Source organism: Leptodactylus fuscus, chromosome 7 (assembly GCF_031893055.1).
Source record: "Leptodactylus fuscus isolate aLepFus1 chromosome 7, aLepFus1.hap2, whole genome shotgun sequence".
NCBI lineage: Eukaryota > Metazoa > Chordata > Amphibia > Anura > Leptodactylidae > Leptodactylus > Leptodactylus fuscus.
In genome coordinates, this window is record NC_134271.1 from 16,719,696 (window position 1) to 16,863,874 (window position 144,179).

The 144,179-nt window shown below is 42.9% G+C and overlaps 2 protein-coding genes across 2 annotated transcripts in view; both read right to left on the reverse strand.

The window, feature by feature from the left end:
• Positions 1 to 21,525: 21,525 nt before the first annotated feature.
• OSBPL5 (oxysterol binding protein like 5) lies at positions 21,526 to 83,533 on the reverse strand. Its single transcript, XM_075281191.1, has 22 exons — positions 83,188 to 83,533; positions 51,490 to 51,643; positions 51,139 to 51,212; positions 45,702 to 45,782; positions 44,249 to 44,350; positions 42,549 to 42,752; positions 41,749 to 41,833; positions 41,339 to 41,510; positions 40,330 to 40,516; positions 39,653 to 39,837; positions 35,176 to 35,257; positions 34,648 to 34,746; positions 32,571 to 32,667; positions 30,883 to 30,981; positions 29,381 to 29,478; positions 28,304 to 28,393; positions 27,656 to 27,792; positions 25,294 to 25,479; positions 24,679 to 24,796; positions 23,348 to 23,465; positions 22,862 to 22,964; positions 21,526 to 22,176 (listed from the first exon to the last, which is right to left on the reverse strand). Exons 2-22 carry the CDS (start codon positions 51,620 to 51,622, stop codon positions 22,038 to 22,040), a joined length of 2,589 nt encoding a protein of 862 aa, XP_075137292.1. The 5' UTR covers positions 51,623 to 51,643; positions 83,188 to 83,533; the 3' UTR covers positions 21,526 to 22,037.
• Positions 83,534 to 102,573: 19,040 nt separating this feature from the next.
• The window catches only part of LOC142214420 (uncharacterized), a 290,721-nt gene continuing 249,115 nt past the window's right edge, over positions 102,574 to 144,179 (reverse strand). The window contains exons 34-66 of the mRNA XM_075283365.1: positions 143,828 to 144,100; positions 142,383 to 142,670; positions 141,597 to 141,863; positions 140,638 to 140,913; positions 139,965 to 140,252; positions 139,186 to 139,452; positions 138,478 to 138,750; positions 137,384 to 137,671; positions 136,597 to 136,863; positions 135,750 to 136,022; positions 134,528 to 134,815; positions 133,749 to 134,015; positions 132,853 to 133,125; positions 132,320 to 132,568; positions 131,541 to 131,807; positions 130,645 to 130,917; positions 130,112 to 130,360; positions 129,538 to 129,804; positions 128,689 to 128,964; positions 127,304 to 127,588; positions 126,521 to 126,658; positions 124,905 to 125,118; positions 124,395 to 124,507; positions 123,613 to 123,700; positions 122,228 to 122,269; positions 121,962 to 122,052; positions 121,475 to 121,565; positions 119,996 to 120,072; positions 119,061 to 119,195; positions 114,960 to 115,083; positions 107,506 to 107,665; positions 105,588 to 105,723; positions 102,574 to 103,286 (exon numbers count right to left, since the gene is read on the reverse strand). Coding sequence (XP_075139466.1) covers positions 103,146 to 103,286; positions 105,588 to 105,723; positions 107,506 to 107,665; positions 114,960 to 115,083; positions 119,061 to 119,195; positions 119,996 to 120,072; positions 121,475 to 121,565; positions 121,962 to 122,052; positions 122,228 to 122,269; positions 123,613 to 123,700; positions 124,395 to 124,507; positions 124,905 to 125,118; positions 126,521 to 126,658; positions 127,304 to 127,588; positions 128,689 to 128,964; positions 129,538 to 129,804; positions 130,112 to 130,360; positions 130,645 to 130,917; positions 131,541 to 131,807; positions 132,320 to 132,568; positions 132,853 to 133,125; positions 133,749 to 134,015; positions 134,528 to 134,815; positions 135,750 to 136,022; positions 136,597 to 136,863; positions 137,384 to 137,671; positions 138,478 to 138,750; positions 139,186 to 139,452; positions 139,965 to 140,252; positions 140,638 to 140,913; positions 141,597 to 141,863; positions 142,383 to 142,670; positions 143,828 to 144,100 — 7,004 coding nt within the window. The 3' untranslated portion in view covers positions 102,574 to 103,145. The remainder of the gene's footprint in view (positions 103,287 to 105,587; positions 105,724 to 107,505; positions 107,666 to 114,959; positions 115,084 to 119,060; positions 119,196 to 119,995; positions 120,073 to 121,474; positions 121,566 to 121,961; positions 122,053 to 122,227; positions 122,270 to 123,612; positions 123,701 to 124,394; positions 124,508 to 124,904; positions 125,119 to 126,520; positions 126,659 to 127,303; positions 127,589 to 128,688; positions 128,965 to 129,537; positions 129,805 to 130,111; positions 130,361 to 130,644; positions 130,918 to 131,540; positions 131,808 to 132,319; positions 132,569 to 132,852; positions 133,126 to 133,748; positions 134,016 to 134,527; positions 134,816 to 135,749; positions 136,023 to 136,596; positions 136,864 to 137,383; positions 137,672 to 138,477; positions 138,751 to 139,185; positions 139,453 to 139,964; positions 140,253 to 140,637; positions 140,914 to 141,596; positions 141,864 to 142,382; positions 142,671 to 143,827; positions 144,101 to 144,179) is intronic.

Genomic DNA, 144,179 nt, shown 5'->3' on the forward strand with positions numbered 1-144,179 from the left:
ACTCGGCTGGTGTAATTTCTAGAAAAGTCTACAATTTTGTGCTATTTGTAGCTCTACCCTAATAACAAAAAGTTATATTTTAATATATGTGGTTTATTTATCAATAAAGCAAAAACAAGTCATTCTTTACCTTACCCCTTAGTGACTTTTTTTGTTGCTGAACTTCATTTGTTAAATCTTCAGTTGAAGGTTGGTAATGGCTGGGGTGTAAAGAGCACACAAGCCTAAGGCCCTGTTCCCACAGAGTAATGCCACGCTCACTCTGACACATAAACACGTGTCAGAGTGAGCGCTTCAAAACAGAATCACATTGACTTCAATGGGTTCCGTCCTACGCGCGTAACACATTGAAATCAATGGGTTAAAAAGCCTCCCATTGATTTCAATGTGTAGCACATGTAAGACGGAACCCATTGAAGTCAATGTGATTCTGTTTTGAAGCGCTCACTCTGACACGTGTTTATGTGTCCACAATGGAGCATAATACTGTGTGCAGGGGCCACTATAGGGCATAATACTATGTGCATGGGCCACTATGGGGCATAATACTGTGCGCAGGGGCCACTATGGGGCATAATACTGTGTGCAGGAGCCACTATGGGGCATAATACTGTGTGGAGGGGCCACTATAGGGCATGATACTGTGTGCATGGGCCACTATGGGGCATAATACTGTGTGCAGGGGCCACTATAGGGCATAATACTATGTGCATGGGCCACTATGGGGCATAATACTGTGTGCAGGGGCCACTATAGGGCATAATACTGTGTGTAGGGGCCACTATGGGGGCATAATACTGTGTGCAGGGGCCACTATGGGGGCATAATACTGTGTGCAGGGGCCACTATGGGGCATAATACTGTGTGGAGGGGCCACTATAGGGCATGATACTGTGTGGAGGGGCCACTATGGGGCATAATACTGTGTGCAGGGGTCACTATAGGACATGATACTGTGTGGAGGGGCTAATGCGGTGGGGGGTGGAATTGATAATCTCCCTCAATCATTGGCTCTGTAATATGTTTTATAATTTATTCCATTCCCTTCTTCCTCCCCCTATAAAAAATATAGTGAATAAAAAATATATATATCTAACGCAAAAAGGTAGTAACATACTGCAACTCATTGTGCAAAAAACAAGACTCCCTGAAGTCCCAAAATAGTCTAGATCTTAAAAGGGGTTTCTGGGAGTCAACTACTGATGACCTGTCATTAGACTAGGTCATCAAAAGGCGTATACCAAAGTGGGTACAGCGGTAGTAGTTGCCACTGGGCCCTAGACCCTGAATGGGCCCCAAAGGTCCATCTGACACATAAAATATATGCACTGGGGCCAAGGTGTTTCAAGTTACGTCTCTGTTCATCAATATTTGATCAGCTAAGGTCCCCATGGATGGGTAAGTGTTGAGGCTTTTTTACTGAATACCAAACGCAGTGCTGTACATTGTGTAGTGGCTGTGCGTGGTATTGCAGCTCAGCCCCATTCACTTGAATAGTACTGAGCTGCTGCTGCTGTACCATGTGACGCTGAACAAGACAATGAATGTGTTCGCTACGACCTCTTCAAAAGTTGCTCTGTTGGGGTCCTGGGTGTCAGACCACCGCTGACCACATACTGACCTATCCTAAGGATAGGCCATCTATATGGTCCCAGACAACACCTTTAATAAATTAAAGGGATTATATGTACACTTTCCATTACAGAGTGTTTTTATGCTCTTCTTCTATGTAGTAGATACAACTATGCAGCCAAACAAGAAGTTTTCCGCCATAGAATATATTATGATACGTGCAAACAATCTGACTGCACTTGTTCTACAAGTTGTCAGCTCGGCCCACTCAGCACAATGGACAATGAAATGGCAAAGTAATGTAATAAAGGAAAAAATAGCGCTACAGTATATTCATTAAAGGATTCCCTCATTATATAATGAGCCTTAAACTGCCATCACATAACGGCTATTAGGGCAGATTTATTAAAACAGATATCACTAACACCAGTCTTCAGAGCCCCTGGATGGTGGAGGGTTCTCTTCATGTATGACAAGGTGCGCGACTCCTCATACATAGGGGCACTTTCTGCCCGGTTTGCACTTGGAGGGAAATATACACCAGCTTTTACATTTTGGGCATACATGATGATAAATTTGACAGGGCTGATTTGGAGACCATTCTATTATATGGAGCATATAATACATATACCCGTATATATTCGAGTATAAGCCGAATTTTTCAGCCCAGTTTTTGTGCTGAAAAAGCCCCCCTCGACTTATACTCGAGTCAGCAAAAAAAAAAAAATATTTTTTTTTTTTTTTTTTTTTTAGGAGGGTGGGTCTATGACCAGCCACAATATTAATGTATATAATCTCCCATAAAATAGTGCAAAATAAATAAATAAATGTTCTAAATCCCTCCTTTCCCTAGAATACATAGAAAAGTAAAAAAATGACTGTGAAACACATACACATTAGGTATCCCTGTGTCTGAAAGTGCCCGGTCTACTGAATATAGGGGATCTGCAGTGCTCCTGTTCCATCAGGAAGGGGTTAATAGGAGCACTGCAGATACCCTATGTTCAGCCAGGCTGAATTCCAAGTGGGGGAAAAAAAGGAAGGGAAGGGACAAACACAACCAAAACACCCCCTCCCCTTCCCCAGCACCTACTGCACCCAAAAACTCTGGCCATTTTAATTTTTGAAATTTTCCAGTAGCTGCTGCATTTCCCCCCCTCGGCTTATACTCGAGTCAATAAGTTTTCCCAGTTTTTTGTGGTAAAATTAGTGGGGTCGGCTTATATTCGGGTCGGCTTATACTCGAGTATATACGGTATTATATGAGGGAACCCTTAGGGTCCATTCACACAGAGTTTTTTGGCGAGGATTTTGGCGCTGAAAATCCACATGGAAAAAAAGCCTCCCATTGACTTCAGTGGGTTAAAGGAACCCATTGAAGTCATTTGGAGGCTTTTTTTCTACGTGGATTTTCAGAGCCAAAATCCTCGCCAAAAAACTCAGAGTGAATGGACCCTTAAAGACACAGACTTCTTTTTTTTAACCATCTTACATCTGGCAGATTTCTTCCTTTATTAAATCCATAGGGAAAGAAGCGAGATGCTCATTCTTCAGGCCGTCACTCACTGAAGTCACTCCCTCATTCATTGGGCCTAATCCGGAGTGGAGTGCGCGGCTGGATGCCGGTGCAGTGCACTGGCTTTCAGTCGCGGGTACCCGGTTTTTGGACCGGAACAAAAATCTCCAAGTGAATTTATAGGGAAATGCAAGTATGGCCACAGTTAAAATTTTCAAAAATGCATCTTTTCTGCAGCGTTTTTTTCCTTATCCACATAAGTAGGTTATGGCACGTAGAGGCATCTGGATCAGACGATCAGCGCAGGGCTTGGGTGTCAGATGTGCTAAAGTGCAGGAAATTGGTCAAGTACCGTCAGGCTAAAATTTTACAGCCCAATTTCAGTTGCACTGAGAAATAACTGTATGGTCATAAGAGCTGCAAAAAGGTTACAAAAACCAAGTTACGACACTTGTGGCCTTATAAACATGTGCGGAAGCCACAGAATCACTGTGAGAGTCTTGTGACTTTCTAATAGATACATCCTTTGTGAAAGTAAAAGTACAGTGGATGGTACGTCATTGTGTGACAGCAGCAGCAGCAGCTCCCTCCCATCCCCTCTCCTCCCCCCACTTGGGTATGTAACCTTTGTTTCGTACAAGAAACACCTTAGCTTCATAGATAGATGCTTTACAACCCGTGAAACTACAACTCTCAGCATGTATGGACAGCCTAAGTTTTGTGCGCCAGTCTTAATAAAGTCCTGGACTAGCACAAGGTGTGTTCCAGCATGGTACCTGGACTGAACTTGACCATATGCATAGAAGTCACTGATCATAGTCAGTCATCAAGCAGTGACCCAAAAGATCCGGTCACTACAGTAATGAAGTGACATAACAGGCTGTTCGGGAGCTGACTACCTATGATAAGTGACTGAGGACTACGACAAGGACCGCTTTCCAGAGACACGACTTGTATGCGATTACTTAAAATAAAAAAAATAAATGAATAAAAATATAAAAAGAGATAAGAAACAGCAGAGATTTATATATTTTATTGAGCAGAAATCTGACCCTCTGGTGATGTCACAGCCAAGGGCACTTCATTGTAGAGGTTTACACTGCGGTCATGTGTACAACACGTCTCAGGTGTCAATGAGACTACATGACAAACATGACACGGGTCAGGCCTCATTCTATGTACACAGGAGGATACGGCCTGCTCGGGGGACTGTGCACATACATGACCTTATACAGTCCTATGAAAAAGTTTGGGCACCCCTATTAATCTTAATCATTTTTTGTTCTAAATATTTTGGTGTTTGCAACAGCCATTTCAGTTTGATATATCTAATAACTGATGGACACAGTAATATTTCAGGATTGAAATGAGGTTTATTGTACTAACAGAAAATGTGCAATATGCATTAAACCAAAATTTGACCGGTGCAAAAGTATGGGCACCCTTATCATTTTATTGATTTGAATACTCCTAACTACTTTTTACTGACTTACTGAAGCACAAAATTGGTTTTGTAACCTCAGTGAGCTTTGAACTTCATAGCCAGATGTATCCAATCATGAGAAAAGGTATTTAAGGTGGCCAATTGCAAGTTGCTCTACTATTTGAATCTCCTCTGAAGAGTGGCATCATGGGCTACTCAAAACAACTCTCAAATGATCTGAAAACAAAGATTGTTCAACATAGTTGTTCAGCGGAAGGATACAAAAAGCTATCTCAGAGATTTAACCTGTCAGTTTCCACTGTGAGGAACATAGTAAGGAAATGGAAGACCACAGGGACAGTTCTTGTTAAGCCCAGAAGTGGCAGGCCAAGAAAAATATCAGAAAGGCAGAGAAGAAGAATGGTGAGAACAGTCAAGGACAATCCACAGACCACCTCCAAAGAGCTGCAGCATCATCTTGCTGCAGATGGTGTCACTGTGCATCGGTCAACTATACAGCGCACTTTGCACAAATAGAAGCTGTATGGGAGAGTGATGAGAAAGAAGCCGTTTCTGCACGTACGCCACAAATAGAGTTGCCTGAGGTATGAAAAAGCACATTTGGACAAGGCAGCTTCATTTTGGAAACAAAAATTGAGTTGTTTGGTTATAAAAAAAGGCGTTATGCATGGCGTCCAAAAAGAAACAGCATTCCAAGAAAAACACATGCTACCCACTGTAAAATTTGGTGGAGGTTCCATCATGCTTTGGGGCTGTGTGGCCAATGCCGGCATCGGGAATCTTGTTAAAGTTGAGGGTCGCATGGATTCCACTCAGTATCAGCAGATTCTTGAGAATAATGTTCAAGAATCAGTGACGAAGTTGAAGTTACGCCGGGGATGGATATTTCAGCAAGACAATGATCCAAAACACCGCTCCAAATCCTCAGGCATTCATGCAGAGGAACAATTACAATGTTCTGGAATGGCCATCCCAGTCCCCAGACCTGAATATCATTGAACATCTGTGGGATGATTTGAAGCGGGCTGTCCATGCTCGGCGACCATCTAACTTAACTGAACTTGAATTGTTTGTCCAAAATACCTTTATCCAGGATCCAGGAACTGATTAAAAGCTACAGGAAGCGACTAGAGGCTGTTATCTTTGCAAAAGGAGGATGTACTAAATATTAATGTCACTTTTCTGTTGAGGTGCCCATACTTTTGCACCAGTCAAATTTTGGTTTAATGCATATTGCGCATTTTCTGTTAGTACAATAAACCTCATTTCAATCCTGAAATATTACTGTGTCCATCAGTTATTAGATATATCAAACTGAAATGGCTGTTGCAAATACCAAAATATTTAGAACGAAAAATGATTAAGATTAATAGGGGTGCCCAAACTTTTTCATAGGACTGTATTACATGGTAAATACAAGAATGATGGGAGACTTGTATGATAAGAGTGGTAACGAAGAGACCAACATAAGAGGGGAGGGACAATTAAAGGGGGTTTCAGGCCAAATAATTGATAACCTATCCTATAGATCATCTCAGCCGATCAGGTGTTTGAAGAGGTGGCAGGATTTGGGTGAGCGCTGCGGCCTCCTCACTAGTTACCAAGCACAGTGCCGTACATTGTATAGTGACCATACTTGGTATCACAGTATGGTCCATTCACTTGAATGGGACTGAGCTCTGAACAGGTCTTGTGACTGATGAATATGACAGAGGAAACCTCTGTGGACCTTCTGTGAAACGCGCTGCAGGAAAATCTGTGAAGTATCGCCGCCACTTTTATTGTCGAGGCCACAGCCATTTTTTTTTCATATCACTAGTCCAGAACCTATAGGGCTCTGTTCACACTATCACTGCAGCTTTCATACACAGATGAAGACCCAACACGACTGGATCCGCCATATAATAGATACCGAGTGTCTCTTATGGATTCCATTGACATCAGACAGCCGGGGCAGGTGAGTGTGTTTTCATTTATGGGGAAGGGGGGGGGGGTTTCCACCCCCCTTCCTAATTTAAAAAAAAAAATATATCATGGAAATCTCTTAAAGGGGAGGAGCCAAGTAATGGCCGAATCTATGTGGAGGAAAAGGGAGGCGCCAAAAACTGACTGAAAGGGGAGGAGCCTGAACCTAGGGGGAGGGAAGGAGGGAAAACCTGACTGAAATGACTCAGCCTGTATAGAGGGAACATGAGGAGCCAAATACTGACTGAACCTGTATGGAGGGAACATGAGGAGCCAAATACTGACTGAACCTGTATGGAGGGAACGTGAGGAGCCAAATACTGACTGAACCTGTATGGAGGGAACGTGAGGAGCCAAATACTGACTGAACCTGTATGGAGGGAACATGAGGAGCCAAATACTGACTGGGAACCTGTATGGAGGGAACGTGAGGAGCCAAATACTGACTGAACCTGTATGGAGGGAACGTGAGGAGCCAAATACTGACTGAACCTGTATGGAGGGAACGTGAGGAGCCAAATACTGACTGAACCTGTATGGAGGGAACATGAGGAGCCAAATACTGACTGGGAACCTGTATGGAGGGAACATGAGGAGCCAAATACTGACTGAACCTGTAAGGAGGGAACATGAGGAGCCAAATACTGACTGAACCTGTATGGAGGGAACGTGAGGAGCCAAATACTGACTGAACCTGTATGGAGGGAACATGAGGAGCCAAATACTGACTGGGAACCTGTATGGAGGGAACATGAGGAGCCAAATACTGACTGAACCTGTATGGAGGGAACATGAGGAGCCAAATACTGACTGAACCTGTAAGGAGGGAACATGAGGAGCTGAATACTGACTGAACCTGTAAGGAGAGAACATGAGGCGCCAAATACTGACTGAACCTGTAAGGAGAGAACATGAGGAGCCAAATACTGACTGAACCTGTATGGAGGGAACATGAACTGCCAAATACTGACTGAACCTGTAAGGAGGGAACGTGAGGAGCCAAATACTGACTGAACCTGTAAGGAGGGAACATGAGGAGCCAAATACTGACTGAACCTGTATGGAGGGAACATGAGGAGCCAAATACTGACTGAACCTGTAAGGAGGGAACATGAGGAGCCAAATACTGACTGAACCTGTATGGAGGGAACATGAGGAGCCAAATACTGACTGAACCTGTATGGAGGGAACATGAGGAGCCAAATACTGACTGGGAACCTGTATGGAGGGAACGTGAGGAGCCAAATACTGACTGAACCTGTAAGGAGGGAACATGAGGAGCCAAATACTGACTGAACCTGTATGGAGGGAACGTGAGGAGCCAAATACTGACTGAACCTGTATGGAGGGAACGTGAGGAGCCAAATACTGACTGAACCTGTATGGAGGGAACATGAGGAGCCAAATACTGACTGGGAACCTGTATGGAGGGAACATGAGGAGCCAAATACTGACTGAACCTGTAAGGAGGGAACATGAGGAGCCAAATACTGACTGAACCTGTATGGAGGGAACGTGAGGAGCCAAATACTGACTGAACCTGTATGGAGGGAACATGAGGAGCCAAATACTGACTGGGAACCTGTATGGAGGGAACATGAGGAGCCAAATACTGACTGAACCTGTATGGAGGGAACATGAGGAGCCAAATACTGACTGAACCTGTAAGGAGGGAACATGAGGAGCTGAATACTGACTGAACCTGTAAGGAGAGAACATGAGGAGCCAAATACTGACTGAACCTGTAAGGAGAGAACATGAGGAGCCAAATACTGACTGAACCTGTATGGAGGGAACATGAACTGCCAAATACTGACTGAACCTGTAAGGAGGGAACGTGAGGAGCCAAATACTGACTGAACCTGTATGGAGGGAACGTGAGGAGCCAAATACTGACTGAACCTGTATGGAGAGAACATGAGGAGCCAAATACTGACTGAACCTGTATGGAGGGAACATGAACTGCCAAATACTGACTGAACCTGTAAGGAGGGAACGTGAGGAGCCAAATACTGACTGAACCTGTAAGGAGGGAACATGAGGAGCCAAATACTGACTGAACCTGTATGGAAAGAACATGAGGAGCCAAATACTGACTGAACCTGTATGGAGGGAACGTAAGGAGCCAAATACTGACTGAACCTGTATGGAGAGAACATGAGGAGCCAAATACTGACTGAACCTGTATGGAGGGAACATGAGGAGCCAAATACTGACTGAACCTGTATGGAAAGAACATGAGGAGCCAAATACTGACTGAACCTGTATGGAGGGAACATGAGGAGCCAAATACTGACTGAACCTGTATGGGGGGAACATGAGGAGCCAAATACTGACTGAACCTGTATGGAGGGAACATGAACTGCCAAATACTGACTGAACCTGTATGGAGGGAACATGAGGAGCCAAATACTGACTGAACCTGTATGGAGGGAACATGAACTGCCAAATACTGACTGAACCTGTATGGAGGGAACGTGAGGAGCCAAATACTGACTGAACCTGTATGGAGGGAACATGAGGAGCCAAATACTGAGGAAACATGAGGAGCCAAATACTGACTGAACCTGTATGGAGGGAATGTGAGGAGCCAAATACTGACTGAACCTGTATGGAGGGAACATGAGGAGCCAAATACTGACTGAACCTGCTCTTCTAACAGTGAGTAAAATGGATTACTATATATTACAGAGAAGGAATAATCTTATGTTATAGAGCGGACACTGAGGTGAGAGCAGAGATGTGTATTCATAGTCAATGGTGTATTAGAGGTAACCATGTCTGATGTGTCTGATATAAGATGGAGGCCCCCTGGTGTCACTGGTATAATATGGAGGCCTCCCAATGTCACTGGTATACGATGGAGACCTCCCAATGTCACTGGTATAAGATGGAGGCCTCCTGGTGTTACTGGTATAAGATGGAGGCCTCCTGGTGTTACTGGTATAAGATGGAGATCTCCCATTGTCACTGATATAAGATGGAGGTCTCCCGCTGTCACTGGTATAAGATGGACGCCTCCTGGTGTCACTGGTATAAGATGGACGCCTCCTGGTGTCACTGGTATAAGATGGAGGCCTCCCAATGTCACTGGTATAAGATGGAGGCCTCCTGGTGTTACTGGTATAAGATGGAGGCCTCCCAATGTTACTGGTATAAGATGGAGGCCTCCCAATGTCACTGGTTTAAGATGGAGGCCTCCCAATGTCACTGGTATAAGATGGAGGCCTCCCGCTGTCACTGGTATAAGATGGAGGCCTCCTGGTGTCACTGGTATAAGATGGAGGCCTCCTGGTGTTACTGGTATAAGATGGAGGCCTCCTGGTGTCACTGGTATAAGATGGAGGCCTCCTGGTGTCACTGGTATAAGATGGAGGCCTCCTGGTGTCACTGGTATAAGATGGAGGCCTCCTGGTGTTACTGGTATAAGATGGAGGCCTCCTGGTGTCACTGGTATAAGATGGAGGCCTCCCAATGTCACTGGTATAAGATGGAGGCCTCCCGCTGTCACTGGTATAAGATGGAGGCCTCCTGGTGTCACTGGTATAAGATGGAGGCCTCCTGGTGTTACTGGTATAAGATGGAGGCCTCCTGGTGTCACTGGTATAAGATGGAGGCCTCCCGCTGTCACTGGTATAAGATGGAGGCCTCCTGGTGTCACTGGTATAAGATGGAGGCCTCCTGGTGTCACTGGTATAAGATGGAGGCCTCCCGCTGTCACTGGTATAAGATGGAGGCCTCCTGGTGTCACTGGTATAAGATGGAGGCCTCCCGCTGTCACTGGTATAAGATGGAGGCCTCCTGGTGTTACTGGTATAAGATGGAGGCCTCCTGGTGTCACTGGTATAAGATGGAGGCCTCCTGGTGTCACTGGTATAAGATGGAGGCCTCCTGGTGTCACTGGTATAAGATGGAGGCCTCCTGGTGTCACTGGTATAAGATGGAGGCCTCCTGGTGTCACTGGTATAAGATGGAGGCCTCCTGGTGTTACTGGTATAAGATGGCTGCCTCTAAAGGAGTTTATTCACAGAGCCCCACATTTATCTATTGGTATTGTTAGAGTATATTTACATGGTGCAGATTTGTTTATATCAGTAAGTGTGTATGTCAGAGTATATTTCGGTCAGAGGTGCCCTAAGCTGTTTGTCTACAGCCAGGGGGGCAGATGTTACCTATCTGCAGCACTTCTGGTATATTTTACTATTGAGGACTATTATTTTCTGGCTAGGGACGGTATAACATGGATTTCTCCTCTAATGTGTCAGTAAATCCTCATTTAATAAGTTAGTGCGCCTCTTGCAGTGTCAGTAAGTGTAAGGACCCTTGAAGTCTGCAGAGCTCAATGGAGAGCAAAAAACAGGCAGAGATCTATGTACCCGCCACTGGAGTAACTGTGAACTGACACTGCCCCCTGCTGGTGTCTCTGTATATGTGTGCTACGTGTGCTGCAGCCTCATTGGTACTGACCAGAAAGATGGCCGTGGTCTGTGAACACTGACAGTAATAGAGTCTACAGGACGATCAATGGGCCAGTCCGGGCCTGGCTGACTGGTGACTCCAATATAAGATGGTGGTGACATTATATGACAACTCTTGGGAACTGTTCCTGATTTTGGCGCAGTTGGATTTTTTTCTCTAGCCCCCACTGTTCCTGAGCAGTCAGTGCTGATGGTTTTGTTGTCTGATTTGCTATTTAGTGTCAGTATGTCAGGCAGGGGGTGAGAATCTGAGACTGACACCGGCACCAAATCTAAGTGTTTCTTGGGAACAGCGAGGGCTACAGAATGAAAATTGTCTATTAACAGATACTAAGGACATGATTTGGTGAAGGTGAAAGGTCCCCTTTAGGCGGCACACAAGGGTATTATTCATTTCCAGGGGATTTTTATACCATATATTTTGTAACTGGGGGTATCAGCAGGTGAGGTCAATGTGGGTCAAATGCCTGGAAACTGAGGAGCCAAAGATGTCAGTGTCACAGACCTTACAGTGACAAGTCATGACTGTAAGCAGTGGTCATGGTGGCCGAGCCCAGATGGAAGAGACAAGAAATAATTACACCCCGACATGTCCCCTGGAAGTCACTACATTCACTGAAATGGCCTGCAGAGCCCTGTGTACAGGCGGTATCACTACATGGTCACTGTATGACGGTAATATTGATATACCTGATTTGAATGCCCACCCGGATGTGTTTGCCCTCCCCGTGCTGAACCCCTAGTTACACCTCTGCCCAGCTTCCATTCCTACCCACAGAAGTGAAAGCCTTATCAGGTTTACAACCAGGAATGGAATTTCCTTCAGTTCTGCTCCATTGCCTTCTAGTGGTCAGTAGGTGACATTACATTTCTTAATTCCTACACTTCTTTCAGGATCTTCGCACACAGTGTTTTTTTTTTTCATGGTGATTCTGACAGGGAGAAAAGTTTCCATCAGTATGGTAAAACTCCCCATAAATGCTTCCCATTGATTTTAAAGGGAGTCAGAGACAGATGCTTATTTTTCGGCGTGTTATAAAAAGAAGTGTCCTGCTTTATCTTGCCATAGTTTCAGCAGCAGAAACAGAACTGTAAGAGCGGCGGGTGGGGCTGACCGATAGCAATAACTTTGGCAGTCTCCACAGCAAAAATACATTGACTCTCTGGGGTGGGGTCATCTCGGCGGTCTGTCGTCACTTCTGTGGGGTGACATCAAGCAAAAAGAAGGGAGTGGTAGGGACTCAATCACCATTGGAACAAGAGCATTAGGGGATCAATAAGTTGAATATTGTTTTATTTAACCCATTATGAGATTATTTAAACATGTATCCAATGAACGTGATATCATATGGCCTGTGAACAGCTGGACTGTGGGGGTCCTGGGTGTCAGACCTCACTAATATGATATTGATAACCTACCCAAGGGATAGGTCATCAATGTGTAAGTCCCAGAGTTCAGTGTTACAGCTGGCACCAATCTGCGGCCCCCACCTCTCAGTCATACAGATAATAGGATGATTATTCCTGCCTTAGGCCGGGGCTCCACTGGGTGTAAACGCCGCAATTTGCCCGCAGCGGAAACGCTGCGGGAAAAATCGCAGCGTTTTACAGTGCAAGCAAAGGGGATGGGATTCATACGAATTCCAAGCCCATTTAGCGGAAAAAAACGCAGTGGGACATGCTGCGATTTGCAAAGCTGTTGCAGATTTGTAAATTGCAGCATGTCAATTATATCTACGGAAACGCCAGCGGCTTTCCCGTAGATATAGTGTTAAGAGAAAGTCTGCAGAGGAAAACTCTGAACTTTCTCTTAAAAGCGCTGCGGAAAGAACCGCAATGCGTTCATGCAGCGGCTCTTTCCGCAGTGCTTTAGCGTTGCGTTTACGCCCAGTGGGGCCTCAGCCTTAATTGAATAAGGCTTCAGAACTGCGACAGTGTCCGTCTGACGCAGAGTCCATTAGAAATCCCAGACAAAAAAAAGTCCTGCAAGTCCAAAGTTTTCGTCCACCAGTGTTAGTCATCCATCATTAGACAGACTGGTCTTCTGTTCTTCTTGTACTGCAATGTACCGGACAAATGGACAGCAAGACGCAGATGTGAACACGTCCTAAGTGTACCTAGTATTTCATTATTGTTTGAAAAGTATTTTATTTTTGTGTAAAACTAATGAACGAAAAGTGTAACAATCATCAAAGAAAATTAAAAAAAATGTGGAGGGGGAACAACAAAACTACAGCTTGTGCGGAGGAAAAACCGTCAATTTATAATCCACCATCTTACTGGGTCTAATGTGAAAGTTAGGGGGCGCTCACACTACCGTTGGATTCCGTCAGCAGTGTCTGTGGCTGTTGTCCGTACAAGATTTTGTAGGGCAGCTTATATATGGAGCAGCTATCTGTAGAAGAATGTGTTCTGTGAACTTACCGCTGAGCGTGGAGATCGTGGAAAGCAGGAGGATCGCGGAAAAAGCAAGCCAGTTAAGGTAAATTCGAGGGTCGGGGATGACTGTGGAATGGCGGCGTGCGGCCCAGGCTGTGTGTGCGCTGTAGTGACGTGTACGCAGGAGGTGTGTGTACGGCCTCCTCAGTGCAGTGTAGTTTGTCTCACTGCCCAAGCAGTGTCGCGCTGATGTTCAGCAAACATGGCGGTCCCGGAGTGTCGGCTTTGGTAGGCTGCTGAGGTATATTACTGTAACGTGACTGTGTAAGGTCAGCAAATACATGTAAATGTCATTGAGTGGGGTTAGGGCTACCCTTGAGGCGACAATAAGGAGTGTGCAGGTAGTTTGTGGCTGGAAATGTGAGGAAGTTTGTGTGATTCTACAGCTGGGGTTGGTAGTCCTGCTTTTGTGACTCTCCTGGCAAGAAGCCATGTTGTTTAGCGGCACCAAAAGTAGCCTATGTTTCAATCCCAAGTGAAAACTATGTTTGTGGAAAATTTCACGCAGATCCGTCCAGGCGTTTTAGCGTGATTGAGGAACAAACATCCAAACATCTAAACATCCAAACACACAAACTTTATATTAGTAGGATAAAAGATAGGAGTCTGAAGGTAAGGTGGAGGAAAGCAGTCTGAGAACTGAAGAAGGAAGCATTTTTCTCTTATAAGCAATATTACTGAATGCTTTTATAGTCACTTGTGCTATTCATTTAGGAAAAGTTGCTATATAATTGGAGGTACACTTTACACCTTCGAGTGACAAACTTATTTTCTTACATAGCTGAATTATTGGCTGAAATATTATTAAAGGGGTTATCCGCTAATGTTTATGGTCCTTCCTAAGGCCCTCAATGAGAGCCCCGCAGATAAGCTGATCAGGGATGGCTCCTGATACTGTTTACATTCCAGGAGCCATGGTGCTCACTCACTGTACCAATGTGTAATGTGAGCTTGAGGTACTGCTGAACTGATATTGGCTATATGGGCCGGAAACACCGTGATTTGGCCACAGCGAAAACACCGCTGAAAACTTGCGGCGTTGTACAGTAACCGCAAAGTGGATGGGATTCATGTGAATGCCATGCCCACCTTGAGTTTCAAACCGCAGCAGGAACACACTGCGATTTCCAAAAACAGCATGATTTTGGAAATCGCAGAATGTCAATTATATCTACGGAAACGCTGGTAACTTCCACATAGATATAATTGTAACAGAGAGTCCACGGAGGAAAACTTTCGGTTCACGAACTTTCTGTACAAAGCGCTGCGGGAAGAACTGTGATGTGTTCCTGCCGCAGTTTTTCTCTTAGATTGTCCCATGGGGCCTTAGCCTTAAAGAGTTAAGTCATTAGAAACTTTAGCTACTTCTCCTTATCTGTCGGCTCTATGTGTATGGACTGCTGAGGTACAGATTTTAGGACTGCTTTTATGTTTAAACTGTTTTTGTTGAAAATTTTGTATACAGGGAATGGAAAACAAGGAATCAAAGCGCATAAAGGTGTGCAAACCTCAGAAACATGAACAAGGAACTGACTGAACCTATTAGGAGGGATGGAGATAAAACCTGCGACATGTAAGACAGACCATCACAGCTAGTCTTAAAGTTATTGTCGTTTCATTGTTGTGTCCTGTTTCTAACATTTTGTTATTTAATAAAAGGTATATATATTTTTTTTTTATCCAGCCAGACCTATCAAATAATCCCTTTTTGTTTGTAAGATATATGATAGTGCTTAGTGTGGGGAAGGTAGCTCAGTAACATCAGTGGTGTGGACCCAACCAGTTAAAGACAGAGACACAAATCTTGCAGCAAACAGGTTTATTTAGAAAAAAATAAACAGGAAAATAAATAAACCTTCACTTCAGGCACAAAAAATGAGCAAAATAAAATACAGCCTTAACTTCGGCAACAGAAAGAAACAAAATCCTGCTCGTCCTGAACTGCTAACTAAACAGTAATAAACTAACTATACATGTGACTTACTAACAGCCACACAAACAGATAAGCACAGTCTCACCGGACTCAGAGTGTGAGGACAGATCCAGACGCCTCTTCTCACTCCCTGGATCTGCCCTGATTTGCAGGCTCTTCAGCCGTTTATGGGCCAGTAATAAGCCTATGACCCACACCTGGCTGAACCATACTCCAGACCTGCCCTGGACCACACATAGGGCAGAAACCTGGGGTCATCACTTTGCCTGTCACCTTCTCACACTACTTAGAGAGTCTCTTTTGCTCATTTGTATCTTAAAGGGGTTGTTGGGGATAACCTAAAATCCTTACATTAATCTAAACACCTACCCCCTCCTACTTTCTAATTAACATTGATCATCAAAAATATATAGTTACCCATATCCCTGGGGAAGTCATGTCAATGGCCCAGGGACATATTCTGATTATCCTTGACGATCCATTTCCCCATTTCCAGAAACAGATCGTCACTACTACTTCCCCTTCCCCATTCACTCCACTCATACTTGGCCATCCATGGCTTCTTCCGGCGAGACGTCTCCTCCTCCTGCTGTTTGTGTGGTGCACGCTCTTCTTCACTGTGCACGCCACCACTGCCACCAGTAATTCCCCTCTATGCGCTTCCACACATGTGCAGTAGAGGTGTCTCACCTTGTCGCCGCTGAGGAGGACTACGGGAGCATTACAGGAGGAGGAGGGGCTGTCTTACCGGAAGCATGGAGGGATAAGTATATACTTTGGATTGGGGGTTGGGCTGAGTAGGTAGAAAAGGGTGGGATAGTTAGATGGGGAGGGGAGTGAGGAAGGGGGGGGGGAGGTGAGAGGACTAGTGAGGAAGTTAGAGAGCAGGAAGCCGCAGCTTGTAAACAAAAACAGAGATACCAGCAGCCCCCAGAGACACCCAGAAATCACCCAAAACACTGATATAGGTATATTGGTGCATTTATTAACCTATTAGTAGCACTAACAGGCATTTTTATAAGAAAATGGGTTTTTGCCCAGAAAACCCCTTTAAGTACACACAATCTATTATGGAATGCGTTAGCATTGTAATGCATTGTATTAGTGTTGAAGACCCCCTAAGTTCAGCTAATAAATACAATATATAAAAAATGGAAAATAAAAATATAAAAAAATAAAAAGAATTAAAAATTTGAATCACCCTCATTTCTCTAGAACACATATAAGAGTAAAAAAAATACAGTGAAACAAATACACACTAGGTATCCCTGTATCCAACAAGGCCCTGTCTACAAACTTTTATAAAAATATTCCCCCCCCCCCAAACATCCACAATGGCACCTGGCAAGGTTGCCCCCTTTTCAATTGTTTTTACCCTAGTCATGGAGCATATCCCCGTTGCCATCCATTGTAACCCAGTCGTACAGGGACTGCGCTCTGGTAATGTAGATTTGTAAATTTCATCATTTGCAGATAATCTGCTTTTCATCACCCATCCACCGAATACGCTTCCCTCCTTTCTCTGCAAAATTGCCCTTACAGCTTCTTCAGCAACTGTAAAATTAACTTCACCAAAAGCACTGCGCTCAATGTTTCCCTGCCCGACTCGGTGGTTTATTTGCTCCTCTGCTTTCCCTTTCACCTGGTCATCCCAGGCCATCAGTTACCTAGGGGTGCATCTCCCCAAATCCCTTGCTGACTCATGCACCTTGAAGGTTTTTTCCAGGCTAAAAAATCTTTTCTAAAAAAAAAAAAAAGTATGTTAGTGCTATTAATGGGTTAATAAGTGCACCCAAATATATTTAGCAGTGTTTTGAGTGATTTCTACGAGCTCCTGATATCTTTTACATTTGTTTACTTGGTGTAGCTTCCTGCTGTCTTAGCTAATATTATATTGTTCTGTTGAACAATTCACAAGCAATGTCTGATTTTCATTAGTTGATTTTCCTATACCACTGTTGAGCATATTATACTGTGTGGGGCCACTGTGGAGCATATTATACTGTGTGGGGGCCGCTTTGGAGCAATTATACTGTGTGGGGGCCGCCGTGGAGCATATTATTCTGTGTGGGGCCACTGTGGAGCATATTATACTGTGTGGGGGCCACTGTGGAACATATTATACTGTGTGGGGGTCACTGTGGAGCATATTATACTGTGTGGGGCCACTGTGGAGCATATTATACTGTGGGGGGGCCACTTTGGAGCAATTATACTGTGTGTGGGCTGCTGTGGAGCATATTATACTGTGTGGGGGCCACTTTGAAGCAATTATACTATCTGTGGGCCGCCGTGGAGCATATTATACTGTGTGGGGCCACTGTGGAGCATATTATACTGTGTGTGGGCCACTGTGGAGCATACTATACAGTGTGGGATCCAATAAGGAGCAGATTATACTGTGGAGGGCAATGTGAACCATTATATACCATATAGGGCATTATACTGTGGGGTGAGGGGTCTCAAAATTCCTGCTGGTAGCCCTGTGTGCTATGTCTGTATCACAGCTTCCTCACTATAATCTTGCACATATGTGTAGTACTCCATGGCCGTGTCATTTCCCCATAAAGTACTGTGCATGAACTGGATATGGAGTTATTGGGGCCTGCATAGTACTATAGGGGATGATTATACTGGTGTAGTCAGCACATACACACGTGAACAAAATTGTTGGTACCCCTCGTTTAATGAAACAAAAACCCACAATGGTCACAGAAATAATTTGAATCTGACAAAAGTAATTAGCCAAACTACATGTTGACAAGCCACAAAGCTTCTGGGAGAATGTCCTATGAACAGATGACAAAAATCAAAATTTTTGGCAAGGCACATCAGCTCTATGTTCACAGACGGAAAAATGAAGCCTATATTGAAAAGAACACTGTCCCTACTGTGACACATGGAGGAGGCTCTGTTATGTTCTGGGGCTGCTTTGCTGCATCTGGCACAGGGTGTCTTGAATCTGTGCAGGGTACAATGAAATTTCAAGACTATCAAGGAATTCTAGAGAAAAATGTGCTGCCCAGTGTCAGAAAGCTTGGTCTCAGTCACAGGTCTTGCAACAGGATAATGAACCAAAACACACAGCTAAAAACACCCAAGAATGGCTAAGAGGAGACCATTGGAGTATTCTGAAGTGGCTTCTATGAGCCCGCACCTAAATCCTATTGAGTATCTTTGGAAGGAGCTGAAACTGCCTGTCTGGAAAACGTGTGTATATAAAATGTCAGTAAGGAAGCCATGGTGTAGGCTATTAGCAGGAAGCTGTTGGGTGACCCCAGAACAAAATTCTTTGGTGGGCCCTTCAATCCAACACTGTATACATATACAGTATATATATGAAATAGAGAGACAAGGCATTCATAGGCTGTCCCTGAAACAAGGTCTAAGGCTGGGCCCAGGTCACTGTTGCAGGTATCTTCTGGATCTGTCAAGTCTTCTAGATCCGTAATACAAGTCCTTCAACACCTTCAGTATATTCTGAATTTTATTTATTTTTGTATCTTCTCTCTGATATCCGTAAAGTACAAAACCACAATGCGATATTCAAAGTAATTTAATATATATATATATATAATTATCTTTATTTTGTACATTTTTTTTGTGTGTGATGTATAAAGAGACAAGACAAAAAATCTCAAAATAAATGTATTTGAATATTTATGACTACACAAAATACATGAAATATGTCTTGTCACATAAATATACATTATGCTTTATTCCCCTTACTGTAAAATATATGATCACGTTTTACATATAGAAGTAATATGCAAAAGAGTTGTCACTGTGTACATACATTACATTACTTATCCTGTACTGATCCTGAGTTACATCCTGTATTATACTCCAGAGCTGCACTCACTATTCTGCTGGTACAGTCACTGTGTACATACATTACATTACTTATCCTGTACTGATCCTGAGTTACATCCTGTATTATACTCCAGAGCTGCACTCACTATTCTGCTGGTACAGTCACTGTGTACATACATTACATTACTTATCCTGTACTGATCCTGAGTTACATCCTGTATTATACTCCAGAGCTGCGCTCACTATTCTGCTGGCGCAGTCACTGTGTACATACATTACATTACTTATCCTGTACTGATCCTGAGTTACATCCTGTATTATACTCCAGAGCTGTGCTCACTATTCTGCTGGCGCAGTCGCTGTGTACATACATTACATTACTTATCCTGTACTGATCCTGAGTTACATCCTGTATTATACTCCAGAGCTGCACTCACTATTCTGCTGGTACAATCACTATTTACATACATCACTTTATTTACCTTCTACTAATACTGATCCCTATATTATACTTCAGAGCTGCATTCATACTTCTCCAGGCTTTGAAGCAGAAATGTAACAACATTTCCTGCATTTTCAGAGCTCATAAAAAACTTGCGTTGTTGATTTCCATTCTATATAGTGGGAAATACTAAGTGTCCTTTCCACAATGGGGGCTCACATAGCTGTCTATGTATGATAGGTCTATTCACCAGCTTGCTGATTATATTCAGCAGCAGAATTGTGAATGCAGCTCTGGAGAGTAATACACAATAGGATAAGCATAAGAAAACTAATATAACGTATTCACAAAGTGACAGAACTTATTGTAGATTATTTCAGTATATTTCATGGTGTCCAGAGGTGACGTATTAGCTTTACTACCATATGCAGTGATGGTAACTAATATTGTAGCACATGGGTGATAAGACATAGTGGCTAAAAACATAAGTCTGGGATAAAATAGTTTTTCTTTATTTCTAGATGCAGAATAAAGTGCTAGGCATGCTCTAGAACCGGAGACTGGTGGGCAGGCTATGGAGGGGGGAGGTGGCGTGCCGGTACGCAGTACAGTCTCCTTTTATAGACACCAAAGGCTCCATAGAAAATAGACATCAAAAATACAAAAGGACGATACATCGCTGAGATCTCAGAACAATGAGAGAGGTGATGGAGCTTGTGCCTCATTAAACCTGTAGACTTTTGTGCTATTTCCTTAGCAGAACTCTCAAGATGTGTAAAACAGGGTCTGCGTCCGATGGAAGGTGTTTAGAAGAATTTCCACCTTGAAGAAGCCTTAGGCTTAGACAAAAAGTTGCCCCAATAGCAGCAATTGAGATGAGGTGCAACTTTCTATAACCCGGTACCTTGTTCTGATTTTGCCTCCTTCCCGCCTGATAATGGGGGTTATGGTGCAGTGAGGGGCATCGGTGGAGGTGTAAGAGCGTCTTATTCTATTACAGACATGTATGCACATAGGGAAGCACTTTCTGAATAAGACATTCGGGACAAACTCTCCACCGGACACCACCCATTACCCACTAGGAGGTAAAATCAGAAGGGGGTACAAGTTACCTAAGCTGCACTCATTGGTCATCCTCCGCTGCCAAGTTGTAAAAGCTGATTCCGGGAAGTTGACCTTGCTTCATTATGAATTGACTAAAGATGGGCGAACTTCATGAGATTTGGTTTCTGAATATTTGCAAGGTTCTTCTTCCTGTTTTGTTTCTGGTCCAAAACAGAAGTTCTATTGTAGTGTTGTAGAGTATAATCACTGGAGGGTGCGGAAACATATTAATCACCAATACTCATCTCTCCTGGGCTCCCTCACTGTATCTGACACTCCTTCGTGGTCTACTTTGATCATTTTCTGGGTGACATAATGGGCCTCCTGAGGCATATGGTTGGGTCTTGGCTGTCACATGTGGAGCGGCCTTATTCAAAGTACTTTAAGGCATGATGTTAGCACCACCCATGTGACTACTGAGGCCATTGGAGGGTAGAAGAAGTAGGAGGACAACCAAAAAGTATTGCAAGGGAACCCAAGAGAGGTGAGTGGACGTGAATATCAGTGTTCATTATGTTTCTGCATCTCGCCATCAACTTACCATACTCTGGGGTCTGAAGAGGCTCTAGACCAGGGGGCAGCAACCTCCGGCTCTCCAGCTGCTGTGAAACTACAACTCCCAGCATGCTCCATTCACTTCCATGGGAGTTCCAAGAAGCAGAGCAAGTGTGCATGCTGGGAGTTGTAGTTTGACAGCAGCTGGAGTGCTGAAGATTGCCTACCTCTGCCCTAGAATATAATAGTGATTCATGTGTGATGAACCCCAAAATGTTCAGAAAATCCATAGCGAATCTGGCTCGATACGAATCGGTTTGCCCATTTCTAGTATTGATATAGAACATACAATGTACCCTTAACAAAAATCACCATTCTGGAGTCAGGAAAAGCTGGGTAGCATCTGCTGTGGGACCTGTAATAGCTCCCATTACATCTGTTGAATAGAGTTTTCATCAACTTGACAGAAAAAGACGACGCAAGGGTTTATATTTTTGTGGGGTATTTTTGATTTAAGGTGGAAATGCCCTTTCTCATAAATGATCTATAGCCAGGCAAGGACTCAGCACCACATACAGAACAGCGGACAAAACACTGTATGAAATCTGCATAATTCTACCTCCTCCTGTGTAATATCACCGCGCCCAATCTGTAGATCATGCTTGCTTGTTGACCCTGTGTTTAACCTTTTGCTCACCAGGAAGCTGGTAAGGTCACCCATCTAAATAATAACCAATGACAGTAACCGATTCCAGGCTCCACCCCCTAATGTCCAGCCAATGAGAGTTGTCGTTGGAGGTGCGATAAGTTGTGTCTGTGCTGTCCACGACTAGATTTTATTTTAAAAAAAAGTTGATGAAGACCTGACAGGCGAGGAAAAGGCAAAGAAGGAGCCAATGGCGGGAATTCAGCAGCGAGGCCCTGGACGGCGAGCATGCAGAGAAGGAGCGGTGACTGCTCAGAGAGCTGAGGTTTCTGTAAGGAGAGAGACGCAAATATTATTACAGTGCTACAGTAACAAAAAAAGTGAGAAGTATCAATAATGAATGTATCGTAGATTTCATAATAGGGGGGGTATAAGAAGCTGGCGGCTGAGAGATCGAATGAAACGTTCCAGATAAATGGTCTGAACCAAAAATCAGCTCAGTGCACTTGTTTCTTTCCTTCCGCCAGGGGCTGAGTTACCTCCATAGGGGCCTTGATGGGGCCCGCGGATTACTCCAGCAGGTTTAATTTACCTGTCCCCACTTCTGTCTACAGCCACCTCTGTTTAGGCTTCCAGGGGGCGCCGCACATTATGTCCTGATACTGTTCAGCATCGGGATGGAGGTGTAAGTGAAGACACCATAGACAGGATCAGGGGTGGGTATGAATCTGGGGGCAGAGATGAGGGACATGAAACTGGGGGCAGAGATGGAGGGGGGACATATAATTTACGGACTGTAGGAGGATTATACTGTGGGCGGGCACATGAAAAATTAATGAGAACGGGCGGAGTCAACACAAAAGTGGGCGGGGCTAAATTTGCCACGGCGCGCTACACACCCCGCACATTTTGTCCCTCTTTCGGTTCTTCAAAAGTTGGGAGGTATGGCCATGCCATAAAATTACTCAACAGGAAGCAATATCGAGCGCAGGAATTTGGTTCATTAGAAATTACCTATTTATGTCCTGCTGTGTTTTTTGCAGAGATAAAACTGCGGCCTGGATTTCTTTAAGTTCATGTTTTTCTTTTCCACACTGTGAACACGGGCCATGAAAACCTATTAAATAGAATAACATAGAGATCAGTCTTGGTTCTCTATCGCCACCTCCTGGTATTTGTTGAAATGACAACTGTTAAACTTAGGGTGCATTCACACGGAGTAAAATGGAGTGTAATTTGGAGCGTTTACGGAGCGTTTATGTAAACGCTCCGTAAACGCTCCGTATACGCTCCAAATTACACTCCATTTTACTCCGTGTGAATGCACCCTTATAGTAAAACTAAAATCTGTGATAATCAATAAATGTAATAAAACAGAGTTACAAAATAATGTAGATAAGTTTATAACATATCATTCCATATAGAATACCCTGTATATAATAATATGGTAATAGAGTACACATAGACATGACCATTATATATAGGAGTGTTATATCGAACCGTCATCATCAGAAGATTCATGTCTAGGCTCCGGCGTGGAACAGCTGCTCTCCGTGGTCTGGCTGCTAATGGACGGCTGCTCGCTGGCTTTCCGATGTCGCCCTTCTTGGGTTCCTCTCTAAGTGAAGTAAATAAGGAATCAGTCTTCAGCAGAGGTTCCCTAACTGTTTTTTCTCATAGACCACTTTCAAACTTTTACCAGTTTTGGTGCTGCTACATTTCTACCAGATTCCCAAAACTCGTCAAAAAATGTGAAGATTAGATCTAACGTAGACCCCCGTCGAGTCTCCCATGGACCCCTGGGGTCCACATGGACTACTTTGGGAATCACTGTTCTTGAGTCTCATGTTTTGGCAGATTCACTGTACATCATTCCTCTGCATTTCTATGACTTTTGGATCAAGTCTTAAAACATCCACCCCATCACAAAATTAACACATAGGGTCTTAAGGCCCCTTCACACAGCACAACTTTCAGTTCTGTCCATTTTATACAGAGGGGAGATAAGCGTCAAAAATATCAGGACTTTTCTGGGCTTCCTGTCATTTTACCAAACAAGGAACACACATTGAGCCTCTCCCCACCTGGATATGGTCGGAAACTAAGGCCTAGTTCACATCTGGACCCCCCAAAAGGACTACTGAACGCATTTGCAAGTGGTGTGCAGTGAAAGCACACGGACCCCATAGACTATAATGGGTCCATGTGCTTTCTGCACAGTCTCGGCATGGAACATGTGGACAAGAAAGTATATCGTGATGCGGACTCCCCAAACGGATTACCAAACGCAGATGTGAACCAGGCATAAAAGAACAACAGCCCGGTCAGCCAATTTAGATAATGGACAGGCATAAGGGTTTTTGTATTTCCTGCACATTATGGTGGCGGCCATCTTTCCTGAGCTTCTCCTCTCCTCTGTTAACAGCATTTAGTGATTTGCTTTACAGCAGGATCATGGCCATAGCCAGCAATAGTCTGGAGTTGACTCATTGATGTCTATGGGAGAGTTTTCTAGACATGCTCTCAGAAGGGAAGGAGATAAGTTGTGACATCAGTAGTTAGGTTGGCTGTGTGGTGTTATCTATAGAGGTGTTATCTTCTATTGTAATCCTGTTTGTGATTTACTATTGCAAAGAAAAACCCCTGGAGACTTGTGAAGTGTTAGTCTATTATTAGAATTGGTACCCGGAGTGAACATTGCAGAATTTAACTTTTGTAACACATAGTCAGCGACATGGAAAATTAAAAAGAAATTCAGCGAAAATTCTTCAACATGTTTATATAAAAACTTGTATTAAAAATAGGCCAATTTGTAACGTAGATGTTTGTACCTTGTGCTGGGGGTCAGCCCGCGGGGCCAGCATACTGGTCAGGTTCCTCTTCACGGTTTGCAGAACTCCGTCCTTCTCGTATTGTGCAATGTCAGTCAGAGGATGCCAGGGGCGAGTGCTGCAGAATCCATGACATTTCATGCATTAGTCAGATGCTGCACAAATCTCCCCGCAGGGGGTGGAGCAGCAGAGATAATAGATGCCAATTTATTCCTAATTATGATAATGAAATTATTTATGTTCTTCTATTGTCTGACAAGGACTTTTTAGCTTAACTCTCAATTTTTGTGGTGATTTGGCAAAAGATGCCGCAAGACTCCTGACTTTCCCATGGAGCCCTTCTGTAGGAACGTAAGAGACGTTTCCAAAGTTCTAAGTCAAAGTCATTTTAGGCCAATTGCACAGTCGGGATATGAATTCATTTCAGCAGCCACAACATCTGGACTTCCTTTAGTTATATTTTACAAATCGGATAATATTTGGCAATACAATGTGACAAAGAATTATCATATCAAACAATAGGAGTAATAACCCTGCTCGTGCGAGCTTACAATAAATATGTACTCCCAGGGCACAGACGGAATTGGTGGATTTCTCCTGTAAGCGGTTACTCACTCTTCATACTTATAGCGCCATTCTGCCAGGATCTCGTCATAAACAAAGAGCTGTGGACTCCAATCTTCATTTTTTTCCTTCCTCTCCTTTGCCTCCTTTCTTTGAGCGTCCTCGATGATGTACTTTTCATCAGTGGCCTGCCGTTGGTTTCCATCATTGATGGCGCTGGTCACGTGTTGCCAGAGTCTGCGACAGAGACGACTTTTACATTGTATCGACAAACACATGAATTATCCCTCCAAAACCGCTTTTAATTATAACTGCTTTCTGTCCTTCGGTCGCCACGGTAACGTGATATTTGCGCGTATGATATGTTTAATTTCAGTTACTAAATATAGAAGATAGATATAGAAGAGGCCGTGACTGCCGGAGTGAGTAATACAACAATCACTTCCACCACCAGTCATCAAACGCGTGGGACCGTGATCAGTTACTAGTTATAAAAGAAGAATATATGACGCCATAGGGAATATGTGGCCAATTAGGTCAAAGATATCAGAATTATGTTGTATAATATACCAAGAGTTACTCACAATAGAGTATGTCACCTCATGCCTGTTCTATATACAGTACATTATATGCCACAATGCAGGGGTGAACCTGGGCCTTCTGCCGCCTGAAGCGGACGTCAGAAAGCCGCCTCCCCCCCCTGAGGAGGGGGCGGAGCTTAGGGGGTTCGCAAGAAAGGGGTGGAGCTGAGCAGAAGGGGGCAGGGCCGAGCGGAAAGGGGGCGGAGCGAGCGGCGTTCACAGGCAGAGAGCAGACAGGGAGAGGACCTGCTCTCTGCCTGAGTGTGAGGGGTGGCCGCTGGAGCAGCGCTACGTCCAGCAGGGCCGCCCCAATACACCGCTCACTTCCCGTGTCGGGCTGCAGACACGGTGACTCTAAGCTTGTCCTGGACTGGCTTAGGTCAGCAAAAATGCCGCCCTCCCGAGGCCCTGGCATAGCGCCGCCTGAAGCGGTTGCTTCAGGTCGCCTCATGGGAGGTGCGGCGCTGCCACAATGGCACAAGCATCCTGAGCTGTTAGCTACGATCCTCGGATGCATGCTTTTTCAATGCTGTCATAAAACAAGATTAAAATTAGATTGTGTCTGTCTTTTACATGTATCAGTCATAATACTTTGACAGCTGGACAGCTCTGAGGAGCGTCCTGGAGCAGCTAGGAGGTAGAAGCAGAAAGCCTGCTACAGAGAAGAGATTGGGGAGACTGCTGGGAAGATGTCAGGTCCAACAGATGAGGAGAACAATCTTTGGAGAGCGACACACCATGGGTGCAATGTGTCAGAGACATCTGACAGCAGAGATGATACATGGGAGGAAAGGGAGTCTCCCTGCCTGCAAGCTAGCCGCCAAAGAGGTTGGTGCAGCTGTGACAGCTTGTGTGTGTAAGCAATAAGATGCGTGAGAGGAGAAGGAGCCTCCCTACCTGCATACTCAAGATGAGATTACAAACCAGGCCACAAAAAATACAGAGCAGACTATCTGCAGTGGAGTGGAGAGCCAGACCTGAGGACTACGCCGGAAACCAAGGTCCAACAACAGGTTCCAACTAAGCTGCAAACCTAAGCCCAACAACAGTCCATGTCCAATCCACAGGCGAAGACCAAGTCAAAGGCAGAGACAAATATATAGAGACTATATATACTGTTTATGCCCCTTCCTGGCTTTATCGATGTCATCCCTAACCTGTATTATCTTATACACAATAAGGCTATACTTAAAGGGACAATTTATTAAGGGCAGTCTATTCTTCTGAGGTTCGTTCCTTGACATTAAGCTTAGCACATGCTTTCCTGCTTAAAAGACAGCAAGCTATCAACTGTATTCTGTGTCAGAATCTGGTAACAAGTGTATAATATCCCTGCTACGCCACCGCAGGGGGAAAGTGAAACATTGCACAGGACTCTTTGTAATCAAGGCTAATAGATGAGGTTACTGGGACCCCTGAGGATCCTGGGACCCCTCTCTATTCATTCAGAACTCCATATCGAAACTGCAGGGCAGGTATGAGGTCGCATAAAGTAATTGAATTGTCTCATTGATTTATTTCTGTAATTGTTCAGCCATCTTGAGGTTATGCTCCCACATAGCAGCAGCATTCCCGATGAAAACCTCGCCAATATGCGGCCGGCTTGCTTTTCAACTTGATTGCTAAAAAGGATTTCCCATAAACAGTAGAGGAAAGGGATCGGTATCTGATGACTGGGGGATTGGACCAGGTCTCACTAGAACAGTCCTCTGAGTGACTGGAGCTGTGGTGTGTATGATCGGTGTCCCAGTCACTGACAAAACCCTATATTGTAGCTGATCTAGAACCCAAAACTACAATATCCAGCATGTCCTAACCACCACAGGCTTTACCTCTCTGATTCCATTTCCGTCTGCTCTTCGAACAGCACAATGTGACGTTTCAGCCTTTGTCTTCGGATGTCGGCGGTCGGATTCCAGAATATATCCCGGCTATCAGTGTGAAGATCATTCAGATAAACCTCTCGGTCCTGTAACGGGAGCACAGATATATTGTCTTCTTCTTCGCCTCTCTGTGCTTTATGTCAGTCCTCAGTTACCTATAGCTGAGGTGTCATGATCCTTGTCATCTATCCTTGGCTATCACTTAACATAAGATAGAGAGTCCCTCCTATCCCCATTATGAGAGGATGGCCCGATCTTCTGCTTGGCATCAGATCCCTAATTTAATAAGATTACTTTGCTATATAGAATCAAAGGCCTGCACAAGTTACCACCACCTAAATTGTAAGGACATGAAGCTTTTGCAACCAGTCTAACGCTCCGTAACACTAGGTCTGAAGCGCCACTTTGTGGAAACGCAGCGTTTTTTGTTGCAGATTTTTTTTTTTAGTTAAAGAAAAAAGTGGCTTGAAAAAAAATGAGAAATATTGTATTTGTATTTTTCGCTTCTATTAAATCCATTAAATGCACCAAAATCTGCAACACGAAACCAGCTTTTCTGCCCGTAGAAATGTGTCGTACTGTACATAAGAGTCTCACCCAGTGTCCGTCTAGGTTTGCCAGAACTTCACTGCCAGTCTTTATCTTCCCACATATCTGGTTTAATGTATCGCTGCCCCCAAAGAACGGCTGAAAGATAAAGAGAAATTAGGGTATAAGGAGTCAGAGTGTTATTGGATATAGATATAGGGTAAACTGGGGCCGACCATATTTGTGAGGAACCTGCACCACTTTGTCGGACTAATACAGAAAAAGGGGACACGTGCGACTCAAATATGAAATATTCCACCATTATTTTTAACTTATACCAGATTCAATATCCAGATACCAATGCACCACTTGCAGAATGTTCCAGTATTAATACATGTTCTGCATTTCTGTTGCAATGTTCCTATAAATATATATAGAAAACAATAGAACCGCACACTACAAAACTAGGAGGTATGGGTGCTAGCAGACAAAGAGTCCTACGACTCACGTCCAGTATAGATAAATGCTGCTGCACACCGTATGAAGGTGAAAAAGTGAAAAATTTTTATTGGTACATATACGCCATGAATTGGTTTGAAAAGCACTAGATCGCTGTAGTCAACATAACGTTTCGGTCACATTCGACCTTCCTCAGATAAGATCTAGCAACATGCAGAGTGCGCAGAGGGATCATGGCACAATGTTCCTATAAGGCGGTACAGTGCGGGGTGGCAGGTTACTGCTTTGAGACAATTTCCTTCCCAGACTAATATATTCCTAGATACACGGCCACTGAATACGAAGCCATGCCGCTGCTCACCAGTCACACCAGTTCTCTTTACACCTGACAAAGCACTGACAGCTCAGCCATGACCTGATATATCTCCTGCTGTAAATGCAAATTATTTCTGCAGGATTCCCAGGCCGGGACTAGTCAATGCTACCGATCACGTGCAACTTTTTTGGCTAGTCACAGGCTGTATAGGCAACTACTCCTGCACTCCATCTGCTATAAAATGGTGTAACCCCCAGCAATGTCTAGAGGAGACGTATATCACCCAGTCTATATTAATTTATTATTATAAATATAAATAATATTTATTTATTATATAAAATAGATTTGTCCTTTTAAAATATTTTCATTACCTTTAGTTTAAACTCCAGCTCTGTTATGTATCTGGTCTTCTCACATTCAATTGTAACTTTTCCCCCGAGCTCCATTGTCATAGTGCCATAGAGAAGTCCTGGGAAGAAATGTGAATTTGAAGGATTTTTATTAAAATACAGATGTCAGCCACTCCTACCCCAAATAGTTTCCCTGATGGATAAACTGCATTATACTCCAGAGCTGCATCCACAATTCTGCTGACTGCTGTCTAAAACAGTTATCAAGCTTGTTGTCAGACATAACCCCAAAACCCGGGATAAGCACATCCTAAAATGCAAATCAAGAAAACAAGCTTTGTGCAGACTATGAGCCAAGTGCTATGGAGCCTGCAGAATAGTGAGCGCAGCTCTGGAGTATAATACAGGATAAGTAATGTAATGTATGTACACAGTGACTGCACTAGCAGAATAGTGAGCGCAGCTCTGGAGTATAATACAGGATGTAACTCAGGATCAGTACAGGATAAGTAATGTAATGTATGTACACAGTGACTGTACCAGCAGAATAGTGAGCGCAGCTCTGGAGTATAATACAGGATAAGTAATGTAATGTATGTACACAGTGACTGTACCAGCAGAATAGTGAGCGCAGCTCTGGAGTATAATACAGGATAAGTAATGTATGTACACACTGACTGTACCAGCAGAATAGTGAGCGCAGCTCTGGAGTATAATACAGATGTGTATCAGGATCAGTACAGGATAAGTAATGTCATGTATGTACACAGTGACTGTACCAGCAGAATAGTGAGCGCAGCTCTGGAGTATAATACAGGATGTAACTCAGGATCAGTACAGGATAAGTAATGTAATGTATGTACACAGTGACTGCACTAGCAGAATAGTGAGTGCAGCTCTGGAGTATAATACAGGATGTAACTCAGGATCAGTACAGGATAAGTAATGTAATGTATGTACACAGTGACTGTACCAGCAGAATAGTGAGCGCAGCTCTGGAGTATAATACAGGATAAGTAATGTATGTACACACTGACTGTACCAGCAGAATAGTGAGCGCAGCTCTGGAGTATAATACAGATGTGTATCAGGATCAGTACAGGATAAGTAATGTCATGTATGTACACAGTGACTGTACCAGCAGAATAGTGAGCGCAGCTCTGGAGTATAATACAGGATAAGTAATGTAATGTATGTACACACTGACTGTACCAGCAGAATAGTGAGCGCAGCTCTGGAGTATAATACAGATGTGTATCAGGATCAGTACAGGATAAGTAATGTCATGTATGTACACAGTGACTGTACCAGCAGAATAGTGAGCGCAGCTCTGGAGTATAATACAGGATGTAACTCAGGATCAGTACAGGATAAGTAATGTAATGTATGTACACAGTGACTGCACCAGCAGAATAGTGAGCGCAGCTCTGGAGTATCATACAGGATGTAACTCAGGATCAGTACAGGATAAGTAATGTAATGTATGTACACAGTGTCTGCACCAGCAGATTATGTTCTGATACCTTTACAGTGTGCGTACGGCATGGTTATGATGTAATCTTCATCCCGGGTCATGAACGTTAGCCTTGCTTTTCCATCTAGTATTGCTGATAGTGAGTTTCCTATAAAACAACACAGGTCTGTGTAAGTAACCAGGGAATGTGTGAGGGTGCTGTGAAATCATTCCTAAAATACAACGCTATAAAACACAGTACAACCTTCTGAGCCTTGGGCATCACCCTGTATACATATGGATCAGTGAGCTCCCCCTAGTGGGGGCTGCAGAAATCTACTATGAGAATATGACACTAAGCTGCTCAGTGCTGGGTGCTTGAAAATGCATAGATAAAATCTGACAGTTCTGTACAGATAAGGAATAACCCTTTAATAACTCTCTAATTGATCTTTTTGGTATTTTCCAAAATCTAAATTTCAGTGTCTTAAAAAAAGTAAATAAATCCTTTCTCTGAATTCAGACTTTCTTGCTCAGTTGTCCAGGGATATTATATCGAGGCTCGTGGGAAGAATCTTGTCAGGGAAAGTTTCTGCAAAGAGAATATCTTGCCATTTTGACTTCTTTGACATTTTGGCTTGTTTTCTATCTTTGCCATCCTCCTGGTATTGTCAGACGACACATGACAGGGGCTGTCACCCCGCTTATGGACACTTACATGGAGTGACAGAGCCCCTTGGGTCGGCTGATACTGGCGGAGGACAGATCCTGGAAGTCAGAGAGAATACAGTATCTGGTTCTTGGAGCAGCGCACATTATGCAAAGCTTTGTACGCTGCTACTGACCTTTAGTTTAATGCTGTGTGTACCCTAAGGAGATATATAAGGCAGATGTATGCTGATATATGGCACATAGATCTGCAGATATCCAGCTGGCCAGACATGTCACATGCAACCCTATTTGTGAGCGTAGGGGTCAGTGCATAATACTAACGCTTATAGGAGGTGTCCACGTAGCGCCACCTACTGGATCTATTCCAGGCCAGGCACAATCTATTCTTATCCACCCCGATTCTATCATCTGTCATTTATTTACACAGCACAGAGTAAAATGAGCTACAGAATTAGTGAGATGTAAGCGCAGGTAGTGAAGATGAATGGCGCGCTTTTACATTTGCCTAATGGCTGGTTTCTGCGCCGTATAATTACATATCTGTAACAATAAATCAGGCAAAGTATAATGTACAACTAGCTGTTCTCTCCATGTGACAGTCCCCAGGGCCCGGTAATATTGCTGACAAGATAATCCCAAATCTTACAAGACTCCGTGTTGTTTTCTGTATGATCATCAGATGTGATACAGCCATTAATACACATAATTATCTACTACATCAATGTAGCGTGCAGAGGGCAGGGGCCCATTGTAGTTGCTGTGCAGAGGTGGATATAAATAGAGGGCTACAGCACCAGATTGGGAAACCCTTATCCTCGAAAGAGCACCTTACATGGCCCATTACATGTCTCTGAGTGCCCATGTGAATACAGTGATAGTGACTGCAACGTTCAATTCTAGAAGACTTTGGGAATGGCGACCTCCGTCAGCACAATAGGAGGAGATGGACTGAGCATGTGCACTACTGCTCTATTCACATGGGCCACTTGGGAACCCTGTTCTTATAACTGCAATGGTCAGACCTCAAGGATCAGACACTTATCCCCTATCTGGTAAATAGAGAAGGAAATCTGATGTTCTCATTACCATAAAATTTGGATCTGGCCAAAATGCTCCCTGTGATGCAAAATCCATCCTTCCTGTTACTGACATGAAAGGCCGACACTGGCGGGTGGTGACTAACCTGCAAGAAATATGATCGGTCAATAATGTCATCTAAGCAGAGAGACTATCTATCTATCTATCTATCTATCTATCTATCTATCTATCTATCTATCTATCTATCTCCTATCTATCTATCTATCTATCTATCTATCTATCTCCTATCTATCTATCTCCTATCTATCTATCTATCTATCTATCTATCTATCTATCTGTCTATCTATCTATCTGTCTATCTATCTATCTCCTATCTATCTATCTATCTATCTATCTATCTATCTATCTATCTATCTCCTATCTATCTATCTATCTCCTATCTATCTATCTATCTATCTATCTATCTCCTATCTATCTATCTATCTATCTATCTATCTATCTATCTATCTATCTATCTCCTATCTATCTATCTATCTATCTATCTATCTATCTATCTCCTATCTATCTATCTCCTATCTATCTATCTATCTATCTATCTATCTATCTATCTCCTATCTATCTATCTCCTATCTATCTATCTATCTATTTATCTATCTATCTATCTCCTATCTATCTATCTATCTATCTATCTATCTATCTCCTATCTATCTATCTCCTATCTATCTATCTATCTATCTATCTATCTCCTATCTATCTATCTATCTATCTATCTATCTATCTATCTCCTATCTATCTATCTATCTATCTATCTATCTATCTATCTATCTATCTCCTATCTATCTATCTCCTATCTATCTATCTATCTATCTATCTATCTCCTATCTATCTATCTATCTATCTCCTATCTATCTATCTCCTATCTATCTATCTATCTATCTATCTATCTATCTATCTATCTCCTATCTATCTATCTATCTATCTATCTATCTATCTCCTATCTATCTATCTATCTATCTATCTATCTATCTATCTCCTATCTATCTATCTATCTATCTATCTATCTATCTCCTATCTATCTATCTCCTATCTATCTATCTATCTATCTATCTATCTATCTCCTATCTATCTATCTATCTATCTATCTATCTATCTATCTATCTATCTATCTCCTATCTATCTATCTATCTATCTATCTCCTATCTATCTATCTATCTATCTATCTATCTATCTCTCTCCTATCTATCTATCTATCTATCTATCTATCTATCTCCTATCTATCTATCTATCTCCTATCTATCTATCTATCTATCTATCTCCTATCTATCTATCTATCTATCTATCTATCTATCTATCTATCTCATATTTATCTATCTATCATATACTGTCTGCCAATGACAAAGACCAAGGAGAAATAAGTCAGACTTCCTTGAAGAAGACGGTTTATTGTTCTCTTTATAGCCTAGTTTTGTTACTTCAGCTCCTATGCAGATCTATGTGTCTCCATGGTGACAGACAACACATTCTTTGTAGTCTGATCTCTTAATCATTCTCCCTTCCATTTGCTTGTCCTTCAGTAACTGGAAATTGCTAAAAAGTACAGAATATGTTTAACATACAGTATATCTGCAGGATCAGACTACACAGGAGTTGTTTATTGTCTGTAACCATAGGGATACATAGGTCTGCATAGGAGCTGCATACACAAAAGGATCATTTTAACCAGGATAATGTTGCTTTATTATTATAGATTCACTGATGGTATACAGTTAGATGGTATACAGTCAGATGGTATACAGGTAGATGGTATACAGTTATAGTTATATAGTATACCATTGCTGGCAAGCTCTGGTTATAAGCAGCATAATCTGAGAACAGAAAATAGCAATAATTCTGATTTACTGAAGCTTCCTCCCCGCTGGCATTTACATTTGTTGGCGTGACACATACAGTATATAAATAATACAAGGTAAAGATGAGGGCAGCAAAAAATATTGGTGCTGTATAGCAGCGCTCTGCACCCTGCGACTGTCTAACACCTGCAGGTTGTAATCTTGTCTCTGGGTCCCTCTCACCTCTATACAGACCCCCAATCATCGCCTATTAATAATACCCCCAAACCCATTACCTGCTCTGCTATGTAGAACGTGTGACTGTTTGTCTGAGGGTGAAACCAGCAGCAGCGGAATTTCTCTCCCAGGATGGAGTTATACGGCTTCTTTATTCCCTATCAAAATAATGGAAAGAATCAGCAAAAATCTTGGTCTGTGATTGTCTATTGAAGGCTGGTTCACATAGGAGCAGAACAATGTAAGCCACCGATCATTAAAATCATGGGTGTCAATGGGGTATAAAAGATGCCATTGTCTAAAGTGGGCAAGGGCGTCACGTGGGGGTAAGGTGTCTCTTCCCAATATGACGAGGCCAGTAATATAAATGATACATTATAGTTGGAGGAGCTTCATGTTACACCTCTGATACTGGGGGTCCGATAGGATTCTGTTCAGACATCCATCATTTTGCATGCAGGATTATTTAGTCTGTAATATTTAGCACATTCTGCGACAGAACCCCCTTATGGATCTCCGACACAGTCATGACATTGCCTGTACTTCTTAGGCCCTAATGATAAAACTAGATGACTTATAATTATTACCTTTGGCTTCTTATAAAATCCTGACAAGTACCACTTTAGAACCTGCTTCATCCGACAGTAAGGATCGTCTTCCACCGCTGCCCTGAAATCAATATTACATTACTTGTAAGATCAGAGAACGAAGCTGCGGCGTCTCTATTAATTATTATTATACTTATACATGGTATGTGTCTTCCTGTATATACAATTCATACATAATATCAGTACGTTCTGTACTATATATAGAGGAATTCGGGGGGGGGGGGGCAACGATTTTGTCTTCCTACCATGAAACTGGTCTATAGCTGGCAGGTCTATGGATGAAGCTGGTCTATAGCTGGCAAGTCTATGGATGACACTGGTCTATAGCTAGAGGGTCTACGGATGACACTGGTCTATAGCTAGAGGGTCTATGGATGAGACTGGTCTATAGCTGGCAAGTCTACGGAATGATTCTGTGTATAGCTAGCATGGCTTTGAATGACGCTGGTCTCTAGCTGACAGGTCTATGGATAACGCTGTCTATAGCTGTCAGGTCTACGAATGACACTGTCTATAGCTGACAGGTCTATGGATAACGCTGTCTATAGCTGTCAGGTCCACGAATGACACTGTCTATAGCTGACAGGTCTATGGATAACACTTTCTATAGCTGGCAGGTCTATGGATAACACTGTCTATAGCTGACAGGTGTATGGAAAACACTGTCTATAGCTGGCACGTCTACGAATGACACTGTCTATAGCTGACAGGTCTATGGATAATGTCTATAGCTGGTAGGTCTATGGATGACGCTGGTTTACAGCTGACAAGTCTATGGATGATGCAGCTTCCTCTGACTTTAGGTAAGCCGCATTGTTCTTATATTCACCAGGTATAGCCTGTGCAGTAATCCTGCTTTCTATAGGTGAAGAAGCCCTGTAAATACTATAAGTGCACTTATATCTAGTGATATATTTTCCAACCCATGGAATAAACCATTGTACATTGCTGTGGTGTATGTCTGCACAACATAAGCACTACAAACATCTTCATCTCTATGGCCACCTTTGGACTAGTCAATGGACTATTGGCGTATTTTATTGACACCTTGTGAGTCGTTTTTCGGCACTCCTTTCCACCATTTTCTGATGACTCACTATTAAAGAGCGATATTCCATTTCATTTACATTTTTACGACATGAAGTAAATGATAATGAAACCGAGAGCGATCCCAATAAAGAAGTTATATAACCTTAAGTACATTCATTTTACCAGGCAAGCATAAAAACTGCAAGACTCATCCTTTTCCTGCCAGGAGCGCAGAGTCTATTCAGAAAAGACCTAATTCTCGAGTAATTGTTGGAATATTATTGTGCAACTCTTTTATGTACCGTACAATAAAATATCTTGTATATAGAAGTGCGGACACATCCCCCGAGGATGCAAGGTCTCCAGCAATTCTCTAAGAAAAGTCAATCAGACCTGTTTTCTGCCTGACTGTCCTGTCACAAAGCATCTGCTTGATGGACTGTCATTAGGTGAATATATATAGACAATACACACATAGATATATATATATATATATATATATATATATATATATATATTAGCTTTTACCCGCGACTTCGTCCGCGGAACCCCGACCCCCTGCAGGACCCACCTGGAGTGGTGCGCAGGCTTGTTCCTTTGCCTTGTGTCCGCAGCGGGCCCTTCCTACACCTGTGGGTCCATGGACTCTTGGGGCCCACCCTGCGCCCGCTGGAACTGTTTACCTCCTCTCCCTCCTGGCGCCCGCCACCCCCCTTTCTCCCTACCGACTTCCCCATGTGGTCACTCCTTTCTCCTACCCCATGCCCCTTTGCCCCCCAGGAACGTGCCCCCTTCCCCCCCTAACCCCATGTCCCCTTCTCCTGTGTTACCTACTCCGTGCCCCCTTTTTCCCCCTACCCCATTCCCCCGTCTTACCTACCCCGTGCCCCCTCACCCTGCGGCCCGCTGGAACTCTTTACCTGGTCTCCCTCCTGGCGCCCATCACCCCCCTTTGTCCCTACCCGCTTCCCCATGTGGTCACTCCTTCCTCCTACCCCATGCCCCCTTCCCCCATCTTACCTACCCCGTGCCCCCTTTTCCCCCCACCAGACCATGCCGACTGTGTGTCCCCTTTCCCCCTACCAACCTGTGGCCCCGTCCTCACCACACCCTGGGCTTCCCGTGCACCGATGTTCCGACTTGTAGTGTCCAGAGACGGCAGACGCTGCGGGACAGATGGCCGAACCGGCGTTCCAGAGCATGGCGTAGGTGACCCCCTGTCCGGCCGCGGCAGAGTACTGCGGTCCCGGGGTGAGGCCACACAGGTGGGACGGCGTATGGACTTGTCGCTGCCCCAGAGTAGAGGCCCTTGTGCAGGACGCTCCGGACCTCTCAGAGACGCCATGTTGGTGTGGATGGCAGCCGGACAATAACTCCGCCCACATAGAGAAGCGGCACCCAATCAGGTGAGCTGCTGAAAGGGCTGGGATGACGTCATCCCAGGTCCTACAACGTGCCAGGTCCTGCAGCGAATTGAACCGTGAGAAGCACTGGCCACGGGAGTGAATTGCGGTGGTGTACGGGAATTCCATGTAGCCTATCGTTCAATCCGGGACCCAAGGTATGTATGTGCGCATTTTCAGACAAATCCGTTCGCCCGTGTAGGTGTGATTGAGGAACAAACATCCAAACACACATACTTTCAACTTTATAATATTAGTAGGTTATAGAGAGAGAGAATACATATACATGGAGAATACCAGCATATGTATTCTCAATACCTGTACATGGAGATTGGCCTGTATGGGGTGGTATTATTGCATTTGGGGAAAAGAACATATCCATGATGGCCTATAGTCTATGTAAAGATAGGGAAGGGATATTTCCACACCACTCATGTCAGATTACTTAAGTAGGCGCTAGAGACCAGTGTACTGTCTACATCCAAGTACATTGTTCGCTACACCCCGCTGCGCTAAATCCTCCCATTGTACTCTTATTGCAGGGTGACAATTTTGGTACATTAAAGTTCCATTTGTGGAGAAATAGAAGCCACTTATCATGGAGCTGCTGAGCCTCGAGTCCTGTCTGACGTAAGTACGGTTGTTTTTGATCAGGGTGATGGGCCTATAATTGAATGACTCTTCTCAGGATAATCAAATAGACCTAAGACAATGCAGTAAGACATCTGCTATTCATCATCCAGCTTTTAATGCACTGCTAGAATGTAATCCAGACAAGCCTTTGAGAGATGACCTTCCATCTTTATAAGGTCAAGAAATAATGAGCAAACCCGGCTCTTCTTAATGGATGGCTGGAGGAGCGTAAAGCAGACCCTTCTAACGGCAAATATACAGAACCAAGAGACAAATGAAAGCAGACAAATCTAGAAATTGTGTCCTGCAGATAACCTTGAGTTATTCTCCTCCACCAACACCAGTGCCCTTGGCTCTAAAAGTGATCAGGCCCAGCTGTCATGGCTCCCTTGTAAATGGAGGATATAATAATAGGGTAAGTTCACCTGGGGTTTTTTTGGTCTGGAACCTGAGATGGAGGCCGCTTCAAATACGGGAAGCTGCGCCTGGATGGGCCTAGTCTGGAGGAGGGAGTGTCTTGAGCATCTTGCTTCTTTTTTTCCAGGAGCCGGAACAAACTGCTCCTGGAAAAAAGAACTGTCTGGCTCCCATTGATTTCAATGGGACTCTTCTTTTTGGTGAGGATTTTGAGGTGAATAAGGCCTCAAAATCCTGACCAAAAAACCCTGTGTGGACTTACCCTTATGTGGTGAAAAGCAGATCAACCACAAACATGACACCAGCCACAAATGGGCAGGGTTGGGGGTAATCCGTGACTAGCACAGACCTCACACATCCATGGATGTGGACGTGTGGATGAAGTCTTAGGGTAAGTTCACACAGAGTTTTTTGGTCAGGCTTTTGAGGCCGTATTCGCCTCAAAATCCTGACCAAAAAGACAAATATCCTGATCAAAACTCCGCTCAGGAGTTTTCTCCAGGAGCTGGCCTGTTCCGGCTCTCGGAAAAAGAAGTGAGGTGCTCATTCTTCAGGCCGTTTCGCCCTGAAGACACTCCCTCCTCCGGACTAGGCCCATTCATTGGGCATAATCCAAAGCGGAGTGCGCGGCAGGATGCCGGTGCAGTGCATCAGCTTTCAGTCGTGGCTATCCGGTTCCGGTCCAAAAAAACCCCGTCTGAACTTACCCTCAGCCAGATTTTGCTGCTTTTTTTTTTTTCTGACTCATAGCCAAAAGCAATGGGAAATTTAAAATAAAATCTAAAATAATATAAAATAAGTGCGTATACTTCTGCTTTCTGCTAAATTAGTTCCTGGTTTCGTCTCCAAATACTGCAACGAAATCTACAACTTAAATTACAGCTTTTCCGCAATGTTGGGCCTCCGCCCAAACCTATCTCATAAGGATACGGTCACATCCGAGTAATGCTATGGTAATAGCGCTGTGTACTCACTGTGAGAGTATGTCGGCGTGATAGTAATAATCCGACAACTTGTTCAGGAAAGATCGAGGCTCCAGGATAAACGTTGGCAGCACGACCCTGGACAGGTCCATGCCGGGCCGCATTTGTTTTAGCAATGTCCACATCAAGCTTTTATTTTCATCAGAGACAGTCTCCATCTGTGACGCTTCTCCAATCTAAGAGCACAAAAGAAAGATCAATCTACGTAAGAGAGGCAGCAGAAGCTCATGGGTCCCGATGTAAATCTATCACAGTGTCCCCCAGACCATTGCAATGTATTGCTTGATAAAGGACTAAATCTGTCCATAAATGGCTTCCTAATACACCCACAGTCATGACATTACGTTCATATGGAAGTCATCTTATATGGTGGCGGCCATGATCATGTTACATGGACAACATATCATTATGCTCCATTTGTTTCACTACATTTAGGGGTTCAATCCACTGCCATAGAACATGGCCTGATAACCCCACTAAGATATAGCACCCCATATTTACCGACTGAGTACAGCAGGCTTCAGAGCATGCAGATCTTTAGAGATATCCATCAGTTTATGTGTTTGAACGTACAAGGCTCACATATATGTAAGATAAGGATGAACGCAGCACAGAAGAACCATCCATAAGTGCCGAATATATTTAGGGTTTTGAGTATCCCGTTGTACCTCTCCAAATTCCTCATACAGTTCCTCCATGTACGTGGTCCCCTCTCTATCTAGCGAGATCTCTCCGTGTAATTCGGATTGGTCGCTTTCACTCGTTTTCCGACTCTGCTCAGTCTCAGACTCTTCTATATTGTCTTTTTCTGACTTGTCAGACAGGGCGTCATTTTCTGGAACGGATTCGTGAAGCCTAAAAAAAATTACACCAAATCTAATGACACTGATTTCAAGAGATTATTCCAGTCGTGAATGCCATGACATTGTGTCTGGAGCTCAGTAATATTTTCCAATGGAAGTCTCAATTTACATAGAAGTGGAGAACATAGGTGTGACTGGGCTTAAAGGGTTTTTCCCAATTTAAATATTTTATATCATATTCATAGGAAAGGTCCAGCGATCATAAAACGGGTGAATGGCGCACTGGTGTGTAAGCTTGGCCTGTTCTCCATTGACCATTGGTAGCGCGATCTCTGACAGTCCCATAGAAGTGAATGGATCTGCGGTTGATAGAATTCTGTGCCGTACGTTGTATTTCCGGCTAAGGTTTACTTGCGCTTTACTTTCATTGCAGTAGGCTTTTTCTTGCTGCTCTTTGTATCACTGCTATTCACATGCCCTGAATGTAAACAAACTACATTTCCCATGATTCCTCATCCTGATCACACTCTGTGTTTGCTGCTCACGGGGGAAGAGTGGGGATGTGAGCTTGCACAGCACAGCATCATGTGACCTCAGATGTTGGAATGATTTATTACCTGTCATTTCATTGCACAGGAGAGTGGACAAGGGAGGAGTACACAAAAGGTGAGCGCAAGGAGATGCATCATGGGAAATGTAGTTTGTTCACACATTCAGTGATACACGGAGGAGCAAGTAATATTGGGCCAAGAAAATGGTGCACAAGGGAACAGTGAGTATTTAGCACTGCTGTGGATGTATTTGCAGATCATTTTTTGAAGCTGGATAACTCCCTTTAAGCTTGGCATTTTATGTACAGGCCTGAGGGTCTTACAGGAAGAGTTCGTGCTCGGAGATGGTAGAGGCCTGCAGTAATGTGTACAGCCCATTGTGGGGAACGTCAGGCGGGGTGATGACATCTCCTTCCTTTCCTTGCTTGGGCAAATTAATCTTAAAGAGACTGGAGCACCGAAGAGCCAATTCTAGAGCGTCCATCCAACACCGTCCTAAAACACAAGGAGCACAAACATGGACGTTTCAGAGGGTATAACTAGGGTTAGGGTCAGTACCACGCCTTGCCTCAAAAAAGCCGCAATCTCACCATGCCAGCCAGATTAGGGCAATTTTGGTTGGATCTTTGCAAACCCCACTATCCACGATGGTCCTTAGATATTAGCTTGCTGGCAAATTCCACCAACTCTCTTTATGTCTAAGCAATTGTTGCCTCATAAAGTAGGATCTTACCGTCAGATTCAGAAGTTGCCCTGAATATTAAGTAGCTGCTAGGAAGAGGTAGAGTAATGGATCCAACATTTTCACCTTTAGGACCCTACGAGTCAAGAATCATACAGTTAGTATTCAGTAATACCTATCCTTCCTACAAACACTGCATTAAATAGTACTGTGTGTGCATGAGGGGTAACACTCTTTCTAGCCATCATATGACGTATTCTGCATTATTTAACAGTTTTCCCCTCTGCAGGCTGAATCTGTAGTTTGCAGTTCTCTCTGAACTGGTGGGAGACTAGCTGCCATACACTGCACACAGTAAGTAGAAAAGAATCTGTTCTATAACTAACTCTCTCTTAGTCAATAACACCCCCAGGACCATGCAGGACATATATAGAGAAGTATTAACGTGTACTGAGGTGAATAAAATACTTTGGTTTTGATAGAAAGTTGCTATTTAGCTTAAACACCAGATTAAACCTGTGTTTCTGCTGCTATCTCTCAACCTCCTTTCTCCATAGACCCCTATAGACGTGCATGTGACCTGAAGTCTATCTCAAGACAGCAGATTTTTCAGAGTGAAAGTCAGTTTAGCATAGAGAGGGGAGCAGAGAAACAACCTGAAAAGAGCAGAAAGAAGCATTCTTCTCTGATAAAATATATTACAAAGTTTCTTATAATTCCTTAAACTATTGCCTAAAGTTTCCCCATGCCAATACCAAGACTTCCCTGACAAAGATATTCTGCTGATATTATTGCTGCTGTCTTATAAAGAAAATGCATTTGGGTGAATTATTAAAATAAAAAAAATCTACCTTAACAGCCCAAATGGACTGATCCAGCGGATGATAAAGTTTAAAACAAAAGCCGTCTTTCTTAGTAGGTCTTTCAATCAGCTCGCAGGAATGGAGCATTAATGTTCCCACCCACTGCCCAATCTTTGGTGTTTTGTATATCAGTAGCAGTCCTGGCTTCAGAACACACCACAGCTTAGTCCAGCTCTTCAATGTGCCGCGAATCTGAAACAACCAATAATGACTCAACAAAAAGAATACTGTAACCCTAAAAAGAAGAATGTAACCACTATAATACTACCCCCATGGAAAAATATAAACACTAAAGATGAGCAAGTATACTCCATCGAATATCTCCGCCGCATAGCTCCCTGCGCCAGGGAAGGTGGGAGGGGCAGTAAAAATTTGATGCCCCGGAAGTGTTTTTGCACCGGGACCTATGTGGCAGAGGTATTTGATTGAGTATACTCGCTTATCTCTAATAACCACTATCATACTACCTTCTGTGTCCCGTACAAGAATATAACTACTATAATACTGCCCCTATGTACAAGAATATAACTATTATAATACTGCCCCCTATGTACAAGAATATAACTACTATAATAGTACCTCCTATGTACAAGAATATAACTACTATAATACTGCTCCTATGTACAAGAATATAACTACTATAATACTACTCCTATATACAAGAATATAACTACTATAATACTGCTCCTATGTACAAGAATATAACTACTATAATACTACTCCTATGTACAAGAATATAACTACTATAATACTACTCCTATGTACAAGAATATAACTACTATAATACTACTCCTATGTACAAGAATATAACTACTATAATACTGCTCCTATATACAAGAATATAACTACTATAATACTACTATGTACAAGAATATAACTACTATAATACTACTATGTACAAGAATATAACTACTATAATACTGCTCCTATGTACAAGAATATAACTACTATAATACTGCTCCTATGTACAAGAATATAACTACTATAATATTACCTCCTATGTACAAGAATATAACTACTATAATACTGCTCCTATGTACAAGAATATAACTACTATAATACTGCCCCTATGTACAAGAATATAACTACTATAATACTGCTCCTATGTACAAGAATATAACTACTATAATACTGCTCCTATGTACAAGAATATAACTACTATAATACTGCTCCTATGTACAAGAATATAACTACTATAATACTGCCCCTATGTACAAGAATATAACTACTATAATACTGCTCCTATGTACAAGAATATAACTACTATAATACTGCTCCTATGTACAAGAATATAACTACTATAATACTGCTCCTATGTACAAGAATATAACTACTATAATACTACCTCCTATGTACAAGAATATAACTACTATAATACTGCTCCTATGTACAAGAATATAACTACTATAATACTACCTCCTATGTACAAGAATATAACTACTATAATACTGTGCTATGATTATGAGGTTATTGTTGTTATATTTATAATACCTGACTGTAATATACGGTATATGCTTTACCAGACTTATAGTGATGACTTCCCTCTCTCTTTTGTGAATCTGTATGTGTAATTCTAGTTACAGGCCAGAACAGAACTAACACTCTGCTTGTTTATAGTAATGGGCCACTATATACGGCTGACTTTGTAGCATCATTATAGGATTTATGGACATGTTCCTATGAATTACCTTCAGCCAGTCCGCCACAATGACCACGCTGGGGTCTTTCAGGGCACTGAAGAGCTGTTTAGTGGCTCTCTTCTTCTCCTGCCTATAATTCTTTTTCTGCACCTGTGCGGCAGTAGGAAAAACACCATTAATCATCTAATAGCAGACACTTTGCTGTGAGTTCGGTGTCAGGGGTCTGATCTCAGAGGGGTCTATATTAAAAATAGATCCGGCAGTGATGCTTTACTGCCTTCCTCCTGCCTTTTGTACGGTCTGTATGTTAGGCACTGAGATTGGAGCAACACAAGACTACAGTCAGACTACACTCGGCTTATTTGTAGTCTGTAACCATGGAGACACATGGGTAGGCATAGGAGTTGAGGACACAAATAATTGTTGTTTCATTTATATGTTAATACTGCAAAATGTTATCACCAGCAAGTGCTATACAGAGTCCTTTCATTCTGGAGATCATAATTTATCTTATTTGTTTCTGTGATATCATTCTGAGTAGATTTACCCCCTAAAGTGGGTGAAGGGAAGCTGAGAAAAGCACTTGGCATTTTTCGGGAGTCTCATAGAGATGAATAGAGCAGTAGTGTGCATGCTTGACCACTACTCCTTTCATATGGGTAGACAGAGGACCCCTGTTCTCCCGATTAGTAGGGGTCCCACTTCTATCCCCACAATCTTACCCTTATCATCTGGCCCAGGGGTAGGCAACTTTCAGCTCTCCAGCTGTTGTCAAACTACAACTCCCAGCATGCATACTGGCTCTGCTGTTCTTGTAACTCCCATGGAAGTGAATGGAGCATGCTGGGAGTTGTAGTTTCAAAGCAGCTGGAGAGCCGAAGGTTGCTGACCCCTGATCTAGCCTGTGGATAGGTGAAAGTCTAAATCTTGCAACAACCTTTTACTTGGATAAAATTCTGGTACCTGCAGTCACCACTAGGGGGACCTCAAAGGCTTACTGAATACTGATTTATTATTGAGTTCACTGTAAAACTTATATGTAATAAGCTCCCCCTAGTGGTGGCTGCAGTATGAAAGAATATTATTACTTCTGTACCTACATATCAGTGCAGGGGATTTGAAGCTTTGTATCAGGAAAACTAAGCTCCGTCTATTCTAAATCTATATTGTGGAGTTTATCGGCACAGAATTATGGCTTTATGTGGAATAAATAGGGTGAACATTCACTTTGGGCAGATTGCTGACAATGTATGAATGGTAAAGTATTATGTAATCCTGAGGACAATGCTGTAATACCGCCCAGCGGCTGCTCTGTCACTGTCCTGATGTAAGACGTCTGATCAGCCTCAGCCTTTACTTCTCACTATCAGGTAGGTGGCCAGAAAATCTATTAGCTCTTACCAGCATGAAGCCCTATATCCTGCGCTCCCCCATAATAGGCAGGGATTACAGGACACTTAGCGTCCTTTATAGTGGATCATGGCGGCAGGGCGCCTCTTACCTTGAGGGTGTCCATCTTGGCAGACTTAGATGTGGGCGATAAGCATTCCTTGTCTGTCCCATTGCAGAGTTTATTATCAGTCTAGAAGACACGTATAGAACATTAGGGATCAATATTACACTGAATTATTACAATATTATTTCAGAAGAATCTTATCCATTGCTATTGACTCCTTCATCACATCTTCCTTCTTCATACATGTTGGTATGTCTCTGTAAATGAAGGGGGTGTTTAGAATTAGAATGACGTGTCTGCGCTTCATCAAGCAGCACCACTCCTGTCCACAGGTTGTGGGTGGTATTGCAGCTCAACTGAGATGAGCGGAGCTGAGTTGCAATACCAAACACTGCCTGTAAACAAATGTGGTGCTGTTCTTAAAATAGAGCAGCCATGTTTAAGTGATGCAAAATACATAAAAGTTCCACCACTACTGTATGTATTATTCTTTGGGTTGACTTTCTTACATTGTAAGATTTCTGCTTGCTGTCAGTGAAAAGGAACAGGTCGAGGATGGAGCTTTTCTAGCAAAGACTCCACAAAGATCAGAATATAGCAGAGAATAATCTCTTCATCTTCTACAACCAGGAGACAATGGAAGTGCATGTGTCCCCAGTGTAGGATACCAGAAGGGGCACCCACAAGTCCCTCTGGGGTATACAGCTACAGATATAGATTGCTGGAATAATATACAATATCTTGTATTCCCCCCTGATAACTAGAAATGTAGAAGATCTGAATTCTCTTTGCGTAGATTCATTCATGTGAAATAATTGTACAAATTGCTGAAACGTCTTCAAAGAATTTCCAAGACATCAACAGGACACATCTAGAAATAATACGCACAAATAAACCCAGTTCTGCCAGGATTTATTGCAGTGTTGATATATACATGTTAGTAGTTAGAGGGAAATCTGGGGTGCACAGCGCCCACACTCGCTTGTTACCCCTTATATACAGCAAAGCCGCGGCATCTTAGATGAACTTTATACGTAATTGCAATTTGACATCTCACTCCTTGTATTGTGGTGTTTGTATGAAGCGTGACAGTGCATACAGTGTATTACTGATGGTCCCAAAGTTTGGCTAATGCATCTACTGTCTACATTTAGCCTTAGACTTGGAAGACTCTCTAAATAACCCCATTATCTACAATGTATACATCACCACTATATAATGCTACGATTATACCGCCATATAATACCCAAGTAACATTACACAGCCAAAATAGCAGAGCCGTACAGTGCTCATATAAAGATACAGACAGAGCTCAAGAAACCTCCTATACACGGCTGGAAATCCAGCCATACATACTACTGCCAAACATTATAGCCGTATAGTGCTGATATAATACCACAATGCGATGACAAAACAATACAGCTATATAGTGCTCCATTACTACTGCCAAACACTATAGCCATATAGTGCTGATATAATACCACAATGCGATGACAAAACAATACAGCTATATAGTGCTCCATTACTACTGCCAAACACTATAGCCATATAGTGCTGATATAATACCGCCATGCGATGACAGAACAATACAGCCATACAGTGTTCCATTACTACTGCCAAACACTATAGCCATATAGTGCTGATATAATACCGCAATGCGATGACAGAACAATACAGTCATACAGTGCTCTATTACTACTGCCAAGCATTATAGCCAAATACTGCTGATATAATACTGCAATGCGATGATAGAACAATACAGCCATACAGTGTTCCATTACTACTGCCAAACATTATAACCATATAGTGCTGATATAATACCGCAATGCCATGACAGAACAATACAGCTATATAGTGCTTAAATACAGAGCACAAATAATACAGCCATGCAGTGCCCAAACAACACAGTCATACACTGTCCAACCAATACTGCCAAACTGAGCACACATATAATACAAGACTTAAATAATACTTTAATAGTGCTATAGCCTGTCCAAGCAATATAGCAATAGAGTACTTAAAAGGAATATATCGTCAATATATCTGTGTTTTTTTTTTCTGATTGTACATTTTTTATATTCACAATACTTTGCCAAAATAATGCCGCCACATACAAAGTCTTCAGTACATCAATGTATGGAAACGAACATTACCAGGTAATTGCTGCACACAGACAAGGGAACCCCTATAGATGGGGGATCTGAAGAATAAGGTATAAAACCTCGGCACTGACATCATAGACCTGACCTTCTATTCCTGAGCAGTAGGGGGCACTAGCGTTATGACCTAGAAAAACAGAGCCAAAGATTTTATTCCAGCATTAGTTGTCTATGCCAAGAAGGGGTAACAGGTATGTGGGGACAGGGAGTGAATTAGTGATGGGTGAGTATTGTGACTCCCGGCTCCTTTGTACGGTAGAGCGGCCTCCTCCTGATTCAGCTGCTCACAAGATTCTGCTGTTCTCAACAGGACTAAAGAAATTAAGTGCGACACGTCCCTGCTGGTTAAATGTCACCGGGGAATTTTATACAAACGTTCCTGCTTCGCTCAGCAAAAAAACTCCACGTTGCAGCTCCTTCCCAGAGCAATCCATAAAAGATGCTACAATACCACAATGTATCTGCTGTATGAGGTCACATCGCACCCCCGTCATACACCGCCTATAGTCAGGGACACTGGATACATAAGATACAGCGAAACGTTAACCCATGTAGTTACATTATATTATCCTGTATACTCTAATCACAACCAAAGCTTCAAACACAATGAGCTTTCAGGCTGCATGACCTGACATCTCTGAGTACCCCATTGTTGGGAGATATGGGAGAGAGTTTATATATATTATGTATATATATATATATATATATATATATATATATATATATATATATATATATTTATATACATCAGATTTCTCCAGTTTATGACAATAATTGATAATGCCATAATTGTTGCGTTTTTGTTTTGCACCTCCCTCTCTTCATGAAAGAAAAGTTTTGTTGGAGTTGCGCTATAGTTAATATCATCTAAGTTTATATGCCCATATGATAAAATATAGAATATTTCATACTACCCAGAAAGGTACAGAGCTTATTCCCAATGTCTGACCTACACCGGCTGTCTCTTTAGACCGCTCAGCTGCTTCTCTTTTCCTTCCCCATGCTTTACCCTGCAGCACTGCTTGTCACATTATCTTCCACAACCTCAGTAAGAACTTAATAAAGGAAGAGCTGATATTTAATATAGCAAGGACAAAAGGATTATTAACTGTATAACTCATGAATAAAGCAAATGCATCTCACGTATATAATGAGAGAAATGTAATTTTCAGAAATTTTAATATTGATGACCTTTCCTTAGTCATCAGTATTAGATCGCCGGGGGTCCAACACCTAAGCTGATTAAAGCGGTAGCGGTATGTTCATCACTTGGCCTGTGTACAATTCAGTCTCATTTAAGAGAATGAAACTAAGTTGCAATACCAAGCACAGCCACTATACAATGTACGGCGCTGTGTCTATGAGGCCGAAGTGGTTATCTGATTGCTGTGGGTTATTCAAGCAGTTGATCGGTGGGGGTTCTTTGTGTCGGAAACCCATCAATCTGCCCTAAGGATAGTTCATCAATATCCTAATCTGGGTATACCCCTACAAAGAGGCGGACAATCTCATAATAAATCTGTCCTAGCAATTAACAGATCTATATCCTAATCAATCAGTGACTTTGACCAAGAAAATCTACTCGCAGCTGCTCAGTTTCCCTGCAGTGGCCTCTGCAGGTGAGATGAAGTATTACATTATGCCTATTCACTTAAGTAGGGGTTGCTTTAATATGTGGAGGAGCCAATGTCTCTAAAGCTGACTAGTAGGGGGCGTACACAGGAGCGTGTTACCTCTACGGTATGCTTGCTATATACCCTAATAGGCCCCTGTTCATCTGTATGATATAGTCATCACTAACACAATATACTACATATGGGCCATAAGAGATATATTAGAAAATCCTTTCAGCCACAACACATGAATCACATTCCGCTTTCCAACCGCGATCTAAACAATATTAAAGCCAAAGCAAAGAATAGGAATCTGCATTTGTAATGGGAAGACACGGGGAGGTGTCCCTGGAATAAGAGGATTGTGTCAGCTTTACCACACATATCAATATTTTATCCTTATGAGTAAAGCGTAATAATAATACTATGTAGCGTTTATTGACAATCTGGATAATTAGCATATTTCCCAGGTTGGAGGTTGTCGCTATGAATAATGCATGGGCACGGCGCTGGGTTATGTACAGTATGTTTACTGCAGAGCGGCGGGTATGAATTATTTACACTCAGTGCTAGAGCAGATTCTGCTGCAGTCTCCGGTCTGGGGGATGAGGCCGGTCCCTGACTTCACTGCTAAACCATTACAATAACATCTTATTGTATAGCCTAAGATTTGGGAGAATATTTCATGTATTCCACCTGCCAGGACATGAAGGAGATATTCTGGGCTGGAATAATATCCATGGTAAGGCTCCATGCACACAACCGTATGCTTGGTCAATATGCTAGCGATAGATAGATAGATAGATAGATAGATAGATAGATAGATAGATACATTGGAGATAGATAGATAGATAGGAGATAGATAGATAGATAGATAGATAGATAGATAGGAGATAGATAGATAGATAGATAGATAGATAGATAGATAGGAGATAGATAGATAGATAGATAGATAGATAGATAGATAGATAGATAGGAGATAGATAGATAGATAGATAGATAGATAGATGATAGATAGATAGATAGATAGATAGATAGATACATTGGAGATAGATAGATAGGAGATAGATAGATAGATAGATAGATAGATAGATAGATAGGAGATAGATAGGAGATAGATGATAGATAGATAGATAGATAGATAGATAGATAGATAGATGATAGATAGATAGATAGATAGATAGATAGATAGATAGATAGGAGATAGATGATAGATAGATAGATAGAAAGATAGATAGATAGATAGGAGATAGATGATAGATAGATAGATAGATAGATAGATAGATAGATAGATAGATAGATGATAGATAGATAGATAGATAGATAGATAGATAGATAGATAGATAGATAGGAGATAGATGATAGATAGATAGATAGATAGATAGATAGATAGATAGATAGATAGATAGATAGGAGATAGATAGATAATGGACAGCACTCCAATATAGTAGAAAAAGTGATAGATACTTTATTCCATGAATATCTACATTTCAGTGTGCACCTTTCTCATATCTATCTGTTCCTCCATCACTTTTTCTATACATTGGAGCGCGGCCTCTTTTGTATCTGTATTGCTGGAGGATTGATGGCCAAGTCATCTGTCAGAAATGAGATTCTGAGATATGAGGTACAAGGTTCCTTAGGTAAACCTGCCCATCTCAGAATGTCTTGTGTGTATAGATGGATAGAAGGTAATCACAGATCCGGTACCTTACAAGCGGCGTTTGGAGTCAGCGGAGCCTCATCCTTTACAATGGGCAGGTTGTTCTGTTCTGTATCTTTTCCTGCAGAAGAGCAATAAGAGAATATGAAGGCCAAGCAATCCATTGTTAGGTCCTTGTACATTACACTATGATCCTGTGTTATCGGGTCTATCAACTGCAACATCCATAATTAGCACAACAATAAAACTATGATAGGATCAGTCAACAGCAGTCAGCTTGCTTGTTACAGATTTGCAGATAGGAAAACATTTGTTTTCTAGATTGCATTTGGAAAGACTAGTGAATCCATGTATCTGGAGGCGACATGTCATTGCCCCAGTAACAGGACAATACTCACCTGTATTAAGGGCATTCATATCATGGTCTCCAAACGACAGATTCCGCGCCAGCTTGGTATTGTCGTTCTTCTGAGGAGTAATGGCGGTTGGACACAAGGAAAATCTGCGCCGGAGGAAGTTCTCCTCCTTCATATTGTGCGCCGGGGAGGTTTTCTGGAAATATAAAGTGCAAATGAGGCAACACTGAGAAAACAAATGCGGGATTTATAGTAATATTTACTTTATTAGCCGCTATAGTCACTTCATAGGAAACCTTCTTTTTTGTTTCTATTTTAATTTTCCATTTCATTTATCTATAGTTATAACGAATTTTGAAAAATCCTAAAATTCAGCAGTTTTCATCCTGACCACTAAGCCTAATAACATGGTGACACTTACTCTTCTCTATACTGTATACTATTTAGGTCACTTTTCTGTAGTTATCTTATCACACATCACTATTATGGGATCCACCATACATAATAGGCGATGGTTACCGCTCACCTCCTCCCCCTCCCTGCCCAATAACCTCTGCACAGGTCACAGAGCATGCCCACAACATTCTCCCATACAAGTCAATGAGTTACCAATATTTAAGTGCCAGGAAACCTCATGTAATGGGGTAATCAGTTTTGCTCTGGAAAAAGGATAGTTTTATAGCAACATCCTTATATATAGCTCTCTCTACTCCACCAACATTGGCCTCGGCCTTCAGACTCAGGCTTTAGATCCATTAATTGTGGCAGTCACCACTTAATCTATGGTTATATTGTTCTGCAGAATGTTTGCCATTTGCAGCTTAGAACATTTAGACCCGGCCGCTGAATATAGTAACAATCCACATTTCTCCTATGACTAATATAAATGTCTGCGCGGCTCCGCTGGCACCAGATTATTGCTTATAAAATATCTCTAAATTTAGACCCCGAGCAGCAGCCGATTATTTACTAAGAAGTTTGGTTTGTAACGAAAGCTAAAAAATTCAGTCAGTGCCCATGCAGTGCCAAGTAGTCAGAGGTTGTCAGCGCAATGTCAGGAGGCGCTGTGAGGAGATGACAGACATTGATCTCTCACTGACCCACGGGAATGTGTGGGCGGCAGGTGAGAAACACAGACGTCATCGGACGCTGTCATACAAGCCAGTGGTAGAGGAGGTGCATTATGGGTAAAAGTTTCTGGCTGAGAAAAATGAATGATGAATTAAAATTATTTTTTTAAAGTCAAGGTTTTCAATTTAATTGGTAAAAATTATTTCATAGAGAAAATGTCTAAACAGCGAGACAAAATCTACATAAATATTCACTTTATTAACACATTATATATTCTGTATGGAATACAATACATCCTGTATTATACTCCAGAGCTGCACTCACTATTCTGCTGGTACAGTCACTGTGTACATACATTACATTACTTATCCTGTATTATACTCCAGAGCTGCGCTCACTATTCTGCAGGTACAGTCACTGTGTACATACATTACATTACTTATCCTGTACTGATCCTGAGTTACATCCTGTATTATACTCCAGAGCTGCGCTCACTATTCTGCTGGTGCAGTCACTGTGTACATACATTACATTATTTATCCTGTATTATACTCCAGAGCTGCACTCACTATTCTGCAGGTACAGTCACTGTGTACATACATTACATTACTTATCCTGTACTGATCCTGAGTTACATCCTGTATTATACTCCAGAGCTGCACTCACTATTCTGCAGGTACAGTCACTGTGTACATACATTACATTACTTATCCTGTACTGATCCTGAGTTATATCCTGTATTATACTCCAGAGCTGCACTCACTATTCTGCTGGTGTAGTCACTATATACATACATTACATTACTTATCCTGTACTGATCCTGAGTTACATCCTGTATTATACTCCAGAGCTGCGCTCACTATTCTGCTGGTACAGTCACTGTGTACATACATTACATTACTTATCCTGTACTGATCCTGAGTTACATCCTGTATTATACTCCAGAGCTGCACTCACTATTCTGCTGGTGCAGTCACTGTGTACATACATTACATTACTTATCCTGTATTATACTCCAGAGCTGCGCTCACTATTCTGCTGGTACAGTCACTGTGTACATATATTACATTACTTATCCTGTATTATACTCCAGAGCTGCGCTCACTATTCTGCTGGTACAGTCACTGTGTACATACATTACATTACTTATCCTGTACTGATCCTGAGTTACATCCTGTATTATACTCCAGAGCTGCGCTCTCTATTCTGCTGGTGCAGTCACTGTGTACATACATTACATTACTTATCCTGTATTATACTCCAGAGCTGCGCTCACTATTCTGCTGGTGCAGTCACTGTGTACATACATTACATTACTTATCCTGTATTATACTCCAGAGCTGCGCTCACTATTCTGCTGGTACAGTCACTGTGTACATACATTACATTACTTATTGCAGTGAGGTGTTACTCCTGGCTCCCTGACGTGTCTTGTTGTCTTTGGCAGTACAGTAACATGTTGTATATTCTGATATCACGGCTGTTTGCTGCTGAAGTAAATATGACATGTGGATGTATCTCAGCAGCGAATTTAATCATTTTTATCTTTTCTTAGCAACATTTGTGGTACATGGGACATTAGTGCTAATGGTCAGAAAACCTCCTATAATTCTCTGGATCTGCTATTACAATACAATGAGCACAGTATTGTTGTCACCGCAGAAACAGAGCCAGTAACAACAGTAAACCTGGGCAATACTAGGGCCCACCAGGGATAGGGGGGCCAATGGCAATCTCAGTAATCCTGAAGGTGGGATGGACAGGACATGTGAACTCCTCTGAGTTGGCCTGTTGGGCCTGCAATGATGGAAGGCTCTCTATATATAAGTATAAGGCTTCATAAAAGATTTTGTCTCATCTTTTCTGCCTCCTCCTGTAATGCGCAGTAGACGGTGTCGGCAGCAATCCTATAAATGTTTTATTCTAATCGGCTGATCTTCTTCTTGTCATATAAATTACTAAATAATAGAACTAGATAGATGTGGATCTCCATATGGACCCAGATCCCAGCCAGGCCGTCTCATGAAGGTAGAACATATGGTCGTGTACAGATATTTTTTGCTGCATCCAGTAAGAATTTCAACATTAGGAGCTGTGGTGGACGGAACGTCTCAGATATGTGACCAATACATAGGCAGATAGACAGATATGAGATATAGATAGTTATATAAGATAGATCTATCTCATATCTATCTATCTATCTCTCTATCATCTATCTATCTATCTCCTATCTATCTATCTATCTATCTATCTCCTATCTATCTATCTATCTATCTATCTCATATCTATCTATCTCTCTATCATCTATCTATCTCTCCATCTATCTCTCCATCTATCTCTCCATCTATCTATCTATCTATCTATCTATCTATCTCCTATCTATCTATCTCCTATCTATCTATCTCCTATCTATCTATCTATCTATCATCTATCTATCATCTATCTATCTAGATACTGCAGATGATAGATCATAGATGGATAGCTAGAATTTAGACACATAGGGTTAATTCATGGTGTTTTTTTGATCCAAATAAAGATCTTCCCTCTGCTTTCAAGATGCTGATAGATAGATTAGATAGATAGATAGATAGATAGATAGAGATAGGAGATAGATAGATAGAGATAGATAGATAGATAGATAGATAGATAGATAGATAGATAGGAGATAGATAGATAGATAGATAGATAGATAGATAGATAGATAGATGATGTGAGATTAGCTATACAGACAGATACATATTAACAATAGACACTGCTGCAGAACTTCTTTATTAATGTCACATCAATCATCCAGGGGTCTAATGTTCCCTCCCAGTGACATCACACGGTGTTATCTATGGCTTTGCTTAGGACTGCAGATACTACACTTGCTTATTGTAGTCATAATATTTCTAGTGACTGATTTTCACATAACATTCAATTTCCTTTTTTTTTTTGTAGGAAAACTATATAAGTGACCTGTCCATAGCAAAGCCATGGCTGCCACCGCCGCCGCTCATGGTGCTACCCGTCAGGAGGTGATTATATAACACTGCACATTAAGCAGCCTTTTATGTCAATCTGTTCCAGACAGGTTCTGTTACATAGAAACATGTAACCTACATAGTCAGTGAGGTGAAATAATGGCGGCTGTGTGCACTGGCCCAGCAAATGGCTGCAGGGAGGTGTCAGACACAGAACAGGGGAGCAGCCTGGTGTATAGACCTGGACACACTCATACATTCATCATCCGTAGGAGTCACTAGATACTGGGGGACTTATCAATAATAGTTCTGCAAAGACGTCATTACATATCTGAGACATAGGGAGTGCAATGTTCATGCTAATCATGTATATTCACACGTGTCTGATTTGTTCCAGAAGTATTGGTGACTGTCCCATTTATCTGAATAAATCTTGCAAAAATGCATGTGCTTACCGCCAATAATTTCTGCAGCAAATCTGCAGACCAGGGCTGAATAGACTGGTGCAAAGGCATCCATCACTACCATGGACTCTAGTGTGAAGGGGCCCAACTGCTACTTTACAATATAAGAAGACACCAATATTATAGATAGCACCTGGTAAGTGGGGGGCCCAAATGCAAAATCTGAAATGGGGTTCCCATTTACAGGAGTTTCAAGTTACACCTCTATTGTGGGGTGTGAATATAACCTTACATAGACATAATGATCACATGTATGACCTATAACCTAGGCAGATGGACAGGTCGACCATAGAGAGAGTCTTGGCTCTAGCTAAGGACAGTTGCAGACGGCCCCCCGTGACTTAAAAGCACAGGTGTCACACAAGTAGGAGTCACTAAAGCACAGGCCGCAAAATAGATAAGGAATAGGACCTGTACTTTATTTTGCGGCCCAGACTGTCGGCCGCACATGGGACCATGCAGTCCATGGTCGTGCGTACGGGCCCATAGACAAGAATGGGTCAGTGCTCTCCGGCCATGGTCGTCTGCAAGGGGCCTAATAGTAGGAGACCTGTATAGCCCTAATGCCTTTGACGAGACAGGCCGAGAGGCCCAATTTTTAACTTCGTGACCCCACTGGATATATAGAATCCCCCTACTATTGACATGACCTCACCCCACAATGAAGACCCAGCCTGTGGACAAGTCTGGCCCTGTCTCTGAAAAAAATATCATCTCTGACAACGCCTTTCTTTAAGAAGAATACATTCACATAAACCAATCTTTATTTGTTATGGACATAAGAGCATTGTTCAGGGTCTTGGGCGCTCAGGGTTCCCAATAATCTCCAGTGCATCGATTTATTTGCTTGTTCCCGTGGAGCTGGTTATATTGAAGCGCTATAGAATAAATAATACAATTATATATCCTGGAATACCGAGAAGTGTAACAAGTAATTGCACCATTGGGAGACGGATCCCTGTACGAGCAAGCCTGAAATCTTCAGAGACTGCGAAAGCAACAATTAGCACATCAACAACTTAACAAGAGAGTAAACAGCCAGAAATGTCTCATCTGAAGAAGTCTTACAGATGCCTGCGCCGCAAATGATGCAAAGCAGCAGCAGAACCAATACAGAACCCTTACCGAACCCTTACAGATCCCATATAGAACCCATACCTTACCCTCACAGAACCCATGCAACCTACAGAATAGATTGTACCAAGTAAAGATACAATATAATAAGAAGTATGTGCCCACCAGAGGATCCTCCAGGGGACTTCCAATCTAACACAACAATGGTCCAGTAGAAGACACCCAAATTTGAAGGCTACTATGGTCTATTTACTAGAGGCTTTTGGAAGGTGGGTTGGGGGTATGTGCACCCCCTGCAAAAATACCTCTTCCATATGTGTATGACCCTGTTTTACACCTGATTCCAAACCCTTGTACATGATGGACTCATTCAGAACATAACTGTATCATACAGCTACGAATCCTGGCCCGACCACAGGTCTCATGACCAAAACTTGCATCATATACCCTTTTGAACCTGCTAAATCGGAACATTAAACTCACGCTCAGGATTTGTGTCCATAACGTGGACTCTAGTATGTGACTGCATTACAGTTATCTGAATTCGGCTTAAAGGGTTTTTCCATAACTTAAATATTGATGGCTTATTCTAAGGATAGGTAATAAATATCAGATCATTGGGGGTTTAGCGCCCAGGACCTGTGCCGATCAGCTTTTTTAAATGACCCTTTAATATGCAGTCATCCCTTTTGCCGATTCTTCAGGTAGCTGCTCGGATTCATGTCCTTTCAGAGGAACGTCACTGAAGTTGGGCCCTGATATTGGGTAACAAGGTCCTTAGATTTTATGCTTGGGAACATTGTGGCAGTCGTAGTCAGAAGATGAGATGGAAGTAAATATATTGGCCATTTTGTTGAACTGGCTCCAAGTCATCATGAAACAAACAAAAACCTTCTCAAACGTGTTGGTAGAATGTAACATTTTCTAGAATACCAATTAATGGTGGAGCCCAAGCATGGAAAACGAGCGCAGAACATTACCTGTCCTGCACCAAACTGTACTATTGACCTCACACATTCAGTCAGGATGAATTCTCCAGGCTTTACCCAAACTTTGACTCCAAGATGGTGAGAATATTTCTACTTCTTCGTTATCGTATTGGCCTGTTCTTTGCTTGTGTGGTCTCCTGCTTCACGGCTCGGCTCTTGTGGCTCCGGGATATTTACAAGTGACCGCACATATCTGATGAAATGACTAGAGAGGTGACATGTTATGACCTCAGTGCCATGGTGAAAGTCATATATTCATCCACCCTGACCGTCCCTTAGAAGTGTCCATCAGTCTGGTCTTCATAATTTGTGAAATTTTTTGCCAGAGATCTAGGATCTAGAGAAGGTGGATTCCTCAATGTCTTTAGGAGAACAGAGCGATGGTGAACTACTTGGAGATGTTTGGGAATGTCTGTGATTCCAATTGGACCAGATATTTTCTCCCTCTTTTTCTTACCTTTTCTTTTTGGGTTTTCCTTCTTTCTACTTCTTCCAATCAGTTGTCATGTATATTCTGACATCAGCCCTCCTTACTCTTCCAGTTGCTACCATTCCACCACCACTTGGCCAGTGTTACATACATGCCCAGGTTCCAGTGCAGTCTTGTTCTCCATTTTTTCTGCTACAACAGTGCAGTGGATTATTCTTCCTTGTCCTACGCGCTGCTGCTGATCAGCTCTTCTGGATTAGCTAGTCTACTCAGTCAGCTCTGTCAGGTGATAGGTATCTCCTTGCATATCTTACTACCCAATTCCTTGTATGATTCAGATCCAGTTCCTGACCTCAGCTTGTCTTTGACTCTCCATTTCTTCTCTGCCCTCTGGTTACATTCAGTGACGTGCAGCACTGACTGGTTGACTAGTAGCGCCTCTCTACAGCATAGTGCAGTACTACATGTTCTGTATACGTTACCTGTGTCAGTACGAGCTACTTCTTTGGAGTTTTTATTATGTCTATATTAAATACCTGACAAGTTTTCTATAGCGCTATGGCCTCGGGTTACAATGGTTTCAACTTACAATGGTTGTCGCTGAACCAATTAATACTAAAACTTGAGCGATCCCCGGTCTGTGACCTCGGCATTGTTCCTGACTCTGACCTCTCTACGTCCAGCATTACCTTGCAGACTAATGTTAATGATTCCTGGCTAGTCCCGATCATGATGCTCTAGCATTGCCAATCCAAGACTACTCTGAGGACCATGACATGGCGATTCCATGCACCAAAGTCCAGGTACCTGTATAGAGGTTAAAGGATGGACCAGGGAATACCGAAGACAGAATGCAACTTAGAGGGTCCACTTATGACCTTACCATAACAATGGCCCCCTGTTAGTACATTGGACTCTAATAGTTATCTACAGTCCACTCTAGTGCACGCACGACTTAAGATGAGGTGGTGATGTCATAAGATGACTTCTAGGTGAGGTGGTGATGCCTTGATGAGTTTCTCCTATTTTACCTACTGAAACTTTGTTGCACTAGAAGCAAAAAAGAAACTTTTATAGTGACTACATGGTTTAGAGACGCCATAAGAAAAGGCAAATCATTTCCGTACATGTGATCCATAGGATTGTGTCTATGGATTGCACGATTCCTCCAGGTGAGCAGATCCATTACTATACTATCTACACTTTTTTATGGTTTTACACTTGCTGTGCTTTGCACTTTTTATCTCATAGAAATCGAGACGACGACAGGACAATCCATTACATACTGGTTGGCGCGTCTCCTATAGGAAATGTATGAATCTGGAAATTGGATGGCGCCCCCTCTGACAGCCTCGTGGGACTTGTAACCTGTTAATTAAAAACCCCATCTATTTGCTTTTAAGCTGAAGATCCAGGAAAAGCGGTCAGGGAGCAGAATCCATACAGATTTATGGACTGTGACGTACATTATCCCTGGGCCTGGACTTGGCAGAGGGGTTACATTATTTCAGCTGGTGGATGTAATTTGTCAAGTTAATGAAGCGGAGCCGGAGACATTGATGTGGGCACTCGCTCTCTTTTTTCCTCTTTAAATCCCACTTCCAATTATTATGACATCGGCGCAGGAATCTCAGCCTGCTAAGTCTCACTGCACCAAGTCTCTATGTAGACGGTGGAGCAAAGATTAAACACTAATCCTGCAAGCAGCGACAGAGGCCGAATATGATCTAGAAAGGCATTTATTATTGTTGTTTATAGATGGAATGTGAAGCTTTATCCCTCCGCATCTCATCTTCAGTAGAGGAATTATAGAGAATACAGAAAGATAGACCGGGATTAATATATGCAAAGAGTAAAAGGAGGGGTCAACAATATATGTGAATAATAGACATGAGATAAACAGATAGAGAAATGCAGAACCAGACAGATAGGTGGGAAGGTAGATATGAGATAGATAGATAGATAGATAGATAGATAGATAGATAGATAGATAGATAGATAGATAGATAGATAGAACTGGAGATAAATAAATAGATAGATAGGAGATAGATAGATAGATAGATATGTACAGTGGATAGAAGGATGGTTAGATAGATATGTCCTCTATATCAGTAAATGGATGGATAGATAGAAAGATATATTTTTCTTTACTCTTGTCCAGTCTGTAGCATGTATTACCAATGTGTAGCTTCTTCTCATTGTTTTGTCCAGGCCTAGACTATTTTCATTTACTTCTAACCTAGAGGACATGTCTTGGGCACAGCATGAACATTAGTTCAAGTTCTCATATTTTGCAACAGTCACACATTTCTGGCACACGTCCTCCAGTTGTGACGTAGCGGCTTCATCTCCATCTTGCCCTTCGCCACCATGTTTCCTGCGTTACCATGTTTAAAACAAAAAATAACAATGTGTCTGCCAGGCCGTGGATCATTGGGAGAAGCTCCTCATCTTGCTTTTGGCTGTGTCTACTGAGACATTATCTTCTGTGATTTTGGCAAACCCAATTTGCATCCACAATGTGGTAGGAATATGCGAGCGCAGCCTGAAGCCATACCGGGAGACTTAGCTCCTGATCCATGGCTTAGCAGTACGAGTAAACTCGCAGTTGTGAGGGTGAGGTTCGGCCATGGACAGTAAAATAAAAAAACAGATTCCAGATACATTACACATACGGTGCAAAAATAAGCCATAAAAACTCGACCGCTTCCATGTACAGTATACCGCTCCATCACTCATCCTATAGGAAATCCTATAATGTAAAACCACACAGACGAAAAGTGTTTTATTCAGTTGTTAAACCGTACGGCTGAAAATCCTTTAATCTTTTCATATACGGTAAAAAGTGGACGATTCCTTCCTGATGTTATAATCCCACAGCCACGTCTCGAGGATGAAAATCCCTTAATCTTTTGATATAGTATAAAGGGGATAGATCGACTTTCACAATATAGAGAAATCCTCGGCTTCTCTGTCAACAAGTGCCGGGGTGTAGCCATAGACGGTGTAATGATAGAAGTCGCTACTCGGTTCTGGACCGTGAGGGACCAAAGGTCCCTCTGCCTCATAATATATACCACTATTCCAGATTATATGCCGAATAACCAGGCAGTAAGTGTTCAGGTCCCCTACAGGGACAGTAAAGATGAACACAGTGCTCAAGAAATCAGTGGATCGTCCACTTAATGGAGAAATAATAAGGGTCCTCCAGAGAACACACGGCCACTCAGCGAGCCTTTAGTGGGTGCCAGTCATTGCATGGTCAATGTTCTAGTGCTTGCTGGAAGCTGTAGTGTGCAGTGTGGGGTTGAGCCGATCTTGAGATTTCAGGATCGATTTTAAAAAAACGATTTCCAATGATCTTCCAGCCAATCCCAATCGTGAAATTTGCTAGATCGCCGATTGGAATCCGATCTTTTCCGATCCCGATCGCTCAACCCTAGTCAATGCTTCTCTATGGGAAAAGTCACTTTTAGGGTTGAGATTTCAAAATGTAATTTTTGATCATTTTCCAGCCGATCGCGAAATTTGCTCCATCGCCAATCGGGATCTGATCTTTTCCAATCCCGATTGCTCAACCCTAGTGCAGTCACTTTTGTGTCTACATTGGAGAATTTGTCTGTGTGACTCAGGTTACCCTGGGCAGGAATGGCCTCTATTTAAAGGCCCACTGCCATACTTTCGGGAAGTGGGATGGCTTGGAGGAGAGCTTGAATGGGAAACATCTTAACAGGTCAGGTGGAGAGACAGCTGGGAAGGCGCCAACTGATTGAATGAACAGGCATACCGCTAATGTATACTTGGTGGACAGTTGCCCAGGTTCTACAGTGGTGGGCGATGTTGGTCACCATGGCCTGCAGACCTGAATGACAACTTTACATCTCCCCTGTATGTGTTCTGCAGTAATGAAGACATCACAGTGAGAAGCCGGGTGTTATGTGTGTCCTTCCTCTATACACCCTGCAGGGGGCGGTGTCTGGGTCACTACCCAAGAGGAGACAGGCCGGACACAGAGGTACATTGGCTAGAGAAGAGTCCGTTGAGCTGCCATGTTGCTCCCATCCTGCTGATGTCCTACAATCTGATGAAATAATAACCCAATAGCCATAGGGAAGGGGGAGGCTTCAGGTAAGCTGCTCCTTCTGCCCCAGTCCTGTCTGAGACCTGTCTCGTAACCAATGACAGTTGACTCTATATACTACATTCTCTAAACATGGATCTTCCTCCGCTCTCCATACCCAAAGGATTTCACTCTGAGCCGCTGAGAAGATGCTATTAATATCCCGCTTCGTCCTACCTGGTAACACTTCAGCTCCCAAATTAAGCAGAGCTAATTCTGGAGAGGGGCAATGTATGTAGAAGATAACCTAGAAAGTAAAATGAAAACCTTTGTCCGGAATTGTTTAATCTTATTACAATTCCACCAAGAATGGAGGAAATCTACCAAATGTTTCTACCATTAAAACCATTCAACAAAACATCCCCATTGTCTTGGGGCAGTCATGCCAACACATGGGGTTAATACAACATATACCCTACCAAGGTCCTTCTCCTACCTCTCGGGTTTGGACCTGACCCTTTTATTTCTTATATCCTTAATGTTAATAAATAACAACTAAACCCCTTTTTAAGAGAACCTGACTTGTCATGGGACACAAAACCACCTAGGGGTCCTTATGGATCAGAGTGTCCCATATAGACCTTTAGCGAAGTCAACTCTGACCCCATAAAAACCCCCCCAGAAACCTTTATACTTACCCAGAGATGAGTCCGATGAGTCCCATCAGTCTCATCCCTGGCAGCTTTCTCAGTCCCTGAATGGAATCGATTGTTTCCATTGAGTAGAGAACTTGGTAACAGTTTATCAGGGACACGCTTGTGCTTTTTTGGGGCGTGTTACCTGCCTGTCCCCGAGTCCTCCATATCTGATCGGCCTGCCATTACTCTACACTTGTTAGGGATTGAACAGCTCAATAACAAGACAGCTAAGAGTCGGGGAGGGGGAGGGGGACAAGCCTCGGCTCTGACACCTCGAGATTCATCTCATTAGTGTTCTGCAACCTCCTATCTATTTGTAGCCGAGAACTTCCCGTGTCTTTGGTCGGGTCTGCACCAATTTATAATGAATCTCCTGACAGCCTGCGACAGTCTCGCCACAGCAAAGTACATTTCTCTTTATGGAGAATTTGCTGTCAAGAGGAAGAGGTCTGGCAGATATTTACAGAGGGAATTCAGATAAGGACACTTCACGGATTACAGAACCGCACAGAGAATAGGAAATGTCAGCGGTTACTATAGACGGCTTGTCGCTGATTAAAACTATAGGACAGGTTCATATAGGAAATATCTACACAGAAAACAAGACATCAGTCACCGGCTCACAATGGCGCGGATACAGCAAGCGGTATACGATGTATCTGTTGCATCATTTATACATTTGGAGCACCATAGGATTAGATAGTAAAGTGTCACAATCTACTCAATAATATACCAGTTCCCCTTTTGACTAGTAGTCCCTGTAGGAAACAGTTTTCAGGGAACACACCATTAATTTAAAGGGTTTGTCCAGGACCTGAAGGTACTTGATACGGAGGACATATCTACAGTCATTAGCATCAGATCTATGATAGTACAGCACCTGGACCCCATCCTGATCAGGTTTTTCTACTGGGTATACAGCTGGAAGCAGCTCTGATCCTATTAAATGAGAGCAGGGCTGCAATTCCAGGCACAGCCAAATGCTGTATACAGTGTATGGAGCGCCATATACTATAGCGTTGGTGCCTGGAACTGCAGCCTTCCTCCCATTCACTTAAATAGGTGCAGAGCTGCTTCCAAATGCATACCTCCCAACCGTCCCAATTTCTGCGGGACATTCACGATTTCGGTGTCCTGTCCTGCAGTCCTGGTCGGCAGGAGGTATGTCCCGGTTTCAACTCAAATCTGCGTCTGGAGGACACAGATCTGAGTTGAATACATACGCGATTAAAGCAAGGAGCTGTAGGCAGAGATGGGGGGACATGACACTGGGGGCAGAGATGCGGGGACATGAATCTGGGGGCAGAGATGGGGGGGACATGAATCTGGGGGCAGAGATGGTGGACATGAAACTGGGGGGGAGATGAAGGGGGGACATAATTTATGGGTGACTGTAGGAGGATTTTACTGTGTGGGGGCACATGAAAAATGAATGAGAATGGGCAGAGTCAGCATAAAAGTGGGTGGAGCTAAATTTGCCGCGGCAAGCTACACGTGCCGCACATTTTGTCCCTCTTTCAGTTCTTCTAAAGTTGGGAGGTATGCAATTGTATACATAGTATATGGCAGTGATAGCAAACCTTTTAGAGACCGAGTGCCCAAACTGCAACCCAAAACCCACTAATTTATCACAAAGTGCCAACACGGCAATGTAACCTTAATAATGTGCGGATCCACAATTGCACCCAATGACAGACCTGCAAAATATGGTCATACGAATGAGGCTTTATAGAGCTTTCTGCTCCACTGTGGCCCCCACACAGTCCAATCTGCTTCACAGTGGCCCCCACACAGTATAATCTGCCCCACTGTGATCCCCACACAGTACAATCTGCTGCACAGTGGCCCCCACACAGTATAATCTGCTTCACAGTGCCCCCCACACAGTATAATCTGCAGCACACTGACCCCCACACAGTATAATCTGCTGCACAGTGGTCCCCACACAGTATAATCTGCTTCACAGTGGTCCCCACACAGTACAATCTGCTGCATAGTGACCCCACACAGTATAATCTGCTTCACAGTGACCCCACACAGTATAATCTGCCGCACAGTGATCCCCACACAGTATAATCTTCTGCACAGTGATCCCCACACAGTATAATCTTCTGCACAGTGGTCCCCACACAGTATAATCTGCTTCACAGTGGTCCCCACACAGTATAATCTGCTTCACAGTGGTCCCCACACAGTACAATCTGTTTCACAGTGGCCCCCACACAGTATATTTTGCTCCACGGTGGCCCCTACACAGTATAATCTGCTTCACAGTGGTCTCCACACAGTATAATTTGCTCCATGGTGGCCCCCACACAGTATAATCTGCTGCACAGTGGCCCCCACACAGTACAATTTGCTCCACGGTTGCCCCCACACAGTATAATCCGCTGCACTGTGACCCTCACACAGTACAATTTGCTCCACAGTGGCCCCCACACAGTATAATCTGTTCCATGGATGGGTGCCCAAAGAGAGGGCTCTGAGTGCCACCTCTGACACCCATGCCATAGGTTCGCCATCACGGGTATATAGCTTCCAGAAGCTGAAACAGCTGGTTGGCACAGGGTCCGGGTGTCAGACCCTAACCTATGTGAAACTGATGACCTATGATACACCCATATTCACTAAACAACTGAGCAGGTTTCGGGAGCACCAGAGACTCATCTCTAGGTAAGTATATAGGTAATCTTTTAATGCAGTCACAGATGGTGTTGTTATAGGACTATTTGCGACACTAAACACTCGGTCCATAAGAACCTGCGTGCGGTTTAATAGCTCAAATCGACTTGATAGGTTCCTTTTGAAGGAGTTCTCTGGGTAATATCACATGAACATGCCCACAAGACACATATACACTTTATCCATGGGAATAATGCACGCACATTAATCTTTAGATAAGACGTATAATGTTATAGGCCACAAACATGAAGGATAGGTAAGGAGCGCAGGACTATGACAAACTGTCTTTAAGGCTCCCTCTAGTGGTGGTTGAAGACAGCTAGAATTTTATCATTGAGTTTTATCATGATCACTCTGTAGCAAAAAAACAGAAGGTCTGACCACAAAAAAGATTAACTCAGATTATTAGACATATTTAACTGAAGACAAAAGATTGGACATTCCCTTTAAGATAAAGAACGTCTGGGAAGTCTCTGCTCATAGATCTTTGCACCGGTGACATTATTCTACCTGCAGAGAATGTGAACTGAAGGTTCCTCTGCAGATTTCTAATATTAGACTAGGAAATCTGGCCGAGTAAGATAAAATAAGACAGTTTTATACAATGGAGGTGAATGGATGGGATGGGTCATGAATATAATGACTCTGAAATGACTATACGGATAGCTAATAGTCTGTGGAAGTCTATAAAACCTAGCGGTACAAGATACAGAGATGTCACTGCATTCACTAACCTAAAGGACAAGGGCCCGGACAAGTGAAGACTCACCCGGTAGATGCTAATCTTACTTGTCTTCATCCGCGTCTTCTTTCCTACAAGCTCTTCTATGGACTCTCTGGGTAAAATGACAGAACCTTCAAAGGTGTCAACAACCACAGATGTCAGCCATGTCGGCTCCCCATGGGCTAGTACTGAAATAATCATAGGCCTCCCGCCTACTGGATCTCACATGCAGAGATGGCATCCAATACTCAAGAAAGTCACGAGATCTCCTGCCCTGCCTAAGAAGTTGTCCATGCACCTTCAATAGATGCGCCGACAACTATTCCACCTGACTCCTCCATACAAACGTTTGGCCAAACTTGCACGGGCTTTGGATAGGGACAAGGAACAATTTGTTGGAGAAGAGTCGGGGCACCCCCCATACACATCAAATAGTCAACCTGCCCCATCACAACTGGCAGATACATGGGCATCTTAAAGAAAGTTTACCGCCAACTTCTTTGTGTCCATGTGCAGTTTTGCTGCCGAAAAAATCAGCTTTTAATCCAGATGAGAATGATGTTTGCTGCTCCTTCCAATATGAGGAGACTTGTACTAAATACGTTATAGTTGGGTGTCCCGATACAAATTTTGCACTGGGGCCCAGTATTTCTATATTATGCCACAGCCTGCTACATCTGCAATACATCCTTATGATCAGATACACCTCATAGGGGATTCCTAGGGCGGCGGCGTACTCCTGTAGGCTGCTGTTAAGTCTCCTTTTATTGTGTGACATTGAAGAGATAAAATCAAGGCTCGCAGCTCTGGGTAGGACATGAACTCGCTACAAGTGCCGGCGCTCTCTGGGTCCGGGGAATGTATTGATCAGTGTCCTATACCGGGAGATAAAGGCAATATTCAGAAAGGTCACTTCATCCCCGAGGCTTCAGTACTGAACGTCTGCTCTGAAGCAAACATCCAGATCTTGTGTTTTCATTGATCTTTGCACCGACTCAATCATCTGTAAACACAGAGGATGCATCACACTGCCCGCTCCATTAGGAGCCTTCATACGTGCCCTGTAGATATATCTGTGTATATATATATGTATATATATGTATCATACTAGGTTGCAAGTCACACACAGGCTGACATGGAGCGTGAGGGCGATACTAAAGAAGAGATTCTAATGTCTACAGCCTGTGTGCTAGAAAATAACAATTATATATACGTCTATAGGTTCATGCACTGCAGCGGCATACAGTCCCGCACTCCGCTCCGGATTAGGCCTAGTCAGGAGGGAGTGTCTTCAGGCGGATGTCACAAGGCGAATCCAGCTGAAAGAATGAGCAGGTCGCTTCTTTTTCCGGAACAAACGGCTCCTGGAAAAATGAACTGACCGGCTCCCATTCATTTCAATGGGAGACGTCTTTTTGGTCAGGATTTTGAGGCAGATACGGCCTTAAAATCCTGACCAAAAAAAACGCATGTGAACTTACCCAATGAGTATATTCATACACGGCAGGCTTATTGTACTGGAAATCAGTTCCATGTATCTAGACAGCATTATTCTGGTGCCAAACACAAAGATTTCTGCAGGTCCTATTGAAATGAATGGGATAGACACAGAAATGTCTGCAACAAATCTGCCTCATGTGACCATGGCCAAAGACTAAGCCTCAGTGACGAATAATCTTTGTATGAACACAGCCGTAATATCACAACTATAAGTATTCGGGCTCTCTTAGTTCTCATTCTGGTGGGGGGTTTTGGTTAAAAAAATTACAAATCCATTAAAAATTCCTGCCTTCACTTACCCTAGGAAACTGGCACACATGAAGATGAATCTATGGCAATGGCCTTGTACTTTGAGGAAGTGTAGGGGGGGCTGGACATGAAATTTAAAACTTCAATTTTTTTGCAAAAATCTGACTTTAGTGTAAATAGATGAAGAGTCCAATTGAATATAAGATGCTTTGTAATATAATTTATTAAAGTAAAATGCTTCTTTCTCCACTTATAAGGCTGAGTTACTTCTAACATAGATGTCTATGTAGAAGGGAGGGGAAGGCTGATGGAAAAGACACAAAAGCTGCTAAACTCTGCTACCCTTAGTAACTAACTAATGCTACTTTCACACTAGCGTTCGGCTTTCCATCCTTTGGGGACCCGAAAAACGGAAACCCTATCTGCTTACAAAGCAGTTATATATGGAAACCCAGTGGACGCCATAGACTTTAATGGGGTTTGCCAGGTTTCTGCCGAAAACATCGAAAAGAAAAGTCCTGCTTTGAGAACCGGGAGACGGAACCTCGTACTGAGGCCAGTGCAAACTTTGTGTAACTCTTATGACTCTCCTCTACCTAGTAGTATAATGTTCTGCTACACTACAGAATGAGGCCATAAATTACCTATAATCCGACTGCAGCCTCCTGATCCTCCCTACAGTTTCCATAAGGCTGGATACAGATAAGGGAAGGGCGAAGGAAAGTAGCCTGATAAGTGGAGAAGAAAGCATTTTTCTTCAATAAGTTACATTACAAAGTTCTTTACATTCACTTGTACTATTCATTTATTGCACAATTGCTACACTTTCAGTAAAAGTTTCTTGGGTTTTTGGAAGTAAAGCTTAGTCGTCATACAATGAAAAACATATACCGTATATACTCGAGTATAAGCTGAATTTTTACGCACAGTTTTTGTGCCGAAAAAGCCCCCTCTCGGCTTATACTCGAGTCGGCTTATACTCGGCTTATACTCGGGGGTCTATGACCAGCCACAATAGTAATGTATAAAATCTCCCATAAAATAGTGAAAAAAAAAAGCTTTCAAAAATATAATAAAAAAATAAAGTAAATAAAAGTTGTAAATCCCTCCTTTCCCTAGAATACATATAAAAGTAGAAAATGACTGTGACACACATACACATTAGGTATCCCTGTGTCTGACAGTGCCCGGTCTACTGAATATAGGGTCTGCAGTGCTCCTGTTCCGTCAGGAAGGGGTTAATAGTAGAACTGCAGATCCCTTATATACAGCCAGGCTGAATTCTAAGTGGGGGGAAAAACCCAGTCCTTAATCTCAGGGAAGGGGCAGACAGACAACCAAAACACCCCCTCCCCTTCCCCAGCAACTACTGCACCCAAAAAACATTTTAATCTTAGAAATTTTCCAGTAGCTGCTGCATTCCCCCCCCCCCCCCCCCCCCGGCTTATACTCGAGTCAATAAGTTTTCCCAGTTTTTTTATGGTAAAATTAGGGGGTCGGCTTATACTTGGGTCGGCTTATACTTGGGTCGGCCTATACTCGAGTATATACGGTAAGTTATGCCTAAATTTTTCACAGTTCTCAAGATCTCCGCTTGCCGTCAGTGAAGAAGAACATTCTAGAAGCTAAGACTTTGTCCAGACCTGATACTTATCACAAATAAGTGTTAGTTCAGGGGCGGTGCAGAGGTTCGGTCACATCAGGGTCTTAGGGGTCCCATAAGTACTGGCATTATGTAAACGGATATATGTGACATGTCCCCTTTAACGCTCTTCTCTTTGTGTGGGCCCCGAGCACAGAAGCCAATGGTGACTGTGGTGCTCACTGAGCCGTTATGTCTCCTCTCTAATGAGCAGCAGATAGCGGTGTGACCAGCCAAATAAACAGATTTTCTTGGCTTCCCAATGGAATTTAACAGCGTGAGAATGAAAGGAACAGTTATTCACAAATCCTCTTTACAAGTGTTTATCAAAGCAGTCAGATCTGGCGGCAAACACTTCCAGAATGTGCCGTGTGGATGTGTGGGAGAAGCTTCCCGCTCCCGGCACATACACCAGCACTTGTCACTGGCAGGGGCTTCCCCTCGGGTCACATTGTGCTCAGGACTCATCCAGGGGGATAAAAGGTACAGGCCGAAAAACTGCAAAAATCGTTAGTAAACTGCAAGAGAAACCAGAAGTCTGGTCATCATATATCAATTATTTACAAAGATATTGACACTTTTTGTATTTGATATGAGCGGCCATATTGGAAAAGTGACATATTAGTTGTCGACATTGAATTACTAATATATATATATATATATATATATATATATATATATATATATATATATATATATATATATATATATAGACCAAACTTTGGCTTCTACATCAGTGTCTGGTTTACTAATATATGGCCAATTTTACATTTTGGGTGGAGAGCCCCTTTCAAATCCACTTCCTGATACTATATGGATACACTATGGATACAAAGTGACCCCCTTATTGTATACCTAGACATGACGGGAACAGGAGGGGAAATCTTGGAGATCCTTTAAGAGTGTCTTACTGTAAACCCCCTCCAATAGTGTCCTCACCCTCTGCCGGGTAAGAAGCACATGGAGAGTACAAGACTAATAGCCCCTGGCTTTATGCAGTTCATTCCCATCACTCTATAGCGCCCCCATGTGGAATACACAAGGCATACATTAGCTCCATCACACTGAGCGTTCAGCTCCTTCCTTGGCACTTATGAAGATTTCCTATTGAGCTAATGATAGAATTTATTCAACGTCTTTCTAAGGAACGAACAAAAAGCCGGAGATACTAAAGAGACATCACAAGGTAATGAGAGCCATTAGGTAAGAGCAGGAGAAATAATCAAGACAATTCATTAACACTACAAGAAGTATCAGAGGAGCAGCAAGACTGAAAGACTCCGCACTAATAGATAACTAATAGTACACGCATCAGCTGCTGCAGAACCTCTTTACGGACACAATGATAAAGATGAATGTTTTCTCTTTTAGATCAATATAAGATACACAGATAGATATATCAATAATAGATAGAAAGATAGGAGATAGATGATAAATAGATAGATAGATAGATAGATAGATAGATAGATAGATAGATAGATAGTAATATATACACTGCTACACCGCTGTGGTGAAATGAATGGTGATTTTCTGTATTACAGGCCACATCTAATAACTTTTGGCCCCCTCATAGCTGACAGTCAGATTGTAGAAGGGGGGTGCAGAGGATCTTCTCTCCATGTATTCGTGATGACATTTGTAAATGTCAGTTTCCAGGAATATATTGGCAAATATGACATTTCTAAATGTTATAACACATGAAAGAATTAAAGTGATGCGGCTGACAGATTATTGTTCCTATTCTGCGGTCATCCATAAGCACAGAGCGGCTGAACTGCAGAGGAAACCTCAGTGGAAAAGTCTGTAGATCTGTCCTGTCTGTTCTGCTCCTATAATAGGAGTCCCATTATGTATCTATGTATCTGAGGCAGTGGCGTAACTAGGAATGGCTGGGCCCCCATATTCACCACTGCACACAGTATTATGTCCCATCGTGGCCCCTGCACACAGTATTATCCCCCATAGTGGAATCTGCACACAGTATTATGCCCCATAGTGGCCCCTGCACACAGTATTATCCCCCATAGTGGAATCTGCACACAGTATTATGCCCCATAGTGGCCACCGCACACAGTATTATGTCCCATAGTGGACCCTGCACACAGTATTATCCACCATAGTGGCCCCTGTACACAGTATTATGCCCCATAGTGGTCCCTGCACACAGTATTATGCCCCATAGTGGCCACCGCACACAGTATTATGTCCCATAGTGGACCCTGCACACAGTATTATCCACCATAGTGGCCCCTGTACACAGTATTATGCCCCATAGTGGTCCCTGCACACAGTATTATGTCCCATAGTGGACCCTGCACACAGTATTATCCACCATAGTGGCCCCTGTACACAGTATTATGCCCCATAGTGGTCCCTGCACACAGTATTATGCCCCATAGTGGTCCCTGCACACAGTATTATGCCCCATAGTGGCCCCTGCACACAGTATAATGTCCCATAGTGGCCCCTGCACACAGTATAATGTCCCATAGTGGCCCCTGCACACAGTATAATGTCCCATAGTGGCCCCTGCACACAGTATAATGTCCCATAGTGGCCCCTGCACACAGTATAATGTCCCATAGTGGCCCCTGCACACAGTATAATGTCCCATAGTGGCCCCTGCACACAGTATTATGCCACATAGTGGCCCCTGCACACAGTATTATGCCACATAGTGGCCCCTGCACGCAGTATTATGCCACATAGTGGCCCCTGCACACAGTATTATGCCACATAGTGGCCCCTGCACGCAGTATTATGCACCATAGTGGTCCCTACACACAGTATTATACCCCATAGCAGCCCCTGCACACAGTATTATCTCCCATAGTGGCCGCTGTACACAGTATTATGTCCCATTTTGGACCAGCCATGAACAATTATTTTTAGACCCCAGAGTATAATAATCAAAGACCCAGGGGCTGGATACAAACATAAAAAAAACACAGTTACTTGCTTCTCCTGGGCTCCGGCTCATCTGTGGATAACCAGATGTAACCCCTGTATTCTAGCAATACTTTACAGTAACATGGGTATTGCAGTACTAAGAGCAAACACTAGATGGCACCAAATGTAACATACTGAGATGCACCGATTTAGAGGCAAGAGACACCGATACTTCAAGGGGGTTATCTAGTTTTGAGATGCCCTAAAGACATGCTTATAGATAGAATCATCCTAAAAATCATTATAGGATTGTAGTCAGCTAGTGATGCGATCACTGAAATCAATGGACCATCTGCATAATACACCAATGAGATGATTCCCCTGGAGGAAAAGCTTCTCCACTCTGGCTAAGCCTGCTGGGTGAAGCTATACATACATATAAGTCTATCCCATCATGAATTGACATGCTTTACATAACTGCATTTACAAGTTCAAAGCTTCAGAGCTGAACTCTCCAGCGCAAAGTTCTTTCAATGGCTGCAAAGAAAATCTTTTATTGAACATCTGGAAAATGTTGTCTTTACACTAAAATACAACAGTCAGGAGAGTGTCCCTACAATAGAGTATTGATTTTCTTCCAATAGGAACCAGCAGAATAGTGAGTGCAGCTCTGGAGTATAATACAGGATAAGTAATGTAATATACAGCATGTACACAGTGACTGTACCAGCAGAATAGTGAGCGCAGCTCTGGAGTATAATACAGGATGTAACTCGGGATCAGTACAGGATAAGTAATGTAATGTATGTACACAGTGACTGCACCAGCAGAATAGTGAGCACAGCTCTGGAGTATAATACAGGATGTAACTCAGGATCAGTACAGGATAAGTAATGTAATGTATGTACACAGTGACTGTACCAGCAGAATAGTGAGCGCAGCTCTGGAGTATAATACAGGATAAGTAATGTAATGTATTTACACAGTGACTGTACCAGCAGAATAGTGAGCGCAGCTCTGGAGTATAATACAGGATAAGTAATGTAATGTATGTACACAGTGACTGCACCAGCAGAATAGTGAGCGCAGCTCTGGAGTATAATACAGGATAAGTAATGTAATGTATGTACACAGTGACTGCACCAGCAGAATAGTGAGCACAGCTCTGGAGTATAATACAGGATAAGTAATGTAATGTATGTACACAGTGACTGCACCAGCAGAATAGAGAGCGCAGCCCTGGAGTATAATACAGGATGTAACTCAGAATCAGTACAGGATAAGTAATGTAATGTAAGTACACAGTGACTGCACCAGCAGAATAGTGAGCGCAGCTCTGGAGTATAATACAGGATAAGTAATGTAATGTATGTACACAGTGACTGTACCAGCAGAATAGTGAGCACAGCTCTGGAGTATAATACAGGATGTAACTCAGGATCAGTACAGGATAAGTAATGTAATGTATGTACACAGTGACTGCACCAGCAGAATAGTGAGCGCAGCTCCGGAGTATAATACAGGATGTAACTCAGGATCAGTATAGGATAAGTAATGTAATGTATGTACACAGTGACTGTACCAGCAGAATAGTGAGCACAGCTCTGGAGTATAATACAGGATAAGTAATGTAATGTATGTACACAGTGACTGTACCAGCAGAATAGTGAGCACAGCTCTGGAGTATAATACAAGATGTAACTCAGGATCAGTACAGGATAAGTAATGTATGTACACAGTGACTGTACCAGCAGAATAGTGAGCACAGCTCCGGAGTATAATACAGGATGTAACTCAGGATCAGTACAGGATAAGTAATGTATGTACAAAGTGACTGTACCAGCAGAATAGTGAGCGCAGCTCTGGAGTATAATACAGGATAAGTAATGTAATGTATGTACACAGTGACTGCACCAGCAGAATAGTGAGCGCAGCTCTGGAGTATAATGCAGGATGTAACTCAGGATCAGTACAGGATAAGTAATGTAATGTATGTACACAGTGACTGTACCAGCAGAATAGTGAGTGCAGCTCTGGAGTATAATGCAGGGTAAGTACAGGATACATGATATAAGTACAATAAGCACATAGTGATAAAACGTCTTATTCAGATTACTTCTCTATACACTATAATCTGTATAATACTCTGGGCCTTGTCTCACCCCCTTTAGTGGGGTCAGTGCCCCCAATTATCTCGGCTCTGTAGGAATGTTATAGTCAGATCCTCTTATAAGTTACTATTAATGTAAGTCAATGATTCTCTTTCCCTCCTCATTACTGTGTCGGGTTCGCTGTGACACCGGCCGACCTTCAGTCACCATTATTTTTCATCTTGTTGTCACTAGTAGGTAGATGGAGCTGCTTCCTTATTATGTGGCGAATGTCTCAATGTCACGGTGTCCATGAGGTTGTCACCCGGCAAACATCAGGCCATAATGGAAGTTGCGGAATCTCTTATCATTTATTAGGTGTCAGCCTGGATCCAGCACAGCGGACACCGGAGCTCAGTAACATCTGTGTCATCTGCAAACACGATAAACCCGACTAGGAAGCCCCAGCTGGTGTGACTGTATCCGTCTCCGAACAGCAAACTATACTGGGACTTGTAGTCCTACAGCTGCAGATAAATTATATGGTCTAGCTCTATGTGACGTCAAATACTTTTGTGCAAAAAAAAAAAATCCTATACTTCTCGAAATAATAGAAACACATGGATAATAGAACATTGGATATGACATTACATTATATGTCCATACATATGAGCCACATCTGCGTCACCTTCTTATGCCAGAACCTAATAATTGTAGAGATCAGCGGCGCTGCATAGACGCTGCTCATCTGAGACGCCATCAGGTCACCGTTATACTAGGTTTCCTCACCTGAGTCGATCACTGGTTGACTGACCAGTAATGCTAGCTCTTTCTTTAAAAATGAGGTTTTTCAGCAGCTGCAGCAGGATATATTATACAGTTCTGTGTCCACGCTGCAGAAGATGATAATACTGACTGGAGCTGCTGCAGAACATCCTATTGCAAACACATCTGCTGCAAAAGATCACAATACACATATCAGCTGCCATGGTACCTCATAATACAGATTTCAGGTCGCTGAAGAAAACTATAAAACACACTTCAGATGTAGCACAACATCCTTGACAGCTGCAGAATGTCATAATAACGCACACCTCAGCTGCTGCAGAACATCATATTGTACTCAGCTGCTGCAAAACATCATAATATACATCTGAGATGCTGCAGATCATCATAATACATACTTGATACTGCTGCACAACATCATCATGTATACTTTATCTGCTGCGGAACATTGTTATACATATCCCAGCTGCTGCAGAACATCATAACACACCTCAGCTGCTGCAGAACATCATAATACACACCTCAGCTGCTGCAGAACCTCATAATACACACCTCAGCTGCTGCAGAACATCATAATACACACCTCAGCTGCTGCAGAACATCATAATACACACCTCAGCTGCTGCAGAACATCATAATACACATCTCAGCTGCTGCAGAACATCATAATACACATCTCAGCTGCTGCAGAACATCATAATACACACCTCAGCTGCTGCAGAACATCATAATACACACCTCAGCTGCTGCAGAACATCATAATACACACCTCAGCTGCTGCAGAACATCATAATACACACCTCAGCTGCTGCAGAACATCATAATACACACCTCAGCTGCTGCAGAACATCATAATACACACCTCAGCTGCTGCAGAACATCATAATACACACCTCAGCTGCTGCAGAACATCATAATACACACCTCAGCTGCTGCAGAACATCATAATACACACCTCAGCTGCTGCAGAACATCATAATACACACCTCAGCTGCTGCAGAACATCATAATACACACCTCAGCTGCTGCAGAACATCATAATACACACCTCAGCTGCTGCAGAACATCATAATACACACCTCAGCTGCTGCAGAACATCATAATACACACCTCAGCTGCTGCAGAACATCATAATACACACCTCAGCTGCTGCAGAACATCATAATACACACCTCAGCTGCTGCAGAACATCATAATACACACCTCAGCTGCTGCAGAACATCATAATACACACCTCAGCTGCTGCAGAACATCATAATACACACCTCAGCTGCTGCAGAACATCATAATACACACCTCAGCTGCTGCAGAACATCATAATACACACCTCAGCTGCTGCAGAACATCATAATACACACCTCAGCTGCTGCAGAACATCATAATACACACCTCAGCTGCTGCAGAACATCATAATACACACCTCAGCTGCTGCAGAACATCATAATACACACCTCAGCTGCTGCAGAACATCATAATACACATCTCAGCTGCTGCAGAACATCATAATACACATCTCAGCTGCTGCAGAACATCGTAATACACATCTCAGCTGCTGCAGAACATCGTAATACACATCTCAGCTGCTGCAGAACATCGTAATACACACCTCAGCTGCTGCAGAACATCGTAATACACACCTCAGCTGCTGCAGAACATCGTAATACACACCTCAGCTGCTGCAGAACATCGTAATACACACCTCAGCTGCTGCAGAACATCGTAATACACACCTCAGCTGCTGCAGAACATCATAATACACACCTCAGCTGCTGCAGAACATCATAATACACACCTCAGCTGCTGCAGAACCTCATAATACACATCTCAGCTGCTGCAGAACCTCATAATACACACCTCAGCTGCTGCAGAACATCATAATACACACCTCAGCTGCTGTAGAACATCATAATACACACCTCAGCTGCTGCAGAACATCATAATACACATCTCAGCTGCTGCAGAACATCATAATACACATCTCAGCTGCTGTAGAACATCATAATACACATCTCAGCTGCGGCAGAACATCATAATACACATCTCAGCTTCTACAGAACATTATAATACACGCCTCAGCTGCTGCAGAACCTCATAATACACATCTCAGCTTCTACAAACATTATAATACACACCCGAGCTGCTGCAGAACATCGTAAAACAAACCTAAGATGTTGCAGAACATCATAATACACACTTCAGTTCCTGCAGAACATCGTTATACACATCTCAGATTCTGCAGATCATCATAACACACATCTCAGCTGCTGTACAACATTAAAACACATCTCTCGGCTGCTGCAGAACTTCATTACACAGTTACAATGATGTGACATCATTTCAATGAATCAATGGAGTAGAGGAATTTCCCTCTTTCTCTTCAATAGGAAGTTCTGCAGCAGCTGAGGTATAATAAGACGTTATTGACTCCACTAATATATAAAATGAATGGATGTCACTTTGGCCTTTCCATGCAGGTTTAATCTGATGATATTACACGGCATTACATGATATTATGTTACGTCACACAACACATTATAAATACTATAGTGAATAGACTACTGACCCCTATCAGCCCTGTAATGTATATGAAGCATCGCCTTGTGTTTGTTTATAGTGGACTGTTCCTTTAAGTACAGAACACTCCGGATACTTTGGAGATTTCACTTTGCTACATTAACTTTCTATCAAGTGGTGTATAAGGGACCCGGAGACGGCCGGTGACTATGTGACAGCTGAAATCACTTCCCTGAGTCATTCCGCCTCCGACTAATGAGCAGACAGATAGCGCTGTCACCAGCCAAACAACACAGCTTTCCCCACTTCCCGCTGGAGATTTCAGCAGTGTTTTCATGAGAGGGAAAGGCAGAATTATTCGCAAATCCTCTTCATCTAAACAGTCAGGTCTGCCCGCACCCATGGCCCGAGACAAACCCTGCGGACTCCCTGTATGGACAGATGGAAAGGAGATCGAACTGGACGCCAAGTGCTGGCAGCTGGAGAGGGGAACTACAAGTCCCAGCAACTAGAAGCAATGGACGCCATTGACTACAGCATTATTCATGAGGTCAGACGCAGATGTGAACATAGCCCAACCATTACAAAAGATGAGATTATCTAGAACAATTTTCAACAAACATAATAACTAATTGGTCATCACTACAACCCCCAGCAAATCCTATAGCCAAATATACAACCCCCAATATAGACCACAGCCATCCATACAGTGGTCATTATATTTCACAGTCAATTGCTAAACCCTCTACTATAGCTCATGGCCATTCATATATACCACACTATAACCCAGTCCATTCATATATACCCCACTATAACCCTGTCCATTCATATATACCCCACTAGAACCCTGTCCATTCATATATACCCCACTAGAACCCTGTCCATTCATATATACCCCACTATAACCCTGTCCATTCATATATACCCCACTATAACCCTGTCCATTCAGATATACCCCACTATAACCCTGTCCATTCATATATACCCCTCTATAACCCTGTCCATTCAGATATACCCCACTATAACCCTGTCCATTCATATATACCCCACTATAACCCTGTCCATTCATATATACCCCACTAGAACCCTGTCCATTCATATATACCCCACTATAACCCTGTCCATTCATATATACCCCACTAGAACCCTGTCCATTCAGATATACCCCACTATAACCCTGTCCATTCAGATATACCCCACTAGAACCCTGTCCATTCAGATATACCCCACTAGAACCCTGTCCATTCAGATATACCCCACTAGAACCCTGTCCATTCAGATATACCCCACTATAACCCTGTCCATTCAGATATACCCCACTAGAACCCTGTCCATTTGTGTGACCCACATTTTATGGGACAGTCCGTTGCTCAGCCCACACTTTGGTCATTCACACGTTCCCTACAATATCCAGCACTCCCCAGCTGAGATGCAATGGGGTCCCGTTCCCCCAAACTGTTGTCATGGGAGGCTACAGCTTGGAGAAGGGTTCCCACTTCAACTCATGGATAGTGCACCCTTGACTATACCCTAAGGTCCACTGTACAACTGGCTTTACTGTATACGCAATGGTCATTTGTATCCCCACCACCACGTTCTCTTATCATTACTCATACAACACCCATCATACTGCAAATTCAACTGAGGAAATCTCAATTGTGCACCTGCCCCCCCATTCCCACCAATCCAACTGGTTATTCAGTCAACGCCGGTCTTTAGTTGGTTGAACAACGGCTCACTATAACGTTGTATGGCCATTTGTAGAGCCGCTTATATTCTGTGGTCTTTGTATGCTCCTGTTATCTCTCTGTGGTCTGCATACAACCCATCCCAAACCTCCACAACAATTCATGGTCATTTGTACAGTTCCATTATATCTTATTGTCTCCTTACATCCCTATTATATCCTATGGTCTTCATACATCCACATTATACCCTGAGCTCTTCATACATCCCCATTATACCCTATGGTCTTCATACATCCACATTATACCCTGAGCTCTTCATACATCCCCATTATACCCTATGGTCTTCCTACATCCACATTATACCCTGAGCTCTTCATACATCCCCATTATACCCTATGGTCTTCATACATCCACATTATACCCTGAGCTCTTCATACATCCCCATTATACCCTATGGTCTTCATACATCCACATTATACCCTGAGCTCTTCATACATCCCCATTATACCCTATGGTCTTCCTACATCCCCATTATACCCTATGGTCTTCATACATCTCCATTATACCCTAGGGTCCTCATACATCTCCATTATCCCCCTATGGTCTTCATACATCCACATTATACCCTGAGCTATGCATACATCCCCATTATACCCTATGGTCTTCATACATCCACATTATACCCTGAGCTATGCATACATCCCCATTATACCCTATGGTCTTCATACATCCACATTATACCCTGAGCTCTTCATACATCCCCATTATACCCTATGGTCTTCATACATCCACATTATACCCTGAGCTCTTCATACATCCCCATTATACCCTATGGTCTTCATACATCCACATTATACCCTAAGCTCTTCATACATCCCCATTATACCCTATGATCTTCATACATCCACATTATACCCTGAGCTCTTCATACATCCCCATTATACCCTATGGTCTTCCTACATCCCCATTATACCCTATGGTCTTCATACATCTCCATTATACCCTAGGGTCCTCATACATCCCCATTATACCCTATGGTCTTCATACATCCCTATTATACCCTAAGTTCTTTGTACATCCCCATTATACCCTATGGTCTTCATACATCCACATTATACCCTATAGTCTTCATACATCCACATTATACCCTATAGTCTTCATACATCCACATTATGCCCTGAGCTTTTCATACATCCCCATTATACCCTGAGCTTTTCATACATCCCCATTATACCCTATGGTCTTCATACATCCACATTATACCCTATGGTCTTCATACATCCACATTATACCCTATGGTCTTCATACATCCACATTATACCCTATGGTCTTCATACATCCACATTATACCCTATGGTCTTCATACATCCACATTATACCCTGAGCTCTTCATACATCCCCATTATACCCTATGGTCTTCATACATCTCCATTATACCCTAGGGTCCTCATACATCTCCATTATCCCCTATGGTCTTCATACATCCACATTATACCCTGAGCTATGCATACATCCCCATTATACCCTATGGTCTTCATACATCCCTATTATACCCTAAGTTCTTCATACATCCCCATTATACCCTATGGTCTTCATACATCCACATTATACCCTATGGTCTTCATACATCTCCATTATCCCCTATGGTCTTCATACATCCCTATTATACCCTAAGTTCTTCATACATCCCCATTATACCCTATGGTCTTCATACATCCACATTATACCCTATGGTCTTCATACATCTCCATTATCCCCTATGGTCTTCATACATCCCTATTATACCCTAAGTTCTTCATACATCCCCATTATACCCTATGGTCTTCATACATCCACATTATACCCTATGGTCTTCATACATCTCCATTATCCCCTATGGTCTTCATACATCCACATTATACCCTGAGCTCTTCATACATCCCCATTATACCCTATGGTCTTCATACATCCCCATTATACCCTAAGTTCTTCGTACATCCCCATTATACCCTATGGTCTTCATACATCCACATTATACCCTGATCTCTTCATACATTCCCATTATACCCCAAGCTCTTCGTACATCCCCATTATACCCTATGGTCTTCATACATCCCCATTATACCCTATGGTCTTCGTACATCCCCATTATACCCTATGGTCTTCATACATCTCCATTATACCCTACGGTCTTCATACATCCACATTATACCCTATGGTCTTCATACATCTCCATTATACCCTATGGTCTTCATACATCCACATTATACGCTATGGTCTTCATACATCCACATTATACCCTGAGCTCTTCATACATCTCCATTATACCCTATGGTCTTCATACATCCCCAGTATACCCTATGGTCTTCCTACATCCCCATTATACCCTATGGTCTTCATACATCCCCATTATACCCTATGGTCTTCATACATCCCCATTATGCCCTAAGTTCTTTGTACATCCCCATTATACCCTGTAGTCTTCATACATCCACATTATACCCTATGGTCTTCATACATCTCCATTATGCCCTAAGTTCTTTGTACATCCCCATTATACCCTGTAGTCTTCATATATCCACATTATACGCTATGCTCTTTATACATCCCCATTATACCCTATGGTCTTCATACAATCCCATTACATCCTATAGACTTCTTACAACTCCACTATAGCCTATGTTCTTCATATACCCCCGTTATACTCTATGGTCTTAATACATCCCCATTATACCCTATGGTCTTCGAACAACCCACCGCAAACCCCCACTACATCCTACGTTCATTTGTACAGCCCCTTTAAATCCTATGATTTTCTTTCAGTGCCATTATACCGAGTGTTGTTCGCACCCCCATGATATCGTACAGTCTTTGTATAATCCCTCCAAACCTTCACTACAACCCCTGGTCATTTGGGCAGCCCCACAATATGAAGTTGTATAAACTGTCATATCCACATCTTATAACCCCCAGTTATTTGTAGAATCCCCCACTGCACCCGTCACTTCTCCCCCACACTCCCTTCCCCATGGTCATTCGCACAACCTTCACTGTACCCCAGTCATTCACTAGCCGTCTCTGTCGGGGAGGTAGCCATTGTTTACGTCTTTCTTCATCACATTTCTCTCATCGCTATGTTCTGCAATAAAAAGCACCAGCAACAGTTAATGGTAAGGAAGGAAAAGCGCGTCTGTTCACAGCGGAGAAGGCAGGGAGGAAGGAAAGGCGAATGGCTTGTTATTTCTTACCTTGTCAGCCAAGGGCAGGATCTAGTGGCACATTGGGGCAACAGGGCACTGCCCTACAGGCACCTCTCCTGGTGTTACTGAGTCTCCAAAGCAGGAACTTCATTGCAGATCATTGCCTTCTCCTGTGTGCTGTGCATGCCCTGAGATTTTCCCTCCCAGTGGATTGCAGGCGGCGCAGGCTGGAAGTGTTACAGCCCAGTCCTTTCTCACTTTCCCTGCCTGCTGTACAATGTCCCCAGATGTAGAATTAACAGCTGCTGCTTCTATAGCAAAGAGCGAGCAATGTCAGCGGCAGAATGTGGAGTGTAGACAGCCGAGTGCAAGCCCAGGGGGACAGCAGGAGGGGGAAGAAGTCTGATGTCAGCACAGAGGATGAGATGTGGAGGGGAGCGGGCGCTGGACCTGACCACACAGGCGGATTATAGCATCAGTATGAAGAAAGTGGGGGTAACTGCAGAAATAGCAATTCCTTCATGAAATATCAACCCAGGAGGATAGTTAAGGTTATGCATTTGAGTAGTTGAATGTGCGGTGTGATGGGTGTTGTATAAAGGACCATAAGGCAAAGTGTGTGTGTGTGGGGGATACATAAATGACCATTGGGTATACACAGTCCATTGGGACTGTGTACCTTAGGGTATAGTCAAGGGTTCACCATCCATCCTCCTTCCATATGCACTTTGGCTTGCTTGGTACCGATTCTAAAACAGGTACTAAAAATATACAGTACCTGGCACCTTGTGATACTATTACGAAGTTGAAAAATGACAAGCGACCAAGCGGCGAGTTTTGGCGGTCCAGTACTATTTAACGAAAAGTGGGCAGTAGGTAAAGGTGTCCGTGTACCTGGGGATATTACACTGTGTGAGGGGAAGAAAAGGGCATTATACTGTATGTGGGCCAATAGAAGGGGTGTTACACTGTGTGGGTGTCAGTAAAAGGGGGCATTATACTATGTGGGGGCCAGTAGAGGAGATATTATACTGTGTGGGGGCCCAAAAGAGGGTGTTATATTGTGTGGAGTCAGTAAAGGGTATAATTGTACTGTGTGAAGGGGGTCAAGTAACATGGTGTCGTACTGTGTGCGGGACAATAGACATTGTAGGGGCCAGTATAGGTGACAAAACACTGTGTGCGGCCAATAACGGGGGCAATATACTGTCTGGAGCAAACCTCAAGATAGTGCAGCATACAGCACTGTGTTGTCAAGATTCTTTGACCTGTACATAGAGGTGTGGTTGCTATAAAAAGGGGGGTGTTGCCTAAAACATTTGATTAATAGGCACACAAAATGCCACGTCCACCCCTGTTGGCACCAGATGCTGGCTTTACCCCAAGGATTCCCCAAAAATTGTGAAACATTGGGACAGATTTTAAAAAGAAAAATGGTGGGATGTATAGAGGGGGCAGCACACACCTCTTACACTATTGTGAAGAGAGAATGCTGACAGTCAGTCCCTACTGCCATAGACTAAGATGTAGAGCTACTCATTTGTACTTGTAGTGTTATTGTCTGAATACACGTCACTTCCAAATGTCAAAAATTGCAGCCAAACCACCAAGTGGTGAACACAGTCTTAGTAAGCGCTGAATCTGCTGTTCTTATAATGTTACGTTCGTGTCTATGCCCAGACCCAGAATCCGGACTGCAGACTGCACCGCTAAGGAAACAGGGGTGGGAGACTTTCCCTGACGCTATGGCGGCTAGCTAGGCCCTGCCTGCGGGTGGTGGTCAGCTGTACCCGCTAGCCTTGGCCCCGACAACTCCTGGCTCTCTAACACGAAGGCCTAGCTGACAGATAGGGCAACAGCTATAGGAGAGCTAGGGACTGGGGTTTCTAAAGTGGTGACCCCTACAGAAATCAAGGTGCAGCTGCAGACAAACAGGATGGGACAAGCTGGACAACAGACATGCAGCACAACACAATACACAACAAGAGGAATGAGGAGAGGGACAGTGGAGAGGTGAGGAAAGGGTTACACAAGACTGGGGCAAAACAAACCGGAACCCAAACCTCACAAATAATCAGATAGTTCCAGGCAACCAGAACTGAAGGACAAGGTAGAGTAGAAGTGTGGAGGGACAAACCAGACTCACACACAAGGCAACACTCACACCACTTCCTAGTCAGTTGAAATACTCGCAAACCACTATTCCTCCCAGAGCCAAGAATCCTAGGTGGTAACCACAAAACCCAGCAACTAGTGAAGCCAGCTCTCCTCCTAATAAAGGCCTCAGAATCGTCCCATAGGATAATGATAATGACCCACACCTGAGGTTCGATCCAAAGAACCTCAGGTACACTCAAAAGGCCAATACCAAATGCTCAAGCAGATGGTCCAATGGCAAGGAAACTACCATAAGACCCCAGAACACTGGATCAAAAGCAACAGAAAAACACTCAACTTTATAAAACAAAACAAGGTCTTGACATATAATTCCTTTACGTACAACATTCTCCAACTTTTTACTTTGTGCTTCACTTCATCTCCATTTACAAGATCTGTTCTTACTATCAGTAAATGGGAACATTGTACAGGTTAGAATGCCGTCAGTGGCAGAAGTAGTACCATAGTAGCTGCTCTGGGGCCCGCAACCTTAGGGAGCCTGCTTGGCACTTGTTCCTCTTTTTGGCTGGTAGGTAATGGGCTTTATTTACTTACCAATTCCCGCTCCTTCCGCTTCCCCTTCAGTCCTCCAGGCTGCCCTGTGCATCTCATGACATCATTGAAGAGGGCTGAAGACACCAGGGAGTCGCACCAGAGTCCAGGAGAGGTAAGTAACACAGTTTTCTATGTTTGATCACTTTCCCTGCACCTCTGCTCATTTACAGACCCCAGATTATAATAAATGTCCCGAACCTGACATTTTTGCTATATTTTCAACCCTAGGGGCCACTGTGCGACATTATACTGTGAGAAGGGACCTCCATGGCACATTATACCTTAAGAAGGGGCCACTATGGGACATTATATTGTGTTAAGGGGCCACTAGGGGCGCTATGCTGTGTGGCAGTGGGAGGCCCCAAGTCAAAAGTTTGCTTTAGGGCCCAGTCTTTGCTAGTTGCATCCCATCCTGACCCAATGCTTCTTACATCTGAGGGAGCAGGACACCGAAGACACCGAAGCAACAGGACAGGACTGTGTTAGGAGGATTTTTTTTAAAAAAAATTTCACCTCCTCTGGCGTTTTTAATTTCTTAATGTTAAGGCCTTGCATTATGTGGTCTACGCCTTTTCGACCGCTACTCTATTCAGACTGGGTTGAACCCTCATTCCAGAGACTAGTGGGGGTTCCTCCAGTCGAACACCCACAATCTGCATCTTATCCCCTATCCAAGATGCAAACCCGAGTTCCCCTTTAAATGTTTAATGTTTAATTTATTTTTATATGTCTGGGACAGTTTATGGATATTTGGCTCGAGAGGTCAAGACGGTCAATGATCAGTTTCCACTTCTTTCTGATAATGACAGGGCCACATAGAGATAAAATAACTTCACAGCGAGAAGAGTTATTTGCCAAATTACCACTTTGGAGTGAAATACATTCATAATGGGGATCTTTGCGGGAATCTGTGACATCTGTGACACATGAGTCACCCCGCGCGTTTCGATGAGGACCGATGATGGAAAAATGATGTGAAAATTACATATAAAAAACCCAACATTTACAGACTGGGTCAAGTGCGGTAAGAATAAGAGCGTGTCATCCTGCAGGGAGGAAATCAATGTAAAATTGTTTTATATAAAAATTCCTACCCGTTTCTGTCTCCCTGTGTACACTGATCATACAGGATATCTTACTCTCTTTCATTGGCCTTTATAGATGAGCAGAAGTCTCATCCAAGCTTATGCCCATATTTACCACCATTTTCTGGCAGTAGTTTGGTAGAACAGCTCCTCAGGGGCGGTCCCTGTAATGCGAGACGACGCCCATACATGGTGTGGGGGGGGGGGGGGCTTGTCATAATCCTTTTTTGTGACGTGACCGGTATATACTCTGCCCATGTCACCTAGAAAATAAGATAGAGACTCCAACTCTTCTAGGAGTTAGGGAGGTCTCTTCTTACTTTAGGACCCTCCTGGAGAGTGGACAATTATGCTTATTCCCCATTAGGGGTTAAATGTTTGATCAGTGACGGCTGGGACTCCCAAAAACGTTCCTCCTGTTTACATGGAGAGGTGGTAACTTACGTACACTACTGCTTCATTCATCTCTATAGAATAGCCAAGCACTGTACTCGGCTTCTCTTCCACAATCCCATAGGCATTAAAATGGGGACTCCCATTCTCTTGATTGGTGAGGGTCCAAAAACTTGTCACTTATCCCCTATCCTGTGGACAGGGGATTGGTTTGGTTTAAAGTGTACCTTGAGTTATAAAACAATTTCCATAAATGAATATGACTTGTGACTATAAGTCACTTTGTAATAGATCTTATTAAGGAAATCTGTTTCCTTCTCCACTTATCAGGTTAAGTTACTTTTTACATAGAAGTCTATGGAGAGAGGGGGAGGAGGCTGCAGAAAAGGACACACCATAGCTTCAGCTCTTTGAACACTGCTGTGTTTCACGATAAGTCTTTACCGCTGTACAGAATAAGGCAATAAACCAATTATCAGCCTCCTCTCCCCTCCATAGACTTCTGTGTAAAGATACAGTCTGTGTGAAGGAAACAGATTTGGTTAATAAGATATATTACAATTTTTTTTATATTCATCTGTACTATCCATTTATGAAAGGTCTTATAACCGGGGTACAACCCCTTTAACAAGAAGGAAGAAATTGAGTAAGAGATGACTGCTGAATCAGACTACACGCAGGGTTTGTTTGTAGTCTGTATGGTGACACATGGGTCTTCAGTAGAGATGAGCGAACACTATTCGAAACAGCCGTTTCGAATAGCACGCTCCCATAGAAATGAATGGAAGCAGCCGGCACGTGGACTTTGCCGGTGGCCGGCCGCTTAACTCCCCGCGTGCCGGCTACGTCCATTCATTTCTATGGAAGCGTGCTATTCGAAACGGCTGTTTCGAATAGTGTTCGCTCATCTCTAGTCTTAAAGGGGTTGTACAAGGCGCTAGGAGATTTTTAATCAGGACCATTCACAATATTGCTTCATTTTTATGGGTTACAAAAGAACAAAACTATACCCGAAACACTCGATTGTAGAACCTGACGGGCCTGATGCCGAAATCTGGAGCTCTATCTTTATTCCTGTACGCCGAAATACCAGTCATGTTATACCTAGGGATACGGGGAAGCTTGAGAAAATGTTCTAATACATCGAGTACAAGGAGTTCCAGGAGTGCATGTCCTTGTAAGACTTTGCAGTCAGTTCCATTCATAGAGATGTCCCAGTTTTCTCAGCTAATCTGATAACCTTATCTCACAAGCCAGGAAACATTATTAAAAGCTCCCATCTCTTCCCTCGTTTCTATTAATGTGGATGTTTTTATGCTCTTAAATGTTCGCTCCGCTCCTTTCCACGTTCTTGGATGGTTGCTATGCGACACGCTTTAAATGCCCTCAGCAATGTGCGATTCCATTCAATAGAGCGCCATCTATCCGCCAAAAAGAGGAATGACAGGCTGAACCTGACCTATGAGAGGCAACATTGCTTGTAATAGTACTACTGATATAAACTGTGACCATAGAGTATATAGCTATAGGTATACCGGTACATAGATGAAGAATTAAAGAAGCACTCCGCTAATTATTGTTCAGATATATATATATATATATATATATATATATATATATATGTGCGAATCCAAAGAGCCTGGTAAAAAAGGTTCCTTCCTATACCAAGCCAAAAAATAGCCAGTGTTACCTTGCTAAGTAGATCAGAAAATTCATGGGACCCTGCTCTTCATTTGGGTCATGTGAACCCATGGTGCAGCAGATGCTACCAGGCCCTGGACCTTGATGGGGCGCCAAAGGTCCCTACGTTATATAACAGTTACTACTATTCTAAATGGCACAAGATAGGGGCCCAGTTACATATTTTGCATTGGGGTCCAGAAGCTTCAAATTGCCATTGTGACCCCTTAAGGATTACATGATGTTTTCTCTCTCAGGGTGGTCACCATCTTACATACCAGGCTTTCTTATAACAAAACTGTAGGGGCGAAAACTGTATCCAAGAACAGAAACTGCAGTCTCCCTAACTATATACTGGTGATGTCTTATATTGTTTAGGAGAAAAGGCACATAAGAATATTTACACTGCCCCTCAGCAGGTAGAGATGGTGCTGGCTTTAGCTGCCCATGTGATACTGAGCGGAGGTATAAGGGAGTTGATAGCAGGTCACAGAAGAGAAATCTACAAATGAAGATGGTGTCTGGTCAGAAACAGACAAGAGGCTGAACTGCAGGGATATGAGTGCAATATAAACATTGAAGCGCTATTTTCTTGTTGCCCGGGCACGCGCAGTCGGCTCTGCCCGAGGCCTAGAAGATTGAAACCCAGGACAGAAGAAGACACAGGGAGAGGACGTTCCTGAAGAAGATGGAGGTGTCGCTGGAGAGTTCTCTTGCAGCATTGGGGACGCCTCCAGTGCTGTTTGAGTGATGAGGACCACCCCCAGTGCTGCAGGAGAACTCATTTGCATACCGAAGAAAACCCAGATTTCTACTGAACGGCAGCGCGGAGAAGACATCTAAAGGTAGGAGAAGAATAGGCTTTCTTAAGGCTATTCCTTTGTATCATCGAGAAAAAATGTGATTTTAATGATAGGATCCCTTTAAGGCATTATCTAGGATTAAAGGGGTTACCTGGGACCATGATATTGAACTCTCCTTCCTCTTCCTAGTAAATGATATCATGTCCATTGGTCACATGGTTATGCTGCAGCTCAGTCCCATTCAAATGTTAATCTGTGATTTTAAGTTGTGAAGGGGCCACAGCAATCACTATCCTAGCCCTGGACGACCCCTACTAGCCACTCTACTTTTCTTCCCAAGAAATCCATGTATGTTTGGTGTAAAGAAACACAGGACTCCGTCCACAAGTGACACCTCTACCTAGACTTTGGGAGATCTAAGACCCAGGTCTGGATTGTGATGACTGGATCAGCGTGCAATGGCATAACCTGGGGGGTCAGCAGAAGATTTGGGGGTTTCACTTTAAGGGGGAAGTCTCCTTGAGTATAGCAAGTTCTTTGTTTTTCTTGCCCTTAAAATATGTTAATTTGTACAGTGTTGGCAGAAGCCTGAGCCCGAGCCAAGTAATCCAGGTGAGTAAGCGCCGACCTTGTCGTGTATTTTATCTCCAGCGGATACATAAGTGCATGACGCAGATTATATATGACGCAAAGCGGAGATACAGGAACCTGACTTGGAGGTAAAACCGTGACTTGTACTGTAGTAGTGAGTCATAGCAAACACTATGTATAACAGTACACACCTGCATTAGTCCTATAGAGTGTCACTAGCGCTACTTTATATATAACCGCATTGTTCTACCATCTGTATACTTCACGAGACGTGACTCACAGTACGAGGCTGAGCCCAGGATTATATATGAAGAACCCCCACAAAAAGTCACCAGTGGGATCTCTGTATGTTAGGACATCGAGAAATTTCCCTCTTAGTTATTATGGTAGAGGGTGCAGATATTTGTCACACAGAAAATTAGTTTTCTTCATGAAAAAAAAGTCAAAGTCAAGGATACACCTATATAATGCATAGTACAAGAGAGGGGGCCATAAGTGAAAGAAAGGCCTCCATATGGTGCCAGAGACGTACCCAAAAAATGTATGAGAGACGCCATACAGTGTCAAACATACAACCACATAGTGCCAGAGATGTATCGTACAGCGCCAGGAATGTCCCCATATATTGCCAGGGATGAGCCAGACAGTATCAGGGATGTTCCTATACAATGTCAGAGATGCAGTATACAATGCTAGGAAAGTCTCATACAATACCAGAGAGCCATATAAAGCCTTATACATCGCCAGAGAGTCACCATACAGGAAAGCCTCACACAATGCTAGGGAAGTCTCCATATATTACAAGGGATGCACCATACAGTACCAGGAGTGCTCCAATATAATACCAGGGATATACTATATGGTACCAGGAGTGCTGCAATACAATACCAGGGATATACCATATGGTACCAGGAATGCTCCAGTACAATACCAGGAATATACTATACAGTACCAGGAATGTTCCAATACAATACCAGGGATATACTATACAGTACCAGGAATGTTCCAATACAATACCAGGAATATACTATACAGTACCAGGAATGTTCCAATACAATACCAGGGATATACTATACAGTACCAGGAGTGCTCCAATATAATACCAGGGATATACTATATGGTACCAGGAGTGCTGCAATACAATACCAGGGATATACCATATGGTACCAGGAATGCTCCAATATAATACCAGGGATATACTATATGGTACCAGGAGTGCTGCAATACAATACCAGGAATATACTATACAGTACCAGGAATGCCCCAATATAATACCAGGGATATACTATACAGTACCAGGAGTGCTCCAATACAATACCAGGGATATACTATACAGTACCAGGAATGCCCCAATATAATACCAGGGATATACTATACAGTACCAGGAGTGCTCCAATACAATACCAGGGATATACTATACAGTACCAGGAATGCCCCAATATAATACCAGGGATATACTATATGGTACCAGGAATGTTCCAATACAATACCAGGGATATACTATACAGTACCAGGAATGCCCCAATATAATACCAGGGATATACTATATGGTACCAGGAATGTTCCAATACAATACCAGGGATATACTATACAGTACCAGGAGTGCTCCAATACAATACCAGGGATATACTATACAGTACCAGGAATGCTCCAGTACAATACCAGGAATATACTATACAGTACCAGGAATGTTCCAATACAATACCAGGGATATACTATACAGTACCAGGAATGTTCCAATACAATACCAGGAATATACTATACAGTACCAGGAATGTTCCAATACAATACCAGGGATATACTATACAGTACCAGGAGTGCTCCAATATAATACCAGGGATATACTATATGGTACCAGGAGTGCTGCAATACAATACCAGGGATATACCATATGGTACCAGGAATGCTCCAATATAATACCAGGGATATACTATATGGTACCAGGAATGCTCCAGTACAATACCAGGAATATACTATACAGTACCAGGAATGCCCCAATATAATACCAGGGATATACTATACAGTACCAGGAGTGCTCCAATACAATACCAGGGATATACTATACAGTACCAGGAATGCCCCAATATAATACCAGGGATATACTATATGGTACCAGGAAAGTCTCATACAGTGTCAGAAATGCTCCATACTGCCAGGATTGTCCCCATATGATGCCAGAGATGTACCATACAGTGCCAGGAAAGTATTATACAGTGGCAGAGTCCTAGTACAATGCCAGGAATTTGAGCCAGGAATGTCAGCATACAGCCCCAGAGACGTACTCATGAAGTGCCAGAACTGCCCCCTAGGGGGGGATAACTCTAATATACACCCATGAAGTGCCAGAACTGCCCCCTAGTGGGGGATAACTGTAATATACAGGGCTGCAGCCCCCCTCATACCGCGTCAGTCCAGCTGCTGTTTGGATTCCTCTCGCTGTATTAATATCATTAAATGCCTTTTACAAGCTGAGATGAATGATGTGCTGTCACTAACCCTAATAGCCTCCTATTCCCCTGTAATATACTAGAAAGCTGAGCTATGGGATGCTGTTGGCAGGCGCCAAACACTAGAAAGCTTTTCTTTTGCTGACTAAGTGCTTGTGCACACCGGCGTGTTCTGTACAGAGCCATGGTAGGGCTGCCATCGCGGGGTATACGTCCTTCTCCGAAACATCTCCTGCAAAGTTATACACCGTCCTGTTCTGTTGGGTCCATCTCAACCCCACAAAGAAAAAATAATACATTGTGGCCAGTGTTACCAGACTCTGTTTGTACAGAGACGTGAGGAGGATCGCTTATAGGGAGGATATCTTCTGGCAGTCCATGCATCTGAAAAGCAAACCTATGCCAGCCATGATGAGCGGCCAGGGATAGGCAATATAATTCACACAACTTACTGTTATAGTAAATCTGTGGGGTCATCAGAGGTCTTCCCTCCTACGAAGTCCCGCTCTTATTTTTTTTTTTTAATAGATTTTTTTTTTGTTTTACGAGGAATGGAAAGTTGCAAACTCTGCACAAAGACGGGGGTCAAAGGCACCGAAATGTGAACTGAATACAAAAATCCCACCAAGAAGTCCGGCAGAACCCGTCCGACAGTCCTAAGACCTAATGGCTATTTCCATCTGTAACAAAATGGACCTTTTCTCATCTGCTTTTTTATGGGTTTTCATTCCGTGATTTTCCATCCATTTTACAAAACAGAAGCCGGACTGAAGAAGATCGCTGCACAAATGTAAATATCACGGCGTCTCATAGGGACGGTCGATGAAAAATGTACAACATATGGATGGCATCTGTCCATGTTATTCACAGACCTGCGCTGAACAACGGACAAAAGGACAAACTCCCGCTTTATTTGTATCGCACCATGAAAAAATAGAAGCTCGAATAGACATCAAAGGGACAGTGTACAATGTAGGTTCATACCTGCGCCTGGTCTCCGCTTTGTGGGTTTCCGTCTTCTGCTCGAGAAACTGGACAGGAGACAGAAACCCGATGGTCAGTTTTCAAGCCCATTCACTTGAATGTGTTTGCAAAGTGTCCGGCCGTGAGTGTCTTCTGTCTCTCCGCGGTGAAACCGTTTTTTTAACCAGATACAAAGTCGGACGTGCAGGACTTTGTTTCCGGTTAAGAAAAAAAAAATGGTTTCGCCGCGGAGACCAGAAGACACACACGGGCGGACACTGACTGCTGATTTACGTCTCCTTTCCAGTTTTTTGGGCAGAAGATGGAAACCTGTAAAGCGGAGGCCCGGCGCAGGTGTGAACCCTTACTGTAAAAAATGACTAGGTTCACACCTGCGTTCAGGTTTCCTTTTGGTTAATCCCAGACGAAACCTAATCCGCTTAAAAAAGCAGGTTACCTGCAGAAACTATAGACCAGGGGTAGGGAACCTTCGGCTCTCCAGTTGCTGTGAAACTACAACTCCCAGCATGCTCCATTCACTTCCATGGGAGCTCCAAGAACAGCAGAGCGAGAATGCATGCTGGGAGTTGTAGTTGTACAAAGGCTGGCGTGCCAAAGGCTGCCTATCCCAGCTATAGACTATAATGGGGTATGTAGAAGAAAGAAAAGCACTGCAAACTCTCCGCATTTTTCAAGAGGAATGGGGAACAGCGGGGAGAAGAAGGCATAAGTGTGAACACACCCTTAAACAGTTTTTACACAAAAATGTGCCATATTATAGAATGACCTGGTGCAAACGTCCTGTACATAATCTGAAGCAGACTAAAATGATCCAGGTACTACCGCCATAACACAGATATACAATGTGCACAACAGTGTGGAGCAGTATAAAGTGGCTGTAGGCTTTGTTCACATTGTCAGGTTTTATGGCCAATAGACCTTCAGAAACAATGTTACAAATCTCATTCCTAAAATGTATGTGCTGGTATTGGTGTATGATAATGGACACTGGACAATAGTTATTCATCCATCCATCCATATTTGTCCTTGTAAAAAGCGGTTACATGTGGAAATCTGCGCACCCCATAGACTAGGATGAGGTCCGCCAGGTTTCCACCCGGTTTTATACTGAAAAGTTCTCCTTGCAGGACTTTACTTTCCGTCAATTTTAATCAGAATCCGTGGCAGAGTCTCCATCGCAGATGTGAACCACCTAGAAATACACACTAGATCTTACTGACTTAGATTTCACCATCATTTACGCCAGAAAACAGATGATAAATCTGATGGGGCTTATAGCCTTAACACCAACAACACCATTTGAAGAAAGTGACATGTGGGGTGCAAAACTTAAATTTTTGCACAAAAATGCCGACTTGTGACAATACACTCGTGCAGAAGTCACAATAGATCAGCCCTGCGATTTCCAAGGCTGTGGTCACACCTAGTGCATGCTCTGCAGGTATCCTAAAGTGGACTTGTCCGCAGCAAAAAGCAAATTGTCGTTTTTTTTGCCTTGTTTTTTGGGCCACTTTGAAGACTGCGACTGCACCAAGAAATTGTCTTACTGTGGGGTTAAAAAACCACAATACAAGATACTTTGCGATGTGTATTTTTTCGGTTATGGGATTTGTTTCGTTCCCATCCCTGACACTGCTACTGTATGTCACCTGTGCCTAACCCGTTGCGATTCAAGGGTGTGTTAACTTTTGCACCAATTTCTTCTTATACTCTCAATGTATCTAAAATAAATTTGCTGCAAATAAACCCGATTTAAAAAAAAAAAAAAAATCACCTACAGTTTGGTGTATACATCTATAAAGCATATTTACTGTATGTGTCTCTATAGTTACAGACTACAAGGACCCTGCGTAGTCTGATCATGTAGTCCTATGTTTTTCCACTCCTGTCCCCTTTTTCTACTGCCTGTGGGTTGTCAAGAAGCAAAGAGAATGGAATAGCACCAGGTTACGTGGAGACAGATAGGTGCTGCGTACACAAAACGGAGACTTTTAAAATCAGGACTATTGGCAAAGCTGCTTCTGTTTTGATGCATTGGTACATTCGAAATGTGTATAGGGTGTACGTACTCTTATAGGACCATATAAAGGGGACATGAGTGGGTATTTTGGGGTTAATTACAGTCACACGTGTCTTTAAGGGTTTTTTTCTACTTGGCTGATACATAGTAACAACCACAATGCACATAATACACAATACATAAGACACAATGCACATAATATGCAACACATAACAACCACAATGTACATAATACACAACACATAACCACAATGCATATAATACGCAATACACAACAACCACAATGCACATAATACACAATACATAACAACCACAATGCACATAATACGCAATATATAACCACAATGCACATAATACACAATACATAACCCCAATGCAATCTAGTAATAACTTTCCAAACTTACTGAAGTCAATATTCTAGCAATGAGCCTCGTAACTAATCGGGTGCAATGCAGTAATCCCATCCCAGGCTACTTTCTCCCCCTCAGATCACTAGAAATTTATTCTCGAGCCACCAAATTGCTTTCCACAAGAACACGCCGTCCCTGACTATGATACACGATGCTGCATTGTAAGAAAAATCTGGATTCCTTTGAAACGTCCCTATTGTGGCGAGATGAAAGCCGGGGCTGATGAAATGATTTTCTGCCTGATAATTTTCTCTTTCTACTACGAAGACCTGAATTTGTGCATAAATTGAGTAAAATCAAGGAGCACACGGTATGGGGGTCACTGCAGACAATGCAGATGTCTATGGTATAGGGGGATACATGCAGTCTACTTACAGTACAGCAAGGCATGAGTGACGCTTCCCAGCACAGATTCACTATAGCCACAGGCACAGGAAGCTTCCTCGCTCATTTTCCTTACGGTTGCCTATACGGGGATGTTGGAGGCCTGCCAACACAAGGAGCGATAGCAGAGCCAATCCAATTGTGCAAAGCTGTCACAGCACACAGGGGCATCTACCCATTAGTCTTATGTGCAGGGCTGTCATATGGGCAGTACCCAGGGGTCCGAGCTGCACAAAACACCTAACATTACTAACTACTGGCAGGGCACTATTAATTTCAGAGGTGCCAACAGTTTGCAGCAGTAGGAAGGCAGCAGAGCGGTGTGATGGAGGAGACGCATCCAGCCCAGCAATATGCTAATAGCGCCCTGGAATCAATAGCATTGACAAGCGCTCGCCTCTTCTTCATCCATCATTGTGGTTTGGGCTTCTCCTTATAAACGCCAAGTGATAAAGAAAAGAAAAATAGCAAAATTAAGTCACTTTTAACCACTTCATGGCCAACCATATTCCCCGGCTCAGTATCGGACACATTTTTGGTCTTTTTTTCTGTATACGTGGTGTTTCCCTTTAGGTCATTCAAATAATTTTTGCGACTTTTTTTCGGTGATGCCTGGGGTTTTATTTTTATGTGTTTCTTTACTTTACTAAAGGAAGTCTATCATTAAAAAAAACACACATTTTTAACTAATGGCACGTTGGAATAGCATTTAAGGGCTCGTTCACACGGAGTAAACGTGGCGTGCAATGCGCCGCGATTTTGACGGTGCATGTTTGCGGTCGCGTTAACACTGCGTTAACACGGCGCTAACGCAACCGCAAACATGCACCATCAAAATCGCGGCGCAAACGTCCCGTACACGCGGCGCATTGCGCGCCACGTTTACTCCGTGTGAACGAGCCCTAAAGAGACAACTCTACTCCTTTCTTCCATTCTTTTCTTCGCCCCGCCGTTTCTGATAAAATCCATATGCTAATTACAATCATGAAGTATCGGGGGTTGTCCCCCTGTGCTCCAAGCACCCCCGCGTCATAACTATTAAACCACCCCTTAGCTCATTTTGTTCCATTCCCTCTTCCTCGTCTACGTATCTTCTGCCTTTCACAGACATTGGAAGCAGCGTTGTAGCAGACCACTGGAAAATGGCAGTGGGGGGGGGGGCAACACAGTGGCTCAGTGGTTAGCACTTCAGCCTTGCAGCACTGGAGTCCTGGGCTTGAATCCTGCCAGGAACAACATCTGCAAGGAGTTTGTATGTTTTTGCGTGGAGTTCCTTCCATTCTGCAAAGACATACTGAAAAAAAAGTACATCGTGTTCTGTATATGGGGCTCACAATCTACATTAAAAAAAAAAGAAAATGGTGGCCTGGGCACCGCTGACTGCTCATGCCATTTTCCTGCGTCGTACACGACTTATAACATTTGTGAGCAACTTACAGACAGTGCAAAGATTTGTGAAAGGGGCAGCTAGACACGTCTGGCAGTGGATCATCTACCCCAGTACAAAAGGATCGGCATGTTGGGGTATCTACCATTATGGGCACTGACGTCACACTATATAGGAACTATACATTCTATACATTTACACAGCTACATATTATAGTACTTACACTACCCTACCATTATCATAAAACGCCATCACACCTCTGTATATACTTCTGTTCTTATATACTGCCTATAGGTGGGTATGACTGTACCGTTAAAGATACCCCACCGTGCTGAGCGCCTAACATATACTAGTATGTATACACTATTCTCAAGCTTTAGTCGTTCCTATTAGACATGAGCGAGTAGTATTCGATCGAGTAGGTATTTGAAATATTCATACTCGATCGAGTACTACTAGCTATTCGCAGTAAATATTTGATTCAGAGCCAGCTTTGATTGGCCGAATGCTATACAGTGTATAGCATTCAGCCAATCAACGCTGGTTCTGCAGCAGGCTCGTCTTTGCTAGTCAGGAGAGCTGGCAGCTTGCTGTTACGAGGGAGCTTACTTTTTCTCATAGGAATAAATTGACCAGCGTTGATTGGCCAGTGTACAGCATTCGGCCAATCAACGCTGGTTCTGCCAGAGGCTCGTCTGTGAGAAGGCGGAGTCTAAGATCGGACCACAGCAGTCTCCATTGTTGTGCGATTTTAGACTCCGCCTCCTTACAGACAAGCCTCCGGCAGGACCAGCGTTGATTGGCCGAATGCTGTACACTGGCCAATCAAGGCTGGTCAATGCATTCCTATGATAAAGAGAGTCAGCTCCCTCGTAACAGCAAGCTGCTAGCTCTCCCAACTAGCAAGGACGAGCCTACTGCAGAAACAGCGTTGATTTGCCGCAGGCTCGTCCTTGCTAGCCGGGAGAACTGGCAGCTTGCTGTTACGAGGGAGCTTACGTTTTATGAGCGCAACTGCAAGCGCTGTGCAGTTAAAGCGCACAGACCCCATAGACTATAATGTGATCCGTGCGCTTTAACTGCACAGCGCTCCTCCTAAACACTCTCCTCCTGCTACTCATGGACCTGGTGACTCTCCTTTAGTTGAATAGTGGTTTCCCCTGATACGAGCATTTTTTCCCATAGACTATAATGGGATTCGATCGAGTAGTCTAATATTGAGGCTCTACTCGAAACAAATCTCGAATATTTCACTGTTCCTATACAAATGCAAATGAACAAAGAATACGAGGTCAGTCTCCCATTAAGAAAGGATTCCTTTATTGCTGGTTCGGTAAAACCTTACAGTGTAAGTAACACAAAGAACAGTGTTTGACACATTTCACATCGGACCCTTTGCACCCCCGGACGTTCCCCTCCTTCCTTTATCGGCTCCTTCTTAGGATTTAAATTAATAAAAGAACATTTACATCAAAGGATATAAAAATCACATCACGGATCAGTCACATCTTAAATAACATAGAAAATATATGTTCAAGTATTCCAAGCCCTCTGCTGCAGACCCCGTATATGATTACTCCAATAGTCTATAGAATATATATATATGTATACAAATCCCTTCTTTACAATAAGAGAGAGCTGGTGACGTCCGACATTCCCTCACCATCTGCTTCTGGATTATAACATTCAGAACACGGAAGGAAATGGATGGAACGCGCTTTACAAGATTTTCCTATAACGTCTGATTAACCCCTTGGCTCCTGGCGTTGGATCCACTGCGCACTGTACTCAGGACTACATAGGAATAATAGCAGCAATATACTGAAATGTAACAAAGCTTCCTTCACATTCAGTAAACTAAGTGGTCTCAGGTGTAGTTACATTTAGGGTCTGGGTCTCTAGGTACAGACGCAGGAAGTAAAAGAAGCAAAAGTTGTCATGAGAATGAATTTAATAAATTGGCGTTATTTCTGTATTATACGTTTAAGGTTCACGCACGAGGGGTTTTGTGCTTTGTTCACTGCAGGATGCCAAATCCCTCGGGTTTCACCCACTGACTTTCAAAAATGACAACTCTGAAAGCAAATGAAATATTTAGTGTATACAGTTCCTAGGCAGAGCTATGTGTCTCCATGGTTACAGACTACACGCAAGACCTGTGCGGTCTGATATTGCACTCGAGTGTTGGAAACATTGGAGAATGACGGAAGAAAAAGACCATGTGGTTCATCTTGTCTTCCCTTATATTGTTATTTATTTCAGGCATGTAAGAAATCACTTACCCTTCATTCATTCAGGGAGTCCACATGTGGACCCCCCTCCAAATGGAATGCTGAATGCAACTGCTAGTGGTGTGCCACTAAAAGCACATGGACCCCATAGACTATAATGGGGTCCGTGTGCTTGCCGCGCACTGCCCGCACGAGTCATGTGGACAGGTAAAGCAGATTGTGAAGTACTTTCTTGTCCACATGATCCCTGCGGAGATCTGGCGGCAAGCACACGGACCCCATTATAGTCTATGGGGTCCGTGTGCTTTTACTGGCACACCGCTAGCAGTTGCATTCGGTATTCTGTTTGGGGGGGCACGTGCGGACTCAGATGGAATCCAAACGATGATGAGAACGAGGCCTAACTGTAGGTTTTCCAACCACATTTGCTGGAAGTTTGTTCTAAGCCTCAACTACTCTTTCAGTGACATAATATCTTCCACCTGATCATATCCAGTGGGGCAGATTTATTAAGACTGGGGTATCGTACAAGGCCCCAAATGGTACAGCGACCAAGAGGTTTAGGAAGAGTCTCCGGCTTCTTAATAAATCAGGGCACGCCCATGTGCCAGGAGGGAGATCTATGCTGTTAGTAACTGCCAGAGGTTTCCATTATAACAACTGGTTTATAATAAATATGTCAGGTGTCCCCACCCGTCCACATTTGCTTAATTCGATGCAAGTTTGGCCTAGTCATCCCTCTACACCACATAACTGTCCTAGAGGAAAAGATAAATCTGCCGCTATGTTATGAGAGGGAAATGAAATAAAAGACAAGAGCACCAGGGGGCAGATTGCTGGGTAAGTAATGTTTATTTTATTTCCCTGACCAATTCTTTCCCTTTTACCCCCTTTACCATGAAGAAGGTCTGTGATCTGTGACACTGGAGATACATAGGTCTGCATGGGAGCTGTGGACATCAAACAATAGTAGATTTTTAATCCAAACTGTATAAAGTTGTATCACTTTTATTTTAGATGCATTACAAATGTAGAACAGTATAAAAGAGCAGACAGCGAGAAGAAGGTTCTGTAATATCAAGGTTGTAAAATCTAAATCTGCTTGTGTAGCACTCCAGAGCATAAAGAATATGTGTCTCGTAAAGAACGTGGACGTAAAGGGTATCCTTTGGAGAACATGAAGTAACATAGTAACCATACATAGTGAGGAGAGGTTCACATAACCGTTATTAATGGCCATTGCTCTCATCCATCAAGAGGATGGACGTCACCCGTAGAATGCAGATGGAGCTCCCTCTATCTGGGATCTCTCTGCTTTCTTCCCTGTGTTATAAAACATGACGTCGCCTACAGAAAAAAAGTCCTGTATAAAGGACTTCCGAAAGCTTCCGCCATGTTGATACGTTATAGTCAATGGGAGCGGACGCAGACGGGGATCCTACTGTGTCCGTCACTCACTTACTGTCGGATGACGGTAATGGATGTTCACAATGGTAGTGTGAACGCTCCCTAACATAGTAGATAAAGTTAGATAAGGTTAATTGAGTCCAACCTATAAGTACTGTACATACTGAAGTGGACTGTCCTGAAAGTCTCCAGTGCAACACATATTATCCATAGGCTTTATCACTGACTACAGCAGCAACCTAAGAGTTCTGCGGCTACATTCCCATATAGCACTTACCCCTTACACCTGCGTTGGTATTCCATCCGGGGGAGTCTGCATGAGGATCCCCCAAATGCAATTGCAGGCGCTGTGCAGTAAAAGCACACGGACCCCATAGACTATAATGGGGTCCGTGTGTTGCCCGCACAAATTTTGTGGACAGGAAATTAGATTGTGAATTACTTTCCTGTCCGCATGTTCTGTGCAGAGATCTGGTGGCAAGCACACAGACCCCATTATAGTCTATGGGTCCGTGTGCTTTAACTGCACACCACTTGCAATTGCGTTTGGTTTTCCGTCATGCGGACGGAATACCAACGCAGACGTGAATGAGGCCATTATGGTATGTACAAACAAAGAAAAATAGGCAAGTCATTTATGGCTTATCTACACACATACAACAAAGAAAAACTAGTCTATCCTATACATTACAGTACATTTCAGTGCAGGAAATACCCTGAGTAAAATCATCTGCAACTTTAAAATAGTAGCTCAATATATATATATATATATATATATATATATATATATATATATATATATACACCTTCTATCTGTTTGTATACATCGGCTCCTCTCACTATTAGGCTCCCTGGAAGAGCAGGGGAAAGGAAAACAGATTCATTCAGGAAAAATATCCTTTTGCACATTCCACAGGATTTCTAAAAACTTTTTATATAAAAATATATCATTATATTCAAGACAATAGAAACACTAGTGCACACAAACAGGTTTAACCCATCGCAACATACAGACTTGTACTCATTGCTCTGGGTGACGCCTATATTTTCCTTCACATAGACTATAAGCGTCCATCATTTACTCTATAGATGGGATTTTGCATAGGTTTGTAATAATTGCACAATATTTAAAATACATTCATCTAGGATAAAAATAATATTTGGTCCATAATTCTTAGGCACATGTTATTACAGCACAAGATTTTCCTTGTATTGCATTACATATTTTTTTTTAATTGACTATTGTTTTCATAAATATATAAAAAAAAATTATGAGACAATTCTAGAACGGGCAGTAAAGGCTTAGAAAGTATCCCTGTTCTCTAGTAACATATGATGTGCTATATCTATCCAGCAGATTTAATAGTACACCCATAAACAGAAATGTTCTGTAATCTTTGGACACAAATTTGAAAAATAAAGTTATTCAAAGTGCAAATCCCTTCTTGGTCCTTCTGAAAAAACTGCTGAGGATTAAACGTTCGACATTCTTGAGTAAGAATTATAGATATTTGGATAGATTATTGATGTGTTTTGGTAAATAAGATCTGGATCAGATTCCTTCTGAGACTTGATTATATCCAACGCACACTGGTTCAAGAAAATGTACTGGCTCTGCAACGAGAAGAATAACAAAATGTTAGATCAGACACGCAAGATGCAATTGATAAAGTCTCCAACGTGTTGATCTTTGTAAAATGCCCTACAGGTAAGTAAGCCAGTAACATTCACAAATAAATGTATTGCTAGGTATTGGTGATTATCCAGGTGAGCATACAAGTATATAACTACTATAATACTGCCCCCTATGTACAAGAATATAACTACTATAACACTGCTCCTATGTACAAGAATATAACTACTATAATACTGCTCCTATGTACAAGAATATAACTACTATAATACTACTCCTATGTACAAGAATATAACTACTATAATACTACTCCTATGTACAAGAATATAACTACTATAATACTGCTCCTATGTACAAGACTATAACTACTATAATACTGCTCCTATGTACAAGAATATAACTACTATAATACTGCTCCTATGTACAAGAATATAACTACTATAATACTGCTCCTATGTACAAGAATATAACTACTATAATACTGCCCCTATGTACAAGAATATAACTACTATAATACTGCTCCTATGTACAAGAATATAACTACTATAATACTGCTCCTATGTACAAGAATATAACTACTATAATACTACTCCTATGTACAAGAATATAACTATTATAATACTGCTCCTATGTACAAGAATATAACTACTATAATACTACTCCTATGTACAAGAATATAACTACTATAATACTGCCCCCTATGTACAAGAATATAACTACTATAATACTACTCCTATGTACAAGAATATAACTACTATAATACTGCCCCCTATGTACAAGAATATAACTACTATAATACTGCTCCTATGTACAAGAATATAACTACTATAATACTGCTCCTATGTACAAGAATATAACTACTATAATACTACTCCTATGTACAAGAATATAACTACTATAATACTGCCCCCTATGTACAAGAATATAACTACTATAATACTACTCCTATGTACAAGAATATAACTACTATAATACTGCCCCCTATGTACAAGAATATAACTACTATAATACTGCTCCTATGTACAAGAATATAACTACTATAATACTGCTCCTATGTACAAGAATATAACTACTATAATACTACTCCTATGTACAAGAATATAACTACTATAATACTGCCCCCTATGTACAAGAATATAACTACTATAATACTACTCCTATGTACAAGAATATAACTACTATAATACTGCTCCTATGTACAAGAATATAACTACTATAATACTACTCCTATGTACAAGAATATAACTACTATAATACTGCCCCCTATGTACAAGAATATAACTACTATAATACTACTCCTATGTACAAGAATATAACTACTATAATACTGCTCCTATGTATAAGAATATAACTACTATAATACTGCCCCTATGTACAAGAATATAACTACTATAATACTGCTCCTATGTATAAGAATATAACTACTATAATACTGCCCCTATGTACAAGAATATAACTACTATAATACTACTCCTATGTACAAGAATATAACTACTATAATACTACTCCTATGTACAAGAATATAACTACTATAATACTACCTCCTATGTACAAGAATATAACTACTATAATACTACTCCTATGTACAAGAATATACCTACTATAATACTGCCCCTATGTACAAGAATATAACTACTATAATACTGCCTCCTATGTACAAGAATATAACTACTATAATACTGCCTCCTATGTACAAGAATATAACTACTATAATACTGCTCCTATGTATAAGAATATAACTACTATAATAATACTCCTATATACAAGAACATAACTACTATAATACTGCCCCTATGTACAAGAATATAACTACTATAATACTACTCCTATGTACAAGAATATCACTACTATAATACTGCCCCTATGTACAAGAATATAACTACTATAATACTACCTCCTATGTACAAGAATATAACTACTATAATACTACCTCCTATATACAAGAATATAACTACTATAATACTGCTCCTATGTACAAGAATATAACTACTATAATACTGCTCCTATGTAGAAGAATATAACTACTATAATACTGCCACCTATGTACAAGAATATAACTACTATAATACTGCTCCTATGTACAAGAATATAACTACTATAATACTACTCCTATGTACAAGAATATAACTACTATAATACTGACCCCTATGTACAATATATATATATATATATATATATATATATATATATATATATATATATATATACTATACTACTATTGTTACTAGAATGACACACATACACAATTATCCAGTACACCATTACAATTTGGTTCCACTTACTTCAGTCTGCACCATTAGCACCCGATGCTGCCGGATATCAGATACTATGGAGTAGACATCTATTCGGTCTTCTAATTCTATTTGCTTTATAATGCGATCCAGTGCTATGAAGGTTCCCGTCCTGCCCACTCCAGCGCTACAAAAGAGAACGGTAACAGAATACATAAACAGCCTATACAGTATATCGCACCAGGATGATTTCTTTTTTGCAAATTCACCATAAAGTTCAGGCTGCTCTCGGGAAATGGAAGAAACACTTCTGTGAATTTGCAGCGTAGTCTAAAAACATAAAAGAGCTGCGTGTAATTCTATGTATATTTCTCTATAATGTGACTAGTCCTAGAGAGACAATCACCCAAAATCAGTGGAAAGTAACAGCCTTGGTTCACACTATGGGGATATAGAAGCTGTAAGTATAAGGAGCCCGGCACGGTGCTTAGAAGGAAGCCTTCTTCCTTATTGTTCTGCTGCAGCAATCTGTTAAGGTCCCAGTGACTTGAACCTCAATGATGCCATCTTATTCACACATCTGACAATGCAGAAAAGTGCCGCTCTCCTCACACCTTACAAAGTGCCAGCTCTTTAGCTTTAGAAATTTGAAAGGATTCCAAGATTTTAGAAGTCTTTTTGTTAATTCCTTCCAGAGGAATAAAAAGAAGTCTATGGAGGCCGCTGGGTAGAACTTTGTAAATTATTTGCATGGAAGAGAAACTACAGAGGTTTCCACTCTTAAAGGGGTTTTCTGGTCCCAAATTGATTTTTCATTCGGATGACCGTATGTGATGTGTGGGGCCCAACAACCATACCATGCTAGTGGATGGGCAGAGCGTGCATCGCCGTTCCTATAGGAGACCGGGTAGGAGCAGCACAATAGCCCTGTCTACTGTATTGCAGTGCTCCTGGGGAATTGCAATGCTCCTATTACTTGCATAGGATCGGGGCTGCATCTCATTACCAACACCCGGAGGCTGCCGCAACAGCAGGTTTTGCAGGGCCTGCTTTTATGCCTTGATGCCATTTGCTACTAGCCCAGCCACCACACTGCCTCTTTAAGACAAAAGCAGACAGATGGAGCACATCTATATGCAGAATGAATGAAATGGTGAAGCAGGAAGACTCCAACTTCCTGCTCCACCATTCTGGCTGTTACTAGTAATGTCAGCCACTGTGAAGGGAATTATAATGTAGGGTGCGGGTCTATTGGGGAGGCCATTAAACTATAGGGGGGGGGGGCGGCACTGGGTAGAGCATTATACTGTGGGGTGGGGCCCACTGGGGACAGCATTATATTGTGTTTATGCAATGGGGACTAAAAATTTGTTTTGGCTCCTACATTTTTCAGTTTAGGAGCCAGCGAGTTCCCAGGTTTCTTTTATTCTGGAGCACTGGATTCCCTGCAACCCTTTGTAACAGAGGTCAATGACAATGCCAGGACACTGCTCTGACACTGATGGACTATTCTAAGGACTGGTTATTTATAGAGATGAGTGAACACTGTTCGGATCAGCCGTTCCGAACAGCACACTCTCATAGAAATGAATGGAAGCACCTGGCACGGCGACCGGCCGCCAGCAAAGTGTACGTGCCAGCTGCTTCCATTCATTTCTATGGGAGCGAGCTGTTCGGAACGGCTGATCCGAACAGTGTTCGCTCATCTCTAGTTATTAATATTCAAGTGCTGGAAAACAATCTGTAACAGTTCCATGTTGTGCCAACAATCCCTATACACAGAGCTCCAATAATCTCTCTGTGCAATTCCCACATTATAATGGTGAGGGCCCGCAGTGACTAGTTGGGTTGTTGCTTTACTTTCCTGGCCCTAGTATAAAAAAAAATTACAGATGGCATTGTTTTGCTTGTCAAGGGCGACCATGTGCAGTATTTTTACAGTGTTCTCCAGTAAAAGCCTTGCACGTACCTGCAGTGCACCAATATGGGCGAATCCAATGAGTAGCAACTTGTCGTGTATTCACGGACTAAATTCCTAAACCGTATCAGATCGCTGGTTGTCTTGGGAACACCATGGTCCGGCCAGGCAGTAAAGTGAAAATGCCGCACTTGTTTGCTCTGTTTGGTTTCTATCTGTAATAGAAAATGGAAATGACATTAACCCCTTAATACACACGCCATAAACGGGTTTTGCAAGACATATATCAATATGTATAGGTATCAATATGTAAGAGGCAGGATTCAACACCTGGGACCCCATAGCAGAAGTGCTGCAGCCTCTTCCTTTTTCCATATAATGGCTGTGCTGGGTATAGAAAGAGTTAGCAGTAGGGTCATGTGACCGGTTACTTGACAGTCCCACAATCTCTTGAGTCCCTGACATTGCTGCCTCTGTTGCATAAATTCTGCTCTTCCGAGTGCTAAGGAATCAGGAAGACATCATTGGTAAAATACCGTTCCTTCTTTCTTTTGTGGGCGCCAACCGATGGTGCAAGATCTCCTATGACGCTGTTATACTAGAGCACCAAGGACTGACGCTGATCCTTATCTTTGCGCTCTTGCACTTTTACACAACTCAGATTTGATAAATGTATAGAGGTGGTAATGTGTAACAGGTTACGTTTTGAGTACTGTCCATGATCCATGAAAAATTACTATGGAGCCATCTTTTCCACTGAAAGTCAATGAGTCTGGGAAAAAACAGAAGGATGCCATACTGGTGTGAAGTCGGATATAGAGAACCAAAGCTGACAATTGGCGCAGTCGTGTGAAGACAGCCATAAAGATAAGAACCTGGGAATTGAGAATTGTTTACATGTTTATACTAATAAGCCTCTTCTCCTCTTCCCCCTCCCTCCTGAAATCCTCTCCCTGTGTGTCCTGTTGTACATAAATATGCAGCCTTCAGAAATTGTTCTTAGTTATATCTGAAGAAGAAGCCGAGAGCTTCGAAACGTTGTAATCTGTCATCATTATGAGTCAGCCATTAAAAAAAGGTATCACCTACTGAAGACTTGCAAGTTTTTTGTATTTTATATTTCATACCCACTGGCTAACACTGTACAAAAACAACATTTTCCTTATGCTGGTTCTGGTGACACTAACCTATCTATCTGCAGGGCTGGGGTGATATGCTGGTTCTGGTGACACTAACCTATCTATCTGCAGGGCTGGGGTGATATGCTGGGTCTGGTGACAGTAACCTATCTATCTGCAGGGCTGGGGTGATATGCTGGTTCTGGTGACAGTAACCTATCTATCTGCAGGGCTGGGGTGATATGCTGGTTCTGGTGACAGTAACCTATCTATCTGCAGGGCTGGGGTGATATGCTGGTTCTGGTGACAGTAACCTATCTATCTGCAGGGCTGGGTGATATGCTGGTTCTGGTGACAGTAACCTATCTATCTGCAGGGCTGGGGTGATATGCTGGTTCTGGTGACAGTATAACCTATGTATCTGCAGGGCTGGGGTGATATGCTGGTTCTGGTGACAGTATAACCTATGTATCTGCAGGGCTGGGGTGATATGCTGGTTCTGGTGACAGTATAACCTATGTATCCGCAGGGCTGGGGTGATATGCTGGTTCTGGTGACAGTATAACCTATGTATCCGCAGGGCTGGGGTGATATGCTGGTTCTGGTGACAGTATAACCTATGTATCCACAGGGCTGGGGTGATATGCTGGTTCTGGTGACAGTATAACCTATGTATCTGCAGGGCTGGGGTGATATGCTGGTTCTGGTGACAGTATAACCTATGTATCTGCAGAGCTGGGGTTATATGCTGTGTTGGTGACAGGGTAGTAGGGCATAGAGTTTACTTAAGTCTTTCAATGATATTTCAATAGCTTGTCTGCTCCTCCATGATAAGCTATCCCACTGCAGAAAGTCTATACGTTCTCTCAGGTTTCCCTTCCCATTTCCTCTGCCTCACATACATGATCCTTGTACAGTTCACTCCCTCCTTATATAAATCTTTTCCTGAGAGGAAGCAGAAGCCATGATAATACTTGCAGGTTTTCAAGAACAAAGAGCTTTGAAAACATTATTCAGCCATCTGTCCGTGACAATGACATTAGCATCTTCTCTGAAGCAATACCTGTGAATATACATTTATATCGGCATATAGAGAAGCTCAATGACAGTGTCTCTAGACCTAGTAAAATACCAGCTGTCAGCAAATCTATTGTCTGTATTGTTGGATTGTAGAGGGAAAGCGTCAGTAAATCTTCATTTCTGCACATGGGACATTGTCAATTGGTTGTGAATAAACATTTATCATTTATCTTTCTTCAGGTCTGTTATCTTCAAGGTGGTAAACGTCACTAGTTCTGAGAAACCTGAGAATTACTTAGTAATGTCCCTTCTTATAGGACCCCGTACACACTCTCCATTTACTGCTGGCAGAGTCTGACTGGATAGCGACACGTCATATTGGCCAGAGATCTCAAAAAAGATGCTCCAGAAATGGTATGCTATTTACTATATACTGCACCACACAGGACAGGTCCTCTATATACTACACCACACCACACAGGACAGGTCCTCTATATACTACACCACACAGGACAGGTCCTCTATATACTACACCACACAGGACAGGTCCTCTATATACTACACCACACCACACAGGACAGGTCCTCTATATACTACACCACACCACACAGGACAGGTCCTCTATATACTACACCACACAGGACAGGTCCTCTATATACTACACCACACAGGACAGGTCCTCTATATACTACACCACACAGGACAGATCCTATATATACTACACCACACAGGACAGGTCCTCTATATACTACACCACACAGGAGAGATCCTCTATATACTACACCACACAGGACAGATCCTATATATACTACACCACACAGGACAGATCCTCTATATACTACACCACACAGGACAGGTCCTCTATATACTACACCACACAGGACAGGTCCTCTATATACTACACCGCACAGGACAGATCCTCTATATACTACACCACACAGGACAGATCCTATATATACTACACCACACAGGACAGGTCCTCTATATACTACACCACACAGGAGAGATCCTCTATATACTACACCACACAGGACAGGTCCTCTATATACTACACCACACAGGACAGGTCCTCTATATACTACACCACACAGAACAGGTCCTCTATATACTACACCACACAGGACAGGTCCTCTATATACTACACCACACAGGACAGATCCTATATATACTACACCACACAGGACAGGTCCTCTATATACTACACCACACAGGACAGGTCCTCTATATACTACACCACACAGGACAGGTCCTCTATATACTACACCACACAGGACAGGTCCTCTATATACTACACCACACAGGACAGGTCCTCTATATACTACACCACACAGGACAGGTCCTCTATATACTACACCACACAGGACAGGTCCTCTATATACTACACCACACAGGAGAGATCCTCTATATACTACACCACACAGGACAGGTCCTCTATATACTACACCACACAGGACAGGTCCTCTATATACTACACCACACAGGACAGATCCTCTATATACTACACCACACAGGACAGATCCTCTATATACTACACCACACAGGAGAGATCCTCTATATACTACACCACACAGGACAGGTCCTCTATATACTACACCACACAGGACAGGTCCTCTATATACTACACCACACAGGACAGATCCTCTATATACTACACCACACCACACAGGACAGGTCCTCTATATACTACACCACACAGGACAGGTCCTCTATATACTACACCACACAGGACAGGTCCTCTATATACTACACCACACAGGACAGGTCCTCTATATACTACACCACACAGGACAGGTCCTCTATATACTACACCACACAGGACAGGTCCTCTATATACTACACCACACAGGACAGGTCGTCTATATACTACACCACACAGGACAGATCCTCTATATACTACACCACACAGGACAGATCCTCTATATACTACACCACACAGGACAGGTCCTCTATATACTACACCACACAGGACAGGTCCTCTATATACTACACCACACAGGACAGGTCCTCTATATACTACACCACACAGGAGAGATCCTCTATATACTACACCACACAGGACAGGTCCTCTATATACTACACCACACAGGACAGGTCCTCTATATACTACACCACACAGGACAGGTCCTCTATATACTACACCACACAGGACAGGTCCTCTATATACTACACCACACAGGACAGGTCCTCTATATACTACACCACACAGGACAGGTCCTCTATATACTACACCACACAGGACAGGTCCTCTATATACTACACCACACAGGACAGATCCTCTATATACTACACCACACAGGACAGATCCTCTATATACTACACCACACAGGACAGGTCCTCTATATACTACACCACACAGGACAGATCCTCTATATACTACACCACACAGGACAGGTCCTCTATATACTACACCACACAGGACAGGTCCTCTATATACTACACCACACAGGACAGATCCTCTATATACTACACCACACAGGACAGGTCCTCTATATACTACACCACACAGGAGAGATCCTCTATATACTACACCACACAGGACAGGTTCTCTATATACTACACCACACAGGACAGGTCCTCTATATACTACACCACACAGGAGAGATCCTCTATATACTACACCACACAGGACAGATCCTCTATATACTACACCACACAGGACAGATCCTCTATATACTACACCACACAGGACAGATCCTCTATATACTACACCACACAGGACAGATCCTCTATATACTACACCACACAGGAGAGATCCTCTATATACTACACCACACAGGACAGGTCCTCTATATACTACACCACACAGGACAGGTCCTCTATATACTACACCACACAGGACAGGTCCTCTATATACTACACCACACAGGACAGGTCGTCTATATACTACACCACACAGGACAGATCCTCTATATACTACACCACACAGGACAGATCCTCTATATACTACACCACACAGGACAGGTCCTCTATATACTACACCACACAGGACAGGTCCTCTATATACTACACCACACAGGACAGGTCCTCTATATACTACACCACACAGGAGAGATCCTCTATATACTACACCACACAGGACAGGTCCTCTATATACTACACCACACAGGACAGGTCCTCTATATACTACACCACACAGGACAGGTCCTCTATATACTACACCACACAGGACAGGTCCTCTATATACTACACCACACAGGACAGGTCCTCTATATACTACACCACACAGGACAGGTCCTCTATATACTACACCACACAGGACAGGTCCTCTATATACTACACCACACAGGACAGATCCTCTATATACTACACCACACAGGACAGATCCTCTATATACTACACCACACAGGACAGGTCCTCTATATACTACACCACACAGGACAGATCCTCTATATACTACACCACACAGGACAGGTCCTCTATATACTACACCACACAGGACAGGTCCTCTATATACTACACCACACAGGACAGATCCTCTATATACTACACCACACAGGACAGGTCCTCTATATACTACACCACACAGGAGAGATCCTCTATATACTACACCACACAGGACAGGTTCTCTATATACTACACCACACAGGACAGGTCCTCTATATACTACACCACACAGGAGAGATCCTCTATATACTACACCACACAGGACAGATCCTCTATATACTACACCACACAGGACAGATCCTCTATATACTACACCACACAGGACAGATCCTCTATATACTACACCACACAGGACAGATCCTCTATATACTACACCACACAGGAGAGATCCTCTATATACTACACCACACAGGACAGGTCCTCTATATACTACACCACACAGGACAGGTCCTCTATATACTACACCACACAGGACAGATCTTCTATATACTACACCACACAGGAGAGATCCTCTATATACTACACCACACAGGACAGGTCCTCTATATACACCACCACACAGGACAGGTCCTCTATATACTACACCACACAGGACAGGTCCTCTATATACTACACCACACAGGACAGATCCTCTATATACTACACCACACAGGAGAGATCCTCTATATACTACACCACACAGGACAGGTCCTCTATATACTACACCACACAGGACAGATCCTCTATATACTACACCACACAGGACAGGTCCTCTATATACTACACCACACAGGAGAGATCCTCTATATACACCACCACACAGGACAGGTCCTCTATATACTACACCACACAGGACAGGTCCTCTATATACTACACCACACAGGAGAGATCCTCTATATACTACACCACACAGGACAGATCCTCTATATACTACACCACACAGGACAGATCCCCTATATACTACACCACACAGGAGAGATCCTCTATATACTACACCACACAGGACAGATCCCCTATATACTACACCACACAGGAGAGATCCTCTATATACTACACCACACAGGACAGGTCCTCTATATACTACACCACACAGGACAGATCCTCTATATACTACACCACACAGGACAGGTCCTCTATATACTACACCACACAGGACAGGTCCTCTATATACTACACCACACAGGACAGGTCCTCTATATACTACACCACACAGGACAGATCCTCTATATACTACACCACACAGGACAGATCCTCTATATACTACACCACACAGGACAGGTCCTCTATATACTACACCACACAGGACAGGTCCTCTATATACTACACCACACAGGACAGGTCCTCTATATACTACACCACACAGGACAGATCCTCTATATACTACACCGCACAGGACAGATCCTCTATATACTACACCACACAGGAGAGATCCTCTATATACTACACCACACAGGACAGGTCCTCTATATACTACACCACACAGGAGAGATCCTCTATATACTACACCACACAGGACAGGTCTAATTTGTTGCAAAATTCTAAAACAACGAGAGCTATGAAGGAGCCAGAAGTCACAGAGTTCTCTTCAAGTGGAGCTGACGGGGATCATAAGCGCCAACAACCTGCTCATTATATGCTGTCCCAGCGAGCTGCTGAGATGCCAGAACAATCACAGGCACAACGGGAGGAATGAGTTCAGTAGCAGGACAGCTTGACAGCTGCCGAAATGCCGGAGCAGGCAAACCATCGACGGCAACAATTTGCTGAATATAGGCGGATCATCGATGCCAACAACATGCAGACGAAGTCGCGGGCAGAGGCTAGTCCTCTATATACTACACCACACAGGAGAGAGGACAGATCGTATATATTATCTCTAGAACTTCCCCAATAATAAATCATTTTGGCAGAGTAATGGAGTCAGTGTTACTAGTTTTTATCTCTACTTTATGTCTCTCTGACACTGATATTAAAGTATTTTACATCTACAGAAAAGTCTGATACTCACATTCACTATTGTGAAATCTCTGGTTGTCCAGTCCGGTAGAATGTTTTCATCGGTCATGGATACTGAAAAGTTACCATAAGTCTTTGGGCTTCTCTTGGGCCAATACTCCTCACATTTCACCTAAAATAAAAGATACAATGTCTATTATGTGTTCACCATTGGTTATATTGTACCCACATGTATCACAGGGCTGCATACGTTATATATACATGCCGCATGTAATACATAGAGCCCTGGTGAATGTCAGATCATATCATGACTTATGGCTCAGAAAGGGCACTGTATCTCTATAAGAAGACGCCACCATGAGGTGTACAGAGACGTATAAGGCTATGTATGTCCTTACACAGTAATGTATATGCACCCAAAACAGTGGCAAATAAGTGCTTTTAGGTCATAAAACAACATATACAACATAATGCAATATATATATATATATATATATATATATATATATATATATACTATATATATATATATATATATATATATATATATATATATATATATATACTAGAGGGAGGACCCGGCTTCGCACGGGTATATTACATGTTATGTTTGTGTAGTGGCCTCATAAGAATTGTCCAGTTTTGCACTGGTGTATTTTGTATGTGGTTTGTGTGTATGTCCATAAGCGTCATGTGATTATGTGTATCTCATTTTGGATATCAGTGAAAAACCTGTGATCAGTTGTTATGGATACCTGGAGTAAAGCTGTATCTAATCCTTCCCCATGCAGTACTGTGTTTACACGCAAGTATCTAATCCTTGTTGGTGTGGTACTGTGTACAGATGTGTGTATCTAATCCTCCCCCGTGTGGCATTGTGTGAAGAGGCACGTATCTAATCCTCCGATAAATGAAACTGTGTACAGACGTGCATATCTAATCTTACAGCATGTGGTACTATGTGCAGACGCGTGTATCTAATCCTCTGGCGTGTGGTACTGTGTGCAGATGCGCGTATCTAATCCTCCCCCGTGTGGTACTGTGTGCTGAGATGCGTATCTAATTATCTGGCATGTGGTACTGTGTGCAGATGCATGTATCTAATCCTCCAAAGTGTGGTACTGTATTCAGACGCATGTATCTAATCCTCTCCTGTGTGGTATTGTGTGAAGAGGCGCGTATCTAATCCTTTGGCGTGTGGAACTGTGTGTAGACGCGCGTATCTAATCCTACAGCATGTGGTACTGTGTGCAGATGTGTGTATCTAATCTTATGGCGTGTATAACTGTGTGCAGATGTGCATATCTAATCCTCTGGAGTGTGGAACTGTATGTAGATGCGTGTATCTAATCCTACGGCATGTGGTACTCTGTGCAGACGTGTGTATCTAATCCTATGGCGTGTACAACTGTGTGAAGACACGTGTATCTAATCCTCCCCTGTGTGGTATTGTGTGAAGAGGTGCGTATCTAATCCTATGGCGTGTGGAACAGTGTGTAGACGCGCGTATCCAATCCTCCGGCATGTGGTACTGTGTGCAGAAGCGCGTATCTAATCCTATGGCATGTGGTATTGTGTGTAGACGTGCGTATCCAATCCCCCGGCATGTGGTACTGTGTGTAGACGCGCGTATCTAATCCTCCCCCGTGTGGTACTGTGTGCAGACGCGCGTATCTAATCCTCCCTCGTGTGATACTGTGTGCGGAAATGCGTATCTAATTCTCTGGCTTGTGGTACTGTGTCCAGAGGCATGTATCTAATCTTCCAAAGTGTGGTACTGTGTGCACACACACGTATCTAATCCTCCCTTGTGTGGTATTGTGTGAAGAGGCGCATATCTAATCCTTTGGTGTGTGGAACTATGTGTAGACGCGTGTATCTAATCCTATGGCATGTGGTACTGTGTGTAGACGCACATATCTAATCCTCCCCCGTGTGGTACTGTGTGCAGACACGTGTATCTAATCCTCCCCGTGTGGTACTGTGTGCAGACGCGCGTATCTAATCCTCCCCCGTGTGATACTGTGTGCGGAGACGCGTATCTAATTCTCTGGCTTATGGTACTGTGTGCAGATGCATGTATCTAATCCTCCAAAGTGTGGTACTGTGTGCACACACACGTATCTAATCCTCCCTTGTGTGGTATTGTGTGAAGAGGCGCGTATCTAATCCTTCGGCGTGTGGAACTATGTGTAGACGCGCGTATCTAATCCTACTGCATGTGGTACTGTGTGCAGACACGTGTATCTAATCCTATGGTATGTACAACTGTGTGCAGACGCGCGTATCTAATCCTCTGGAGTGTGGAACTGTATGTAGACGCGTGTATCTAATCCTACGGCATGTGGTACTCTGTGCAGACGTGTGTATCTAATCCTATGGCGTGTAAAAATGTGTGCAGATGCGCGTATCTAATCCTCTGGAGTGTGGAACTGTGTGTAGATGCTCATATCTAATCCTACGGCAAGTGGTACTGTGTGCAGACACGCGTATCTAATGCTACGACATGTGGTACTGTGTGTAGACGCGCGTATCTAATCCTACGGCATGTGTTACTGTGTGCAGACGCATGTACCTAATCCTATGGCGTGTACAACTGTGTGAAGACATGTGTATCTAATCCTCCTCTGTGTGGTATAGTGTGAAGAGGCGCGTATCTAATGCTATGGCATGTGGAACTGTGTGTAGACGCGCGTATCCAATCCCCCGGCATGTGGTACTGTGTGCAGATGCGCGTATCTAATCCTATGGCATGTGGTACTGTGTAGACGCGCGTATCTAATCCTCCCCCGTGTGGTACTGTGTGCAGACGTACTTATCTAATCCTCCCTTGTGTGGTATTGTGTGAAGAGGCGCGTATCTAATCCTTCGGCGTGTGGAACTATGTGTAGACGTGTGTATCTAATCCTACTGCATGTGGTACTGTGTGCAGACACGTGTATCTAATCCTACGGCATGTGGTACTCTGTGCAGACGCGTGTATCTAATCCTATGGTGTGTACAAATGTGTGCAGATACGCGTATCTAATCCTCTGGAGTGTGGAACTGTGTGTAGACGCCTGTATCTAATCCTTCGGCATGTGGAACCGTGTGCAGATGCACGTATCAAATCCTTCAGTGTGTGGAACTGTGTGCAGAAGTGCGTATTTAATCCTCTGGTGTGTGGGACTGTGTGCAGACCCGTGTATCTAATCCTCTGGCATGTGATACTGTGTGCTGATCTGTGTATCTAATCCTCTGATGCGTGTATCTCAGTTTGGATATCAGTGTTGGGTTGTGCATGTGGAGTGACCGTGTGTATTGCAGTTGAAATATGAGTGAAAGTCTTGCAGGTTTGTATTGGCTAAGGGGGGGGCACTGTGTTTGGAATGCTGTATCTCAGCAACGGTGTGTCCGAGCGAGTTGGAGTCTTGTCTTAAACCTTCCCGGATATCTGAAGTATCTCTGTACCAAATTTGGTGAAGATCGGTCCAGTCGTTTGGTTCGCATTAGAGCACAGACAGACAGACAGACAGACAGACAGAAATTCATTTTTATAATATAGGGAGATATATATATATATATATATATATATATATATATATATATATATATATAGCCTTTTCAATGCAATACTATGCTAGAGAAAGAAAATCTGTGCCTCTAGTGCCACCTATTGGATGGTAGCATGTATAAGTGCATGTCCGACTTATGAAGAAGCCTTGTGATAACACTTAGAACCAGTGGCGTAACTACCGGGGTAACAGGGGTAGCGGCTGCCACAGGGCCCAGGCCCCATGTCAAAAGTTCACCACGGGGCCCCGCCGGTCCTAGTTACGCCACTGCTTAGAATATAAACCAAACCAGGAAATCTCATCTAAGAAAGGCAAAACCTAAATATTTTAGCAGGTCATTAAGGTCCAAATAGGCCTGGTCATTATGGAGTTAAAATGGGTCTCTATATATTCTGGTGCAGGGGTCGTCAACCTTCAGTGAAACTACAACTCCCATCATGCTCCATTCACTTCCATGGGAGTTCCAAGAACAGCAGAGCAACGGATTGGAGTATGCATGCTGGGAGTTGTAGTTCTACAACAGCTAGAGTGCCCAAAAAACAAAAACACGGTCATGTAAACTAACTTAAAGGTCCCCTACACAGTTTTACGTTACCTTTCCAAGTTCAATACATTTGGTGAGCATAACAATGGCCTTCACGTCTTTATCCCATACCATACGCCAGAAGTCACTGACCGTCTTTGGCAGAGGACCTTGTGCTGCAATAAACTCTCTTTTAAAACTGTAACCCTAAAAAAAGACACAAACATATAATAAGCCATGTGTAAAATATCACCATTATCGTATAATAATTCATCTTTACAGGTTTGCTTGCTTGTATAGCGCCAACGTATTCCAGAGTGCTGTACACATATAGTCACCTCTCACTCTCCCAAGTAGGACTCACAGTCTCAATTCCCTCTGACATAGTCCTGTTCAATGATGCCACAGATGTGGGTTACGTCAGGATCATTATTAGTGATGAGCGAGTAGTATTCGATCGAATACTAGGAATGCGTGTAAGCGGCCGAACGCCGAGGGGTTAAGTGCTTCGAATATTCAATGCGTATAACCCCTTGGTGTTCGGCCGATTACACGCATTCCTATGCCGGCGAGGTATTCAATCGAATACTACTCGCTCATCACTAGTCATTATATGTCGTAACGCTGGCCTGACCCACTACAGAGGCCGAAGACCCCAATGTATAATGATAGCACTATTTATTAGGGTTCACCTGACAAATCCTTTTACCGCAGGTCCATGACCTTACTTACCGACGCCTGCTCCTGCTCCGTCTCTGCTTTCCCTTCCCAGAAGAGGAAATGCGGGCGGCCGTGAGCAAGAACAGGGATCGGTAAGTAAATAGGGCCTGCAGGTAACGGCCCCCTAAGGTCCCGGCCCCTGTGGCAGCCATTATGGCGTTACTTGTAGATAACAGCAAGAAAACATGGAAGAAATACAGGAACTAAACCACAGCATGTCACAGTCCATGAATAATTCATAACACGGAGCTGTGTGTGGAGACAAGCGGACATCTCTTATAGCTTACAGGAATATAGTTTGCATTGATGTAGTCCTGTGTGGGGTCTCCGCCGCGAGTGGACAATTCGACACGAGAGAAATCGTCTAATGAGAAAAACAGAGAAAGCAGAAGACTTACACATAGAACACGTGCAGGATTGTACTAGAGCACTAAGATTTTTGCTGCATTTCCTTTTACAGGTTCGTGTCTGAGCAGTTTTAGCAAAGTCAGAGATAGAATCGGCTAATTGGGGTTTTTTATATTTCAGCAGAATGTCGCCCATTATTAGTATGTGAGCAGCAGGATATGAATAATGGAGTTTGTCGCTTATCCAGAATTCAGGTAGGGTTCTGTGCTTTCATTTGCTGTAGTTGACATTTCTCTTCTTCCATATAGAACAGACTAAAGCCTGGATGCGACTGTGTAACTGGCGGCCATGAATGAACGGAACGGGTGGTGCATGGGCAACACACAGATGTCACCTATATACCACCCAAGTGCCACCCGTGCACCAGTCGTGCTTCTGCGACCCCTTTCACTCAATGAATAGGAGGGCTGTAAAATGGGACAGGAATAGGACCTGTTCCATATTTTGAGGCCCGGACTGTCGGCCCACGCACATGTGACCATGTCAGTCACAGTCATGTGTACGAGCCCATAGAAATGAATGGGTCATAAGGGGACTAAGAACAAACCTTTCCCAAACTGGACAGTAGATCTACAGAGTTTAATGGGGTTTACCCATCTCAGAAATGTATTGAATATATAGGAAATGACGATGGCGCCTGCGCGTATCTGAATCCCGCAGGTGATGTGAATGGAGGGGTCGTGATGTTCTATCTATTCACTTGTATGAAAGTTTTAAAAACTGCCAAATTTTATTGTAGCTCCCACTAAAGAATTGAGGGAACGCCACGTGTGTCACCGCCTCTCCACTTACAGTGGTCACGGAACAGGAGCGCCAACTCCTAATCTGGAGATAGGTGAGACCCACAGTGTATACGGCAAGCTCTGCTCATGCTGAGCCGTACATGCCGGCACTTCCCATTCACTTCAATGGGACTGCTCGCAGTGAAAGAAGCAGCCCATTCATTTCTATGGGGAGCGCTCGTATGCCGGCTCCCATAGAAATGAATGGGAAGTGTACGGCAGCCCTGCTGTAACGCCGGCATGTACGGCTGTGATACATGCTGGCGTTACGTAGTGTGAATGCAGCCTAAGACAGTAATGACACAATCTGTGGGTATGCTATACATGTCTGAGATAGGAAACAGCACAACAATAAATGCCACGTTTTACAGTCACATCACAGTGGATGGGATTCTAGCAAATCCCATTCCCACTTTGCAGGAAAATACTCAGTGCGGACACACGGCGATGCGTTTTTAGAAATCGCAGCATGTCAATTACATCTACGGAAACGTCGGCAGCATTGCGAGCATGTCCCCCATATATTTTCTCTACTTACATTACAATGGATGAAGAAAATGTACCACACACACTTACATGGTAACACATTGGTGTATCTGTTCTTATCCTTATTTTCGGGTATCTCGGCTGCGGATTTGGATTGTCTAAGGCCCACGGGCGCTAATTTCTAAATTATAATGGAAAGAAAAACAAATTATTGCCAAGTACTAAGAGAATATAATAGTAACAGTATATAGCAGGAGTGTTATGGAAAATACAGCTTTTCCTCTGCGGATTTTTTCAGCAATGTGCGGATGACATGAGCCAGATCCCGTCCGATTTGCAGGTAACGTAAAGCGAAGAGTTTTTTGCAGTGTTTTCGCAACGTTTGGGCTCTGGCCTTAAAGGGGTAGTGCAAGTGTATAGAAAAACACAACTAGTTTCTTCAATGGAAGAAAGACGGAATAGACATGCGAATGAACACAGAATATCGCGCTAATAAATCTTCCTCACTGGGGGGTACGTAGCGTCTCTTGTACTTACAAAATAGACCTATAGGTGGCGCAGTATAAAACAACCTCACCTCATACTCTTCGCTAAATCCCAGGTTACAGTCGGCTTTCTGCTTCTCAAAATGGTTAATAAAACTGGAGGTCGTCATGGCCGGAGGATTTCTAAAAGGAGGATAGGAAGATTATAAAGAAAAATTAATATAATTGAAATCTATATAGAAAATATACCGAGTTATGGGGAAAACAAAGAGGACGATATTAGAATAGATTTTACTTACATTGATCTCTTAGTTTACAATTTTATATTTCACATTATAGAAGATGACAAGGAACTTACTTATTTGTTAGAAGTGCGAGCTCGGACTTCTGCTCTGCTTTCCTGTAAAACATAAGGACATCTATGTACATGTGTACAGCACCTACAGAAGGATCGGACTGGGGAGATTATAGCGATAAGGGAGTAGATGGCGGTGACATGTGTCTAAGCAACTGAGCTCAGGTGTGAATTATCTCGAGTCTTTCCCCCCGGGGCCACTCCGGGACTGTCGGGTGTTGCATCCAGTGTCCCCAGGGGCCCATGTCGACACGAGGTTAACCTGGGCAGATGCCAGGACTTGTGCGAACATAGTCTATGGCTGTCAGGTCATGGGTAAGGTAGAAAGCAGATGCAGTTGCCCGTGGGCTCGAATACAGCTGGAGTCAGTCCTGCAGAAGTTTTTGGCATCGGATTTACTTTGCCTGGTGAATGAGAATAAGATGGCCACCCAGAGACAGCAGTGTTGGGGCCGGGAGGGATGAGGATTGGGCTGCTAATGTAGAAAACTAAGTATGTGCATCATCATAAGAAATCCCTGAAGATATCAGCAGCCAGGTTAGGCCAAGTCAGATATAGCTGATAGCCATGAAAGGCAATACACTGCTGCCATCTGCTGGTCTAACCGTGCAGTTACTATAACTGAGATCACCTGCAAGGACTGTAAGAAACAAATTCTATACACAACATATCATCATCCATTACTGGAAATAACATTAGGGACACTGGCCCTTTAAACTTTTCTATGACTGTAATACTATTTGGCTGCCATGTCCATTTCCTTGCCCTTCCTCATACAAAGGATAAGTTCACACAGGGTTTTTTGGTGCGGAACTCCGCCTCAGGTCCTGAACCAAAATACGGGTAGCTGCGACTGGATGCCGGTGCAGTGTACTCCGCTCCGGATTAGGTCCAAATGAATGGGCCTAGTCGGGAGGAGAGTGTCTTCAGGCAGATGTCGCGAGGTGAATCCGCCTGAAGAATGAGCATGTCGCTTCTTTTTTTTTATGGGAGCCGGAACAAACGGAAAAGAGAACTGAGCGGCTCCCATTGAGTTCAATGGGAGCTGTCTTTTTGGTCAGGATTTTGAGGTGGATACAGCCTCAAAATCCTGACCAAAAAACCCCGTGTGAACTTACCCAAAAGCTACTGTAAAGGACCATTCAACCATAATGTTCAATCTATGCAGCCACGGGGGTCAAGTAGGGATGTAAGAATTGGGTTTTTAGTTGTGTTCCTTTAAGGAATATGTTTAAATGATGATAACATCTATATATGAGATTATATCAACATATCTGTGTATCCATCTGTAAAAAATGTGTGTGTCTATCATATATATATATATATATATATACGAACACACACACCCCTGCATATACAGTATATGTAAACCTTCATAGGACTCTTACCGTCGCATCTTCCAGAAAATAAATCCTCCAATGAGACCGATGACAAGAACCCCCAGAATACCTCCAATGACCCCTCCAATAATTGGATCTAAGAGAAGAAACAAAGGTCACGTATGATAACCCATCACATGACAATACGTATCACTTGTATCCGGCTTGTTAGCGTACAGTTATATGTTCAGGGATTTGCACGTAGTATTCGAAGCTATAAGCAGGTGTGTGAATGAAACAAATTCCCTATAGTGATTGTAAGGTCGATAGCTGAGACTCCCACGAGGACAGGAGGGGTCTCAAGTCCCACCTTTATGTGGAGCGACAATCATACAAGCCATTACATTAGACTAAAGTAACAGGCTATGTGTGGCGAATGCAATGGCGGCACTGACAGGACTGACCCCTCTGATCAGACACTTATCCTTCTATCCTGTAACTAGGAGAGCTGCTTAGTTTGTGGTACGGCCCATATAATACTGTACACGATTCTACATAAATTGAAACAAAGTAACAGAAAACCAAGAAATACAGAGCAATTTTTCACCGGTTGAAGCAGAAATATCTTCAGGATGTAGCGCTATACTATTACCAAATTTCAACCGGACACAATCTTGCACGATCCATATCATCACTTCCAGGATTCCTCCTCCAAAGGGCAAAGGTCACACCAAATATTGATGAGATTTACATTTCGCTTTTCTTCATTCCTCTCAGAGAGATACCGCACATCGCTCACGTCACCCCAGGAGTGCACCAGTTATTGGTAACCCCTTCTCTATGGCACTTACTTGGATCTACCGGGGTCTTGATAACCGAAGAATAAGGGCTAAATGAACATCGAACATCTCGCGCAATCATCCCATCCTGGAGAAGAAATGGAGTACAACCTGCAATAGCAACCCTGCGACAAAAGAAAAAATAATCCGAAGGATCAAAACAATAAGTATTCCACAAACAAGATGTGAAGACATAAAACTGGTCAGAATAACCTAATATAGGGTTAGGTGGAAAAAACCCAAAGGTGGAGAATCTGAATCCGCTGATCAGCTGATTGAGGGGGCGGAGCATATGTACCTTTGTTTCCCAGGCACAGCGCTGTACTTTTGATAGTGGCTGTGTCTGGTACTGCAGTTCATTTCCATTCAAGTGAACGGGGGTTCGCTCTAATACCAATCTGATATAGAGAAGGAGCGAGAGCAATAAACTACCATGCACTGCCAATAGAAAATGTATGGAGCAGTGCCTGCAATAATATGAAGGTTAGAGCATCAATACCATTGTCATGGGGGGAATATTACCAGTATGATGATGACGGTTGCAGGGGTCCATTACGATAAGCTGAGTTATCTACAGAATCATCTCCGATAGTCACTGTTTGAGTAGCTGCGAGAAGTGATCTCCTTGTTCTGCCCCCCGGGTGTACGATCTTGGCCACGTACGTATTGGAGCTCTTATTCTTCACATCATTGTACGTCTTTATCAGATCATTGGACGTTGGTCTTTTACCTAGAACTGAAACAAAAAATAGTTGTAAAATGTCACAAGTGCTACAGTATAGGATACTAGAAGAACAGTCAGGCAGAAAGATTGTCAGATTGTATAGAAAGTGTTCTATGGCTACACCTATAGTATGCTTTATATATAAGTAATGTCACCACACTGTACACTACAATATATAGTAATGCTATGGAGCAACACTACTTTAGAAGGGGTTACGCCATAAGGAATATTTATCCTCTATCCATAGGACAGAGGTTATTTATCTGAATGGAGGGGGTCTCAGTGTTCAGACTACCACCATTCAGTGATAATCCTTAGTACGGTGGTGTAATTTTCCCATTTTCCCATAGGCATGTCACTTGGTGGACAGTAATCTCATTCACTTCAATGGCACTGAAGATAGTGGAGTGCTGGACTTAGACTATCTCTGGTGCTCCCATTGACATGAATGGGAGAGGGGATTCATCCGGCCACCAAGGGGCTTGCACTGGCTCCTACATCCTCCTCACAGATATATTCCCATTACAGCATCCTATGTAGTTGTGGTCTCTTCATCCTCAGAACTAGTGGTGCTCAGGTAGCCAAACCCCCGCAATGAGAAAGTGATGACGTATCACCGCTATATGCTTTTACTCCACATGAGGGGAATAACCCTTTAGAAGGACCCATCTCCAGGTCTTGAGCACCCAATGACATACATCATTTTGGTGTTCTGTTTATCCAAATTGGTTCAGATATTCTGAAGATATAAGGCCTCATAGTGTTGATGCAAATTTAGGGTCTACTAGCGATGTGGGCATTAAAGAGGACCTTTCACCTCCTGGGGCACATGCAATATAATACACCGCTAGAAAGCCGACAGTGAGATGTATTCAGTGCTCTATTGGCTTTCCCTTTCTGTGGCCCTGGTGAGCTATTGGTGCCAGTACCGTAGTTCTTCACCGTCAGAAGGGCGTTTCTGCCAGCCAGTCCGGAACACCCCTCCTCAAAATAGTGCCTCATACGCTGTACTGTGAGGGGGCGCTGCATACCGCCCAGCGATGATGTTACTTACCCTCCACTTGTCTAGTACATCCTAATTTACATTAATAATAAGAAGGCTTATATCTTTGGAATGGCTGAACAGATTCGGTTAAAGTGCTCAGGGTGACAAAACCATTGGGTTTTTCAGACCTGATGACACGCTCTCTTTAAAGGGGCTCTATCATTGGGAAAAGTCATTTTAACTAAGCACATACCTGCATAACCTTTAGAAAGGCTATTCCACACCTACCTTTTGTATGTTAATCCCCTCATTAGGTTTTGAATGAGCCCGTTTTTATTCCTATGCTAATTAGCCTCCAGCGTGCACCCCGGAAGTCTCAGCGAGCACTGTCTGCTATTCTCTGCTAAGCTCCTATAACAGATTTCTTACCATTTACGTTTGATACAATGACAGCATAAGCTTCAACAGGTCCATTTGTAGCATTGAACTCTTCAAAAGTAAACTCGAAGGAATAAGGGGAAGGGGGCTTTACGGTTACAACTGTTGACTTTGTTGGGTAAGGAGGTGCTGAAAAAGAAGAGAGAAAATATTAGATTATTATTGGTATATCTTATCTTACATACAATATGGAAATTTAGGTGTAAGGGTGCATTCACACGGAGTAACGTGCCGCGTGATGTGGCACGTATACAGCGTGTGAGAGTTTGCGCGCCGTAAAAGCTCCCATTAATGTCAATGGGAGCCTGGATTGTATACGCCGTGTTATTTTGCGGCCGCAAAATCACGGCCGCAAAATAACGCGGTGTATACGGGATAAATTGCTGCAGTGAAATATCTGATCATAGACGACAGCAGAAACCAATGAGAAGCCCCTGAAAATAACATTTATTCAATAATTTCCCATTGGATTTTGTTGTCTTGTGTGATATGATATTCTGCAGCGATTTATCCCGCAGCAGAAAGTCGGGTTATCTCAGTTACATGTGAAGATAAATCTGGTGCACATTATATCTATTGGGGCCACCAGAAGCAAAAAAAAGGCAAAAAAAGTTGCATATTTTTGCACCCAATAACTGATTTTGTTAATTCTTTCGATGTCAGAAAAGTTATAAAATTATACAGTAAAGAGAACAAAAATGGTAACAACAAATCATGTAACCACGACAAGGCGCTATACTGTATTTCTTCTTCGGATTTAGTTTGCTGACTTACGTCCGTAACCGGTTGTGCACGACGTCTGCACCACGGTGCTGGATCTCCCGCATGAAGACTCAGTGGTTATATTGACATCGTAGTTCATGTTGAAACTTAACCCGTCCATAGTATAATTTTGAGAACAAAGCCCAGGCTGAACAGTACGATTGCTAGAGACAGCCGCGGAATTGGTTGCTACCAATGTGAAGATGGTTTTCAATCCTGGAGGACAATTCCACGTCAAATAGATAGATGCTGAATATGGTTGCCTGGTGCAGTTGAAATCGGACACAGCCTGAGGAACTAAAATCAAGACATTTATTAACAATATTGCTTAATATTGCGTCCTTTGATACATTACATGCAAATTAATACAGTAGCAGTGTATATAAGTAACCTAACGTTAGAATTGACTCATCAATATAAGGACAGCAGGGGTCAGATATCCCACACCCCCACTGATCAGCTGTTCTCAGCAATTGGTACAGAAAGAATGGAACAGGAAACAAATGGCGCCGATCTCTGTGTAGTGGCCAATCCAGGTTACTGCAATTCTGCTCACTTTGACTTGAATCAGAGCAGATTTGTGGTGCGTTACCTTGGCTGAGAACATCTGATCGGTGGGGAACTGAGTGCTGAACCTCCTCTGAATAGGTTATCAATAGATTTAACCCAGATACCGAAACACATGACTATGGCTACTTCTGTATTCTGTTTTCTTCTACGGTATATATGTCTCTGTATGTGTCTGATGTGCGAGCACTTTGTAAGATAATAAATGATAGACTTGTGTCATTGCTGCCAAGATGTATTTTTGATTCTCTGCTGTCTGTGTCAGGTCTGACAGTCCGGTTATTAGGAACACAATGCTCATCAGGGCTCGTTCACATCTGCGTTCTTCTTTCCTTATTGCAGGTTTCCGTTTCCTGCATAAAACAGATGCAGGAGACGGAAGCCTGCAGGAGACTTTCTCACCCATTCATTTGAATGGGTGAGAAAGCTGTCCGGCCGTGCGCGGCAGTGAGCGTTTTGCGCTCTCCGCCGCAAAACCGGGTTTTATAATCCGGACACAGAGTCGGACATGCAGTATTCTGTGTCCAGATAAAAAAATCCGGCTTCGCGGCGGAGAGCCTAAAACGCTCACCGCCGTGCACGGCCGGACCTGGTCTATGGTTTCCGTCTTCTGCCATGCAGAAGACGGAAACCATAGTACGGAGACCCCAGACGCAGGTGTGAACCCAGAAACCATAGGAAGTAGTGGAATAGCCGTGAAACAGAGGAAGACGAGGGGCAACAGGAAAGGATGTAAATGTTTCTGCCACATTTCTGTAAATATAAATTTAGGTAAAAACCATTTATTATCATACACAAACAACTAGCAAACTCTGAACTCTGTTTATCACCTGTGCAGGTAGATAGTGACACGGGGTCTGACTCGGTGCTGTTATCGGCCGCTCTTGTATATACCAGGAATGTATAGGTCTCTCCTGCAGTCAGATTCCCTATTGTAGCTGATCCACCGGTCACTATGGTATCATTTAGCATTGTGGAGGATGAGGTGAGATTGGTCTGGACTCTGTAGGTGTAAGACGGCTTATACTCATCAGGGTTACTCCATGTCAGAGACACAGAAGATGAATTCACGGTGCCAAACTGCAGAGATTTCACCGATTTTGGCTCTTGAATGGAAAAAAGTATATTAAACAAAAAAAGGGTACAGAAATGACAAAAATGACTTTTTAGGATAATCTTTAGGACTTCTTAGACACTGCATCTTGGTGTCATCTGTCACACATTTATTGTTTGAATGCCCCAGTACAATCCCATTAAAGCAATGACAAGTACAGGCGCAGGCCGACACCTGACAGTACAGGCGTAAGGCCGGGATCACACAATGCTCTTATTAATTGCAGCCGTATGTTGCCTATGTTATTATGTATTTCAGCTGTAACTACAGACTATTAAAGAGGTTGTCCAGGTCATTTTATTGATAAGCTATGAGGCTAGGTCATCAATAAGAGATCAGTGGTGGTCCGATACCCCGAACTCCGCTGATCGGCTAGATGAAGGAAGCGCTGCACTTATGTAAGGACCCGGACCTCAGTCTGAAGCTCGAAGCATCACAGATCACTATAATGCAGTGACATCAGACAAGCCATAAATACTTTGTAAGAATAAATGTCTTTGCTACTATCCCTGTGACAGTCTGGATTCACATCAGGCCACACGACCATATTGTTGATAGAACCTACTTGTATAGACCGATGTGCTGACAGGTGAACTCAGATACCCCCGGACTCCGACTGTCACCACAGTAATGTTGTACATAGTCCCTGATATCAGGCTCTGGAGGGCGACACTTGTTGTGTTACTTGTCACAGTCCTGGTGCCTGAAGTAGTCCCATAGCTTATATTATAGGACTTAGTCACATTTGTCATATTTACTGGCTCCGTCCAATATAACATCAGGTTGTTTGTCCCAATTATATTAACACTTAAGTTACTTGGCGGCATTGGATCTGTGTAACAGAAAAGAAATGCAGACATGTTAGGTCATAATACATACAATATGTCATGGAATAAACGTCTATAAAAGCCTGTGTACATGTGAAATAGTCCGACAGAATAAATGTAACCTTCCCTGCTTGCATCTTTTATTAGGTCATAAACCCTGTGCGAAAGATGCGATCCCATAGAAGGCGACGTCCTCGTCACATCTCCTTACCCTGCTCTGCTTTATATAATGCAATGCGGTTTTTTGGTGTAAATACAACACAAGTGTGAGGTCACATTACAACACGGTGACCTAAATGTAATAATACTCACATGTGGCTTCTGTCACCGACTCTGATGTTTGGTTGCAGGACCCGCTGACTACCTGGACAGTGGCCGTATATTCTCTGCCGGGTATTAAGTTAGTGAAATTTACTTGTGTAGTATCATTAGGTATGGCTCTTGTATCTCCGGACAGGATGACATTGTAGTAATCCACTTTTCCAGTCGCCCGCGTCCAACTCACAACCAGGGAACTAACGGAATTGGAATTATTGAGGGCGACGGAAACTTGTCCAGGACCTGGTAAGAAAATATATGTAATCGTAAAAACAAAAATCTCCCATCACAATATAAATCTGTAGTACTCTATTTTTGTAATCCGTGGTCAGTGCAGGTGTGAACTTAGGCTTAGTGGTCAGAGTGAGAACTGCAGAATTTTAAGATTTAAGTATAGATAGTAACATGGAAAAGTAACAAAAATCACCAAAACTAAATATAAAAACTTCACTGAAACAATTGGTCATTTACTGATGCCACTTTCTATTTTTAGGTATGGCACAACATATCGGGACATTACCACTAACCTGTGCAGGTAGATAGTGACACGGGGTCTGACTCAGTGTTATCGGCCGCTCTTGTATATACCATGAATGTATAGGTCTCTCCTGCGGTCAGGTTAGATATTGTAGCTGATCCATTGGTCACTGTTGTATTATATAACATTGTGGAGGATGAGGCGACATTGGTCTGGACTCTGTAGCGATAAGACGTCTTATACTCCTCAGGGTTACTCCATGTCAGAGACACAGAAGATGAGGTCACGGGGCCGAACTGCAGAGATTTCACCGGCAATGGTTCTGAAATAAAAGAACAAAATATTCAGTGTTATAGCGAGAAATTGCAACAGCTTATCTGTACCCAAAATGTATAGGTCACCTATTACCTGGATCGATGCTCAGTAACCACTATGAGATGTAACAAGCTCCCACTCAGAATACCACAGGCTACAGTATTTCATATAAAAATAGTAAGATTTAACTAAGAGCATGTTCACACAGATTTGAGGCTCATCAGAATCATCTCCAAATCCTGCCTGCAGTCTACTTCTCACCCAGTAGGAGGCAGACACTGATTTTTTTCCTCTGATATTTTTCAGCTACCAGATAAGACAGCCTCATGCTTCATCTTCATACGGATTCTACAGCGGAATTTGGACAAGCAAAAAAATTCTGAAGATGAAATTTTTCAGCTCGAAGAAATTCCCTAAATATTCCAACATATGTTTGTATGAATGTAAAGAGCGCACTCAAAAAACAGAGAGAACTGAATCATAGGATTGCTAGGTGTCCGCCCTTCATGTTGCTGACTTATCCTTTGGATCGTTCATCAACATTTTTATCTCAGGAAACCCCGTTAAATACAAGTGAGGACAAATAACTATTCACACACTGCAGATATCATACAGAGAATATAAACCTACTTGTATAGACCGATGTGCTGACAGGTGAGCTCTGATACCCCCGGACTCCGACTGTCACCACAGTAATGGTGTACATAGTCCCTGATGTCAGGTTCTGCAGGGCGACATTTGTTGTGTTACTTGTCACCGTCCAAGTGCCTGAAGAATTCCCATAGCTTATATTATAGGACTTATTCACACCGGCCATATTTACTGGCTCCGTACAATATAACATCAGGCTGTTGGTTCCAGTTGAGTTTATGGTTAGGTTTCTTGGTGGAGTTGGATCTGTGACGAAAGACAGAAATATAAGATCAGATTCAGCAGAAGATTTAATAGCACAAGACTGAATGTCACCGATCTACATAAAATCCTAATAGGACAAGTCCTGTCTATAGGCGCCATTACTGCATGTGACATCAGACAGGCCCAGGCTTAGGCCAACTCTCTGTAAGCCACCGGGTCACAGCAAAGAGAAGAAACGGCTCTGAGTGATGTAAGACCATGTATAGGGCTGAACAAAAGAAAAAAGTTTATTGAAACACATACAGAAGAAAGAATATAGTCCATAGTCAATGCCGTATACAGAGTGTGCACCAGGGGAACCCATATCAGTATAGAAGAGTATTTTATTTTTTTGCGAGTGAATGATCTCCATCGTACAGGGTTTGATGGGCCTGGAACATTTTCTCTCACAAATTCATGTAATTCTGGGCCAGCAGAGATATAAGATCTGCCCATAGCTGGACCAAAAACTAACAAATTCCGATCACATGATAATATAGTGATATAATACTCACATGTGGCCTCTGTCACCGACTCTGATGTTTGGTTGCAGGACCCGCTGACTACCTGGACAGTGGCCGTATATTCTCTGCCGGGTATTAAGTTAGTGAAATTTACTTGTGTGGTATCATTAGGTATGGCTCTTGTATCTCCGGACAGGATGACATTGTAGTAATCCACTTTTCCAGTCGCCCGCGTCCAACTCACAACCAGGGAACTAACGGAATTGGAATTATTGAGGGCGACGGAAACTTGTCCAGGACCTGGTAAGAAAATATGTGTAATCGTAAAAACAAAAATCTCCCATCACAATATAAATCTGTAGTACTCTATTTTTGTAATCCGTGGTCAGTGCAGGTGTGAACTTAGGCTTAGTGGTCAGAGTGAGAACTGCAGAATTTTAAAATTTAAGTATAGATAGTAACATGGAAAAGTAGCAAAAATCACCAAAACTAAATATAAAAACTTCACTGAAACAATTGGTCATTTACTGATGCCACTTTCTATTTTTAGGTATGGCACAACATATTGGGACATTACCACTAACCTGTGCAGGTAGATAGTGACACGGGGTCTGACTCAGTGTTATCGGCCGCTCTTGTATATACCATGAATGTATAGGTCTCTCCTGCGGTCAGGTTAGATATTGTAGCTGATCCATTGGTCAATGTTGTATTATATAACATTGTGGAGGATGAGGCGACATTGGTCTGGACTCTGTAGCGATAAGACGTCTTATACTCATCAGGGTTACTCCATATCAGAGACACAGAAGATGAGGACACGGGGCCGAACTGCAGAGATTTCACCGGCAATGGTTCTGAAATAAAAGAACAAAATATTCAGTGTTATAGCGAGAAATTGCAACAGCTTATCTCTACCCAAAATGTATAGGTCACCTATTACCTGGGTCGATGCTCAGTAACCACTATGAGATGTAACAAGCTCCCACTCAGAATACCACAGGCTACAGTATTTCATATAAAAATAGTAAGATTTAACTAAGAGCATGTTCACACAGATTTGAGGCTCATCAGAATCATCTCCAAATCCTGCCTGCAGTCTACTTCTCACCCAGTAGGAGGCAGACACTGATATTTTTCCTCTGATATTTTTCAGCTACCAGATAAGACAGCCTCATGCTTCATCTTCATACGGATTCTACAGCGGAATTTGGACAAGCAAAAAAATTCTGAAGATGAAATTTTTCAGCTCGAAGAAATTCCCTAAATATTCCAACATATGTTTGTATGAATGTAAAGAGCGCACTCAAAAAACAGAGAGAACTGAATCATAGGATTGCTAGGTGTCCGCCCTTCATGTTGCTGACTTATCCTTTGGATCGTTCATCAACATTTTTATCTCAGGAAACCCCGTTAAATACAAGTGAGGACAAATAACTACTCAGGCACTGCAGATATCATACAGAGAATATAAACCTACTTGTATAGACCGATGTGCTGACAGGTGAGCTCTGATACCCCCGGACTCCGACTGTCACCACAGTAATGGTGTACATAGTCCCTGATGTCAGGTTCTGCAGGGCGACACTTGTTGTGTTACTTGTCACCGTCCAAGTGCCTGAAGAATTCCCATAGCTTATATTATAGGACTTAGTCACACCGGCCATATTTACTGGCTCCGTCCAATATAAGGTCAGGCTGTTGGTTCCAGTTGAGTTTATGGTTAGGTTTCTTGGTGGAGTTGGATCTGTGACGAAAGACAGAAATATAAGATCAGATTCAGCAGAAGATTTAATAGCACTAGACTGAATGTCACCGATCTACATAAAATCCTAATAGGACAAGTCCTGTCTATAGGCGCCATTACTGCATGTGACATCAGAGAGGCCCAGGCTTAGGCCAACTCTCTGTAAGCCACCGGGTCACAGCAAAGAGAAGAAACGGCTCTGAGTGATGTAAGACCATGTATAGGGCTGAACAAAAGAAAAAAGTTTATTGAAACACATACAGAAGAAAGAATATAGTCCATAGTCAATGCCGTATACAGAGTGTGCACCAGGGGAACCCATATCAGTATAGAAGAGTATTTAATTTTTTTGCGAGTGAATGATCTCCATCGTACAGGGTTTGATGGGCCTGGAACATTTTCTCTCACAAATTCATGTAATTCTGGGCCAGCAGAGATATAAAATCTGACTATAACCTGACCAAAAACTAACAAATTCTGATCACATGATAATATAGTGATATAATACTCACACGTGGCCTCTGTCACCGGGGCGGACGTCTGGTTGCAGCTCCCACTGACCGTCTGTACAGTGACATTATATTCCCTGCCTGGTAGTAATCCTGTGACAGTCACTTGTGTAGTATTAGTCTGTATGGAGTTAGTGACGGCTCCTGTATTATTAGTCCATATGTCAGTGACGTCTCCTGTTACATTCACTATATAATAATCCACTTTTCCTGCTGGTTTTGTCCAGGAGACTCCAAGAACATCGACCGACTTGTAATTGTTCAGTGAGATGTTGACGGCTGGTAAAGGAACTGAGGAGAATATCACAGATCACAGACAGGTTAGTTATACAACAGGTAACTCTGTTAGGCGGGGTTCACACAGGGTTTCTTGGGCTGGATTTTGACGCGTCAGAACCCGGCTCAAAAAAACTGCTTCCCATTGAAATCAATGGGAGTTGGTCATTTCCTTTCTCTGCGAGCGAGAACAAACCAAAAGAAGCGACCTGCCCATTCTTCAGTCCATCTTGTGACACCTCCCTCCCGACTAGGTCATTCATTTGGGCCTAATCCGGAGCGGAGTGCGTGACTGGATGCCGCTGCACTAACCGGTTCTTGGACCGGAATCTGAGGCGGCCTCCGCGTCAAAGTCCAGCCCAAAAAACCCCGTGTGAGCCCGGCCTTATAAGTAAAGTAAGTGGACTGTGTGTGTGTTGTGAAAAATATAAAAATTATATAAAGGAAAGCTGTTGTATATACGTGATGAGGACACTTGTATACTGTGCTGCAGTGTAGAGATCAACAATCCAACATATCGCAACAGATCCATTCACTACAATGAGGCAAACGGACTGCACAGGATTAAACCATAGACATCCATTGACCTGATTTCTGTCTTTTTGGCCAGAACAAATAGTGTAGTTGGATCCTGAAGAATAATATTTGTGATTCCCAATGTCAAATTGGCCATAGATATTTACTCAAAGAATTTGTGAAACGTTCTAGCACAGGGTTAGGGAACCTTTGGCTCTCCAGCTGCTGTCAAACTACAACTCCCAACATGCTCCATTCACTTCCATGGGAGTTCCAAGAACAGCAGAGCAAGTGTGCATGCTGGGAGTTGTAGTTTTGCAACAGCTGGAGAGCCGTACGTTCCCTACCCCTGTACTAGCCCATCATTTAATGTAGAGATCCCCTTTCATGTCCAGCAATGTCAATACATTTTCACTTTCCACTCCGTCCTCACCTGTGCAGGTAGATAGTGACACGGGATCTGACTCGGTGTTATCGGCCGCTCTTGTATATACCATGAATGTATAGGTCTCTCCTGGGGTCAGGTTAGATATTGTAGCCGGTCCACTGGTCACTATTGTATTATATAACATTGTGGAGGATGAGGGGACATTGGTCTGGACTCTGTAGGTGTAAGACGTCTTATACTCATCAGGGTTACTCCATATCAGAGACACAGAAGATGAGGACACGGGGCTGAACTGCAAAGATTTCACTGGTAATGGCTCTGAAATAAAAGAACAAAATATTCAGTGTTATAGCGAGAAATTGCAACAGCTTATCTGTACCCAAAATGTATAGGTCACCTATTACCTGGATCTATGCTCATTTATAACAGTAACCGCTATGAGATGTAACAAGCTCCCACCCAGAATACCACGGGCTACAGTATTCCATATAAAAATAGTAAGATTTAACTAAGAGCATGTTCACACAGATTTGAGGCTCATCAGAATCATCTCCAAATCCTGCCTGCAGTCTACTTCTCACCCAGTAGGAGGCAGACACTGATTTTTTTCCTCTGATATTTTTCAGCTACCAGATAAGACAGCCTCATGCTTCATCTTCATACGGATTCTACCGCAGAATTTGGACAAGCAAAAAAATTCTGAAGATGAAATTTTTCAGCTCGAAGAAATTCCCTAAATATTCCAAGGTATGTATGTATGAATGCAAAGAGCGCACTCAAAAAACAGAGAGAACTGAATCCTAGGATTGCTAGGTGTCCGACCTCTTAAATACAAGTGAGGACAAATAACTACTCAGACACTGCAGATATCATACAGGGAATATAAACCTACTTGTATAGACCGATGTGCCAACAGGTGAGCTCTGATACCCCCGGACTCCGACTGTCACCACAGTAATGGTGTACATAGTCCCTGATGTCAGGTTCTGCAGGGCGACACTTGTTGTGTTACTTGTCACCGTCCAAGGACTTGAAGAATTCCCATAGCTTATATTATAGGACTTATTCACACCGGCCATATTTACTGGCTCCGTCCAATATAACGTCAGGCTGTTGGTTCCATTTGAGTTTATGGTTAGGTTTCTTGGTGGAGTTGGATCTGTGACGAAAGACAGAAATATAAGATCAGATTCAGACACATTCAGCAGAAGATTTAATAGCACAAGACTGAATGTCACCGATCTAAATAAAATCCTAATAGGACAAGTCCTGTCTATAGGCGCCATTACTGCATGTGACATCAGACAGGCCCAGGCTTAGGCCAACTCTCTGTAAGCCACCGGGTCACAGCAAAGAGAAGAAACGGCTCTGAGTGATGTAAGACCATGTATAGGGCTGAACAAAAGAAAAAAGTTTATTGAAACACATACATAACAGAGAATATAGTCCATAGTCAATGCCGTATACAGTGTGCACCAGGGGAACCCATATCAGTATAGAAGAGTATTTCATTTTTTTGCGAGTGAATGATCTCCATCGTACAGGGTTTGATGGGCCTGGAAGATTTTCTCTCACAAATTCATGTAATTCTGGGCCAGCAGAGATATAAGATCTGACCATAACCTGACCAAAAACTAACAAATTCCGATCACATGATAATATAGTGATATAATACTCACACGTGGCCTCTGTCACCGGGGCGGATGTCTGGTTGCAGTTCCTGCTGACTGTCTGTACAGTGACATTATATTCTCTGCCTGGTAGTAATCCTGTGACAGTCACTTGTGTAGTATTAGTCTGTATGGAGTTAGTGACGGCTCCTGTATTATTAGTCCATATGTCAGTGATGTCTCCTGTTACATTCACTATATAATAATCCACTTTTCCTGCTGGTCTCATCCACGAGACTCCAAGAACATCGACCGACTTGTAATTGTTCAGTGAGATGTTGACGGCTGGTAAAGGAACTGAGGAGAATATCACAGATCACAGACAGGTTAGTTATACAACAGGTAACTCTGTTAGGCGGGGTTCACATGGGGTTTCTTGGGTTGGATTTTGACGTAGCATCTTCGTCAGAACCCAGCTCAAAAAAAACGCTTCCCACTGAAATCAATGGGAGTTGGTCATTTCCTTTCTCTGCGAGCGAGAACAAACCAAAAGAAGCGACCTGCCCTTTCTTCAGTCCATCTTGTGACACCTCCCTCCCGACTAGGTCATTCATTTGGGCCTAATCCGGAGCGGAATGCCACGATGGGATGCCGGTGCACTAACCGGTTCTTGGACCGGAATCTGAGGCGGCCTCCACGTCAAAGTCCAGCCCAAAAAACCCCGTGTGAGTCCAGTCTTATAAGTAAAGTAAGTGGACTGTGGCAGATGAACAGACTCGTGTTTGTGTTGTGAAAAATATAAAAATTATATAAAGGAAAGTTGTATATATGTGATGAGGACACTTGTATACTGCGCACTGCAGTGTAGGGATCAACAATCCAACATATCGCAACAGATCCATTCACTACAATGAGGCAAACGGACTGCAGAGGATTAAACCATAGACGTCCATTGACCTGATTTCTGTTTGTTTCGGTCTTTTTGGCCAGAACAAACAGTGTCGTTGGATTCTGAAGAATAATATTTGTGATTCCCAATGTCAGATTGGCCATAGATATTTACTCAAAGAAGTTGTGAAACGTTCTAGCACATCATTTAATCTAGAGATCCCCTTTCATGTCCAGCAATGTCAATACATTTTCACTTTCCACTCCGTCCTCACCTGTGCAGGTAGATAGTGACACGGGATCTGACTCGGTGTTATCGGCCGCTCTTGTATATACCATGAATGTATAGGTCTCTCCTGGGGTCAGGTTAGATATTGTAGCTGATCCATTGGTCAATGTTGTATTATATAACATTGTGGAGGATGAGGCGACATTGGTCTGGACTCTGTAGGTGTAAGACGTCTTATACTCATCAGGGTTACTCCATGTCAGAGACACTGAAGATGAGGTCACATTACTGATCTGCGGAGATTTCACCGGCAATGGCTCTGAAATAAAACAAAAAAAATATTCAAAAAAAATTGCACCTTACAATATTCTATTGGTAATCTCTACCTAAGATGTAAGACACTTCTATTACCCGGATATATGCCGATTTACTACAGGGATTGTATTACCTACTACAAGAGCTATCGTTCTTCTAGTCAGAATACAATGGACGACATTATGGTGAGAACTAAACACAAGACAGAACAGCTCAGCACAAGGTCCCCAAGACTGAAGAGTCTTATACTTATCTTATACCTACTGGGAATCCTGCACTTCAGAGACATACAGTATAATGGACTTATAAAGACATATACGTCCTGTACTGAGATCTGTATAGACATATACGTCCTGTACTGAGATCTGTCATCGCTCTCGGTGACCAGACTATTGACTACAGGCTTGTATATTGCAGTTTTCAAGAAATATAAACCTACTTGTATAGAGCGATGTGCTGACAGGTGAGCTCTGATACCCCCGGACTCCGACTGTCACCACAGTAATGGTGTACATAGTCCCCGATGTGAGGTTCTGGAGGGCGACACTTGTTGTGTTACTTGTCACCGTCCAAGGACTTGAAGAATTCCCATAGCTTATATTATAGGACTTATTCACACCGGCCATATTTACTGGCTCCGTCCAATATAACGTCAGGCTGTTGGTTCCAGTTGAGTTTATGGTTAGGTTTCTTGGTGGAGTCGGATCTGTGATGAAAGACAGAAATATAAGATCAGATTCAGACACATTCAGCAGAAGATTTAATGTCACCGATCTAAATAAAATCCTAATAGGACAAGTCCTGTCTATAGGCGCCATTACTGCATGTGACATCAGACAGGCCCAGGCTTAGGTCAACTCTCTGTAAGCCACCGGGTCACAGCAAAGAGAAGAAACGGCTCTGAGTGATGTAAGACCATGTATAGGGCTGAACAAAAGAAAAAGGTTTATTGAAACACATACAGAAGAGAGAATATAGTCCATAGTCAATGTCGTATACAGAGTGTGCACCAGGGGAACCCATATCAGTATAGAGGAGTATTTCATTTTTTGTGAGTGAAAGATCTCCATCGTACAGGGTTTGATGGGCCTGGAACATTTTCTCTCACAAATTCATGTAATTCTGGGCCAGCAGAGATATAAGATCTGACCATAGCTGGACCAAAAACTAACAAATTCTGCTCCCGATCACATGATAATATAGTGATATAATACTCACACGTGGCCTCTGTCACCGGGGCGGACGTCTGGTTACAGCTCCCACTGACTGTCTGTACAGTGACATTATATTCTCTGCCTGGTAGTAATCCTGTGACAGTCACTTGTGTAGTATTAGTCTGTATGGAGTTAGTGACGGCTCCTGTATTATTAGTCCATATGTCAGTGATGTCTCCTGTTACATTCACTATATAATAATCCACTTTTCCTGCTGGTTTTGTCCAGGAGACTCCAAGAACATCGACCGACTTGTAATTGTTCAGTGAGATGTTGACGGCTGGTGAAGGAACTGAGGAGAATATCACAGATCACAGACAGGTTAGTTCTATCACTCTGTGGTAAGTAAAGTAATAGGCCCGAGGCCCGAGAACAGAAATAGGTTTGCTGTATTAACATTCTAAATACTATTATAAAGAAATTAATAATTTGATTAACCCCTTAGTGATTGGCCTCTACATATTATTAACATGGATCAGTGGGGGACCCAAGCTGATCAGCTGTTTAAAGAGGCCTCTTCAACTAGCTGATCTATAGGGGTTGTGGGTGTCAATGCCATAAAAGTGCTTTACGATATAATGCAACCTTTATATTAAGAGAATCCATGAAAGGTTCTGAGTATTATTAAAGGTACAGCCTCCCTTCTAGACCCAACATTGTGAAAATATTATACAAACCTGTGCAGGTAGATAGTGACACGGGGTCTGACTCGGTGGTGTTATCGGCCGCTCTTGTATATACCAGGAATGTATAGGTCTCTCCTGCGGTCAGGTTAGATATTGTAGCTGATCCATTGGTCACTATTGTATTATATAACATTGTGGAGGATGAGGCGACATTGGTCTGGACTCTGTAGGTGTAAGACGTCTTATACTCCTCAGGGTTACTCCATATCAAAGACACAGAAGATGAGGTCACATTACTGATCTGCGGAGATTTCACCGGCAATGGCTCTGAAATAAAACAAAAATAAAATATTTAAAAAAACCTGCACCTTACAATATTCTATTGGTAATCTCTACCTAAGATGTAAGACACTTCTATTACCCGGATATATGCCGATTTACTACAGGGATTGTATTAACTACTACAAGAGCTATCGTTCTAGTCAGAATATAATGGACGACATTATGGTGAGAACTAAACACAAGACAGAACAGCTCAGCACAAGGTCCCCAAGACTTAAGAGTCTTATTCTCATCTTATACCTACTGGGAATCCTCCACTTTGGAGACATACAGTATAATGGACTTATAAAGACATATACGTCCTGTACTGAGATCTGTATAGACATATACGTCCTGTACTGAGATCTGTATAGACATATACGTCCTGTACTGAGATCTGTATAGACATATACGTCCTGTACTGAGATCTGTATAGACATATACGTCCTGTACTGAGATCTGTATAGACATATACGTCCTGTACTGAGATCTGTTATAGACATATACGTCCTGTACTGAGATCTGTATAGACATATACGTCCTGTACTGAGATCTGTATAGACATATACGTCCTGTACTGAGATCTGTATAGACATATACGTCCTGCACTGAGATCTAGCATCGCTCTCGGTGACCAGACTATTGACTACAGACATGAATATTGCAGTTTTCATGACATATAAACCTACTTGTATAGACCGATGTGCTGACAGGTGAGCTCTGATACCCCCGGACTCCGACTGTCACCACAGTAATGGTGTACATAGTCCCTGATGTCAGGTTCTGGAGGGCGACACTTGTTGTGTTACTTGTCACAGTCCAAGGACTTGAAGAATTCCCATAGCTTATATTATAGGACTTATCCACACCGGCCATATTTACTGGCTCCGTCCAATATAACGTCAGGCTGTTGGTTCCAGTTGAGTTTATGGTTAGGTTTCTTGGTGGAGTTGGATCTGTGACGAAAGACAGAAATATAAGATCAGATTCAGCAGAAGATTTAATAGCACAAGACTGAATGTCACCGATCTACATAAAATCCTAATAGGACAAGTCCTGTCTATAGGCGCCATTACTGCATGTGACATCAGACAGGCCCAGGCTTAGGCCAACTCTCTGTAAGCCACCGGGTCACAGCAAAGAGAAGAAACGGCTCTGAGTGATGTAAGACCATGTATAGGGCTGAACAAAAGAAAAAAGTTTATTGAAACACATACATAACAGAGAATATAGTCCATAGTCAGTGCCGTATACAGAGTGTGCACCAGGGGAACCCATATCAGTATAGAGGAGTATTTTATTTTTTTTTGCGAGTGAGTGATCTCCATCGTACAGGGTTTGATGGGCCTGGAACATTTTCTCTCACAAATTCATGTAATTCGGGCCAGCAGAGATATAAGATCTGACCATAACCCGACCAAAAACTAACAAATTCTGCTCCCGATCACATGATAATATAGTGATATAATACTCACACGTGGCCTCTGTCACTGGGGCGGACATCTGGTTACAGCTCCCACTGACTGTCCGCACAGTGACATTATATTCCCTCCCTGGTAGTAATCCTGTGACAGTCACTTGTGTATTATTAGTCTGTATGGAGTTAGTGACGGCTCCTGTATTATTAGTCCATATGTCAGTGATGTCTCCTGTTACATTCACTGTATAATAATCCACTTTTCCTGCTGGTCTCATCCACGAGACTCCAAGAACATTGACCGACTTGTAATTGTTCAGTGAGATGTTGACGGCTGGTAAAGGAACTGAGGAGAATATCACAGATCACAGACAGGTTAGTTATACAACAGGTAACTCTGTTAGGCGGGGTTCACGCGGGGTTTCTTGGGCTGGATTTTGACGCATCAGAACCCGGCTCAAAGAAACCCCCTTCCCATTGAAATCAATGGGAGTTGGTCATTTCCTTTCTCTGCGAGCGAGAACAAACCAAAAGAAGTGACCTGCCCATTCTTCAGTCCATCTTGTGACACCTCCCTCCCGACTAGGTCATTCATTTGGGCCTAATCCGGAGCGGAGTGCGTGACTGGATGCCGCTGCACTAACCGGTTCTTGGACCGGAATCTGAGGCGGCCTCCGCGTCAAAGTCCAGCCCAAAAAACCCCGTGTGAGCCCGGCCTTATAAGTAAAGTAAGCGGACTGTGGCAGATGAACAGACACGTGTTTGTGTTGTGAAAAATATAAAAATGATATAAAGGAAAGCTGTTGTATATACATGATGAGGACACTTGTATACTGTGCTGCAGTGTAGAGATCAACAATCCAACATATCGCAACAGATCCATTCACTACAATGAGGCAAACGGACTGTATAGGATTAAACCATAGACGTCCATTGACCTGATTTCTGTCTTTTTGGCCAGAACAAATAATGTAGTTAGATTCTGAAGAATAAGGGCTAGTTCACACGTGAGTATAAGGGGAGGTTTTTGACAGCGGATTTCGCGTCCAAAACCTCCCCTTATAATGGTGGTCTATGGAGACCGCCGGGCTTCTGTTCTCCGCTAGCGGTGAGCTGCTGCTAGCGGAGAAAAGAAAGGACATGTCCTTTCTTCAGGCGGAAGCCGCGCAGGCTCAGTCGCGCGGCTTCCGCCCCCCGCAGCTCCCTCCTATGTCGGCTCATTCATTTGAGCCGACAGCAGAGGGTTAAGCCGCGACAGCGATGGTCGCGGCGGGCGGGTTTTGACAAGAGAGAGACGCGGCTCGCCGCGTCTCTCTCTGTGTCAAAACCCGCGCGGGCAGTTCACGTGTGAACTAGCCCTAATATTTGTGATTCCCAAAGTCAAATTGGCCATAGATATTTACTCAAAGAAGTTGTGAAACGTTCTATCACATCATTTAATCTAGAGATCCCCTTTCATGTCCAGCAATGTCAATACATTTTCACTTTCCACTCCGTCCTCACCTGTGCAGGTAGATAGTGACACGGGGTCTGACTCCGTGTTATCGGCCGCTCTTGTATATACCATGAATGTATAGGTCTCTCCTGCGGTCAGGTTAGATATTGTAGCTGATCCATTGGTCACTGTTGTATTATATAACATTGTGGAGGATGAGGCGACATTGGTCTGGACTCTGTAGGTGTAAGACGTCTTATACTCATCAGGGTTACTCCATATCAGAGACACAGAAGATGAGGTCACATTACTGATCTGCGGAGATTTCACCGGCAATGGCTCTGAAATAAAACAAAAAAAATATTCAAAAACAATTGCACCTTACAATACATTATTGGTAATCTCTACCTAAGATGTATG

Coding starts and splice junctions, on each gene's coding strand:
- OSBPL5 (XM_075281191.1), bottom strand. CDS start 51,622: ATGAAGGAGGAGAACTTCCTCCGGCGCAGATTTTCCTTGTGTCCAACC. Junction 44,351..45,701: donor CCAAGATGGACACCCTCAAG/GTAAGAGGCGCC, acceptor ACTGCCGCACAG/GTGCAGAAAAAGAATTATAG. Junction 28,394..29,380: donor AGCTGGAGTTTAAACTAAAG/GTAATGAAAATA, acceptor TTTATCTTTCAG/CCGTTCTTTGGGGGCAGCGA.